Genomic DNA, 121,896 nt, shown 5'->3' on the forward strand with positions numbered 1-121,896 from the left:
TCTAAACATTTCTTAAATGTTGAAATAAAATGATCCTTTTCTGGTTTGCTGCCAGTGACTAGTAGTGTTTCATAGGGGTTGGTGTTGGAACCACGTCTTTTTATGTCGTGTATAAATTATTTAGATGATGGAATAGATGGGTTCGTTGCCAAGTTTGCAGATGATATTATTACGAGGGACACAAGCTCGTACTGTGAGTGTCACTTTAAGAGAGAGAGAGAGAGACTGAGACTGACTGTTGGAGCTGTCATTGTAAGGCGGGGAGTTCCATACTCTCGGAGGCCCAAAAGGTTGGGTTGTTTATTGGCACGCAGTGCACAACGGATGTGTGACTGTCACTTCGTGTAATCCATATGTGTGGATTTGTTGGAGTATCCTGTGGTATCACTTTTGTTGGCCCTGACCTAGAATCAGGGTATTATGTGGTAACCACTTGAAGACAATATTCCTGTGACTGTCATTTTGGTGATATCTCTAGGTGGATTTCAGAACGACTCGACGTCTGCTATTTTGTTCTACCAGTGTAGAACTTGTGGAATTCGACGTAATCACCTTCTCTCTACATTATATTCTGGATTACAAATCTCTCTCCCATCGTCTATTCTGTGGATTACTGAACTTTTCTACTTTACCATCTGAATCTTAAGACTTTAAGAATTGTTCCTGAGCTTGTTAGTTTGGGAGCTACATATATACACACATAACACTGTTAGCTTCTGTTTATTTTCATTTAAGTTTCTATATATTGAGTAGATACTAATAGAGATAGTGGTTTTAACATTAAAACCTGACTCACTTGTGATCTATTGCTGCTGATACGTAACAATATGAAGATCAGTGGAAGGGCAGGTACTGTTGTGGGAATAGATAGAATGCAGAAGGACTTAGACAGATTTGGAGAATGGGCAAAAAAGTGGCAAATGAAATACAATGTTGGAAAATGCATGGTCATGTACTTTGGTAGTAGAATGGTAAGCTTATTCAGAAAGTCAGAAGGCATGGGATCCAGGGAAGTTTGGCCAGGTAGATTCAGAATTGGCTTGCCTGCAGAAAGCAGAGGGTCATGGTGGAGGGAGTACATTCGGATTGGAGGGTTGTGATCAGTGGTGTCCCACAAGGATCAGTTCTGGGACCTCCACTTTTCATGATTTTTATTAACGACCTGGATGTGGGGGTAGAAGGCTGGGTTGGCAAGTTTGCAGATGACACAAAGGTTGGTGGTGTTGTGGATAATGTAGAGGATTATTGAAGATTGCAGAGAGACATTGATAAGATGCAGAAGTGGGCTGAGAAGTGGCAGATGGAGTTTAACCTGGAGAAGTGTGAGGTGGTACACTTTGGAAGGACAAACTCCAAGGCAGAGTACAAAGTAAATGGCAGGATACTTGGTAGTGTGGAGGAGCAGAGGGATCTGGGGGTATATGTCCACTGAAATGTTGCCTCACAGGTAGATAGGGTAGTTAAGAAAGCTTATGGAATGTTAGCTTTCATAAGTCGAGGGACTGAGTTTAAGAGTCGCGATGTAATGGTGCAGCTCTATAAAACTCTGGTTAGGCCACACTTGGAGTACTGTGTCCAGTTCTGGTCGCCTCACTAGAGGAAGGATGTGGAAGCATTGGAAAGGGTACAGAGGAGATTTACCAGGATGCTGCCTGGTTTAGAGAGTATACATTATGATCAGAGTTTAAGGGAGCTAGGGCTTTATTCTTTGGAGAGGAGACATAATAGAGGTATACAAGATATTAAGAGTAATAGATAGAGTGGATAGCCAGTGCCTCTTCCCCAGGGCACCACTGCTCAATACAAGAGGACATGGGTTTAAGGTAAGGGATGGGAAGTTCAAGGGGGATATTAGAGGAAGGTTTTTTACTCAGAGAGTGGTTCGTGCGTGGAATGCACTGCCTGAGTCAGTGGTGGAGGCAGATACACTAGTGAAATTTAAGAGACTACTAGACAGGGATATGGAGGAATTTAAGGTGGGGTTATATGGGAGGAAGAGTTTGAGGGTCGGAACAACATTGTGGGCCAAAAGCCCTGTACTGTGCTGTACTATTCTATGTTCTATGTTCTATAAATAAATGTGTGGACTGTTTTCTAAACGGGGAGAAAATCCAGGAATCTGAGACATAGAGGGACTTGGGAGTCCTTGTGCAGAACACCCTGAAGGTTAACTTGCAGGCTGAGTCGGTGGTGAGGAAGGCAAATGCCATGTTAACATTCATTTCAAGAGGTCTAGAATACAAAAGCAAGGAGGTGATGCTGAGGATTTATAAGGCACTGGTGAGGCCTCACCTTGAATATTGTGAACAATTTTGGGCCCCTCATCTTAGAAAAGATGTGCTGGCATTGGAGAGGGTCCAGAGGAGATTCACAAGGATGATTCCAGGAATGAAAGGGTTATCATACAAGGAACATTTGATGACCCTGGGTCTGTACTCACTGGAATTCAGAAGGATGAGGGGGAAATCTCACTGAAACCTTTCAAATATTGAAAGGCTTGGACAGAGTAGATGTGGAAAGGATATTTCCCATAGTGGGGGAGTCTAGAAAAAGAGGGCACAGCCTCAGGATAGAGGGGTTTCCATTTAAAACAGAGATGCAGAGAAATTTCTTTTGCCAGAGGGTGGTGATTTTGTGGAATTTATTACCACAGGCAGCTGTGGAGGCCAGGTCATTAGGTGTATTTAAGGTCGAGATTGAGAGGTTATTGATTGGACCACGGCATCATACTACTACTACTAGTATCATAGGTTACAAAGAGAAGGCCCAGGAGTGGGGTTGAGGAGAGGAAAAAGGATCAGGCATGATCGAATGGTGGAGCAGACTCGATGGGCCAAATGACCTAATTCTTCTCCTATATTATATGGTGTTATGGTCTTAATGCCCCTAATGTATCTGCCTTTACCACCACGCCAGATAGAGGCATTCCAAGTACCCACCACTCTCTAAAAAATTTGCCCCTCATATCCCCTTTGAACCTGCTCCTTCCCCCTTCAATGCATGCCCTCCAGTATCAGACAGTTCGACCCTGGGAAACAAGATATTCCCTGTCTATTCTGTCAATGCCTCTCATAATCTTATAAACCTCTGTCAGATCTCCCCTCAGCCTTCATCGCTCAAGAGAGCTGACCAGAAAGAGCTACAGTCTACAAACCAATTGTCCTTGATCTTGCCGTGTGCTTGAAGGAGTTGGAGGTGGTCGTTTTGTGAGACTGCCCTTGCAATCACCTCCACCCCCCCATTTTGTGAACTCCTTGAACAGATTCTTGCTGTGGGATAACTTAACCAGAACAATTGAATGTGGATCCAAGGAGTTTCATCTAATGATCTGCTAAAGCTGAGAATGTTCTCTGACAAGTGTTATGTAAAGGGACAGGCTTAGGCTACGTCCACGCTAGACCGGATAAATCCGTAACCGAAGCTTTTTCTCTTCGTTTTGACCCTCCGTTCACACTGAAACGGCGTTTTCCTCCCCTGAAAATGGAGCTTTTCCAAAACACTCTCCAGAGTGTGTAAATCTGAAAACGCTGGTTGGGCATTGTAGTGTGTGCAGGGTAACCGGAGGTTTTAAAAAACCTGTCGTCCCTTTCATCAGTGAAGAGACTGGGAAATGTTTCCAGGGTGACCCCTCTGAAATGTGTACACCCTGAAATGCGTTGTCATAGCAATAATACAGTAAAGAGAGTGAGAGGTTAGCTTTTATTGGTCACATGAGCATGGAAACTGTGAAATGCATCATTTGCGTCAATGACCAACACAGGCTGAGGACATGCCGGGGGCAGGCCACCACACTTCCAGTGCGGACATAGCGTGCCCACAGCGCACTAACCCGAACTCAGCGTACAGGCTCCTTACAGGCAGAGGCAGGAATTATTTTTGATGGTCTACAGATAATGGCCACTTTGGGGGCTTTGATGTTGCTTGTGAAGGTGGTGGGCAGAGGGCTGATGCTTCCTGCTGGAACAAGTGGGAGGAGGGGGAAGGTTGATGCTTGGCTGCTGCTTGTGAGTGGCAGGCGGAGGAGGCTTTGGGCTACTAACATTCTTTTTCTGTCATTCACTTTTTGGGATTTTTCCCTGTTTTGCGGAAGTCTGTGAAGAGTAAGAATTTCAGGTTGCATACTGTATATATTCTCTGATATTAAAGTGAACCAATCACTGATCACTGATGCTGGAATGGTGTTACACTAACTGCTACAGTACCATACTACAGCGCCAAGTGCAGAACAAGGGAGTGGTGCGAAGTACAGGTGTGCAAACGGAGGCAGTGCAAACACAAATGCTGAACTGACAATAATGGCAGAATCAAGGTTCAAGAGGGGGGTGTGGAAGAGATGATTGATTTCACAAGTCTGAGAGCAGTGGGAAAGAAGCTGATTTTGTGTCTGGTCATTTGCGTTTTCAAGCTCCCTTTTCAGCTCCTGGCAGGTAGAAGAGAGGGTGCAGGGTGGCAGGCATCCTGGATGATGCTGCTCAGCTTCCTGAGGCAGCATACTGTTTCGCAATGAGGCCACACTCGGCGTGGAAGGGCAACATCCATATTTGATATTCAACATGATGGCATGAATATCGATTTCTCCTTCCAGTAAAAAGAAAAAAATTCCTCCCCCTCCCCTCTTCTTCTATTGCCTACACTGGTCTTTTACCTCTTCTCACCTGCCTATCACCTCCCCCTAAGTCCCCTCCTCCTTTCCTTTCTCCTATGGTCCACTCTCCCATCAGATTGCTTCCTCTCCACCTTTGGCCTTTCCCACCCACCTGGTTTCACCCATCAGCTTCCAGCTAGCCCCCTTCCTCTCCGCCCTCCTTTTTACTCTGACATCTTCCCCCTTCCTTCTCAGAGCTGACGAAGGGTCTTGGCCTGAAACATCAAATGTTTCCTCTTTTCCATAGGCGCTGTCTGACCTGCTGAGTTCCTCTAGCATTTTGTGTGTGTTGCTCTGGATTTCCAGCATCTGCAGATTTTCTCATGTTTATGATACGCTGTGAGAATCGACAGCAGAGAAGGACTTGACAAGACTATGACAGACTTTCTGCAGGTTCTAATAGTCCGGAGCAGAGTAGTTGCCATACCAGGCTGAGATACAATCCATCAGATCATGGTGTGACAGCAGCGTCTCAGATGTCCTCTGATTATAGGTGGTAGAACAAGCCAGCTCTCAAAGGGAGTGTATCTCCCTCTGATTCTATGGCAGCTTCGAACAACCACCTGCACTGAGCTGGTTGGTCTTGGTAATGCATGGAGAGCCAATAGGAGAGAATTATCTCTGCATCACTGGGAGAGGTAAGAAAATTGTTCTTGGGAGCTCACATCACTGATGACCACACCTGGACCCTCAGTATCACCTCCCTGAACAAGAAGGCACAGCAATACCTCCACTTCCTGAGGAGATTGAGGTGAGCAAGGCTCTCACTGACCCCCCTCCCCACCTTAAATGCAGTTTACAAGAGCACCATTGATTGCGTCCTGACAAGCTGCATCTCCATCTGGTACGGGAGCAGCCGAGCATCGGACTGGAAGTCCCTGCAATGGACTGTGAGAACAGCTGAGAGGATGAGAGGATCATAGGGGTCTCCCTACCATCCATCAGGACATTTATCAGGAGCGCTGTGTACGCAGAGCCCTCAGTGTTATCAAGGGTCCCACCACCCATCCATCCAGCGTCCTCTTTGACATCCTACCATCAGGCAGGAGACTCCAATACATAAAGACAAGAACGCTCAGGATGGGAAACAGTTTCTCCCCTCAGGCCATTAGGTTTATGAACTCCTTGATGCATCGCATTCGAAGTGTCACTGGATAATTTGTTCCATACTCTACAATATTTAATTTATGCACTTTATTTTGTTTATCTGTGCATAATTCATTCACAGATTTGATTCTTACCTTCCTAAGTAATTGTGTGTCATATGGTACCACTGTATTTTACACTCTGGTCTGGAGAAACGCCGTCTCATTTGGCGGTATACATGTATATAGTTAATGACAATAGACTTGACTTGAGTTACATATTTATATGACAGTATATGATCCCTCCGCTGTTCGGAATTGACCGTGGATGTTGCAAGCCGGAACGCAAGCCAGGGAAAAAAACGATATGGAGAGCAAACTGCTGCCCATGTAGCAGGTTCCACACAGCAGAGACCGATATAATTCAACACCAGCAGCCTTGCAGGTTTCAGTTATATTTGAAGAATTTTGTGTATATATATATAGTTTGATTAAGCATTCTTGTTCATATAAATAATTCATTACAGGTTATATGTATAACCCTCACTAATTTTTATAGATGCACTGTAGAAAGCATTCTTCTAGGGTGCATCACAACCTGGTATGGAAGTTGTCCTGTCCAAGACCGGTAGAAGCTGCAGAAGATCGTGAACACAGCCCAGCACATCACACAAACCAATCTTCCGTTCTTGGACTCACTTTACACCGCACGCTGTCGGAGCAGTGCTGCCAGGATAATCAAGGAGAAGAGAGAAGAAGAAGAAGAATATCTTTATTGTCAGTGTTGTGGTGCAATGAAACACAATTTAGCAGCTCAACGTTTTGCAGCATGACAAAGAACATATACATAAAATAAACTCTAAAACCTCAGGAGTGCAGTCCAAAATTAATAATATATGGATGGGGGGGGGGGGTAGGACTATTGCACACCCGCCACTCCTGGAAGTGTGATGCATTTAGCTGCCGCCGTCTTAGGAGGGCGGCAGGAGAAGGGAAGGGGGTGTTATACATTTCACTGCTTGTGGGTAGAAGCTGTTAAGGAGTCTCTTTGTTTTCGTCCTTAATGCTCTGTATCTCTTCCCAGAAGGTAGAGGGAAAAACAGGTGATGTCCAGGATCAGTGGGATCCTTTGAAATACAAGTAGCGTTCTTTTGAAGTCTGCCAGTATAAATGTCTCTGAGGGAGGGTAATGTTGTGTCAATAACCCGCTCTGCTACCCTCACCACCCGCTGCAGGTCCTTCCTGTTCTGTTCTGTGCAGTTGGCAAACCACACTGCACAGCAATACGTCAGGAGGCTCTCTATAGTGACCCACCCAGCCAACACACTTTTCGTCTCTCTTCCCTCCGGGAGAAGGCTCAGGAGCTTGAAGACTCGTACGGCCAGATTTGGGAACAGCTTCTTTCCAACTGTGATAAGATTGCTGAACGGATCCTGACCTAGATCTGGGCCGTACCCTCCAAATATCCGGACCTGCCTCTTGGTTTTTTTTGCACTACCTTACTTTCCATTTTTTAATTTTCTATTTATGATTTATAATTAAAATTTTAATATTTACTAATTTTTGCTATTTTTAATATTTAATATTTGTAATCCAGGGAGCGGAAGGCGCAGAATCAAATATCGCTGTGATGATTGTGCATTCTAGTATCAATTGTTTGGCAACAATAAAGTATAAAGTATAAAGTAAATACGTGAATTGCAAGCATCACACTACCACGTGGTATGTGTCGACTTACTTAAGGTCAGTGTGGAGTTAGACCCACATTTCTGACTCCCATGTCTTCCATTGAATTAGTTTAATGTTTTGAAGTTACAAAACATAACAGCAGGAGCTGCCAGTCAGCATTGAACTCAACGTAGGACTGCCTTAGGGACGTCAGCTCTGGATTTTTTCCCTCGGAGTTTACTCCCGAATCCTTCCCCATGAGTGGGTATAGCCGCAGCAGAGGTTTGAGATCAGAGTTTTCCTTCCAGATGAGCCGACAACCACGGCTGACGAGCCCCATTTGCCCAAACACAATAGTATAGTGAGCAAACACAATAGTATAGTGAACATAGAAACAGGCTATTTGGCCCCTCTACTTCACACTTTCCTTTCCCATCCTTCTCCAGCTCCCCCATCAGCAAATCATTGCATTGCAATCCCGTTTATTTTCTCGGAAACATCATGAAATTTGTTGTTTTGTGGCAGCAGTACAGTGCAAGACATAAAAATTATTACAAATCACAATAAGAAAATTACAAATTTCTGCAGATGTACCATGGAGAGCATTCTAACCGGCTGTATCACCGTCTGGTACGGCGGGGAGGGGGGGGGTGCTACCGCACAGGATCAAAGTAAGCTGCAGACGGTTGTTGTAAAATTAGTCGGCTCCATCATGGGCACTGGCCTCTGTAGTATCCAGGACATCTTCAAGGAGCGATGGCTCAAAAAGGTGGTGTCCATCATTAGGGACCTCCATCACCCAGGACATGCCCTCTCCTCATCAGGGAGGAGCTACAGGAGCCTGAAGGCACACACTCATTGATTCAGGAACAGCTTCTTCCCCTCTGTCAGCTGTTTTCTGAATGAACATTGAATTCATGAACACTACCTCACTACTTTTTTATTTCAATTTTTGCACTACTTATTCAATTTTACTATTTAATGTATATATTTACTATAATTCACAGCTTTTTCTCTATTATTATGTATTGCATTATAGTGCTGCTGCAAACTCAACAAATCTCATGATATATGCCGATGATATTAACCTGATTCAGATACTTATTTCCTGCTCTTCTTAAAGATAAAGTCACCAGAGCTTTTCTGCCCGTCTGAGGGGAGAGAGTGTGCCTCAGTGCAGCCACACTGAAGGGCATGACACTTGGCAGGCCAGCACTTCCCTGTGCCCTGCTGTGAGCCACTGCCCACAGAGACACAGGCACCATCTCTGTCATGTTTGCACAGATTAGCTGTGTTCCATTTCCCTCCCATGTCAGAATCAGCTTCATCATCACCGATATATATCATGAAATTTGTTGTGTTGTGGCAGCAGTACAGTGCAATACATAAGAAATTACTACAAGTCACAGTCATAGAAAGGGACACCACTGAAACAGGCCCTTTGGCCTGTCTAGTCCATGTTGAAAACATTTAACCTGCCTATGCCCATCCACCTGCACCGGGACCATTGCCCTCCATCCCTATCATCCATGAACCTATCCAAACTTCGTTTAAACATTGAAATTGAGCTCACATACACCACTTGTGCTGGCCGCTCATTCCATACTCTCGCAACTCTCCGAGTGAAGAAGTTTCCCCTCATATCGCCCTTAAACGTTTCACCTTAACCCATGACTTCTAGCTGTAGTCCCATCCAATCTCAGTGGAAAAAGCCTGCTTGCATTTATCCTATCTATAACCATCATAATGTTGTATACCTCTGTCAAATCTCCTCTCAGTCTTCCACGTTCCAAACAATAAAGTCCTATCCTTTCTTATAACTCAAGTCCTCCAGACCTGGCAACACCCTTGTAATCTTTCTCTGTAATCTTTCAACCTTGTTTACATCTTATAGCAGTAAGAAATATAATAGATGTTACAATAGGAAATATAGAAAGATAAATAAATAGAGGAAAAATGGAGCAAAATAGTGAGGTGGTGTTCATGGACCATTCAGAAATCTGATGGTGGAGGGGAAGAAGCCGCTCCTTAAGTGTTGAGTGTGTGTCTTCAGGCTCCTGTACTTCCTTGATAACGAGAAGAGGGTACGTCCTGGATGGTGATGGTCTTTAATGATGGGCGCCACCTTCTTGAGGCATCACCTTTTGAAGATGTCCTCGATCGTGGAGGGGGCCAGTGTCCATGATGGAGCTCCTGAGTTTACAACTGTTGGACCTCTGTTTATCTTCTGATCCTTAGGGTACTTCCGGGAGTCAGGAATAATGAGCAGACTTAATTTCAATATTTCTGTTTCTTTTAGAGTGTAAGCAAACATACAAATACTAAGCAAATGAAATAAAGATCTGAGAAACAATGCCGAGAGGTGCATGGATGCACAGACAAAGAAGCCAAGATGGCGCCCCTGAAAAATCCATCACTTTTATAGATAAGAGAAATTCCTAAGATAAGAATATGTTAGTTAATAGTCCACATAATGAACACAATTACATCACATGGATAATACTTAGTCAATGAAAAATAGAAAAGTGATAAACCGCTAGTTTAGCTGCTTTACTGCTTTCTGCCAGTGAGTGTGAAAGATACACAAATTTGTTAAAAATGTACAGGGGACTCCCGGTAGCGCTCATGGAGTGAAGTCGTGTTCTTGACTCGCTCCATTACCTCTGAGTTTTTCTTCTTATGATCAGCTATATTTTAATTAACCATTAAGGCATCGACTTTTACAATATTTTGAAATAAATTGGGCTCTTTGATAATTGGATGCGTTTAAGGTCTGCTATGTCTAAGAATAGAAAAAACGGGAAGGACGGCAAACCTCCGGGTAGACCGAAAGGTACCGATTTTCCTCCAACTGAACCACCGCTGACTTTGAAAGCTATATCGGAGCTAATTCAAAGGGAAATTTCAACCTCTATTACGGAGCTGATTCGTGCGGAAATTTCAATTAATTTCCAGAAAATTGCCGATTCAATCAATAAGATACAAACATCTATTACGGAACATCAGTCGGCTATATCTGTTCTTCAAAAATCCACGCAACAAAGTGAGCTTAAGATGGAGAAAATCGAAGAAACAATTAATGTGATGAAGAAGAAACTTGACTTTCTGACCTTTAAAAACTCTGACTTAGAATCCAGAATGCGACGGCAGAATCTTCGAATGATCGGGGTGCGTGAAGCTGTTGAATCTGATAACCCTATGAAGTATTTTTCTCAACTTTTAAAAGATGCATTTCCTACTGTATTTCTTGACCAACCACCGTTATTGGATCGTGTTCACAGAGTTCCATTATACTCGTCTAAGTTAGATAAACCTCGTCATGTCATCTTACGCTTTCATTACTTTCAGGACAAGGAGAAACTGCTTCGTTTCGTTCGATCTAAAGGTTACATTGATTTTTCGGATCTTAAGTTCCGATTCGTGGAGGATTTCAGTAAGCCAATTCGTGATCAACGGGTTCGTTACAGATCTGTGATGTCGGAACTCTACAAGATGGATTTAAAACCAGCGCTACTTTACCCTGCACGTCTAAGGATTCGTACGTTGGATGGAGCCCTCCGTTTTTTTGAATCTCCGTCGGATGCCCAGAGTTACCTGGATCAATTTTCACCTTCAACATCTTAATCGTAATTTTTAACTATCTCCGTTTGATCGGAGGTTGTGAATTTGTCAGTTTTAATTTTTTTTTTGCCTTATATGGGCAGAAAAGTTTATTTTTGATTAATTAATATGGTTGCTAAACTTTCTTTGTATCTGCGTCATTCCTTTCTTTTTCCCAGGGGATTCTGGGTGGTTATGTCCTCACCGTCATTCTACGTATTTCCTTTGAGGCCTTAAATTTTGTAGTTTTTAAATCTACTGCTTTTTGTAGGTTTTCATAACTAGTTTATGTTAATAATCTCATTTGTTTTTTTGTTTACTCATAGGGTCTGGGGTTTGTTGCGTTTTTTTTATATTTTCTGGCTTTTTCTCTGTTATATTAAGTGTTTTAATTGATTTACCTTTTTTTATTCTTTTACTGTTTTATAACTAGCTGATCTTTTTTATATTTACACTTTTTTTAGGGAGCGTATACCGGAAGTCATGGGGGTAGTTTTAGTGCTTGCTTCTTTCTGGCTGGTCTGTGTTAGATTTAGCCTTGGGGTTATGGGGTGGGGGGTGGTGGGAGGGGTTTCACGTTTTAGTTTCTTTCTTCTTGGGCTATGTACACTATTGAAGTATTGGTTGCGTTCTCCTTCCTGGTATCTCTTATTTGTTCTGTTCCCTTTCCGGGTTCATGGGTCGAGCCTATCGTCAATCCTCCTTGTTGCGGGTTGACTTTAGGGTTTATGGAGTCTATTATTAATTTTGTCTCCTGGAATACTAATGGTCTTAATCATCCTATTAAAAGGAAAAAAGTTTTTAAAGTGTTCCGGAGACTTATAGCACAAATTTTATTTGTACAAGAGACCCATGTGCGGAGGGGGGGGACAGACTACGTTTTTTTAAATTCTGGATGGAACAACAGTTTCATTCGAACTCCAATGCTAAGATTCGAGGCGTCTCTATTTTTATAGACTCCTCAGTTACTTTTATACAACATGATATTATTTCTGATCCGAATGGTAGATTTCTACTGGTTAGTGGTCTACTATTTAATAAAAAGGTGGTTTTGGTTAATGTTTATGCACCTAATATGGACTGTCCGGAATTTTATAAATCATTATTCAATCAGTTCCCGAATTTGAATGAGTTTTCATTGATCTGGGGCGGAGATCCTAATACCTGTTTATCTCCAGCTTTGGACCGTTCGGCTCCTCTACGGACCTTACCTAATAAATCTGCAACTTTGATTAATTCATTCCTCTCTGATTCTGGGTCGACGGATATTTGGCGTTTTTTGCATCCTCAGGAAAAAGATTTTTCTTTTTTTTCACATATTCACCATTCCTATTCAAGAATTGATTATTTCTTTATTGACTCTCGTCTTATTTCTTCAGTGATTAAATGTGATTATGACTCTATAACCATTTGGGATCATGCTCCACTTAAGCTTTCTATTAAAATTCTGGCCAATACACAAAATAATAGACAATGGCGCTTTAATTCGCTGTTGCTTCAGGACTCGGACTTTGTTAACTTTATGAATGAACAGATTGATCTTTTTTTTACAATCAACTATACAGAGGATATTTCTGTGAACATTCTTTGGGATACTTTTAAAGCTTATATTCGTGGTCAGATTATCTCGTATTCTGCTGCTTTGAGGAAGAATGAAGCAGGAGGAGTTGGTAATTGTGGACAAGATTAAGGAAATTGACAAGAAATATGTTACAGCTCCCTCTGAGGAGTTATATAAACAAAGAACTGAACTTTAAATGGAACACAGTTTATTACTTTCGTCCTTGATTGTAAACCAATTAAAGAAAACAAGAAGTGAATTTTATGTACACAGTGACAAAATTGGCAAACTGCTGGCTAATCAATTGAAGTCTAATTATGCTAAATCTCAAATTAATCAGATTTATAATCAAAATGACCGACTGATACTTGATCATGCGGGGATTAATCAAACCTTCTGTGATTTTTATTCTTCCTTATATCAATCAGAGTCTCCTCGAGACTCTAAATATATGAATGATTTTTTAGATAACCTAGACTTCCCTGAGATTTCACAGGATATGTCTTCTATGTTAGATACTCCCATTACCACTGATGAGATTAAGAATGTTATTTCCTCTATGAATTTGGGGAAAGCTCCTGGCCCTGATGGGTTTACCGTAGAATTTTATAAATGTTTTGCACCTTCATTAATCCCTTGGTTTCGTAGGGTTTTTGAGGCTTCATTAAAACTTGGTAAACTTCCCGAATCTTTCTATAGAGCGTCAATCTCTCTAATATTAAAGAAGGATAAAGATCCTGCTCAATGTGCATCTTATAGACCAATATCTTTATTGAATGTTGATTCTAAAGTTTTTTCTAAGTTATTAGCAAACAGATTAGAAAAAGTACTTCCTTTTATTATTTCGGAAGACCAAACGGGTTTTATTAAAGGTCGTTACTCTTTTTATAACATTCGCACACTGTTAAATATTGTTTATACCCCCTCACAAAATGTTCCTGAGTGTGTTATCTCTTTAGATGCTGAGAAAGCTTTTGATAGAGTAGAATGGCCTTACTTATTTAAGGTGCTTGAAATGTTTAATTTTAGCTCGAAATTTATATCCTGGATCAAACTGTTATATCACTCTCCTGTAGCCTCGGTCCGTACCAACTCTCTAAGCTCACCTTTTTTCCCTCTTTTTCGAGGCACTCGACAAGGTTGTGCTCTTAGTCCTTTATTATTTGATATTGCATTAGAACCTCTTGCAATTGCCATTCGAGAATCTCCAAATATTACTGGGATAACTCGGGGCTTAAAGTCCCATAAAATATCACTCTATGCTGATGACTTACTTTTATATATTTCTAATCCTCAAAAATCCATCCCTGCTGTTTTAGAGTTATTAGCACAATTTAGTCTCTTTTCAGGTTATAAATTAAATCTTAGTAAGAGTGAACTTTTCCCGATTAATAAACAACTTCCCTTATATCATAACTTTCCATTTAAATTGATTAATAATTATTTTTCATATCTTGGGATTAAAATTACTTGTAAATACAAAGATTTATTTAAGATTAACTTTTTACCCTTAATTGACCATATTATTCAACTTTCATCTAAATGGTTTCCTTTATATTTAACTTTGATTGGTCGTATTAATGCAGTTAAAATGTTTTTTTTTGCCAAAATTTCTATATATATTTCAGGCATTACCAATCTTTGTTCCAAAATCTTTTTTTGATAAAGTTGACTCAAAAACTTCTTCATTTATTTGGCAGAATAAAAACCCGAGACTGGGTAAAATACATTGACAGAAAGCTAAGAGAGATGGAGGTTTAGCATTACCTAACTTTAGATTCTATTATTGGGCAATTAATATTCGACATATGAAATTTAGGTTACTTGACCAGGACATACTATCCATTCCTAAATGGGTAGCATTGGAATTACAATCTGTTCAGGGCTATACACTTGGCTCTATTTTAGGTTCCTCTCTTCCTTTTGATTTGAAACGCCTCAAACAGGTATCTAACCCGATAGTTAAATATACCTTACGTATTTGGTTTCAATTCAGAAAATTTTTTGATCTTAACCAATTTGGGCTAGCAATTCCTATCTTAGGTAACATATTTTTTCCTCCCTCTTTTATGGATCGTGCTTTTCAAATTTGGAAGACTAAGGGTATTTCACGGTTTTTGGATTTATTTTTAGATGGTTCCCTTATGTCTTTTGAACAATTATCTAATAAATATAATTTATCAAGAATACATTTTTTTAGATATCTACAAGTTAGAAATTTCCTAAGTACTATACTTTCTTCTTTTCCAATGCTTCCTCCTACATACATTTTAGATACTATAATTAACCTTAATCCATGTCAGAAAGGTGCATCGGCTATGATTTATAATATTATTATGAAACTTAGGAAAGCTCCATTTGATAAGATTAGGGTAGATTGGGAACAGGAATTGGGGTCTATCATTTCCGTGGATGACTGGGGGCAGATTTTACAATTAGTCAATACTTCCTCTATCTGTGCTAAACATTCCCTAATTCAATTTAAAGTTGTTCATAGAGCACATATATCCAAAGATAAATTAGCTCGCTTTTATTCTCATATTAATCCTTTTTGTGATAGATGTCCGGGGCAGATAGCCTCTTTAACTCATATGTTCTGGTCTTGTCCTACTCTGGAAACTTTTTGGAGAGACATTTTTAATATTATCTCCAAGGTATTGAATATAGATATCTCTCCTCACCCTATTACTGCTATCTTTGGACTACCTAAAATTTTCAGTAATCTTTCTCCTTCAGCCCGTAGAATGATTGCATTTCTTACTTTAATGGCGAAAAGATGTATCTTACAACATTGGAAAGAGCTTAATGCTCCAACTACCTTTTTTTGGTTTTCTCAGACGATATTATGCTTGAATTTGGAGAAAATTAGAAGCAATCTTTATGATTCCTCACTTAAATTTGAACAGACCTGGAGATCTTTTATTCATTATTTTCATTTAATGTAATTTTTTTTTCTCCTCTTTTTTTGCTCCATATTTATATACCCTTCTTTTTTTTTTACTGTTTTTAATGGAGGTCGGGATTGAGGATGTGATTTTAAGTTTTTTAACTCTGCTTGGTTCCAAGTTAGCCCATTGCTTTGCTTTGCTTTTAGTTAGTTGCACGGTGGGTTTTTAGGGTTTTTTTTTTCCTTTTCTCTATTGATATATATATATATATATATATAAATTAGTACACTATATGTTACCTTAGTATGTTATGTTTAAATTACATTGTTTGTATCATTTTTTTTGTATTAATACCTCCTGTTATTTTATTATATTCTAACAGTGTATTAGTGCCTATATGGCTTACCTTTTTGTATACTTATTCAATAAAAAGATTTAAAAAGAAAAAAAAAAGAAGAAAAAAGAAGAAGAAGAAGAAGAAGAAGAAAAATGTACAAATCTGGGAGCGTCACGTGACGCAATGACAGAGACGGCTGCTTAGAACGGTTCTCCGCGCCAGTGCTATATAATTATCCTTTAAAAATTCGCTTTCACGGTCTATTTTATCACTGTTGTGGCTCTAAAGTGTTACTGTCTGTGTAAGATGCCACAACAACTTAAAACGGAGGCTTCCGAAGATATTAAGAGGCATCTGAGGTCACAGTGCTCCGGGCAGACGGCCTCTGATCAAAATGGCGGTGGACCATTGTCTGAGGGAGACAACAAGAAGCGAGTCATGACTTGGCTGACATATATGCGGCTTTGAAAAAAATCTCAGACAACCTGGTAGGCCTTGAAGATATACACCAATCTATATCGTCAGTGGAGTCAAAGCTGTTATCACTGATAACCAGGCTTGCAGATGTCGAGAAGCGGGTTGACTATCTAGAAGCGGTGGAAAGGGAATGAGAAGTCAACCCATTGACTACCAAAGCAGATATTGACCAGCTAACAGATAAACTGGAGGACATGGAGAATCATAATCGGCGCAACAATCTCCGATTCATCGGCATTCCAGCGGGAAAAGAGGGGCAGGATATCATCGCGTTCATGGATAAACTAGTCTCCGAGCTTGTCGGCGATCGGGAAGAAAAACTTGAAGTAGAACGCGCACACAGAGCGCCGGGCCCTAGACCCAGTACTGGAGATGGGCCTCGGCCTATTCTTGTAAGGTTCCTCAGGTCAAAGGATCGAGATTTTGTGCTGCGAGCGGCGAGGGTCAAGGGCAAGTTTTCCTGGGACAACAATCATGTTATGATCTTCCCAGACTTCTCCAGACCCACGCAAGTAAAACGAGGGAAGCTTAAAGAATGTAAGAAGATGCTTCGGGGGCAGAATGTGAGCTTTGCGCTGTTTTACCCGGCCAAGCTAAGAACAGAGACTAAGGACGGTTTCAAGTTTTTAGACCTAAAGCAAGAAAATTGATTGAGGAGATGGGGAGTTTAACTACGCTAGTGAGTCAGGTTGTGTTTGTTATTTTTTTAAATCTTGCCGGACTGTACTGCACTGAAGCTACCTTAATCTCACTAGGGCTGATATACTGTTGTTTCTGAGCAGTTAAAACTGGTCTGGGTGTTTCATGGACCATAATCCTTTGTGGAAGGGACTTTTGGCTGTGTTCTTTGTCACTGTTGCGTGCGGGAGAGTTTTACGTGACATTTTGTTACTTTTCAGTTTAAATGGGGTTTATGAGTCAGTGTCAAAATATTGTAGTGTATTTGTTTTGTTTGTCCTGACTATGACCTCTCTTAATTCAGATAAAATATGTTTCACCACATGGAATATTAACAGTCTGGGGAATCCTATAAAAAGGAGAAAAGTAATGAATAAGCTTAAGAGACAAAAATAGGATGTGGTATTTCTACAGGAAACACATTTATCAGCAGAGGAATCAGTAAAGCTACTGGGAGGTTTTAACAGATCATGTTTTTTACAGTGCAGGATCAACTAAGAGCAGGGGCGTTATAACACTAACCAATAAGCGGCTGCAGTTTAGATGTGAGAAATAGATCAAAGATGAAGCAGGGAGAATTCTTATTATTTTGGTAGAAGTACAGGAGCAACATATTATTTTAGCAAACATACATGCACTGAATATAGAAGATGCAGGATTTTTTGTTGATCTTGAAGGGAAGCTACATTCTGTTGGAGCTTATGATATCGTACTTGGGGGAGATTTTAATCTGGTAATCGACCATAGTAAGATGTTGTCATATAGAACCTCAAAACTCACTGTGATTGTGCAAAAAATGTGTAAAGCCCTTGGGCTTGTGGATGTTTGGTGCCTTATGAATCCCAGTGGGAGGGATTACACATTTTTTTCTGCAGTTCATAAAATAAACACAAGGATTGATTTCTTCCTTATATCCAAGTCACTTATTCAGTCTGTTCCCCCGGGAGGGGGGGAGAAGATGGCGGCGCGACGGCAGTGTGCGCGGCCACTTCGGTGATGATGTCTGTTATCTGTCAAGTAGGGGACTGTGCACAATTCTGATTTGATGGAGACAGACTTGAAAGCACGGAGGAACATCTGGAAAACTTCTGAAATACCCGCTTTGCTGCCGCTGCTACTGTGTGGTAACCGGAATCTACGGAGCTGAAGGCCCAGAAATCCTCGGCTTTGTGTGTTTGAGCAGCCGGGAGAGGTCGAAGGCGCTCGGCAGAGGATGGCTCTCGGGAGGCTGTATCAGAGAGGCTGGTTGGAAGCTCGAAGTTTTCGGACAGACGGACTCAGTGTCGGCTGTGGTCGGCTGCTTCCAAGGTATCGGCAAGTTGACGGTGCCTGGAGGTTTATGGCAGGGAGTTTCTCCCTTTTGCTGCCTGCTATTGGGGACTCTGGAGTCGATCGACTCGGGACTTTGAGACTTTTTTTTTAATGTGCCCATGGTCTGTTCTTCATCAAATTATGGTATTGCTTTGCACTGCTGTAACTGTATGTTATAATTATGTGGTTCTGTCAGTGTTAGTCTTTGGTCTGTCTTGTTTTCTGTGATATCACTCCGGAGAAACATTGTATCATTTCTTAATGCATGTATGCATTTCTAAATGACAATAAAAGAGGACTGAGTGTTCTCATAATCTAATCTAATCTAATATCAGATCATGCTTGGGTTTGTCTACAGACAATACCTCAGTATGAGAGAATGCAGTCACATAGATGGAGATTAAATTCATCCTTGTTACAAGATTCAATGTTTAGGCAAGCTATGAGACGACAAATCAAGGAGTATTTAGAGGTAAATACACCTACGGCCTCCTCGGCAGGGACTGACTGGGAAGCCCTGAAGGCAGTTTTGAGGGGATATACTATTCAACAAAACACAAAATAATCTGCAGATGCTGGGGTCAAAACAACACTCACACCACGCTGGAGGAACTCAGCAGGTTGGGCAGCATCCGTGGAAACGTCGACTCATCGTTTCCACGGATGCTGCCCGACATACTATTCAACATACTTCTTATATAAAAAAACCAGAATAATTTGAAAATTACAAACTTAGAAAATTAAATCAAAGAGATTGAGACAAAATTGAAGCAGCGGATGTCATCCAAATATTTGGAAGAACTAACATGGCTGAAACATCAATACAATCTAATATTATCCCAGAAAGTAGAATTTTGGCTTTTCAGGACAAGACAAAGGCAATTTGAATCAGGGGAGAAAGCTGGCAAGGTGTATAAAACAGAGAGAGTCAATATCTATGATCCCAGCTATTAGATCAGCAACAGGTGATACTTTGATGACACCTAAGGATATTAATGATGCATTCCAAGAGTTTTATAAGGACTTATACACAGCAACCTCCAACTCTAGTGAGGAAGAAATTGATAGCTTTCTGAGGCCATTAGGGTTACCCAAGTTGATGAAAGAACAACGACAATACCTTGATGCCACTATAACATTGGAAGAAATTATATCAGTGATTAAAACCTTACCTACTGGGAAAGCTCCTGGCCCAGATGGATTTACAGCGGAATTTTTTCAATGCTATGCGGAGGAGCTAGCTCTGTTACTGCAGAATATGTACGATGAGTCTATCGAGCGGGGTAATTTACCCCCTACTTTATCACAAGTGCTAATTACATTGATTCTGAAAGAGAGTTAAGTCCCGTGTGAATGTAAGAATTATAGACCAATTTCCCTAATCCCAAAGATCCTTGCAAACTGTTTAGACACAGTAATAACACGGTTGATACATAGTGTTCAGGTGGGATATATCAGGGGCCGCAGCTCATCTAATAACATAAAGTGTCTTGTGAATATTATGTGGTCGGTGGCCGATAATCACTCACCTATAGCGGATATCTCACTCGATGCTGAAAAAACATTTGACCAAGTGGAATGGGGCTATCTGTTTAAGGTTCTTCAATTTTTTGGATTTGGACCCATCCTTTTAAAATGGATTAGACTGTTATATAATAACCCTGAAGCAGTGGTTCAAACTAGTGGTTACATTTCACCTTACTCCTCTCTCTTAGAAGGGGTACCCGACAGGGTTCCCCACTTTCTCCAATGTTGTTCTGTCTAGCTTTGGAGCTCCTGGCAGCAGCTGTCAGAGAAAATGAGAACTTTATAGGGGTACCTGTGGGAGGACGGGTTCATAGACTGATGCTCTATGAGGATGATATTTTATTATTTATGTCAGACCCTCGTCAATTGGTGCCACGTCTTTTAACATTCTTCTATTCTTGGTTGGTGCGGCTGTAACGAAACCCAATTTCCCTCGGGATCAATAAAGTATATCTATCTATCTATTATAAAGTCTTACTCTAGATTCTCAGGTAATCAGGTCGATTGGACAAAATCAGAAGCACTATAGTTGACTGCATATTACCCTGCGTCTGCTTTTTACCCAGGCCAATTTCACTGGCCAAAGAAGGGTATACGATATTTAGGTATTAATTTTCCCCCTCAACTGAAGGATGTAGTAAAGGTAAATTTTGATCCATTATTGCAGAGAATTTCATGTGAGGTAGACAGATGGTCATCATTGTATTTGTCAATGTCGGGAAAAGTAAATGCCTTGAAGATGAGTAGCATTCCAAAGGTTAATTATCTGTTCCAATCGTTACCAGTTCAAATCCATTAACATATTTTAATCAATTTGATAAAATAATTAAGGCTTTTATTTGGAATCGTAAATGCCCACGTTTAAACTTTAACAAATTACAACTGCCAGTTGAAAGGGGGGGCTTAGGTTTGCCAAAGTTAATATACTATTACTGTGCCTTTACTCTTAAACATTTAGCACATTGGTCTCTCCCTCCGGATTGGTATCGTATTGAGCGCTCTGCTCTTCCTCCCATCCCTCCATTACAATGTTTGTCTATCAAGTTACCTCCTGAGGCAAGGTCTCACCCAATTATATCACATATGCATTTGTTTTGGAATAAGCTAGCCAGATTATTTAAATTTAATCCATATTTGAATGAAGCCTTGAGTATCTGGATAAATCCAAAGTTGTGTATTGATAAGTCCCCTTTCTTCTGGAGGGAATGGCAAGGGAAAGGAATAATTAAATTGGGAGACCTTTATAATGGTGACAGTTTAAAATCTTTTTATCAATTAACCCAACAGTACGATATCTCCAGGTCACAATATTGAAGATACAGTATCTTCAACTGCGTCATTTGCAACATACAGCTTTTGGTTCTACACAGCAACCCCCACAAGTTGCTACGATACTGTCTACGACGCTGTCTAAGTTGCATGCCATCTTGGTCAATGTCTCCCATCCACTACATAATGTACTGAGTGGGCACAGGAGTACATTCAGCCAGAGACTCATTCCACCAAGATGCAACACAGAGCGTCATAGGAAGTCATTCCTGCCTGTGGCCATCAAACTTTACAACTCCTCCCTTGGAGGGTCAGACACCCTGAGCCAATAGGCTGGTCTTGGACTTATTTCATAATTTACTGGCATAATTTACATATTACTATTTAACTATTTATGGTTCTATTACTATTTATTATTTATGGTGTAACTGTAATGAAAACCAATTACCTCCGGGATCAATAAAGTATGACTATGACTATGACTATGACTATGACTACTGTACTGGTTGAATATGGTAAAGGTCACAAAGCCTCAACTTATTATTCAGCTTTAACACAAGTCTCTGGGGACAAATTTCTGTCGGGTCTTAAAAGAGCATGGGAAAAAGACCTGAGTGTGACTTTTGAGACAGAGGAGCAGGGCAAAATTTGAAAAAATGTCAAAGCAATGTCAAGAGACCTGAGGGTGTGCCTTATGCAGTTTAAGATCCTACACCGTTACTATTGGACTCCAGCAAGGTTACATAGATTAGGGTTGAAAAACACCCCTGAATACTGACTCTGTGAGGTGGATAAAGGGGACTTAGCAGATGCTCTCTGATCCTGTCCCAGAATTCAACAATTTTGGATTATGATACTGGTATATTGGTGAAGTTTCGGGTCTTCAACTCCCTCTCTACCCCAGACTTTTTGTCTTGGGAGACACACTTGGGTTACCTGGGCATAAACACTCTCAAAATTGGATCCAGACGAGTGTAATGGTAGGAAGACAAATTATACTTAGAGGTCGGAGGAACCTGGGGGGGGCGGGGAGGGTGGGAACCATTATTTCAGGCATGGGGCACCGAAACAGCCAAAGTGGCAGCTTTTGAACGCATGTCTTACAAACAGTTTGATAGATTGGACATCTATACATAAAAATGGGCAAATATTTAGGTTTCCTGGGGGGGAAATAGTGGTGAATGTGTGGTGAAGCATATCATAGTCATAGTCATACTTTATTGATCCCGGGGTTTTCATTACAGTTGCTCCATAAATAATAAATAGTAATAGAACCATAAATAGTTAAATAGTAATATGTAAATTATGCCAGTAAATTATGAAATAAGTCCAGAACCAGCCTATTGGCTCAGGGTGTCTGACCCTCCAAGGGAGGAGTTGTAAAGTTTGATGGCCGCAGGCAGGAATGACTTCCTATGATGCTCTGTGTTGCATCTCGGTGGAATGAGTCTCTGGCTGAATGCACTCCTGTGCCCACCCAGTACATTATGTAGTGGATGGGAGACATTGTCCAAGATGGAATGCAACTTGGACAGCATCCTCTTTTCAGACACCACCGTCAGAGAGTCCAGATCCATCCCCACAACATCACTGGCCTTACGAATGAGTTTGTTGATTCTGTTGCTGTCTGCTACCCTCAGCCTGCTGCCCCAGCACACAACAGCAAACATGATCGCACTGGCCACCACAGACTCGTAGAACATCCTCAGCATCGTCCGACAGATGTTAAAGGACCTCAGTCTCCTCAGGAAATAGAGATGGCTCTGACCTTTCTTGTAGACAGCCTCAGTGTTCTTCGACCAGTCCAGTTTATTGTCAATTCGTATCTCCAGGTATTTGTAATCCTCCACCATGTCCACACTGACCCCCTGGATGGAAACAGGGATCACCGGTACCTTAGCTCTCCTCAGGTCCACCACCAGCTCCTTAGTCTTTTTCACATTAAGCTGCAGATAATTCTGCTCACATCATGTGACAAAGTTTCTTACCGTAGCCCTGTACTCAGCCTCATCTCCCTTGCCATATTGCTGAATGGCAGTCTTTTATGTTATTAGAGGTCTAAATAGACACACATGGTTATTATATTGATATTTATTTCTGCCATGGTTTTTTATTTTATGGATAATTTTATGTTTTGTAAGTTATGATTTACATAATTTCAACACTGACTCAAGGGTTCAAGGAAAAATTGGTAAAAGAATTCAATAAAATTTAAATCATAAAAAATGTACAAATTTTACGAAGTATTATTTAGAAGTAATGGTTTCCAACGCAGCATTTTCTGATAGTTAGTGGTTTCTGCCTGTTACATCACTGGCGTTTAGGGCAGCGATGAAGATCCTCCATCTCTCTCTGTCCTTGGCCATCTTCTCTATTGTGCCCCAGGTGTGGGTCAAGGTCTTCGTCTCTGCCTCTACGGTACAGCACCAAGTTGACTTTGGTCTCCCATTCTTCCTCCACTCTTCAGGAATCCAATGAAGGGCTGTCTGATGATGGAGTTGGCCTCTCTTTACATCACATGTCCAATTCATCTCCAACGTTTCCTCACGATGATTGTGGCCATGTTCTCTTGGTGACACTGAAGGGGTAGGCATAGTTGGAGATCTTTGTTGGCCAGAAAATATGAGCGTCTTCCAAAGACTCCTGGTTGTTGTAGTATGAACAAAGTCACTGGAGAGACACAGCTGGTAGACACGAAGTAGTCTTTTATACAACAAAATGAGACGCAACCAGCATCATATTGAGACCCTTTCGGAGGAAGAGGCCTGTCTGACCCAACACTACATGACATCTTTTATGCTAAAGATCAAAGGACAATTCTATATTTACAATGTATCTACAATGTTTCCGTTGAATTACATATAACTTTCACACCTCCTTTCGTGCCCACACTCCAGGCACCCAAAGTGAATGTTAATCAGCATTGTCTGTTTTTTCAATTAACAGCTCTAGGAACCTATTGTCAAGAGCTGCATTTTAAATTTAACCTACAGTCCACAATCAGGTCTAAAAGTTGGTGGCTGAAGTTAATACACTCCACGTCCAGAATACACTCTAACAGTGGTGTGGAATGATGGCAGCTCGGCAGGGTCGTTCTCTGTCATACGCCTTTTCTGATCTGATGCGTGAAAACATATTGAGAGGGTTTCTTTTTTCATTATCGCTCACGTGCCTCCTGAGGGCTAAAAGTGGATGGAGGTGATAGTTGGAGCTGAAATGCAGAAGTGGGCCCCGCCTGGATGGTAGTACGGGAACTTCATGCTGCAAGTGAGGTGGGGGGAGGGGGCATTGTTGCTCGCTGCCACTTACGCTTGGGAGGGGGAGCTGGGGGAGGGATTTCGGGGTTCTCACGTTTAACTGTCGTTCATTCTTTGGGGCACTTTTCTGTTTTTGTGGAAGTTCGCGAAGGAAGAGCATTTCAGGATGTATACTGTATACATTTCTCTGACATTAAATTGGATCTTTGAACCCTTGAACCTTTGAATTAATGCAAGAGGCCATAAAGGAGTGAGATATACCAGCTAGTGGAGTGGCCTCACAGCAACAACATTGCCAGTCCTGCATAAAGTTAAATAATTTTTGGAGAGATGTTTTTAGAATGTTATCAAAAGTCATAGGTTTGGATCTACAACCTAATTCATTTACGGCAATCTTTGGGATTATTCCAACGGAAGCAGGAAACGTTCCTGCTTCTGCTCAACGCATGATAGCTTTCTCAACTTTATTGGCTAGGAGAGCTATTCTATTGTACTGGAAGGATCCCAATCCACCTACTGTTTTTTTGGCTCTCCTCCATTATGTCTTGTTTAAATTTGGAGAAACTAAGGAATCGGATGTTTGATACATCTTTTAAATTTGAGCAAACTTGGCGACCTTTTTACTTTTCCAGTTAATTTTTTTTTCTTCTCTGCGAAGTTTTAGATTTGACCAGAAGGATTTTTCCTTTTTTTAAAACTGTATCATCAAAATGGACTGCCCAGTCCCCACTTTTTTTTTAGTTTTAGGTTAGTTTAGTGGGGTTTTTTTTCTCAATAACAGAAATCTTGAGTCATTTTTTCCTATGAACTGTTAAGAAGAGAAGTGGTTCTTTTCTCTCTTTACATTAGCTTAATACTATGTATGATTTTGATAGTGTATATTCCTTTCTTTGTTTGTACTATTATTGAAATAGGTATTTGAGATAACCTCTCCTCTGGTTTGTATTTATCCTTATTCTTTTAAATCAGTAAAAGAGATTGAAAGTGAAAGTGAACAACATTGCATTCAGTATCAGCAAGACCAAAGAGCCGATTATGCATTATGGACTTCAGCAAGGGTAAGATGAGGGAACTCAGATACCAGTCCTCAAAAAGGGATTAGAAATGGAGAGAATGAGCAACTTCGAGTTCCTGGGTGTCAAGATCTCTGAGAATCAGTCCTGGGCCCAACATATCGGTGCAGCTACAAAGAAGGCATGACAGTGGCTATATTTCATTTAGGGCTTGAGGAGGTTTGTATCAAAGACACTCGCAAATTTCTGCAAACCTACCATGGAGAGCGTCCTAACTGGCTGCATCACCGTGGGGGAGGGAGGCTGCTGTATGGGATTGGAAAGTTGTGAACTCAGTCAGCTCCATCGTGGGCACTAGTCTCCCCGGCACCCAGGACATCTTCAAAGCGTGATGCCCCAAAAAGACAGCGTCCATCATTAAGGACCCCCATCACCCAGGTCATGCCCCCGTCTCATTGCTACCATCAGGGAGGAGGTACAGGAGCCTGAAGACACACACTCAGCGGATCAGGAACAGCTTCTTCCCCTCCACCATCTGATTTCTGAATGGACATTGAACCCATTAACACTACCTCACTACTTTTTTGCAGTACTTATTTAATTTGACTATTTAATATATATGTATTTACACTAATTCAGATTTTTTTCTCCATTATTATGTATTGCAATGTACTGTTGCCACAAAGTCAGCAAATTTCACAACATATGCGGTGTTACAGTACTTGATTCTGATAGTTAGATGACCAAGGGAGCATCTAACCAGCACAATACACAGAGTTAGAGTCACTCAGCACACCGAGTTCACACTGACCATCAACAGTAATCGGAATCAGAATCAGGTTTATTATCACCGGCATATGTTGTGAAATTTGTTAACTTAGCGGCAGCAGTTCAATGCGATACACAATAATAGAGAAAAAATAAATAAGTAAATCAATTACAGAAAGTGTATTCTGTATATTAAATAGTTAAATTAAAAATAGTGCAAAAACAAAAACAATATAAGTGAGGTAGTGTTGATGGGTTCAATGTCTGTTCAGAAATCGGATGGCAGAGGGGAAGAAGCTGTTCCTGAATCACTGAGTGTGTGTCTTCAGGCTCCTGTACCTCCTCCCTGATGGTAACAGTGAGACGGGGGCATGTCCTGGGTGAAGGGGGTCTTAATAATAGACGCCACCTTTCGGAGGCATTGCTCCTTGAGGATGTCCTGTATACTATGGAGGCCAGTGCCTATGATGGAGCTGACTAATTTAACAACTCTCTGCAGCTTACTTCAATCCTGTGCAGTAGCCCTCTACCACCCACCCTCATACCAGACAGTCATGCAGCTAGCTAGAATGCTCTCCATAGTACATCTGTAGAAATTTGCGTGTGATTTTGGTGATATACCAAATCTCCTCAGACTCCTAATGAAATATAGCTGCTGCCTTGCCTTCTTTATAGCTGCATCGATGTGTTGGGACCAGGTTAGATCCTCAGAGATCTTGACACCCAGGAATTTGAAATTGCTCACTCTCTCCACTTCTGATCCCTCTATGAGGATTGGCTCGTGTTTCCTCGTCTTACCCTTCCTGAAGTCCACAATCAGCTCTTTCGTCTTACTGACGTTGAGTGCAAGATTATTGCTGTGACACCACTCTACTAGCTGGTATATCTCATTCCTGTAGGCCCTCTCATCTCCATTTGAGATTCTACCAACAATAATCCTGTACCAGTTCAATTTTCTCATCAGCTCCCACCAGATGCAAGATCTGGCCTGATATATCAACTGTACATTTCCCTCCACAGATGCTGCCTGACCTGCTGGGTTCCTCCAGTACTTTGTGTGTGTTGCTTCAGATTTTATCACTTACCTACACCGGGGAGATTTAACCTACAAGCCCACACCAGTATGGGTTCCAGAGATGTACAGTGGAGAGCATGACCGTCTGGTATGGAGGCACTGACGTAACAGGATTGAAAGAGACCGCGTAGAGTTGGTGTCTCGGCCAGCTCCATCACGGGCACCCCACCAACGAAGACATCTTCATGAGGCAGTACCTCAAGGAGGTGACGTCCATCATAAGGACCCTCACCATCTGGGACATGCTCTTTTCTGGCCACTACTGTCTTTAGGCTCCTCTACCTCCTGAAGACCCACAGTCAGCAGTTCAGAAACAGTTCTCCACCCCCCCCCCCCACAACCACCACTATTATCAGATTTCTGAACAGTCCATGGTCCCATGAACACTACCTTGGTATTCCTTTTTTGCCCTTTTTTTTTAGTAATTTATAGTCAAATGAATAGTTGGAGCTGGTGTCCAGACTGAACCCCCACCCCACCTTGTGTTTGCTCAAGCTCCACTGTGGCTCGAGTCTGGACTTTTTTTGTGTGGCTCTATCTTACCAGCATCTCGATGTGCTTGCTACCTTGCATGTGCTGTGTGTGCTTGGTGCTGTGGGTGAGTGTTGGTGCTGTGTTTTGCATCTTGACCCCGGAATAACACTGTCTCGTTTGGGTGTACCAATGAGCATTCATGTATGGTGACTTACTTCCTGGCACTTAGGGCAGTAATGAAGGTCCTCCATCTCTGGTGGTGTTCAGGACTTCCTTCATCGTGTCAGTAGCTTCCTCTCAGTTTTCACTACTGTCAGTCACGCAAGTCCTGGGTAGAGGCTCAGGAATACTGCCACACTCAGATATAGGATTCTTTACGGTTGTTTCCGTACTGTTTTGTTGTTAGCCCTGAGCTAAGCTCCCAAGCCTTGAGGACTGGTGGGCCACCCTTAGTCTGGCCTCTACCTTTTGACCTGTTTGGCATGGGTGACCCTACCAAGACCAAAAGCATAAAGTCCTGACTCCAGCCAACATAGCTCTCTGGTCATTGAGGCATGCAGCTCTCCAAACCCTACGACAGGTTGTGGTCCCCTTGGAGGGGTTATGCATGGTTGAATGACAATTAAACTTAATTGAATTGAAAATTAATAAACGACATGTTTCATGCCATGATTCAGTGATAATAAACCCAATTGTGTGTCCTGCTTATGGTTGTCCTCTGAAGAATAACCATTTGCTCACAGAGCAGTCCCAGAGTTTTTGTTACTGAGAGCAACCATACACTAAGCAGCTGACCACACAAAACAAGGTGATGATCTCACTCCATAATTGTGATGCTTCAGCATTTTGTTGCTATGGTTTCTCTGCAAGAACATTGTGCTACCAGATGCTTGCCTGATATCTATATAAGCCATTGCACATGCAATATTTTCACTCTTTTTTCCCCTCTGAGAATTGGCACTTTTGCCTGCCACTTTGGTTCGGACTGGCCCATCCTGGTCTGAACTTGACTGAGTTGGCCGAATTGGCGTGTGGGCCTGACAAGTTTTTTCACTTGTGTGTGTAGCTGTGTGTAAGTACATGCATAATCTATGTAAGCTTGGCACCTGTGCTTCTGTGAATGTGCATCGTGTTCATAATTGACAGACAGTCACACATTGTCAATATATATTTGATGTTTATTTATTTAATCTAGATTAAGAGCAAAATTGGGCCTTTGAGCCACACTGTCTAGCGATGCCCTGATTGCCCTAGCCTAATTGCGGGATAATTTACAATGACCAATTAACCTCCCAGCCGGTACGTCTTTAGACTGTAGGAGGAAACCAGAGCACCCGGTGGAAACCCATGTGGTTACAGGGAAACTCCTTACAGACAGCTGTGGGAATTTTCACTGTGCGTTTGACTTCACACCTGCATTATTCAGAGTCAGTCAGGTTTAATATCACCAGCATTGTGCAGTGAAATTTGTTGTTTTTGCAGCAGTACACTGTGCAATGTTTTCTCTTTTTCTTCTTTCCTCTCAGAATTAGCAGTAAATTGCAATCCAAAATAATGAAGACTAGAAATTACAGAATATATTAAATAGTTAAATTAAATAAGTGGTGCAAAAGAAAGTACTGAGGTAGTGTCACGGGTTCATTGTCAGAAATCTGCTGGCAGAGGGGAAGAAGCTGTTCCTGAATCGCTGAGTGTGTGTCTTCAGGCTCCTGTACCTCCTCCCTGATGGTAACAGAGAGAAGAGAGCATGTCCTGGCTGATGGAGGTCTTTAATGATGGATGCTGCCTTCTTGCGGCATCACTCCATGAAGATGTCCTACGCAGGCTTTTGCTCATGACATAACTGACTAATTTTGCAACTCTCTGCAGCTCATTTTAATCCTGCGCAGTAGCTCCTGACACTGATACCAGGCGGTGTGCAGCCAGTCAGAATGCTCTCCATGGTACATCTGCAGAAATTTGTGAGTGTTTCAGGTGACAAACCAAATCTCCTCAAACTCCTAATGAAATATCCCCTGTTGTGCCTCCTTTGCAGCTGCATCAATATGTTGGGTCCAGGTTAGATCTTGACACCCAGGAACTTAAAGTTGCTCACTTTCCACCTCCGATCCCTCGATGAGGACTGGTGTGTGTTTGCTTGTCTTACCCTTTCTGAGGTCCACAATCAGTTCTTTGGTCTGCATAATAAGAAAAAAAAGCTTGTTGATAGTATCGTATGGGGATATAAATAGTCACATTAATTTTCATAAAGTTTAATGTAAATTTATTGTCAAAGTACAATGTCGTGGTTTGATGTTTATCTTTAGAAGCTTTTTGTAGGAGGCATGGCTCCAGGGTTGAACACCTAATGGGTTTTTTTTTTCTCACTTTTCCTTGCTTAGTAGGGTTTTTTCCTCTTTTTTTTGTCACCAAAATTTTTTCAATCTTTAAAACAATGTTTTTTTTCTTGAGACATTGTAAGTGTTGCCTACTTCGATGTACTCTTGTTAATTTTGGATAATAATAATAATAAAAAGATTTGAAAAGATTTAAGAAGAAGAAAGTACAATGTCACCATATACAACACTCAGATTCATTTTCTTGCAGGCATTCACAGTAGATACAAAATACTAATAATAACCCCCGCCAGCAGCAGCACCACTGTGGATGGGATGAAACAACAGCACCGGCCTCCGGCAGCGGGAGGCAGAATTTGGAGAACCCGTCGGATGGTGAGCCACTGAGCTGCCTGCGCTCGGGGGACAGGTGAGGAACCGGGGCTTGGTTTTGGGCTCTGCGGAACGGTCTGGGATCTGGGGCGAAGACATCCATTGGCATATAATCAGCTGCTGCCACGGACCCTCCCCCAAGGTCTTGAAACAAATGCAGATACGTCTATACCCAGACTGGGCAGAGCTCTGGTCAGCACCTGTTCTCCATGTTAGGGGTGGCTGGGGACTAAAACCTGGCTGCAGGTGTAAAAAGCAATACCCTTTCGCTTTAGAAATGGAGAGGTGTCTGATACGGCCACTGCCTGGGCACACCTGGGATATAGCACTGGGCATGACAGTAAGCAAACCGCTAGTGGTGTACTGCTGAATGTCAGAAAAGATACTGCCAGCTTTCAAAGCAGCCCACCAACTTCACAGGCTGAGACTGCTACAGGGGAGCAGTCTGCTTACTACTGAGAACGCTAAGGCAATTAAAATAGACGCGTACTGCACAAAATAGTCACTAGAATTAAGCACATTTATAATGTACGTGTATTATCAAGTGACAGAGCTTGAGACTGACATGACAGCATGCAGGGACAAACTTCATCAACAGTTTAGAGCACAATATCCCTCCACGCAAGTAAATGCACAACAAATAGCAGATCAACGTAGACTGATAGTAAAAAAATAACTTAATCCCTGTAGACGTGTTAAACCAAATAAAACATGAAGTTGCACAAGAGCTAGAAGGAAACCAACCTAAGGAGCACGACAATACTACACAGGAAAATATTGAAGATGGAACCCACCGAAGCACTGATGAAAATACAATTATTTCAACTGCTTCACAATTGAATGGTAACAGCAACAACGCAGACCCAGAGCCTCCACAGAATTCTGACAACGAAGCTGAGCTACAGACAAAATTATCCTAATATTTAACTTCACACTAACAGAATATATGGGCATTGACCCAACAAAAAGAACTTAAAATACCAAAACAAAATATATCATCAAAATTTGCAAAAATTGTTAATATTCTCAATAATGTTATATTATCACAACATTTAGGAAAACTTGAACCATTTGAAGAACTTCACACAATTGCATACTGTGCAGCATGAACAACAACAGTACAGTGCAATGGCTCCAAAATGGTAGTAGTAGTAGTCATACTTTATTGATCCCAGGGGAAATTGGTTAATAGAGGAACTCATTAATAGAAACTCAAGGCTGAGTAATGGAATTAGAACACCAAAATGGCAAAGGAGATGAAGAAACAAAATTTTAACTTTAAGAGCCGAAATAGCCTGCCTAGTGGAGTATAAGATGGATAATCTGAGCAAGAAAGTCAAGAGAAAAGCTCAGGAAATACTAAGGAAATACAAGGTTCATACAAGATACAATCAGCCTAACACAAGCACTGTAGAGTTTATAGATACACGAAAACAAAAGCTTGGTGCATACAAAATAGACACACGAAATGCAACAGGTAAAGAAAACAGAATTATCAGTTCAGAAACAATGATGAAGGTTTATATAGGATATTGAAACTAAATTTGATGCACCAAAATGTCACCAACCCCTGCACAGAATTACCAACAAATACAGAGATAATGAACTTTTGGTCTAGCTGGTCAAACAGGATGAAGCACAATCGTGAAGCAAACTGGACTGGGGGGAAAAAGAACGTACACACACACTGAGAAAATGCAAATACCTGAAGTTACAATGGATATGCTGAAAGAGGTTATAAAAAATACCCACAACCGGAAAAGTACAGGCTGTGATAATATTCATAATTATTGGTATAAAAATTTTACTTGCCTTCATCTGTACCTATCAACAATTTTTTTTAAATCCTGAAAAAGAGCCTGAATTTATTTATTTATTTATTTATTTATTTACAGAAGGTAAGACACATCTTCTACCTAAGGGGAAATCATAAAGATCCATCAAAATATTGTCCTATAACTAGTTTACAAACTATATATAAAATTGTAACATCATGTATCTACAAAACTAATCAGCACTCACTTACATAGCCACAATAAACTTACAGAAGAGTAGAAAGGACGCTGTAAGGGTATGAAAGGATGCAAGGAACAACTGATAATAGATTCCGTAATTCTAAATCAAGCCCGGCGGGAAAGCAGAAATCTTTCAAAAGGCATTTGACTCTGTCCCACACACATGGTTAATAGAAGTTCGTAATACATATAAGCTACACCCAATACTTATGAAATTCCTGCAACATCTGATTGGCGTACAGTAGTCACCCTGTCTATTAACAACCAAAAAAGAACAACCACCGTTATCAAAATAAACTGAGGCATTTTCCAGGGCAACTCTCCAAGTCTACTATGGACTGTCTAGCTTAAAACCCGCTCTCCTATTTACTGAATCAGACGAAAATATGAGTATCAAATCAGAAACAACAAAATGAGCTATACCTGAACACACATACTATACATGGAAGATTTGAAATTATACGCCCCTTCATCAGTTAAACTAAAGCAATTAATTCAAGTAGTAGAACTATTTTCAAAAGATATAAACATGAACTTTGGACTGGATAAGTACAGAACATGAAACATAAGGAAAGATGCAATTGAGCTAATACAATGCAAAACAGAGCAACAGGATGGTTGAATATGAAACATAGAAATATCTTGGATATCAACAAGGCAAGAAAATAGATCATAGTGTGATAAAGGAAAAAAAACTTCTGACAGAATTTGCTTCAAAGCTTAAGAAAATCTGCCAAACAGAGCTTAACAGTAAAAATACAACAAAGGCAATGAACACTTTCACTAGACCTATATTAACGTATTCTTTTGGCAAAATATCTTGGTCCAAAACCAATCTGGAAAATTTACTAAGAAAACTAAGAACTGAAATGACAAATTTCAGAAAACATTATGTAGATTTGAATGTGTTTAGATTAACACTACCTAGGATAGAAGGGGGAAGAGGAATAACAGATATTAAAAATCTACACAACAGTCAGATAAAACTACTAAGGATGTACTTCCACCAACAAAAACAAGAATCAGCACTCCACACAAGCATATGTGATTCTGATAAGAAGTACACACCACTGAACTTATTATCAGAATCACATATCAGAAATACATGATAAAAGGCCAACACATTCAAGGTGATAAATGTAGAAAATGCAGAGAAAAAACAGAAACAATCCAACACATTACAGGATCCTGCAGCAGTTTAACTCAATCTGATTACTTACACAGGCACAATCAAATGGCAAACATCATTCTCCAAAATCTTGCTTTAAAATACAATATCATAAATGAAATCATACTTTAATGAATACAAGCCTGTTCCAGCTTTAGAGTCAGAATACCACAAATTATATTATGACCGATCAGTTATTACAGATAGGACATCCATAACAACCATCTGGATATAATATTACAGGATAAACAAGCAAGAACAACTTATTTAATAGATATAGCCATTCCAAGCACACATAACTTACAGTAATCAATAATGTGAAAAACACCAGAAATATGCTGAATTAAAAGAGGAAATGAAAGTTGTTTAAAGTTAAGTTGGATAGATATATGGACAGGAAAGGAATGGAGGATTATGGGCTGAGTGCAGGTTGGTGGGACTAGGTGAGAGTAAGAGTTCAGCATGGACTAGAAGTGCTGAGATGGCCTGTTTCTGTGCTGTAATTGTTATATGGTTATATGGTTAAAGACAATGGAACATGAACAGGGTATACATTGTCCCAATTGTAATATCTACAACTGGTATCATCCCAAAGGCACTACACAATTGCATTAAACAATTAGTCCTACATAATAATATCTATGCAAATCTCCAGAAAACCACAATACTAAACACCACTATATTAGTCCAAAGGTTCCTAGCAATTAAGAAATGAGTGTGCTTGGCTATGCCCGTACCTCAGGTTTTACCAGCTTGAGCTGAGAAAATAAAATAATAATAAGCAATAAATATTGAGAACATGAGATGAAGCGTGCTTGAAAGTAAATTCATTATGTCGTGGGAACATTTCACTAATGGGTGAGGGAAGTTATTTCCTTTGGTTCAAGAGCCTGATGGTTGAGGGGTAATAACTATTCCTTAACCTGGTGGAGTGAGTATACTCAATAATCTATAGAATAATAATAACATATTACGACTCTGGCTCAGTTTTCTTCCTTGTTCATTGCAGCAAACATGTTTTCCATTTCGGTGATAGTTTTCGTTATTGTCTTCTTCCTTATCCGGTATATTGTTGATAGATTAAAAATCGCCTCTCAGCCATCCTCCATGCAGCGATTGGAACTGTATTCAAGGTAGGAACCATTGTCGACGACTACAATTCACTGGCCAGATGGTGGGTAAATGTTGAAAGGGGAAGATTTATTCTAGGGACCCAGTTGCCCTGATACCGTTTCTCCATGACCGCAATGTCCTGGTGAAACCTTTCACCACGCTCATCACTGACAGCACCGAGATTTGCAGGGAAGAAGTCTAAATGGGAATGCAGAAAGTAAATCTTTAGTGACATGTTGCACTTCATGGTTTTATATGGTTGGAGCATGTTTTCAACCAGCTGCATGTAGTTTGGTGCTCTGTATTTGCTAAGAAAATCTTCAACAACATCCTTGAATGCCTTACATGTGATTTTCTCCGGTCCCACTAGAAGTTCTTCGAATTGCCTGTCATTGATGACCTGTTTGATCTGTGGACCAACAAAAATTCCTTCCTTAATCTTGGCATCAGTTATTCTGACTTGAATTATGAATTGAAACAACAAATCGGGGTGATTTCAAACAATGGTGCAGGATAGGTCAATTTCATCGACCCAAAACCATAAGATGCACCAAAAGTATTCAGGAAGCAAAATCTTTTTTTTTTGTCCAGTGTAATCAGAAAATTTGCAGACTCTCTTTTTAAGTTGATTTATGCAACAATTTTTATTCAGCTTTTGGTCAACAGTGGTTCTAAGTGTGTTCCTTCTTTGGTACAATTTATTTTATGTCTTTTTGAGAGTGTTGTGTATCTGATGCTATGTAGCTGTGATGATGCTGTAATTTCTTACTGCACCTGTGCAGACCTGTACTTGTGCATGGATTTGACCTTGAACAGATCTATCCCTTTATACTGTAAACACTGCTTGACACTCTTCTGCATGTTTAAGCACTTTAGACAGAAGTTATTTTTATAAATATAATGATTGAAGTTTTTGCCTTAATCATAACAAAACAAAGGTATGTCATTCTGGTCGTGACATTACAGGAAGGATGTGGAGGCTTTAGAGGGGGTACAGAAGAGTATTGACACAAGGGACTGTGAGTTTTGGTATTTAGACCATAAGATATAGGAGCACAATTAAGCCCTTTTGTCCATCGATTCTGCACTGCCATTTCATTATAGCTGATCCATATTCCCTCTCAGCCCAATCTCTAACTGGCCTTTAATTTCCTTTCTTCTGCCTCTATGTCTTCTTGAAGAGTGGAGTGACATTTGCAATTTTCCAGCCCTCCAGAACCATGCTAGAATCTATGGGTTCATGAAAGATCATTACTCATGCCTCCACTATCTCTTTCAGAACCCAGGGATGTAGACCAATCTCCCCTACCCTTTCATGCCCTGACTAATCAAGAATCTTATCAACCTCTTCCTTAAATATACCTAATGACTTGGAATTCACAGCCACCTGTGGCAACAAATTCCACAGATTCACCACTATCTGGTTAAAGAGATACCTCCTCTCCATTCTACAAAGATGTCCTTTTATTCTGTGTCTGCATCCTCTGGCCTTGGGCTCCTCCACCATAGGAAACATCCTCTCCACTTCAACTCTGTTGAGGCCTTTCAACAATCTATAGGTTTCAATTTGACCTCCCCTCCCAGTCTTCTGAATTCCAGTTAGTATAGGCCCAGAATCATCAAATGCTCCTCGTATGATAAGCCTTTCAATCCTAGGATTATTTTTGTGATCCTCCTTTGAACACTCTCCAATGTCAGCACGTCCTTTCATAGACAAGGGGCCAAAAACTGTTCACAATACTCCAAGTGAGGCCTCACCAGTGCCTTATAAAGCCTCAGCATTACATCCTTACGTCTACAAACTTAGTTACAAAGCAATCAAATCCCTCATGCAAATCATTGACATATAACATAAAAAGAAGCAGTTCAAATACAGACTTCTGTGGAACAACACGAGTCACCTGCAGCCAACTAGAAAAGGCCCTCTATTTCCAGTCCTGCCAAAGGGTCTGGGCCCAAAACATTGACTGTACTTTTTCCATAGATGCTGCCTAGCCTGCTGAGTTCCTCCAGCATTTTGTGGATTTCCAGCACCTGCAGATTTTCTCATTTGTCCCTTTATTTCCTCTCTTTGCCTCCTACCAGTCAGCCAATGTTCTATCAATGCTAGTATCATTTCTGTAATACCATGGGCTTGTAGCTTGTTAAGCAGCTTCATGTGTGGCACTTTGTCAAAGGCCTTCTGAAAATCCAAGTACACAACATCAACTGATTCTCCTCTGTCTATCCTGCTTGTTATTTCTTCAAAGAATTCCAACAGATTTGTCAGGCAAGATTTTCCTTTAAGGAAACCATGCTGACTACAGCCTATTTTATCATGTCCCTCCAAGTACTCTGAAACCACATCCTTAACAATCGACTCCAACAACTTCCCAGCTACTGAGGTCAGACTAACTGACCTTTAATTTCCTTTCTTCTGCCTCTCTGGTTTCTTGAAGAGAGGGGTGTTATTTGCAAATTTCCATTTCTCCGAAACCATGTTAGAATCCATTGATTTATGAAAGATCATTACTAATGCCTCCATGATCTCTTCAGCCACCTCTTTCGGATCTCAGGGGTGTACCCCATCTGGTCCAGGTGACTACCCACCTTCAGGCCTTTCAGTTTCCCAAGCACCTTCTCCCCAATAATGGCAACTTCACACACTTCTGCTCCCAACACTCTCAAACTTCCAGCATACTGATAGTGTCTTCCACAATGAACACTGTTGCAAAATACTTATTCAGTTCATCCACCATTTCCTTGTTCCCCATTACTACCTCTCTAGCATCATCTTCTAGTGGACCAATATCTACTCTTGCCTCTCTTATACACTTCATGTATCTGAGGAAACTTTCGTTATCTTCTTTAATAGTATTGGCTAACTTCCCTTCGTATTCCATCTTTATGACTTTTTTAGTTGCCACCCCACTAATTTTTGCTCTATTATACGCCCTCTCTTTGGGTTTATGTTGTCTTTGACTTCTCTTGTCAGCCACAGTTGCCTCATCCTGCCTTTAGAATACTACTTCTTCTTTGGGATGCATCTACCCTACGTCTTCCAAAATGCTCCCAGAAATTCCAGCCATTGTTGCTCTGCCGTTATCCCTACTAGTGTTCCCTTCCATTCAATTTTGATCACCTCTTTTCTCATACCTCTGTAATTCCCTTCAGCTAAGTGTAATATTGATACATCTGACTTTAGCTTCTCCTCAAACTGCAGGGCGAATTTTATCATGTTATGATCACTCCCCTAAGGGTTCCTTTACCTTAAGCTCTCTAATCAATTCCAGTTCATTGCACAACACCCAGTCCAGAATAGCTGATCCCCTAGTGGGCTCAACCACAAGCTGCTCTAAAAAACCATCTTGTAGGGATTCTACAAATTCCCCTTCTTGGAATCCAACACCAAACTGATTTTCCCTGTCTACCTGCATATTGAAATCCCCCTTGACATGCATTTACTAACTCTCATTATAATTTGTAGACTCCATGTTTACTTTTGTTTGAAGGTCTGTATATAACTCCTTTCAGGGTCTTTTTACCCTTGCAGTTTCTTAGCTCTAGCCATAATTCTACACCTTCTGATCCTACGTCACCTCTTTCTAATGATTTGATTTAATTTTTTTTACCAACAGCATCTCCTACCATTCGGCCTACCTGCCTGTCCTTTCAATACAACATGTACCCTCGGATGGTAAGCTCCCAGCTATAATCTTCTTTCAGCCTCTGTTCAGTAATGCTCACAACATCATACCTGCCAATTTGTAACCGTGATACAAGTTCATCTACCTTATTCCATAAACTGTGTGGATTCAGATAAAACACCTCCAGTCCTGTATTCATCACCCTTTTCAATTTTGTCCACCTTTTACATTGCAACTCATCCTGTTGACTGCAATCTTGCCCAATCATCAACCCCTCCTTGCCTGCAGTCTCACTACGCATTGCCTCTGTAAACACACTACATCACCCTCAGCATTATCACTCCAGTTCCCACTCCCCTGCCAAATTAGTTTAAACCATCCTAAGCTCCAGCAAACCTGCTTGCGGGGATTTTGGTCCCCCTTGGGTTCAGGTGTAACCCATTCCTTTTGTATAGGTTTTATCTTACCCAGAAGACATCCCAATAATCTAGAAACCTGTACCTCCTGCCCCCTGCACCAGCTCCTCAGCCATGCTTCACCTGACAAATCATCCTATTCTTAGTCTCACTGGCACGTGACACAGGCAGCAAACCAGAGATTACTACCCTGGGGGTCCTGCTTTTTCAACTTTCTACCTAGCTCTCTAAACTCTCTTCAGGACCTCCTCACCTTTCCTACCTATGCCAGTGGTGTCCATATGTACTGAGACTTCTGGCTGCTCACCCTCCCACTTTCGAATGCCATGGACCCAGCCTGAATCACCCCTGACCCTAGCACCAGGGAGGCAACATACCATCCAGGTGCCTCTATCGCAGCCACAGAATCTCGCCTCTTCCTCTAACTGTGCAATCTCCTATCACCACTGCAGTCATCAGACCCAGTGCCAGAAATCCCGTCACTGTCGTTCCCCTTGCTAGGTCATCCCCCACAACAATACCCAAAGTGGTATTCTTATTGTTGAGGAGAATGGCCACGGGGACACTCTGCACTGGCTGCCCACTTCCCTTCTCATGATAGTCACCCAGTTACCTGCCTCCTGTAACCTAGCAGTGATTTCTTCCCTGTAGCTCCTGTCCATCACCTCCTTATTCTCCCGTATGAGCTGAAGATCATTGAGCCGCACCTGCAGTTCCTTAACATGTTCTCTGAGGAGTTGCAGCTCAACACACTTGGTGAGACTGGAGATCTCTCAGAATTCCCACATCTCGCACCCAGAACAAAACGCAGCCCATGGAGGCATTCTCACTGCACTAACTGACCAGGAGTGACAAATAAAGAGGAAGAAGGAATTTACCAGCTATTTGCCTCCACCCAAGGCTGATCTTGCTGAAGCCTGATGAGCCAAAGCCACTCCAGCACTGGCCCACTCACACAATGGCCGCTCCGCTTTCCCCAGCCTTACTTTTATCTGCCCTTTCTAATGAATCCTGTTCACTGATTGGGCACAGTCCAACTTCAAAAACTGCCATGAAGCACTGTCTTTTTTAAACTCTAGCTGTGGACCTAAATGAAATTGCTGCTTCTTCTTGTCCTCCTGCTTGCTGTTTGGGAAACTCAGTGGGTCAAATAGCATCTGTGGATGGGGAAGGAAATGTTGTTGCTTCAGGATGAAAGCTTGCATCAAGACTGAGACTACAGTGAGGAGTTGACCAATATAATAGTTGACTAGAAGGGCCGAGATGGCCTGTTTCCAGGCTATAATTGTTATATGGTTATATGTTATATAAAGAGGAGAGGGAAGTGGTGAGACAAGAGCCTGAGCAGAGGGGTGAAAGCTAATGGGCAAATTATGCCAATTATGGGAGCAGAGAAAGGTGGAACAGGGAGAAAGTGGCAGGTGGATTTGGCATCTCTGCCCTCTGTCCCACTCCTCTCCCTCTCCTTTTTATGCTACTGTACCGAGGGGTGGCATGGTAGTGTAGTGTTAGCACAGTGACCTGGGTTCAATTCCTGCCACTGTATGTAAGGAATTTGTACATTCTCCCTGTGGGCTTCCTCCGGGTAAATTGTCCCACGATTAGGCCAGGATTAAATTGGGGGATTGCTGGGCAGAGTGGCTCGAAAGGCCGGAAGGATCGGCCCGAACTCTATCTCAATAAATAAATAACTTTATATTGGTCATTGCCCCTCACCATTCTCTGACGTACGATTTAACGTCAAAAGGAGGGAAGAGAAGATGGCGGCATGACGCAGCGCGCGCGGCTGTTCCGAATGAATATCGATATGTGTAACTAGGGGTGCCATGCACAATCCGGATTTGATGGGGACAGCCGTGAGAAGTGCAGAGGAACATCTGGAGTAACTTCTGAAATGCCTGCTTCGCTGCCGCTGCTACTGTGCAATCGAGAATCTCTGGAGACGAAGGGCCCAAATCCTCGGCTTTGCCTATCGCTTGTTGCTGGGCTGGGGTCGAAGCGCTCGGCAGAGATGGTGCTCGGTGCTCGATGTCGAATAGGTGGTCAGAGGCTCGGAGTTTTCGGACGGACTCGGAGTCGGACTGTGGTCGGATGCTTCCGGGATGCTGCATCGGCAAGTTGGCGGCGCTGGAGGTTTACCGTCTGTGTGAGATGATGGGACTTTCGAGAGACTTTAAGACTTTTACTGTGCCATGGTCTGTTCTTATCAAATTACGGTATTGCTTTGCACTGTTGTAACTATATGTTATAATTATGTGGATTTTGTTAGTTTTTGTCGGTTTGTCGTGTGTTTTCGTAATATCATTCTGGAAAAACATTTTTATCATTTCTTAATGCATGCATTACTAAATGACAATAAAAAAGGACTGTGTGTCCTCATAATCATAAATCATAAATGTGGACAATTTCTTTCCAAACACAGATGTTGCTCTACATGCTGTGTAGCTCCAGCAGATTGCTTGTGTCACTGGGATGTTGCCTGGAACAGAAAGTATCGGCTAGAACAGGAATCTCCAACCTTTTTTATGTCCTGGACCAATACCATTAAGCAAGGGGTGTGTAGGCCCCAGGTTGTGACCCTCTAAGCTGGGACAGGTTGGATTGTTCTTGCCTGAACGCCAGGATCTGAGGAGACACCTGATAGAATTTGAGAGGCAGTGGTAAGGTAGACAATCGCAATATTTTTTGCCAGAGTGGAAATAGGTTTCAGAGAAGTGGGGGACAGTGTAAGGAGCAACACACACAAACACTGGGCAGCTCAGGCAGCATCTATGGAGACGAATAAACAGTCGACATTTCGGGCCGAGACCCTTCATCAGGACTGGAAAGGGAGAGGGAAAGAGGCCAGAATAAAAAGCTGGTTGGGGGGGGGAGTGGATGGGTGGGAAAGGGAAAGGGAAAGGGCTGGCGAAGAAGCAGTGTGATAGGAGAGGAGAATGAACCATAGAGTGCCTATAAAAAGCGTCCACCCCTCTTGTTTTATTGTTTTACAACATTGAATCACAGTGGATTTAATTTGGCTTTTTTGACACTGATCAACAGAGTAAGGCTCTATCATATCAAAGTGAAAACCGATCTTTACAAAGCGATCTAAATTTATTACAAATATAAAACACAAAGTAATTGATTGCGCAAGTATTCACCCCCTTTAATTAGACTATAAGTCACCGGGGCAGAAGTAGGCCATTCAGCCCATTGAGTCAGCTCCTCCAATCCATCATGGCTGATCCCAGATCCTGCTCTCAACTCCACACACCTGCCTTCTCGCCATATCCTTTGATGCCCTGACTGATCAGGAAACTATCACTTCTGCCTTAGATATAGCCATGGACTTGGCCTCCACCACAGTCTGTGGCAGAGCATTCCACAGATTCACTACTCTGGCTAAAAAAATTCCTCCTTACTTCTGTTCTAAAAGGCCGCCCCTCAGTTTTGAGGCTGTGCCCTCTAGTTCTAGATACCCCCACCAGAGGAAACATCCTTTCCACACTCATCGTATCTAGTCCTTCAACATTTGGTAGGTGTCAATGAGATTCCACCACCCCCCACCACATTCTTCTAAATTCCAGTGAGTACAGGCCCAAAGCTGTGAAATGCTGCTCATATATTAACCCCTTCATTCCCAGAATCATCCTCTGGACTCTCTCCAATGACAACACATCCTTTCTGAGATATGGTGCCCAAAACTGTTGACAACACTCCAAGTGCAGCCTGACTAGTGTCCTATAAAGGCTCAGCATTATCTCCTTGCTTGTATATTCTATTCCCCTTAAAATAAGAACGACACACCAAATCGTCCCTAGATCATTCATCCCTCCCCACTGATCTCTGTCCTGGCACTTACCCTTGCAAGCGGTACAAGTGTTACACCTGCCCCTACACCTCCTCCCTCACCACCATTCAGAGTCCCAGTCATTCCAGGTGAGGCAACACATCACTTCTGAGTCTATTGTATCTGGTGCTCCCAGTGTGGCCTCTTGTATATCGGTGAGACCTGACGTAGATTGGGAGACCGCTTTGCTGAGCACCTACACTCCATTGCCAGAACAAGTGGGATCTCCCTATTTTAATTGAACTTCCCATTCCCATATGCCCATCCATGACTTGCTCTACTGTCGTGATGAGGCCACACTCAGGGTGGAGGAGCAACAACTATATTCTATTTTGGTAGCCTCCAATCTGATGGCATGAATATCAATTTCTTGAACTTCTGGTAATTGCCCTTCCCCCTCTCTATTCCTCATCCCCTTTTCCTTCTCTCACTTTATCGTCTTGCCTGCCCATCGCCTCCCTCTGGTGCTCCTCCCCTTTTTCTTTCTTCAATGGCCTTCTGTCCTCTCTTATCAGATTTCTCCTTCTCCAGCCCTGTATTTCTTTCACGAATCGACTTCCCAGCTCTTTACTTCACCCCTCCTGTCGTCTATCACCTTCTGTTTCGTCCTCCCCTCCTCCACCTTCTAATGCAGACTCCTCATCTTTTTCTCCCCAGTCCTGATGAAGGGTCTCGGCCCTAAACATCGACTGTTCTCTTTTCCATGGATGCTACCCAGCATGCTGAGTTCCTCCAGCATTGTGTGTACATTTCTTCATTTCCAACATCTGCAGATTTTCTCTTGTTTGTGACTGGTGCAGCCATTGGTTTTAGAAGTCACATAATTAGTTAAACAGAGATCAACGAGTGCAGTCAAGGTGTTTCAATTGATAGTAGTGAAAATACACCTGTATCTGGAAAATCCAACTGCTGGTGAGTCAGTATCCTGGCAAAAACAACACCATAAAGACAAAAGAAGACTCCAGGCAACACTGTGAAAGGTTACTATAAAGCACAAGTCAGGAGATGGATACAAGAAAATTTCCAAGTCACTGAATATCCCCTGGAGTACAGTTCAGTCACTCATCAAGAAATGGAAAGAATATCGCACAGCTGTAAATCTGCCTAGAGCAGGCTGTCCTCAAAAACTGAGTGACTGTGCAAGAAGGGACTAGTGAGGGAGGCCTATGAAGGAGTTACAAGCTTCAGTGGCTGAGATGGGAGAGACTGCGCATACAACAACTGTTACCCGGTTGCTTCATCAGTCACAGCTTTATGGGAGGGTGGCAAAGAGAAAGCCACTGCTGGAAAAAAAACTCAACATGAAATCTCAGCTAGAGTTTGCCAGAAGGCATGGGGGAGACTCTGAAGTCAGCTGGAAGAAGGTTCTATGGTCTGATGAAACCAAAATTGAGCTTTTTGGTCATCAGACTAAACGCTATGTTTGGAGTAAGCCAAACACTGCATATCATCAAAAACACACCATTGCTACCGTGAAGCATGGTGGTGGCTACATCATACTGTGGGATGCTTCACTGCAGCAGACCCTGGAAGGCTTGTGAAGGTAGAGGGTAAAATGAATACAGCAAAATACAGGGAAATCCTGGAGGAAAACCTGATGCAGTCTGCAAGAGAACTGCGAATTGGGAGAAGATTTGTTTTCCAACAAGACAATGACCCCAAGCAAAAAGCCAAAGCTTCACAGGAATGGCTTAAAAATAACAAAATTAATGTCCTAGAATGGCTAAGTCAGAGTCCAGACCTCAATTCAATTGAGAATTTGTGGTTGGACTTAAAAAGGGTTGCTCACTCATGATCCCCATGCAATCTGAGCTTGAGCAGTTTTGTAAAGAAGAATGGGGAAAAATTGCAGCCTCCAGATGTGCAAAGCTAGTGGAGACCTGACCACACAGACTGTAATTGTTGCCAAAGGTGTATCTACTAAATACTGATTTGAAGGGTATGAATACTTAAGCAATCAATTATTTTGTGTTTTGTAGTTGTAATTAATTTAGATCACTTTGTAGAGATCTGTTTTCACCTTGACACGAAAGAGTCTTTTTCTGTTGATCAGTTCAAAAAAAGCTAATTAAATCCACCATGATTCAATGTTGTAAAACAATAAAACATGAGAACTTCCAAGGGGGTGAATACTTTTTATAGGCACTTTAGGAGAAACAGAAGGGAGACCAGAGGGGAGGAAATAGTCAAGTAAGAAGAGGTAAGAGGCCAGAGTGGGGAATAGGAGGATGAAGAATTTTTTTTACCGTAAGGAGAAATCGATGTTCATGCCATCAGGTTGGAGGCTACCCAGACAGAATATCATCTTGACACAAGAGGAGGCCATGCAATAGCAATATTTTAAGAGGAATTTAGACAGGTCAATGGGCAATGGAATTAAGAGATATGGATGTTCAATTTCAAGTTCGATTGTCATTCAACCTACGTATGAATACAGTCAAACTAAACAACATTACTTTGGGTCTAAAATGCAAAACACACAGAGCACAAGGCACATATAGTTACATACAGTGACGCAAAAAATATAGCCTAAGTCTCTGGGTGTCATGGCCTGTAGTTTGATGGTACATGGATGTTGTTCTTTAGCCATGTTTCTGCAAGAACAAGCACACAGCAGTTCCTCATCTCACATAATGGTAAAGTGGCATGTTAGTTGGCACAGTCATTCTCACTCAGTCTCTTTCTACAGGACAGATGCTTCAATGCAGGAAAGAGTCCAATGAGTCCACCCAGAAGCTATCCTCAAGGCAAGTATAGTATATATCTTTTTAATAAATTTAGTTGGGGCCTTTGAACTCCATGTATTTTGGGTGTCCAGGTGGAGACAAGTGTCTACCCAAGGCATTCATTCCCTCTGCTAGCCTACAGGTCACCCTTGAGCAAAGTGCCAGGCGAACAGTCTCTGAAGAGTATTGATAATGTCTGGGGTCACCCATATTGTAAAGACACTGCCCAGAAGAAGGAAATGGCAAACCAGTACTGTAGAAAAACTTGCCAAGAACAATCCTATTCACGGATAGAGAAAGGAGTAAGAACAACAGCGTGAAAGGTGTCTTCCCCACAGACAACGATCAGGTTAAAGACAGACGGAAGGCCAGGATCGCCCACACCATACAGCACGGCACATAACGATGATGATCCCTGCATCAGTTGTTTACCCATGGAAGCAAAATAACTGAGGATGTTGGAGATCTAAAATAAAACCAGAAAATGCTGAGAGATCTGAGCAGGTTGGGCGGTGTCTGTTGGAAAAGGGTCAGAGCTAACGTATCAGGTTAAAGATACTTTGTCAGAAATGGAAAGGGGACAGAAGAGCATCTGCTGGAGGAAGCTAGCTGGTCAGGCAGCGTCTGTGGAGGGCAATGGACCATCAGAGTTTCAGGACTTCCAGATGAAAGGTCACGACCCAAAACGTTGAATGTCCGTTTTGAATTGGGCAGCCTGCAGATAAAAATCGCTGAGCTGAGCTGTACTAAAATATGCCTTTTGATTTTGTGTTCTATATTCTGTGCTTTATCTTGTTTTTTTTGTTGCCATTTGCACAATTTTTTTTGTGCGTGGCAGTCTGATGTCTGATGCTTTTCTTTGAACAGCGTGGTTCCATGTTCCTTCTTTGTTTTGTGCCTGTCTGTGGGGAAGATAAATCTCAGGGTTGTATACTACATGCATACTTTCATAATAAATGTTCTTTGGATCTTTGAATCCCTTCACAGATGCTGTCTGACCTGCTGAGTCCCTCCAGCAGTTTGACTTTGTTCCAGTTCCAGCAGCTGCAGTCTCTTGTGTCTCCAGGAGGGTAGAGAGCCTTATGGCGGGGTTCGAGGAGCCTGCCTGTGAGCTTCTTCCCAAAAAATGCCAGAGGAACTCAGTGGGTTAGACAGCATCTGTGGAGGGAAATTGCCCATTGACACCAGGTTCAGGAACAGTTAGTACCCTTCAACTATTAGGGTCCTGAACTAGTATGAATGATGTCACCCACCCCAACACTGAATTGATCCCGCAACCTACGGACTCACTTTCGAGAATTCGACAACTCATTCTCAGTATTATCGGGAGGCCTCAAAATCCCCAGCCTTGCCTACTTTTGGCGACCAAGAAGAAGGTCGAATCATTCGGACAGAGATGGCGCTCAGTACTCAGTGTCGGAGAGCTGATCAGAGCTCGAAGTTTTCGGATGACTCAGAATTGGATTGTGGTCGCCATGGCAGGGAGAGTTTTTCTTCCTCCTCCCGTCTGTGTGAGATGTGGGACATTTGAGAGACTTTGAACTTTTACTGTGCTCATGGACTTCTTCATCAAGTCATGGTATTGTGCACTGTTGTAACTATATGTTATAATTATGTTGTTTTGTCAGTTTTTTCAGTCTTGGTCTGTCCTGTTTTTTGTGATATCACACTGGAGGAAATAATATATCATTTCTTAATGCATGCAGTACTAAATGGCAATAAAAGAGGACTATGTGTCTTCATAATCATCATCATCTATCTGACTATCTTTTGCATATTGGATGTTTGTCAGTCTTTGTGTGTAGTTTTTCATTGATTCCGTCATATTTCTTTGTTCTACTGTGAATACCTGCAGGAAAATGAATCTCAGGGTTGTATATGGGGACATACTGTACGTACTTTGATAATAAATATACTTTGAACTTCAAATTTCTCTCTGCTTCCGAGTTCTAACAAAGGAACTTTAGCCTGAGATGCTAGCTCTGTTCTTCCCACAGATGCAGTCTGGCCTCCTGAGTATTTCCAACTTTTTCTGACTTTGTTATGACTCTGTTAGGTACATGGATGGGAAGGATATGGAGGGCTATGGTCCTGGTGTGGGTCGATGGGAGTAGGCTGTTTAAATGGTTCAGCATGGACAAAGTGCCTGTGTCAGTGCTGTACTTTTCTATGAGTATTTTACATTTGTAGGAGCAAATGAAAAAGGCAACATGCACCTGGTGTCTGAGCAATGAGCGATTTATTTAAAAATGGTGCACACATGGGTGACCAAAGCCAATCACCCTACACATCTCTCCACATATGTGAAACAGAAAACTTAATTAACTAACTTTTGATTGATACATTTCTTCAATTATGTCATTACACAGGCTTAATTAAAAGTACAACCAGGTTTTCATAACAGAATAATACACTTAATTGTCCACAAGTCTAATTCAGTTAACAGCAAACCGAATTTCCAGCCACAAGAATAGTGGTGTGCCCTGACATAATCATCACGTCTCTCGTGTCCCTGTGGTGAAGCAACCCTATTCTAATCACGGACAATTTACAATGACCAATTAACCTATCAACCGTTACATCTTTGGACTGTGGGAGGAAACCCACACACTCACAGGGAGAATGAACAAACTCCTTACAGGCAGTGGCAGGAATTGAACCCGGGTCACTGGCACTCTGATGTGTTGTGCTAACGATGACACTGGTGTATTGCTCCAGACTGAAACATCTGATACGACCGCAATAAACCAATGGATGAGCAATAATTTCCTAAAGCTAAATGAAAATAAAACTGAAATACTTTTGGTTGGTCCCAAAGCCAAAGGAGATGAACTTCTTGATAAACTTGGGAACTTGGCTTCCCTTGTAAAATCAGACGCAACAAATCTGTGTGTTATCCTCGATTCAGATTTGAATTTTAAAGTGACCAGAGCAGCATTTCTACACTTTAGAAATATTACAAAGGTTTCTGTCATGTAATGATGAAATATAGAAACATAGAAAACCTACAGCACAATACAGGCCCTTCGGCCCACAATGCTGTGCCGAACATGTACTTACTTAGAAATTACCTAGGGTTACCCATAGCCCTCTATTTTTCAAAACTACATGTACCTATCCAGGAGTCTCTTAAAAGACCCTACCATATCTGCCTCCACCACTGTCGCCGGCAGCCCATTCCATGCACTCACCACTCTCTGCGTAAAAAATTACCCCTGACATCTTCTCTGTACCTACTTCCAAGCACCTTAAAATTGTGCTATCCATTTCAGCCCTGGGAAAAAGCCTCTGACGGTCCACATGATCAATGCCTCTCATCGTCTTATACACCTCTATCAGGTCACATCTCATCCTCTACCGCTCCAAAGAGAAAAGGCGGAGTTCACTCAACCTATTCTCATAAGGCATGCTCCCCAATCCAGGCAACATCCTTGTAAATCTCCTCTGCACCCTTTCTATGGTTTCCACATCCTTCCTGTAGTGAGGTGACCAGAACTGAGCACAGTACTCCAAGTGGGGTCTGACCAGGGTCCTATAAAGCTGTAACATTATCTCTCAGCTCTTAAACTCAATCCTATGGTTGATGAAGGCCAGTATGCCGTATGCCTTCTTAACCACAGAGTCAACCTGCGCAGCAGCTTTGAGTGTCCTATGGACTCGGACCCCAAGATCTCTCTGATCCTCCACACTGCCAAGAGTCTTACCATTAATACTATATTCTGTCATCACATTTGACCTACTAAAATGAACCACCTCACACTTATCTGGCTTGAACTCCATCTGCCACTTCTCAGCTCAATTTTGCATTCTATCGATGTTCCACTGTAACCTCTGACAGCCCTCCACACTAAACACAGCACCCCCAACCTTTGTGTCATTAGCAAACTTACGAACCCATCCCTCCACCTCCTCATCCAGGTAATTTATAAAAATCACAAAGAGTAGGGGTCCCAGAACAGATCCCTGAGGCACACCACTGGTCACCAACCTCCATGCAGAATATGACCCATCTACAACCACTCTTTGCTTTCTGTGAGCAAGCCAATTCTGGACCCACAAAGCAAAGTCCCCTTGGATCCCATGCCTCCTTACTTTCATGGGGTACCTTATCAAATGTCTTGCTGAAATCCATATACACTACATCTACTGCTCTACCTTCATCCATGTCACATCCTCAAAAAATTCAATCAGGCTCGTAAGGCACGACCTGCCTTTGACAAAGCCATGCTGACTATCCCTAATCATACTATGCCTCTCCAAATGTTCATAAATCCTGCCTCTCGGGATCTTTTCTATCAACTTACCAACCACTGAAGTAAGACTCACTGGTCTATAATTTCCTGGACAATCTTGAATAAGGGAACAACATCTGCAACCCTCCAATTCTCCGGAATCTCTCCCATGCCCATGGATGGTGCAAAGATCAATGCCAGAGGCTCAGCAATCTCCTCCCTCACCTCCCACAGTAGCCTGGGGTACATTTCATCCGGTCCCAGAGACTTATCCAACCTGATGCTTTCCAAAAGCTCCAGCACATCCTCTTTCTTAATGTCTATATGCCTAATCCACTGTAAGTCATCCCTACAATTGCCAAGACCCTTTTGCATAGTGAATACGGAAGCAAAATATTCAATAAGTATCTCTGTAATCTCCTTTGGTTCGATACACACTTTTCCACTGTCTCTCTTGATTGGTCCTATTCTCTCACATCTTATCCTCTTGCTCTTCACATACTTGTAGAATGCCTTAGGGTTTTCCTTAATCCTGCTCGCCAAAGCCTTCTCATGGCCCCTTCTGGCTCTCTTAATTTCATTCTTCCTGCTAGTCTTATAATCTTCTAGATCTCTTTCATTACCTAGTTTTTTGAACCTTTCATAAGCTTTTCTTTTCTACTTGACTAGATTTTCAACAGTCTTTGTACACCACGGTTCATGTACCCTACCATCCTTTTCGTCTCATTGGAATGTACCTATGCAGAACGCCACTCAAATATTCCCTGAACATTTGCCACATTTCTGCCGTACATTTCCCTCAGAATATCTGTTCCCAATTTATGCTTTCAAGTTCCTGCCTGATTGCTTCATATTTCCCCTTAATCCAATGAAACGCTTTCCTAACTTGTCTGTTCCTATCCCTCTCCAATGACATGTAAAGGAGATAGAATTGTGATCACTATCTCCAAAATGCTCTCCCACTGAGAGACCTGACACCTGACCAGGTTCATTTCCCAATACCAGATCAAGTACAGCCTCTCCTCTTGTAGTCTTATCTACATATTGTGTCAGGAAACCTTCCTGAACACACCTAACAAACTCCACCCCATCTAATCCCCTTGCTCTAGGGAGATGCCAATCAATATTTGGGAAATTAAAATCTCCCACCACGACAACCCTGTTATTATTACACCTTTCCAGAATCTGTCTCCCAATCTGCTCCTCGATGTCCCTGTTACTATTGGGTGATCTATAAAAAAACACCCAGTAGAGTTATTGACCCCTTCCTGTTTCTAACTTCTACCCACAGAGACTCAGTAGACAATCCCTCCATGACTTCCTCCTTTTCTACAGCCGTGACACTGTCTCTGGTCAACAGTGCCATGCCCCCACCTCTTTTGCCTCCCTCCCTGTTCTTTCTGAAACATCTAAAGCCTGGCACTCTGAGTAACCATTCCTGCCCCTGAGCCATCCAAGCCTCTGTAATGGCCACAACATCATAGCTGAAAAACATAATCACACTTTTATATCGAACAGACTAGATTACTGTAATACACTTTCTACTGGTCTTCCAAAGCAATGTATTTACAAACTTCAACTCATTCAAAACACCACTGCTTGATATTTAACTAAAACCAGGATGAGCAAGTATATCACTCCCATCCTAGCTAGTGTGCATTGGCTTCCTGCATCTTTTAGAATTGATTTTAAAGTTGCCTTACTTGTTACCAGAATACATCACGGAATTGCTTTCATTTTTATAATTCTGCTTGAGCTCTCAGATCTTCTTCCACCAGTCTCTTACTTTGAAACAATTGCCCCCCAAAAGGTAATTAGCACGTCAACTTTCCTGAACTATGGAACTCAATACCTCAAACTATAAGGGATGAGGTTTCAGTTGACTCTTTTAAATTAAAGTTGACACTCAGCAAGGGAGATGAGGTTGAGTACAGGAAACTTTGTCACATGGTGTGAGCAGAATTATCTGCAGCTTAATGTGAAAAAGACTAAGGAGCTGGTGGTAGACCTGAGGAGAACTAAGGTACCGGTGACCCCTGTTTCCATCCAGGGGGTCAGTGTGGACATGGTGGAGGATTACAAATACCTGGGAATACGAATTGACAATAAACTGGACTGGTCTAAGAACACTGAGGCTGTCTAAAAGAAGGGTCAGAGCCGTCTCTAATTCCTGAGGAGACTGAGGTCCTTTAACATCTGCCGGACGATGCTGAGGATGTTCTACGAGTCTGTGGTAGCCAGTGCTATCATGTTTGCTGTTGTGTGCTGGGGCAGCAGGCTGAGGGTAGCAGACACCAACAGAACCAACAAACTCATTCATAAGGCCAGTGATGTTGTGGGGATGGAACTGGACTCTCTGACGGTGGTTTCTGAAAAGAGGATGCTGTCTAAGTTGCATGCCATCTTGGACAATGTCTCCCATCCACTACATAATGTACTGGGTGGGCACAGGAGTACATTCAGCCAGAGACTCATTCCACCGAGATGCAACACAGAGCGTCATAGGAAGTCATTCCTGCCCATGACCATCAAACTTTACAACTCCTCCCTTGGAGGGTCAGACACCCTGAGCCAATAGGCTGGTCCTGGACTTATTTCATAATTTACTGGCATAATTTACATATTACTATTTAACTATTTATGGTTTTATTACTATTTATTATTTATGGTGCAACTGTAACGAAAACCAATTTCCCCCGGGATCAATAAAGTATGACTATGACTATGACTGTGACTAAATACCAGCTCCAAATTTATTTATTTAACCTTGCTTTTAACTAACATCTTTTTATTATTTTCATGTTTGCACTTTACCCCACTGAAAAGCACTTCGAACTACATCATCAGTGTGAAAAATGTTCTATAATTAAGTTATTATTAGTTGTAGCATTAATATTAAGTTGAGAGGAACGTCATGGAAAATTACGTGGAAAGATAGTGGGGGAAAGGAAAGGCTCTCTCAGCCAGCACTGATTGTGTCCTGAGGAAATATGATTGAATCAAATTGAATTGACTTTATTTCTTACATCCTTCATATACATGAGGAGTAAAAATCTTTACGTTACATCCGCATCTAAATGTGCAACGTACAATTTAGTAATTTATAATAAATAGTATGTACAACAGGACAGTTAATGTAATATAGAAATACAATTGTATCAGCATGAATTAATCAGTCTGACGGCCTGGTGGAAGAAGCTGTCACGCAGGGTGGACTTGTCATTTGTTATGGGTTGAATACCTTGCCACATGCGTCACAGAGGTGTCTGTGAATTTTCTGTGCATACTTGTGCTTTGCCTTCCCAATGGCACAGGAGATTGCAGCTCTTACTGACCTTAGAGACATCCTGTCCTCCCGATCTGAAGGCAATGTCCCAATCCCTAAGCAGTACATGAAACTCTCCAGTCAGCTATGATTTCTGGTTTGTGCTTGTAGTGAATTGAATTGAATTGACTTTATTTCTTACATCCTTCACATACATGAGTAAAAATCTTTACGTTACATCTCCATCTAAAAGTGCAATGTGCAATCGTAGTAATTTATAATAATTTATAATAAATAGAACAGTCAATGTAATATAGAGTACACCCAAGTCAGCGTGATTTCATCAGTCTGATGTCTGGTGGAAGAAGCTGTCCTGGAGCCTGTTGGTCCTGGCTTTCATGCTGCGGTACCATTTCCCGGATGGTAACAGCTGGAATAGATTGTGGTTGGGATGGCTCGGGTCTCCAGTGATCCTATGGGCCCTTTTTACACACCTGTCTTTGTAAATGTCCTCAATAGTGGGAAGTTCACAACTACAGACACGCTGGGCTGTCAGCAGAGTCCTGCGATTGAGGGAAGTACAGTTCCCATACCAGGCAGTGATACAGCCAGTCAGGATGCTCCCAATCACACCCCTGTAGAAAGTTCTTAGGATTTTGGGGCCCACAGCAAACTTCTTCAACCGTCTGAAGTGAAAGAGGTGCTGTTGCACCTTTTCCACCACACAGCTGGTCTGTACGGACCACGTGAGATCCTCAGTGATGTGGATGCCGAGGAACTTAAAGCTGTTCACCCTCTCAACCCCAAATCCACTGATGTCAATAGGGGTTAGCCTGTCTCCTTTCCTCCTGAATCCAAAACAGCTCCTTTGTTTTTGCAACATTGAGGTAGAAGTTGTTTCTTGACACCATTGTGTCAGGGTGATGACTTCTTCTCTGTAGGCTGCCTCATTATTATTTGAGATTAGGCCGATTAGTGTAGTATCGTCAGCAAATTTAATTAGCAGATTGGAGGTGTGGGTGGCAACACAGTCATGGGTATCATTTCAATTCAATAAATAATACAAATTTGTTACCATTGCCTCAGCAGAAAGTACTGGGGATATTCAGTGCATCAGGTGGCATTTGCAGAAGGAAAACCTGTGTTAACATTTCAAATCATAGACCTTTCTTCAGGCTATTTGATAAATCTGTTTCTCTTTCCTCAGATGATACCCGATCTGCAGATTATCTCCACCACATTGTGTTTCTTATTTCCCACCCTTCCATATTTTTCCTCTCTCCAGCTCTCCAACATTAGCTGTGGGAAACAGCACCTCAACTCCACTCTTAGTACATTTAGCTTCATGTTGAACACCAGCTCAGTGCTTGATGGCCTCTCAAAGTCCAACCCTACCTCCCTGTCATGAAAGGTGGAAATGGGTCGAAGGGGACCGTCGACTCAGACCATGGGAGGCCTGTGTCGGGCATTTTCATGCCTCACAAGGCGCAGATTGGAAGTCTGTGTGGGGTGCCACTCCTCGCACAGAAAAATGGGTAAGGCCGGCTAACGGGGCTCAGGTGAAGCCGTACAGGCCAATCCCCTGTACAGTGGATACAAATGGATTTCAGAAATCCATTGGTACTCCAACCACGCCATTGACTTTGGACGATGGAGACAGGAGGTCATCCTTGGCCTATGCTCCACTGAGGAACTAAGGGCCCAAATAAGTGAGTAGGTCAGTGTTTGATAGCTCTTGGCCCGTACTTAAACATAGAAACATAGAAAATAGGTGCAGTAGGCCATTTCGGCCCTTTGAGCCTGCACCGCCATTCGGTATGATCATGGCTGATCATCCAACTCAGATCCCTGTACCTGCTTTCTCTCCATACCCCCTGACCCCTGTAGCCACAAGGGCCGTATGTAACTCCCTCTTAAATATAGCCAATGAACTGGCTTCAACTGTTTCCTGTGGCAGAGAATTCCACAGATTCACCACTCTCTGTGTGAAGAAGTTTTTCCTAATCTCGGTCCTAAAAGGCTTCCCCTTTATCCTTAAACCCCTCGTTCAGGACTTCCCCAACATCAGGAACAATCTTCCTGCATCCAGCCTGTCCAATCCCTTTAGAATTTTATATGTTTCAATAAGATCCCCCCTCTTGCTGGAGTTTTAGAAGAATAAGGGGAGAATCTCATTTTATCAGATATTGAAAGGCCTAGATGGAGTGGATACGGAGAGTATCTTTTCCTACGAATTAACCAAAATGAGGAGGAATTTCTTTAGCCAGTGGGTGGTAAACTGTGGAATTCATGGCCACATAGGATGTGGAGGCCAAGTCTTTGGGTATATTTAAAGCAGAGGTTGATGACTTCTTGATTAGAAGGGGCATTAAAGGCTTTTGGTGCAAGGCAGAAAAATGGGGTTGAAAGGGATAATAAATCAGCCATGATGGAGTGCCGGAACAGATTCGATGGACTGAATGGCCTAATTCTGCTCTTCTGTTTTATGGTCTCACTATCTACTCTAAGTAACAGGGCTCAGCGCCACAATACCGACTCCCATGCCGGAACCTTTCTTTGCGCCATCAGTTACAGGACCGGACGTTAATACCGGGTTGTACGGGGCTGGCGGATCGGAGTGTCGGTGGGAGCGCCGGTGACCGTAAAGCAACTCGATGTCTCGGCGGGAAGGTGAAACGTGGGGGTGGTGCCGGTGGGGAGGAGGCGGCAGCCGCTCTCCTCTGATTATAATGAGAAGTGACATAAACCCGGTCTTTCGGCTGGACCGAAAATGGTCGGGAACCGAGGCTTTGGGGGTGGGGTGGGACCGGTTTTATGGTGACGCCATGCGATTGACAATTGCTTGACCTAAGAGAATCGAGGTTTATGTTGGCCCAGCCAATCAGAACAAAGAAGGGGCGGGTTTTGTTTTTAAAGAGCCGGTTCCCCTAGCCAGAGCAGAATTGAGAAATAGGATTAAAAAAGGTATAGCGAAGAAGTGGCAGGAGGATTGGAAAAATGAATTAAGGGGCAGGCATTATTTTTCTAGTCACTCACGAGTTAAAAGGGTTACCTTTTAAGTCGTAGAGATATGGTGAAATTTACAAGACTTAGGTTGGGGCATTGTGGGCTAAACTATTATTTAAAGATAATAGGAAAACATCCTACTGGATTACGTGACTGTGGTAGTTCAGAGACAGTCCAGCATGTTTTGCTGTGTTGTAATCGACACAAAATTGAAAGAAGCATGCCGTTCACCAGGCTATCTAGCTTAAATTTATGCAACACACATCAAAGTTGCTGGTGAACGCAGCAGGCCAGGCAGCATCTCTAGGAAGAGGTACAGTCGACGTTTCAGGCCGAGACCCTTCGTCAGGACTAACTGAAGGAAGAGTTAGTAAGAGATTTGAGAGGGGGAGGGGGAGGGATGGAGCCAAGAGCTGGACAGGTGATTGGCAAAAGGGATATGAGAGGATCATATTTATTTTGGTTTTCTATTCAGTCTTTGTTTGGCCATCAAGAGAATCAACATCTGATTAAAGAGTCTATCATTCAGTTTATACGTGAGACTAGGTTGTATTCGAGAATTTGAGTTCCTTGAAGTTCTATAATTAATTATATATCCTGCAGGAGGGCTGTAATACGCTTAGATGTGTCTAAACAGCTCGAAATAGAAGAAGAAGAAAGAGCCAGTTTGGCCAGTTAAAGGGATAGGCTGCAAACAACATAACTGGTTCTATCCTTTAATCTGTATCAAACTATCCCTTTCTCGCAGTTTCTTCCTCTGCAGCACAGTTTGCTCTTTATTTCCCACAATTCTGAGACTCAAACGGTGTCGTCAGCGACTTACTTGCAGTTCCTCCAGTCCGGTAAACTGCCTCTCCGTTTTTTTGTACTACCTTACTTTCCCTCTTCTGTTTTCTAGTTATGATTTATCATTTAAATTTTTAATATTTACTATCGATTTGTACTCTATGGAGCGCGAAGCACAGAATCAAATATCTCTGTGATTATAGTACGTTCTAGTATCAATTGTTTGGCGACAGCAAAGTATAAAGTATATGGCAGATATCTGGATGATCCGGTCACCAGCAGGCTAGAGAAACGAAAGGCTGTCTAGTCACCAACATTGCAGAACCCCTCGATTCTGCCCTCAAGGATCGCCCCGTGCTTCATACAAAGGCACTGGAGAAACTCAGTGGGTCAGGTGCCATCTATATATCGATGTTTTGGGTGGAGACCCTTCATCTGGACTTGTGTCTCCTCCCAGATTCAGATTCATTTGATTTATCACATGTACTTTGAAACATAGGTGAAATGTTCGTATTGAAAACCAACAAAATCTAAGGATGTGCTGGGGGGGTCAGCCCAGAAGTGTCATCAATGGTAGCACGCTCATTTGTGCTTAACACCTTAACACAGAACACAACAAGCAACAAAACAACAGCAGCAAAAAGCCCCATTCTTCTCTCCAAACCACCCACGAACGTACAGTTCAACAACCCCAAGAGAGGCCATCTCCAGCTGCCAGCCTCCAATGCACTCGCGGGCACACAGACTTCTTCAGTGAAATTGAATTTCGAACCTTTTCATTTTCATTTTCTGCCTCCAGCTAACAGTTTCTAAAATAATTTGACTATTTCAATTTACATGCTATCACAGATATTTTCTTTCTCAATCTTCACCCTTACCTTTCTGCAATGTTACTCCTAATTTTTTTTAACAGCCGGGTCAGGGGGGGGAACAAGCTTTGCTCTCAGGAGGAAATTTTTCCACAGCTTGAAAACCCTGTGGCACTTTAACTTAACGTTCCATAAAAGAAAATTCCGGCAGTGAGGCAACAAAGGCTATGTGTGCAGAAGCATTTCAGTCACTATGCAGCTGTACACCCACGCAGCCTAGAGGGAACTCCGCCCTGCTGTGCAACTGAAAACAATTTTGTCTTCTCACTTTTCCAGTTGTGATAAAGAACCTTTGACCCAATATGTTGGTCCATTCCTCTCCTACTGACGCTGCCTGAATTGTTGAGAGTTTCCAGTGTTTTCTGATTTTGTTTTGTATTCTAAATAGCTGCAGATCTTATTTGTAATACAAGGAGTTTGTATTTACATAGCAACATGTGCCTTTAACACAATGACACTTACGTCAACAAGGCTAAATTAACCTTTGTTGTGGTAAGACTTCACGGGTGTAAACCCGATGCCTGATGTTTGGATAATTTAAGTGCCAGGCCAGATTGAAGAAGTTAGTGTCTCAGGTCTGGATTGGTTCTGCTTGCTGCTGCCTGGCGTTTACTTGGCTCTGGAATAAACTGGCACTGTAGCTTGCTTTGGCCGCAGTGACACCTGGCTTCATGTCTTTCAGAAAATGTCAGTTCTGAATGCTATTTGCTTACTTTTATTGTTTGCACAATTTGCTTTTTTTCTCTCTGCATAACGGGTGTGTGACGGTCTTTTTATGGGTTCATCTTTTGGGTTTCTTTGCTTTGTGGCTGCCTGTAAGGAGATGAATCTCAAAGTTGTATAATGTATACACACTTCGATAATAAATGTACTTTGAGCTTTGAACTTTCAGGAGGTATCCTTAAACAAATTTCTTTTCTTTCATTAGCTTCAGATGTGAAGACTGGTGCAGACTCTGACAGTGAGGTACTAAGTAATTCTGTTAATTAATAAGAAAAATGTGTTACACGACTGGGGTCATCTGTTGTGTCTGGTGCTCCTGATGCAGCCTCCTCTATGTTGGTGAGACCCATCAAACGTTGGGGGACTGCTTCATCGAGCACCTCTGCTCCACAAGTGGGACTTCTTGGTGGCCAAACATTTTAATTCCTTTTCCAATTCCTGTTCTGATGTGTCGGCCCACGGCCTCCTTTTGTGCCACGATGAGGGCAGGGCCAACCGCAGGGTGGAGGAGCAGCACCATATATTCTGTCTGGGTAGCTTCCACTCTGTCCTCTTACCTCTTCTCACTTGCCTATCATCGCCCCCTGGGTCCCCTCCTCCTTCCCTTTCTCCTATGGTCAACTCTCCTCTCCAGCCCTTTTTCATTTCCCACCCACCTGGCTTCACCTATCACCTTCTAGCTATCCTCCTTCCTCCACAGATGCTGCCTGACCGGCTGATTCTTCCAGCGTTTTGTGTGTGTTACTCTGGTCGTAGATGCTGAGTTCCTCCAGCATTTTGTGTATGTGTGTTTGTTTTGTCCTGGAGTGTAGTACTAGTATTCAAAATGATCTGTATCTGCGGTATCATTCATTTGATGGGTTTATGATGCCATGGTAATGAGTAAAAACAAACTGCTGGAGGAACTCAGCAGGTTAAGCACCATCTGTAGAGATGAAGGGCTGGACAATATTTCATTTTAAGACCCAGTGTCAGGTCTGAGAGAGAACTCTCTATCCATTATAAAGAAGTGAGTGGGAATGGTGAGCGAGGGGCTGGTAGGTTGTAGATGCAACCAGATGTTGTGGGGGCGGGATAACGAAAGATCTAAAGATTAACTTTATTTGTCTCTTGTACACTGTCGATAAGAAGTATTCACTCCCCACTTGGAAGTTTTCATGTTTTATTGTTTTACAACATTGCATCATTGTGGATTTAATTTGCCTTTTTTTGACACTGATCAACAGAAAAGACTCTTTTGTGTCAAAGTGAAAACAGATCTCTACAAAGTGATCTACATTAATTACAAATATAAAACACAAAATAATTGATTGCATAAGTATTCACTCCCTTCAAGTCAATATTTAGTAGACACACCTTTGACAACAATTACAGCCTTGAGTCTGTGTGGTCAGGTCTCTATCAGCTTTGCACATCTGGACACTGCAGTTTTTCCCCATTCTTCTTTACAAAGCTGCTCAATGGGGATTGTGAGTGAACAGCCCTTTTCAAGTCCAGCCACAAATTCTCAATTGGATTGAGGTCTGGATTCTGACTTGGCCACTCCAGGACATTAACTTTGTTGTTTTTAAGCCATTCCTGTGTAGCTTTGGCTTTATGCTTGAGGTCATTGTCTTGGTGGAAAACAAATCTTCTCCCAAGTTGCAGTTCTCTTGCAGACTGCATCAGGTTTTCCTCCAGGATGTCCCTGTATTTTGCTGTATTCATTTTACCCTCTACCTTCACAAGCCTTTTAGGGGCTGCTGTGGTGAAGCATCTTCACAGCATGATGCAGCCACCACCATGCTTCACAGTAAGGATTGTGTGTATTTTGATGATGTGCATTAGTCAAACATAACACTTAGTCTGATGGCCAAAAAGCTCAATTTTAGTTTCATCAAAACGTAGAACCGTCTTCCAGCTGACTTCAGAGTCTCCTACATGCCTTTGGCAAACTCAAGTCAAAATTTCATGTGAGATTTTTCAACAGTGGCTTTCTCTTTGCCACTGTCTCATAAAGCTGTGACTGGTGAAGCATGCGGGCAGCAATTGTATGTGCAGTCTCTCCCATCTCAGCCACTGAAGCTTGTAACTCGGCCAGTGTTGACATAGGTCTCTTGGTGGCCTCCCTCACTAGTGCCCTCACTGGAACGTGGGAGGAAACTGCAGCACCTGGAGTAAACCCATGTGGTCACAAGGAAGATGTATAAACTCCTGACAGACAACTAGGGGAACTGAACCTGGGTCGCTGGCATTGTAATCGTGTGACACTAACTGCTACACTATTGTATTGCTCTAGTCCACTGCTGATGGCTTACATTGTGCAATAATGATATACTTCTAAGTAATGTTTGTAATTTGTAAAAATCATCAGTTATCTTCTTTGCTGGGGAGAGTATAATGTTTAATACCTTTTATTTTGAGATATAGCACGGTAACAGGCACTCCTGGCCCAACGAGCCCACCCTGCCCAATTACACCCGTGTGACCAATTAACCTGATAACCCATGTGTTTTTGGAGTGTGGGAGGAAACCGGAGCACCCGGAGGAAACCCATGCAGTCACGGGGAAAATGTCCCACCTCCTTACAGACGGAGGTGGGGACTGAACCTGGGTTACTGGTGCTGCAAAGTGATGTGCTAACCATGACGCTCCCATGGCGCCCCTTTGAGAGCCCGAATGTAAGACCATTAGACCTGGGAGCAGAATTAGGCCACTGGCCCATTGAGTCTCCTCCATCACTTCATCATGGCTGATCCATTTCCCTTCCAGCCCCAAGTTCCTGCCTTCTCCCCATATTCCTTCATTCCCTGACTAATGAAGAATCTACCAACCTTTGCCTTAGGTATATCCAATTACTTGCAGAGTCTACAACATCCACAATATCACAATGTAGAGGGGGTCTTTGTGGATTGAGTCATTGTGTCAACAGCTGAAACTAGCTCTGCTTGTTTTGTTTCAGAGCCCGGATTCCCAAGGGGAAGCAAGTGAAGCATTGGATGTTTCTGAAAGTACGTACAATCATTGATATTTACTGACACAGTTATCCACATTTCCAATCTTACTTCCTCTGCCTCCTTTTATTGCCTGTTTGAAATATATGGCTTACCCCTACAACTCCGATGAGAGACTCTCTAGAAGTTAGCCACATGTTATTTACCAAGTAAGCAGCCTCTGCCTTTGCCCTTGTGAGTGTTCAGTGTAATGTTTCACTTGAATGAATCTAAAATACAGTAAGTAAAAAACATACAATCTGTAAATACATCATAACTTTAATATACACTCAGTGGTCACCTTATTACAGTACAAAAGATGTACTTTTGTACATCTACTCATTAATACAAATATCGAATCAGCCAATCACATGGGAACAACTCTATGGGTAAGAATATGAAGACATGGTCATGAGGTTGAGTTGCTCAGACCAGACATCAGAACAAGAAAGGAATGTGATCTAAGTGAGTTTGATTGTGGAATGATTGTTGGTTCCAGACAGTATGGTTTGAGTATCTCAGAAACTGCTGATCTCCTAGGATTTTCAACCACTACAATCTCTGGAGCAGGGGTTCCCAATCTGGGGTCTGCAGACCTCTTATTTAATGCTGTTGAATAATGGCATAAAAAAGATTGGGAACCCCTGCTTTAGCGTTTACAGGGAATGGTGTGACAAACAAAAAACAACCAGTGAGCAGCAGTTCTGTGGGCGAAAGTCAGAGGAGAATGGCCAGACTGGTTCAAGCAGACAGGAAGGCAACAGTAACTCAAATGGCCACACTTTACAACAGTGGTGTGCAGAAAATCATCTCTGAACGCACAACGTGTCAAACCTTGAGGTGGATGGTCTACGGAGGCAGAAGACCACAAATATACACTCAGTAGCCACTTTATTAGGTGTACAGGTGTAGGACATAGAGCAATTCCTATGTTCTATCATAACTTTAAGCACTTAAAATAAGCCTCCTGTCAATCTCTTCTTCAAAGGTTCAAAGGTATAACTTAATGTCAGAGAAATGTATACAATATACATCCTGAAATGCTTTTTCTTCACAACCATCCACGAAAACAGAGGAGTGCCCCAAGAATGAGTGACAGTTAAATGTTAGAACCCCAAAGTTCCCCCAAGTTCCCCTCCCTCCCACGCGCAAGCTGCAGAGAGCAACAATCCCCCTCCCTCCACCGGCAAAAATAGAGTGCACCCGCTACCAGCACTCAAGCGTGAGCAAAGCAATAGCAAAGACACAGACTTGCAGTTACCCCAAAGACTACATTGTTCACCCGGTAATTCAACATGCTGCAGGCTCTCTCTCTCCTAATAAGGGAGAAAGAGATGACTCTGTTTTCCAACAAGCGGGGAGACATAACAAACAACTCGCTGGTTTACGATGTTAAAAATCCATTACGTTGCTTTTCTCGAGCTCTGTGCCTGAAGATCGCAAGAATCCTGGGTCCCCAGGCACACAGCAGATGTTCCGACTCCCCCAACGACACACGGGTCTCCTGTGGCGACACCGACCCTTCATCCGCCCGTCTCCAGTTCCTCGAGATCCCAGACTTCTGAATCCGTGCTGAAATCTTCGGCCAAGCCTTTGGCGTGCCGAATAGTGGCCGATTGTGGAACCCCGAGAGCAGGTCCCATTCCCGCAAAGAACCGAAGTCAGTGTGTAACTCCAGGTCAGGGTTTTCAAAAGAACCCTGAAAGGGAAAAAAATAGAGATATTAAAGCTGGAAATAGAGCTGTTTCTGAAAAATGTAAGCAAAGAATTGGTTGTTGGGCAACATAACTACTTAACTCCGCCTCGTCAATTTTCCAAACAATGTAACCTTATTTCTGCTAGTTTTTCTACTTAGAGATGGCATCAATTTCTGGAACTTCCCATAGTTCCCCCCCCTTCACCATTCCGCATTGATTCCTTCCTCTCCAGTCCTGTACATTTCCTACCCACCTGCTTCATCAATCACCTAGCGATCCTCCTTTCCCTCCCCCTCACATTTTTGTTATTCCGGCATCCTCTCCCTTCCTTTCTAGTTCTGAAGAAGGGTCTCCGCCTGAAACATTGACTGTTGGTTCATTTCCATGGATGCTGCCTCACCTGCTGAGCTCCCCCAGCATACTGTCTATGCTCTTCACCTACTGTTTGTTTCCTGTTAACCAGCATTTTTCTATTCACATCAACACATCAACCTGCACGGGTTTTCATTGTCTGCAGTAAGCTTTGATGCTGTCCCTTATCAAATGCCTTCTGAAAATCTATGTAGTTTCGCCATCACCCTCGGCCATTAGGCTCTATAATGAGTCAACCTGTAGCTGGGGAAGTGATGACCCCTCCAGTCAGACTGTTTGGGGTAACTTATTTTAATTCTTTCTTGCTTGTCCAATATACAAATATACTTATTGTATATTTGCATATCCGTGCACTTGTAATGCTACTGTGACACTGTAATTTCCTTTGGGATCAATAAAGTATCTTATACACAGCATATTTTCCTTCTTCAAAGATCTCCAATAAATCGCTGACCTCTCACAAAACCACCTTGAATTTGCATGATTACCTTATTTTTTTCTAAATATTATGTATTTAATAGTTGTTTCTAACACTCTCCCAATGTAGATTCAGCTAAATTTCAGATCATTTCCTGCAACACACACAAAATGCTGGAGGAACTCAGCAGGTCAGGCAGTGTCTATGGAGCGAAATAAACAGTAGATGTTTCGTGTGGAGGTGCTTCATTAGATCTTGATGATTTCATGATCAGTCCCAATGAAGGGCTTCAGCCCAATGCGTCAATAGTTTATTCTCCTCCGTAGATGCTGCCTGACCTGCTGAGTTCCTCTGGCATTTTGTGTGTGTTTCGCTGGACTTCTAGCATCTGCAGAATCTCTTGTGTTTAAGATTTGCTGCCCTTTCTTTATTTTCTGTCTCTCCCATGTTTGAATAATGTAGTGACATTTGTTAAATTATACTCGAATGAAACCTTGACTGAATCGTGGAAAATTAAACCCAACACTTGAACCACCTCACCTGAGTTTCCCCAGGATGAAGTCTGAAAGGATCTGAAGTTCAGTGGCATGCCCTTGTGGTTGTAACTTTCCTGAGTTCCCTCCAGTGTTCGGATTGATAACTGTTTCCCAAACATTATTAATTGAAGACTGGTGCAAGGTATTTCTTTAATTCATCTGCTGTTTCTTTTTGTTCTATTATTAATTCCCTTGATTCGTTTTCTTTAGACCAAAGCTCACTCTGCTAACCCATTAAAAAGAAACAAAGATTATCTTTATATGTATTGTGTACATCAGATAGTGGGGTGGAGATGCATCTCTACCAAAGGAGGTGAAAGGCGCTCCTTCCCTCCGCTAGTCTGTAGGTCACCCTTGGGCAAGGAGTAGCACCTGCTTAGCAACCCCTCCACCCCCACTGTGTTAGATCTGGAGTAACAATCATTTTGTCCTCCTTTACACTCCTTTACTGAAGAATGACGATAAAACAATCTTGAATCTTAAGTTCAGTGCTTAGCGAAGTCAGAATCAAAATCAGGTTTAAGATCTCTGACACGTCATGAGATGTGTTGTTTTGCGGCAGCAGTATGTTGCAATGCATAAAAAACCATAAATTACAATATGAAAAAAAATATATATGAAGTAGTGAAATTATTTCAATTGCACCCTCAGCCATTTCTGGCATCGCACATTAACATAGCAGTTAGCGTCAGTGACCTGGGTTCAATTCTATCATGTCCATCAGGATTTTGTATGTCCTTGCCATGACTGTGTGGGTTTCCTTAGGGTGCTATGGTCTCCCACATTCCCACGGTGCATGGTTTAGTTGGTTAATTCGTCCCATAGATATAATTAGGAGGCTCTTTGGGCCAGAAGGGGTGCATCTCTAAAAGATAATAGGGCTGGAGAAGGAGGTGGAGAATCTATCTTCTAATGCAGTGGGTTATGACTTGAAGCAACACATATCAAAGTTGCTGGTGAACGCAGCAGGCCAGGCAGCATCTCTAGGAAGAGGTGCAGTTGACGTTTCAGGCCGAGACCCTTCGTCAGGACTAACTGAAGGAAGAGTGAGTAAGGGATTTGAAAGTTGGAGGGGGAGGGGGGGAGGGGGAGATCCAAAATGATAGGAGAAGACAGGAGGGGGAGGGATGGAGCCAAGAGCTGGACAGGTGATTGGCAAAAGGGATACGAGAGGATCATGGGACAGGAGACCGAGGGAGAAGGAAAAGGGGGAGGGGGGGAAAACCCAGAGGATGGGCAAGGGGTATATTGAGGGGGACAGAGAGAGAAAAAGGAGAGTGAGAGAAAGAATGTGTGTATATAAATAAATAACGGATGGGGTACGAGGGGGAGGTGGGGCATTAATCACTGCTGACTGTCCAGACTTCCCTCCCCAGTGGACTTCCTGAGGAACTTGCTGTCACGCTCCCTGGATCTGCAGCAGGCAGCGCCCGAGCAGGTACTGGAGGAAAGGAGCCTCAAAGGGATCGCCAGGTACATCCTCAACAAGAAATGTAAGTGTCCAATCATTCAACAATTACTGAAGTGCAGTATATTATATCTACCCTATGCGCTGCTCTGCTCAAGTCTAGAATATTGATTTACTTGAAGCTCATAGTTTCTCTTTGAGTTCAAGTTTATTGTCATGGGCAGACATAGCCAGGGTATAAATGTCATCAGACCATAGACATTAGGAACAGCATGTGGCCATTCAGCCCACTGAGTCTGCAATGCAGCAGTAGTACAGGACATCGTAACCGTGACAAACATAAATTAAGATAAGTTATGGATAACTTGCATGACATAGTAAACAAATATAAATACAATGACATTACTGCAAGTGAGTGATGTTGAAATTCATCATTCTGAGGAATTTCAAAAATTCAAAGTACTTTTATTATCAAAGTATGTATGTAGTATACAACCCTGAGACTTACCTTCTCACAGGCAGCCAAAACAAGCCAAAAACACAGAATATAAGACATCAAACCCCAGAGTCATTGAAACAGTCTAGGACTGTTCAGTTCAGTTCAGTGCTGTGTTGTTTGTCGACTGCAGGCCACAGAGACAGTCCACCCCAATCAAAATCACACAACATAGCAATTAAAAAAAGGAGCAAACAGAAACCAGGGACACATCGTAACATGAACTACAGTGTCCAATCCACAAGCTGCATCGATTAAACCTGGCCCAAGATCCAAGACTCTAGCACCATCTTCTGGCAACATCAAGAGAGAGGGAGAGGGAGACACCAGTCAAACACAGACACATTCCTCTGGCAGTAGCAAGAGAAAGGGAGAGAGAGAGACCGGTCAGATGCAGGTAGACAGCCCTAAACACCTGCTCGCCTTCAGCTTTTGTCCTTGTTAGTTTCAATCTTGCTCAACACTTTAATCAGTGAGATTGTTGAGAAATCCAGTTGATCATGGGCTTGCACTCGTCTCCAGGCTTCTTGGCCTCCAGGGCACATGTTCTTCTTGAAATGTCACCGTACTCCCTCAAAGACAGCAGCGTGCCAGATTGCTTAATCAGCCCAAAAACACACCATCAAAATGTAAGTTACAGGTTCCATGCTTAGTAGCAGAAATCATATTTGAAAGAAGAAGTAAAAGAATGTTAGTGGGAGAAGTGGAACAGCGATATCTTCCTCTGTTGGCAGAGGGACCTGGCACAGCAAAGCAGTAGATAACACACACAATTTAACACAGAGCCTCACAGAGAGTGATATCTGGTGTTAATCATATACCTTTATTCCCAGTTACTTTAGATCTGAATCAGAATCAGCTTTATTATCAAGCTTTTTCTTTAGAGGCCCTATGATCCTGTGCTACCCAATGTGACCAATTAACCTACTAACCTGTACATCTTTGGAATGTGGGAGGGAACTGGAGCACCCGAGGGAAACCACATGGCAAGAACGTAAAAACACCTTATAGGAAGCATTGGAATTGTATCCAGGTCACTGGCACTGCAATAGCGCTACGCTGCCTGCTGTCTTTAAGTGACACGAAATTTGTTGTTTTGTGGCAGCAGAGTGAGACAAAGACATTCAAATGACTATACATGACAAAATACATAAACAGTGCAAAGTAAAGGAAGAACACGGTAGTGTTTGTGAGTTAATGGACCATTCAGAAATCTGATGGTGGAGGGGAGGAAGCTGTTCCTAAATTATTGTTTGTGGGTCTTCAGGCTTCTTCTCTTCTCTTCTCTCTCATTTCTCTTCTCTTCTCTTATCTTCTCTTCCCTTTCCTTCCCTTCCCCTTCCCTCCCCCTTCCCCTCCCCTCCCCTCTCTCCCCTCCCCTCCCCTCCCCTCCCCTCCCCTCCCTCTCCTCCCCTCCCCTCCCTCTCCTCCCCTCCCCTCCCTCTCCTTCCCTCCCTCTCCTCTTCCTTTCCCTTCTTTGCTCAGCAACTCTTGAATGTTCATTGTGTTAACATGTTTGTTTTTGCAGGTGAGAACATAATCTGCATGGTTGGAGCAGGCATATCAACGTGTAAGTGTTTGATCTTCGGTTTACCATTATTTTCACTGAGGGAATTATTCCCACTGTAGTCTGCACTTGATTTTGCTTTTCACATCCACGTGAGGATGTCCTGAATCATTTTACAGCTAAAGATGGGTTTCAGAGCAGTGATTAAACAGCAGTATGCAAATGACAAAATAAACATTCTTTGTGAAGTTGTCCCCCAAGTGCCACGAAAAATTCCCATGGTCTTCTTGGAAAGAGTTTCACGGGGATCTTTTACTTCCACTTCAGAGAGCAGACATGGCCTCAGTTCAATGTCTAAGCGGGTTTGACAGTGCAGCACTCCTTCAGTAGTGCACTGGGGTGCAGAGAAAGAGAGAAAGGGGCAGAAGGAGAGATTCTTCATCCCATCCTTCCTTCCTTCCTCTCTCTCTCTGTCTCTCTCCCTCTCTATCCCACCTCCCAGAGCCAGAGCTGGAACGGAAGAAAACTGGAATTGAGTGAGGCTGGGTTGGGGAGGTGGTGGGAAAAAGGCTGCAGAAATAGAAGGGTAAGGACTGATGAGATTGGTAAACAAGCACAGAATGTGGATTTCTATAATCCAGATAACATAAGTTTCTTAGATAAACATACCTAAGCACAAGAACAGGAACAAACACAAGAAAGTTGAGATGAAGGTGTTGTTTGAATATGTTCCATTCTTCTGCATGGCCATCACCCTGGCCTGTCCACAGAACAAAGCTAATGTTACTGGAAGCAGGGGTTTTTGATATAACAGCACATCATGAACTTGGAACAAAACCAGAGGATGCTTGAAATGCTCCTCAGGTCAGGAGCATCCATGGGGGAAGGGAAACAGAGCAACTATTTCATCAATTACCCTTGGTCAGACTGGTCTCTACCATAAAAGGATTTCAAACATTAGCTTTTTCCTTCCCACAGATGCAGCCTGACCTGTTGCACTTTCTGTTCTTACAGTGGCATGCAAAAGTTTGGGCGCCCTGGTCAAAATTTCTGTTACTGTGAATAGTTAAGTGAGTGGAAGATGAACTGATCTCCAAAAGTCATAGAGTTAAAGATGAAACATTCTTTTCAACATTTTAAGCAAGATTAGTGTATTATTTTTGTTTTGTACAATTTTAGAGTGGAAAAAAAGGAAAGGAGCACCATGCAAAAGTTTGGGCATCCCCAAGAGATTTGAGCTGTCAGATAACTTTTACCAGGGTCTCAGACCTTAATTAGCTTGTTAGGGCTATGACTTGTTCACAATCATTGTTAGGAAAGGCCAGGTGATGCAAATTTCAAAGCTTTATAAATACCCTGACTCCTCAAACCTTGTTCCAACAATCAGCATTCATGGGCTCCTCTAAGCAGCTGCCTAGCACTCTGAAAATTAAAATAAATGATGCCCACAAAGCAGGAGAAGGCTATAAGAAGGTAGCAAAGCATTTTCAGGTAGCCATTTCCTCAGTTCGTAATGTAATTAAGAAACGGCAGTTAACAGGAACGGTGAAGGTCAAGTTGAGGTCTGGAAGACCAAGAAAACTTTCCGAGAGAACTGCTCGTAGGATTGCTAGAAAGGCAAATCAAAACCCCCGTTTGACTGCAAAAGACCTTCAGGAAGATTTAGCAGACTCTGGAGTGGTGGTGCACTGTTCTACTGTGCAGCGACACCTGCACAAATATGACTGTCATGGAAGAGTCATCAGAAGAAAACCTTTCCTGCGTCCTCACCACAAAATTCAGCGTCAGAAGTTTGCAAAGAAACATCTAAGCAAGCCTAACGCATCTAGGAAACAAGTCATGTGGACTGATGAAGTTAAAATAGAACTTTTTGGCCGCAATGAGCAAAGGTATGTTTGGAGAAAAAAGGGCGCAGAATTTCATGAAAAGAACACCTCTTGAACTGTTAAGCACGGGGGTGGATCAATCATGCTTTGGGCTTGTGTTGCAGCCAGTGGCACGGGGAACATTTCACTGGTAGAGGAAAGAATGAATTCAATTAAATACCAGCAAAGTCTGGAAGCAAACATCACACCGTCTGTAAAAAAAAAAGCTGAAGATGAAAAGAGGATGGCTTCTACAACAGGATAATGATCCTAAACACACCTCAAAATCCACAATGGACTACCTCAAGAGGCGCAAGCTGAAGGTTTTGCCATGGCCCTCACAGTCCCCCGACCTAAACATTATTGAAAATCTGTGGATAGCCCTCAAAAGAGCAGTGCATGCAAGATGGCCCAAGAATCTCGCAGAACTAGAAGTCTTTTGCAAGGAAGAATGGGCAAAAATCCCCCAAACAAGAACTGAAAGACTCTTAGCTGGCTACAGAAAGCATTTACAAGCTGTGATACTTGCCAAAGCTGGTGTTACTAAGTACTGACCATGCAGGGTGCACAAACCTTTGCTTCGGGCCCTTTTCCCTTTTTGTTATTTTGAAACTGTAAAAGATGGAAATGAAAAAGTAATCTTGCTTAAAATATTAAAGAAATGTGTCATCTTTAACTTTATGCCTTCTGGAAATCAGGTCATCTTTTACTCGATTAGCTATTCACAGTAACAGAAATTTTGACCGGGGTGCCCAAACTTCTGCATGCCACTGTATATCAGATTTACAGTACTGGCAGTTTATTTTAATTTCCTGAACTTCAAAATCAGATTATTGTTAAGAGATAGCTGGCATGATCCGCCACCACCTAGTAGTGAGCATCTTCCTAACTTTACCTCTGACGTTTGTCCCCTAAACAGCGGCAGGAATCCCCGACTTCCGCAGTCCAGGAACAGGTCTCTACCACAACCTGCAGAAGTACAACCTGCCGTATCCAGAAGCCATTTTTGAGATGGGCTACTTCAAGGTAACTAGAGCTTATTTTTCCATAAAATTTAATATTTTACAAACTTGATGTTGTTGGATCTTAATAATTTTCGATCCCTAGGTTCGTTTAGGAATGGGCAAGAAATGTTGATTCATTTATTCTTCACAATCGTTTATTTTAAAGTTTAAACAAAGATGCAGAGCATTTGAAACTGAGTGAGGAGGTAAGAGCAAAGTAGAGGTTCAATATACTCACTAAAAAGATGGTGCCTTTGAAAAATCGATCACCTTTATTCCAGCTAACAAAAATTACATAGATAAGGATAAACCAATCAACAGTTGCAGTCATAGCACAAGTGTAATATGCTAATACTTAGCCAATGAATAAATGAAAAGATATATGATCAGGAGATCAAGAGTTCAGGAGTTCAAAATGATTAGTGTCCTGGCTCCATGGGTCAAAATTCAAAGTTCAAAGTAAATTTATTATCAAAATATGTATGTGTCACCATATACAACGTGAGATTCATTTTCATGCAGGCACTCACAGTAGAACAGAGAAATACAATAAGATAAATTTTAAAAATCATAGACTCAAAGACAAACAACCAATGTGCACATGAAGACAAAGTGTAAATAAAATAAATAAGACCAAAAGGCCATAAGATATTGGAGCACAGTTAGGCCATTTGGCCCATCAAGTCTGTTCTGCATTTCATCATGGTTGATCCACTTACCCTCTCAGCCCCAATCTCCTGCCTTCTTCCCATATCCCTTCATGCCCTGACTAATCAAGAATCTATCAACCTCAGCCTCAAATATATCAATGGCTTGGCCTCCACAGCTGCATGTGGCAATGAATTCCACAGATTCACCACTCTTTGGCTAATGAAGTTCCTCTTCATCTCCATTCTAAAAGGATACCCCTCTATTCTAAGGCTTAGACTACCCCACCATAGGAAATAGATAGCTAGATAAATAATTAACAACAACTGAGGACGTGAGCTGTAGAGTCTTTGAAAGTGAGTCTGTAGGTTGTAGAATCATTTCAGAGTTGAGTTGAGTGAAGTTATCCACACTGGTTCAGGAACCTGATGGTTGTGGGGTAATAACTGTTCCTGAACCTGGTGGTGTGGGACCTGAGGCTCATTGTGGTGAGTGAAGTTATCCACACTGGTTCAGGAACCTGATGGTTGTGGGGTAATAACTGTTCCTGAACCTGGTGGTGTGGGACCTGAGGCTCATTGTGGTGAGTGAAGTTATCCACACTGGTTCAGGAGCCTGATGGTTGTGGGGTAATAACTGTTCCTGAACCTGGTGGTGTGGGACCTGAGGCTCATTGTGGTGAGTGAAGTTATCCACACTGGTTCAGGAACCTGATGGTTGTGGGGTAATAACTGTTCCTGAACCTGGTGGTGTGGGACCTGAGGCTCATTGTGGTGAGTGAAGTTATCCACACTGGTTCAGGAGCCTGATGGTTGTGGGGTAATAACTGTTCCTGAACCTGGTGGTGTGGGACCTGAGGCTCATTGTGGTGAGTGAAGTTATCCACACTGGTTCAGGAGCCTGATGATTGTGGGGTAATAACTGTTCCTGAACCTGGTGGTGTGGGACCTGAGGCTCATTGTGGTGAGTGAAGTTATCCACACTGGTTCAGGAGCCTGATGGTTGAGGGGTAATAACTGTTCCTGAACCTGGTGGTGTGGGACCTGAGGCTCGTTGTGGTGAGTGAAGTTATCCACACTGGTTCAGGAGCCTGATGGTTGTGGGGTAATAACTGTTCCTGAACCTGGTGGTGTGGGACCTGAGGCTCATTGTGGTGAGTGAAGTTATCCACACTGGTTCAGGAGCCTGATGGTTGTGGGGTAATAACTGTTCCTGAACCTGGTGGTGTGGGACCTGAGGCTCATTGTGGTGAGTGAAGTTATCCACACTGGTTCAGGAGCCTGATGGTTGTGGGGTAATAACTGTTCCTGAACCTGGTGGTGTGGGACCTGAGGCTCATTGTGGTGAGTGAAATTATCCACACTGGTTCAGGAGCCTTGATGATTGAGGGGTAATAACTGTTCCTGGACCTGGTGGGGTGGGCCCTGTGGGCTCCTGTACATTTTTCTGGATGGCAGCAGTGAGAACAGAGCATGGACTGGATGGAGGGTGTCCTTGAATTTGGACGCTGCTTTCCTGGGCCAGTACTTCTCGTAGATGTGCTCAATGTGCAAAATGTGTTCCATTTCTTTCAATCAGCCCTAGCATTGGACAAAATGGTGACTAATTTGATCTCGGACTCATCTCTACTTCCCTGCATTTTCCTCCCCTGATCTCCCTGTGACTGTGTGGATTTACCGTTTCCTCCCACATAGCGAACAAGTGCAGGCCAGTGGGTGAATTGCCCCTGTGAGTAGGTGGGTGGTGTCTGTGGGGCAAGTTGCTGGGAATATGGGGGGAATACTTACTTACTGCCTATTGTGCCTCTGGTGTTTAGAACAGCAATGAAGGTTCGCCATCTATGGCAGTGTGCATCATGTCAGTAGCTTCCTCTCTGTAGGTTATGCGAGTCCCCCATAGAGACTCAGGAATACCGTTGCACTCAGATATGGAAGTATTCTTCATTGCTGTTTCCATAACAATTTAGTTTTACCAGTTGTTTACCCTGAGCTGAACCCCTGAACCTGCAGGACCAGTGGACCACTCTTAGTCTGGCCTCTACCCTTTGACCTGCTTGTCATGCGTGACTCTACCAAGTGCTGGCTTGAGTGTCGAGCTAGTGACTCAGCCTCGTAAAAAAAAAAACGATCACATACGGAGGAAATGGCAAAAACGACACTCGTTGCGCCACGAGTTGCGTCACACGATGTAACGGATGACTGGAGAATTGCAAATATTGCTCCACTATTTCAAGAAGGGTGGGAGACAGCAGAAAGGAAACTATAGACCTGTTAGCCTGACATCAGTGGTTGGGAAGCTGTTAGAATTGATTGTTAGGGATGAGATTACCGATTACCTGGAGGCACATGACAAGATAGGCCAAAGCCAGCATTGTTTCCTGAAAGGAAAATCCTGCCTGACAAACCTACTACAATTTTTTGAGGAAATTACAAGCAGGGTAGACAAAGGAGATGCAGTAGACGTGGTGTACTTGGATTTTCAGAAGGCCTTTGACAAGGTGCTGCACATGAGGCTGCTTAGCAAGATAAGAGCCCATGGAATTACAGGGAAGTTACTAGCATAGGTGAAGCATTGGCTGGTCAGCAGAAAACAGAGAGTGGGAATAAAGGGACCCTATTCTAGCTGGCTGCCGGTTACCAGTGGAGTTCCACAGGGGTCAGTGTTGGAGCAGCTGCTTTTTATGATGTATGTCAATGATTTGGACTAAGGGATTAATAGCTTTGTGGCTAAATTTGACGATGATACAAAGATAGGTGGAGAAGCAGGTAGTGTTGAGGAAACAGAGCCTGCAGAGAGACTTGGATAGTTTAGGGGAATGGGTAAAGAAGTGGCAAATGAAATACAATGTTGGAAAGTGTATGGTCATGCACTTTGGGGGAAGAAATAAACAGGCAGACTATTATTTAGATGAGGAGAGAATTCAAAATGCAGAGATGCAAAGGGACTTAGGAGTCCTTGTGCAAGATACGCTAAAGGTTAACCTCCAGGTTGAGTTGGTTGTGAAGAAGGCGAGTGCAATGTTGGCATTCATTTCTAGAGGTACAGAATATAAGAGCAGAGATGTGATTTTGAGGCTCTATAAGGCACTCGTGAAACCACACTTGGAGTATTGTGTGCAGTTTTGGGCTCCTTATTTTAGAAAGGATATACTGACATTGGAGAGGGTTCAGAGAAGATTCACGAGAATGATTCCAGGAATGAAAGGGTTACCGTATGAGGAATGTCTGGCAGCTCTTGGGCTGTATTCCCTGGAGTTCAGGAGAATGAGGGGGGATCTCATAGAAACATTCCAAATGTTAAAAGGCTGAACAGATTAGATACGGCAAAGTTATTTCCCATGGTAGGGGAATCTGGGACAAGAGGGCATGACTTCAGGATTGAAGGACGTCCATTTTGAACAGAGATGTGGAGAAATTACTTTAGTCAGAGAGTGGTAAATCTGTGGAATTTGTTCCCACAAGCAACTGTGGAGGCCAAGTCATTGGGTGTATTTAAGGCAGAGATAGATGGGTTCTTGATTAGCCAGGGCATCAAAGGGTGTGGGGTGAAAGCAGAGAAGTGGGGTTGACTGGAAGAGTTGGATCAGCCCATGATTGAATGGCAGAGCAGCCTTGATGGGCCAAATGGCCTACTTCTGCTCCTATATCTCATGGTCTTAAGTTTCTTGTTACTGGGACCAAAGTTCCCTTTATAATAAATCAGACTCCCAATTAACCACAGTCTAATTAGAAGGATCACTAATTTTTTAAATTAGCCACTTCCCTTTATAATTCTTTAGTTTCTCATGACTAGGACCAAGGTTCCCTTTACAATTCACAGTATTCAGCATGTCATGTCATTAAATGCCTCTATGCCACATCATTAATTTAAAAAGGTTGACCTTTTGTTGTTGACTTTCAGCAAAATCCTGAGCCATTTTTTGCACTGGCTAAAGAACTGTACCCGGGACAATTTAAGGTAAGAAATGACGCAAAAGGAGTTGTATAAAACATTGGTTCATCTGCACTCTTCTTCTTCTTAAACCATCATCCCTGCTTGGGCAGAGGAACATTCAAGAGTGTGAGCACCACATGCAAAATACTAAGGAGCAAAATCCCTTCTTCCCTAGCCTTTCATTTCTTCCCCCCCTTTCACCTCCCAGGATCTCAGGTCATTGGCTATATTTAAGAGGGAGTTAGATATTGCCCTTGTGGCTACGGGGGTCAGGGGGTATGGAGGGAAGGCTGGGGCGGGGTTCTGAGTTGGATGATCAGCCATGATCATAATAAATGGCGGTGCAGGCTCGAAGGGCCGAATGACCTACTCCTGCACCTATTTTTTATGTTTCTATGTCAGTCTTTGTTGTTCCCATCAACTAACCCCCATATTGCACTCCTCACTCACACACTCATCATCATTGTTATGTGCTGTGTTGTATGACATCATCATTATGTGCGGTGTTGTATGACATCATCGTTATGTGCCATGTTGCATGACATGGGCGATCATGGCCTTATCCATGACCGTGATTGTTCTTGGCAAATTTTCCTACAGAAGTGGTTTGCCATTGCCTTCTTCTGGGCAGTGTCTTTACAAGACGGGTGACCCTCCCCACCCCAGGCATTATCAATACTCTTCAGAGGTTGTCTGCCTGGCGTCCATGGTCACATAACCAGGACTTGTCATATGTACCAGCTGCTCATACGACCATCCACCATCTGCTCCCATGGCTTCACGTGACCCTGATCGGGGTGGGTGGGGGGAGGGGCCTAAGCAGGTGCTACACCTTGCCCAAGGGTGACCTGCAGGCTAGTGGAGAGAAGAGCTCCTTATACCTCCTCTGGTAGAGACGTATCTCCACCCCAACACCCTTGTCTTACAGTATATGATGTGAACTTTGTTATATTGAAGCACCAACGTAGTGCAAAGACATAAAATGACTGTAAATAAGTAAATAGAGAGAGGAGGAAAGGAGGGAGGGAAATATAAAAATTTTAAAAAGGAATAATATGAGGTAGTGGCCAAGGAGAGGAAGGAGCTGTTCCTGAATCACTGGACAAACTTGGATCATTTTCTCCAGAGCACCAGAAACTGGAGGAAGACGTGAGAGGGATAGATAGGGTTGATAGAATTTTCCGGTGTAGAAATGCCTAATACTAGAGGCCATAGCTTTAAGGTGTGAAGTACAAAGTTGAAAGGAGCTATGCCAGGCAAGTCCTTTACACAGAGAATACTGGATACCTGGAATCTGCTGCCAGGGTGGTGGTGGTTTTATTTGAAGCATACCATGAAATGCACCATTTGTGTCAATAGCCAGCACAGTCCGAGGAAGTGCTGGGGGCAGCCTGCAAGTCTCAGCATGCTTCCAGTACCGACAACTATGCATTCTACTGTCATGCCGGCATTCCTGTCTGCTCCTGAGGCTGTTTAAATGTACCTTGACTGCCATTAACAGGCATTTAATCAGACAGGGAATAGAGGGATGTGGATTATGTACGGGCAGATTGGTTTGGTGTAATGTGACACAGGAGCAGGGGGAAGGGAGTTGGGCGGGCTGAAGGCCTGCTCCTGTGCTAAACCAGACCTTCATTGGTCATAAAGTGCTTATAGCATCTCGGTCCAGAAAAGATCAGAATCACGATAATTATCACTGACACTGGCATTGGTAGTTTGGGGCAACAGAGTGGTGCAAAGACATTAAATTAAAATAAATTACAAATATAAATAAATAGTATAAAAAGTTCAAAGTAAATGTTATTATGAGTGTACATATATATGTCACCGTATACAACCCTGAGATTCAATTTCCTGTGGGTATACTCAACAAATCTATAGAACAGTAACTATAACAGGATCAATGAAAGATCAACCAGAGTGCAGAAGACAACAAACTGTGCTAATGCAAATATCAATAAATAGCAATAAATAACGAAAACATGAGATAATGAGATAAGGAGTCCTTAAAGTGAGATCATTAGTTCTGGGAACATCCCAATGGATGGAGAAGTGAGTGTAGTTATCCTCTTTTGCTCCAGAGCCTGATGGTTGAGGAGCAGTAACTGTTCTTGAAGCTGAACATGGGGCAAGTCCTGAGGCTCCTCTACCTTCTGCCTGATGGTAGCAGTGAGAAGAGAGCATGGCCTGGGTGGTGAGGATCTCTGATGACGGACGTTGCTGTCCTATGACAGTATTTTGAGGTAGTGAGGTGCAAGAGAAGTGCCAAGTGCCTTTGAGATTTGTTAGGGACTTTGGATGTGAACTTCAAGCATCTTCTTCACATTCCAGTCCCTTTAATGATGAATGTGTGTCCCTTACAGCCCACACTCTCCCATTACTTTATACGGATGCTACGAGACAAGGGACTGCTGCTACGCTGTTACACACAGGTAAGCTCCCCGTTACTATTTATATAGTGCATGCTATTTTCTAAATATGGAATACATTCAGAAATGGGAGCTACCAAGGGAGTTGGGAGTCAAGGTTCAAAGTTCAAAATTCAAAATAAATTTATCAAAATGCAAATATCACCATAAACTACTCTGAGATACACTTCCCTTCTCCAACACTGACATCTCCTCTCCAACACCCGCATCCCCTGTCCCACACAGATATCTCCAGCCAACGCTGGTATCCCCTCTCCGACACCGACATCCCCTCTCCGACACCGACATCCCCTCTCCGACACCGACACGTCCCTCTCCGACACCGACACCGTCCTCACCGACACCGACGTCTCCTCTCCGACACCGACGTGTCCCTCTCCGACACCGACACGTCCCTCTCCGACACCGACATGTCCCCAACACTGACATCTCCTCTTCCACACATGTCATTGTTGGTCTTTTACTTCTTTCCATTTCCTCATGAAAGGTACTGATATTTGAAGAGGTGAAATGGAAGAAATCAAAATGAGATATTTTAAAATAAAGCAAGTGTAATAGGTACAGAAGTGGCATATAAACAAGTTGGCTGGCAGGGTGGAGGGACATCTGTACCATCGTTGCTCCTTACCTCCGCTAGCCTGCAGGTCACCCCTGGGCCAGCTTTAGCAGTTGCTTAGCTCCACCCCCCAACGCCCCTCACCTGATCACGATGACATGAAGCCATGGGAGCAGGTGGTGGATGGTCATGTGAGCAGCTGGTGTAGATCACAAGTCCTGGTTATGCGACCACTGACAACCAGGCAAGACAATCTCTGAAGGGTATTGATAATGGCTGTTGGGGGGAGTGGACACTGCCCAGAAGATGGTAATTTGTATTTTCTGTATTGAGGGACAGCACAGAGTTGGCTCTTCTGGCCCTTAACAATCCCCCAATTGAACCCTCGCCTAATCATGGGACAATTTACAATGAACAATTATCCTACTGTGAGAGGGATCCTGGAGGATACCCACGTAATCATGGCAAGAAAGTAAAGCTCCTTACACCCAGCAGCGGGAAATGTACCTGGGTCGCCTGTACTGTAAAACGTCGTGATGACCACTACACTACCATGGCACCGGTAAAGCCCGACTGGTCTCTTGACACCAACCACTATGTTGCCTAGTGCATTATTCACATTCACACTCCATATCTCCAGGGAGTAAAGCAAAGATTCTGCACAGTTACAAAAAATATCCCCAGCAATTTCTTTTGTAACCTAAATGATGAGTAGAAAAATGAACTGCACCACACTGTTAAGGTAGCAGCTGTAACAGTGTTTGAGAGACGTTTCATCCCAAGTGATTCTGCAGGTGCTGGAAATCTTGAGCACATACACAAAATGCTGGGGGAGCTCGGCAGGTCAGGCAACATCTATGGAAATGAATAAACAGTCGATGTTTTGGGTCGAGACCCTTCATCAAGACAGGAAAAGCAGGGGGAAACAGCCAGAATAAGAAGGTAGGGAGAGGGGAAGGCAGCTTTTGGGTGAGACCAGGTGAGGGGGGAAGATGGATGGGTGGGGATAGGAATGCAGTAAGAAGCTGGGAGGGGGTAGTTGGAAGAGATGGGGCGGAACAGTAGGGCAGGAGTTATATCAACACATTACAGTACAGGCGACACAGGTTCAATCCTCACTGCTGCCTGTAAGGAGTTTGTACATTCTCCCCATGACCACATTGGTTTCCACTTCCACTGTCCGAAAACATACAGGTTGGTGGGCTAATGGTCATTGTAATTGTCCTGTGAAACTGGGGCATTAAGTGTTGTATCTCAATAAAGAAAGAACTAAATAATAAAGGGTTGAAGAAGATGGAACCTGATAGGAGAGGAGAGGGGACCATGGGAGAAAGGGAAGGAAGAGGGACAAGAGACCGGTTTATTATCACCGGTACGTGTTGTGAAATGTGTTAACTTAGCAGCAGCGGTTCAATGCAGTACATAATATAAAAGAAAAAAAGTAGAAAATAAATAAGTAAATCAATTACAGAATACACATATTGAATAGATTAAAAATTGTGCCAAAAAAATCATGTATATTAAAAAAGTGAGGTAGTGTTCATGAGTTCAATGTCCATTTAGGAATCGGATGGCAGAGGGGAAGAAGCTGTTCCTGAATCACTGAGTGTGTGCCTTCAGGCTTCTGTACCTCCTCTCTGATTGTAGCAATGAGAAGAGGGCATGTCCTGGGTGCTGGGGGTCTTTAATAATGGATGCTGTATTTCTGAGACACCACTCCCTGAAGATGTTCTGAGTACTTTGTAGGCTAGTTCCCGAGATGGAGCTGGTCACATTTACAACCCTCTGCAGCTTCTTTTGGTCCTGTGCAGTAGCAACCCCCCCTCTGCCCCAAACCAGACAGTGATGCAGCCTGTCAGAATGCTCTCCTCGGTACATCTATAGAAGTTTTTGAATGTATTTGTTGACATGCCAAATCTTTTCAAACTCCTAATGAAGTATTGCCGCTGTCTTGCCTTCTTTATAGTTTCATCAATATGTTGGGACCAGGTTAGGTCCTCAGAGATCTTGATACCCAGGAACTTGAAACTGCTCATTCTCGCCATCTCTGATCCCTCTATGAGGATTGGTATGTGTTCCTTCGTCTTACCCTTCCCGAAGTCCACAATCAGCTCTTTCCTCTTACTGACGCTGAGTGCCAGGTTGTTGCTGCAACACCACTCCACTACTTGGCATACCTCACTCCTGTACGCCCTCTCGTCGCCACCTGAGATTCTATCAACAAATCAGCAAATTTGTAGATGGTGTTTGAGCTATGCCTAGCCACACAGTCATGTGTATATAGAGAGTAGAGCAGTGGGCTAAGCACACACCCCTGAGGTGCGCCAGTGTTGATCATCAGCGAGGAGGAGATATTATCACCAATTCGCATAGATTGTGGTCTTCCAGTTAGGAAGTCAAGGATCCAATTTCAGAGGGAGGTACAAAGGCCCAAGTTCTGTAACTTCTCAATCAGGACTGTGGGAACGAAGGTGTTAAATGTTGAACTATAGTCGATGAACAGCATCCTGACATAGGTGTTTGTATTGTCCAGGCGCTCTAAAGCCGTGTGGAGAGCCACTGAGATTGTCTGCCGTTGACCTATTGTGGCGATAGGCAAATTGCAATGGGTCCAGGTCCTTTCTGAGGTTGAAGTTCAGTCTAGTCAAGACCAACTTCTCAAAGCATTTCACCACTGTCGATGTGAGTGCTACTGGGAAATAGCCATTAAGGCAGCTCACATTATTCTTCTTAGGCACTGGTATAATTGTTGACTTTTTGAAGCAAGTGGGAACTTCTGCCCATAGCAGTGAGAGGTTGAAAATGTCTTTGAATACACCCGCCAGCTGGTTGACACAAGCCTTACCAGGTACTCCACCAGGGCTTTCTGCCTTGCGAAAGTTCACCCTTTTTAGAGATAGCCTAACATTGGCCTCCGGGACAGAGATCACAGGGTCACCGGATGCAGCAGGGAGTTGTAGTTATATTCTCCCTTTCAAAGCGGGCATAGAAGGCGTTGAGTTCATCTGGTAGTGAAGCATCGCTGCCATTCATACTATTGGGTTTTGCTTTGTAGGAAGTAATGTCTTGCAAACCCTGCCAGAGTTACCATACATCTGATATCACCTCCCCTCGTTTGAAATTGTCCCTTCGCCCTTGAAATAGCCATCCGCAAGTCATACCTGGTTTTCTGGTACAGACTTGGATCGCCAGATGTGAATGCCACAGATCTAGCCTTCAGCAGATGACGTACCTCCTGGTTCATCCATGGCTTTTGGTTTGGGAATGTACAGTAAGTCTTTGTAGGTACACACTCATCCACACAGGTTTTAATGAAGTCAGTAACAAATGCAGCATACTCATACAGATTCGAAGATGAATCCCTTAATACAGTCCAGTCCACTGATTCAAAGCAGTCCTGTAGGCACTCCTGTGCTTGCCTTGTCCATACCTTCTTGGTCCTCACTACTGGTACCGCAGTCTTCAGTCTCTGCCTATACTCAGGGAGTAGAAGTACAGCCAGGCGATCAGACTTCCCGAAGTGAGGGCGTGGAATAACACAGTAGGCATTCTTGATGCTGGTGTAACAATGGTCTAGTGTGTTGTTTACTCTGGTATTGCAAGTGATCTGTTGGCAAATAATTTTTACAAACTGGGAGACTTTAAGGTTCGAGAAGATGAGAGAGAGGCTGAAAGGTTTAGGGAAGAAATTCCAGATCTCCAAGACCTTGGCAGCTGAAGGCACGACCACCAGTGCTGGAATGAATAATGTGAGGAATGTCTAGAATTGAGATTTTGAGATATTCAGAGTTCTGAGAGAGGTATACAAAACAATATTTATCACCGTACCTCTGAACAGAGTCACACAACACAGCCCATCTGGTCCATGTTGATCAAGATCCCCCATCCAAGCTAGTCTCATTGCCTTTGTTTGGCTTGTGACCTTCTAAACCAGAGAGAGGTCTGTGGGTGCCAGGTTGGGAACCCCTGTTCTAAATGTTTCCCATCCATGTACCTGTCCAATTGTCTTTTAATGGTAAGACTTTTGGCAGTGTGGAGGATCAGAGGGATCTTGGGGTCTGAGTCCATTGGACACTCAAAGCTGCTGCGCAGGTTGACTCTGTGGTTAAGAATGCATACGGTGCATTGGCCTTCAATCATGGGATTGAGTTTTAACAGCCGAGAGGTAATGTTACAGTGATATAGGACTCTGGTCAGACCCCATTTGGAGTACTGTGCGCAGTTCTGGTCACCTCACTACAGGAAGGATGTGGAAACTATAGAAAGGGTGCAGAGGGGACTTACAAGGATGTTGCCTGGATTGGGGGGCATGCCTTATGAGAATAGGTTGAGTGAACTCGACCTTTTCTCCTTGGAGCGACGGAGGATGAGAGGTGACCTGATTGAGGTGTATAAGATGATGAGAGGCATTGATCGTGTGGATAGTCAGAGGCTTTTTCCCAGGGCTGAAGTGGCTAACATGAGAGGGCACAGTTTTAAGGTGCTTGGAAGTAGGTACAGAGGAGATGTCAGGGGTAAGTTTTTATGCAGAGAGTGGTGAGTGCGTGGAATGGGCTGCTGGTGGTGGAGGCGGATACAATAGGGTCTTTTAAGAGACTCCTGGGTAGGTACATGTAGTTTAGAAAAATAGAGGGCTATGGGTAACCCTAGGTAATTTCTAAAGTAAGTACATGTTCGGCACAGCGTTGTGGGCTGAAGGGCCTGAATTGTGCTGTAGGTTTTCTGTGTTCCTATGTTCCACATTCTGAAAGTGGTTATTGTATCTGCCTCAACCATTTCCTCTGGCAGAACGTTCCATATAGATACCACCCTTATGTAAATAAAAAAAGCTGCCCCCCCCCCGAGTTCCTCTCCCCTTAATCTATGCCCTCTAGTACCCAGCTCTTGAATAAAAGGCTGAATGCATTTAACCCATTTATGCCCCTTGTTATCACCTTTCGGTATCCTGCACTCTGAGGCAGGGGCTCACAGCCTTTTTTTATGTCATGGACCAATACTATTCGGCAGATTAGAGACTGCTGCTGTAAGGGATAAGGTTCTAGCCTGTCCAACCTCCCCCTATAACTCAGTCCCTCAAGTCCTGGCAACATTATAGTTAGTCAGAATCACAATCAGAACCAGGTTTCATACCACCGGCATATTACATGAAACTTGTCTTTGCGGCAGCAGTACATTGCAATACATAACAACAGTGAAAAAAACTGTGAGTTACAGTAAGTGTGTATAAAATGGTTAAATTAAACAAGTAATGCAAAAAATAGAAATAAAAAAGTAGTGAGGTAGTGTTCACGGGTTCAATGTCCATTCAGAAATCAGAAGGCAGAGGGGAAGAAGCTGATCCTGAATCGCTGAGTGTGTACCTTCAGGCTCCTGTACTTTCTCCCTGATGGTAGCAATGAGAAGAGGGCATGTCCTGGGTGGTGGGGGTCCGTAATGATGGTTGCCGCCTTTCTGAACCGTCGCTCCTGGAAGATGTCCTGGTTATTACGAAGGCTAGTATCCATGATGGAGCAGATGAAGTTTACAACTCTCTGCAGCTTACTGCGATCCTGTGCAGTAGACCCACCCCCATATCAGGCACTGATGCAGCCAGTTAGAATACTATCCACAGTGCAGCTGTAGAAATATGCGAGTGCTGTTGGTGACAATACCAAATCTCCCCAAACTCCTGATGACATATTGCCGCTGCCGTGCCTTCTTTGCAGCTGCATTGATACGTTGGGACCAGGTCTGGTCCTCAGAGATATTGACACCCAGGATCTAGGCATTGCTCACTCTTCCCACTTCTGATCCCTGCATGGGGACTGGTTCAAGTTCTCTCATCTTACACCTTCTGAAGTCCACAGTCAGTTCTATAGCGACACGTTTCACAATCTTAGTGACACTTAACAATAATAAACTAATTTACCTATTCAGAGTTCAGAAAGGATGTGGCATGGCAGAGTTTGAAAACAAAGGATAGGAATATTAAAGTCTAGACATTAATTTACTGGGAGCAGCCAATTAACCCTTTGCCTCTTCTGTCTTTGGCGTGTGGTGGGGACCAATGCAGTCACTGGGAGAATGTGCAGACCCCACACTGACAGAACTTGAGGTCAGAACTGAACCCAGGTCACTGGAGCAGTGAGGTGGTAGTGTTGTAATGTGAAGAAGGTCACGGGAGAGACCCAGAAGCGTTTTATTCAACAAAATGAGATACTCCTGGAGGAACACACACAAAATGCTGGAGGAACTCAACAGGTCAGGCAGCATCTATGGAAAAGAGTACAGTCGACGTTTCAGGCCGAGGCCCTTTTTCAGCCCAAAACTTCAACTGTACTCTTTTCCATAGATGCTGCCTGACCTGCTGAGTTCCTCCAGCATTTTGTGAGTGTTGCTTAGATTTCCAGCATCTGCAGATTTTCTCTTGTTTTTGTTGACTCTTGGAGGAAGAGGCTTCTCCGTCCAATATTACTTGACATTAAAGGTTGCAGCAGGACAATTCCATGTTTGCAATGTATCTACAATGCTTCCTTTGAATTATGTATAGACTTCAACACCTCCTTCTTTGGCTCCAGACACCCAAAATGAATGTTAATACCCACTGACTCTAGTCTGCATTCCTGCATTTGAGGTCCAAGTGGAGTATTTGTTTGTGATTGAACCCCACTGGCAGCTCTAGGAAGCCCATTCTTCTGAGCTGTGTTTTAAATTCCACATTCAAATCTGAAGATTGATTGCTAGTGAAATTAATATTTGCTACATACCCTAATTCCAGAATCTGCTCTAACAGTCCCACTATATCACCCAGCTTGCTTTTCAGGGTTGTAGTGAACGCTGAACTGCAAATGCAGACAATCTTTCTCAGAGGTTGATGACAAGAAACGCTCGGGGACTTGGAAACTGACCCTCTGTTCCTGAAGTTCTTTCCTTCTCTACACTAGAACATTGACACTCTTGAGAGAGTAGTTGGGTTGAAAGAAGAGGACCTGATAGAGGCGCACGGGACATTCTTCACCTCCCACTGTACCAACAGTGCGTGCAGGAAGCAGTATAACTTGGACTGGATGAAAAGTAAGTACGCACGATGCGTTCCCTGCCCAGCTCGTGTGCCAGGATGGAAATCCATCATTTTGACAATACCTCTTCTTCTTCCCGTCCAAAGTCGATGGTGTGGTTGGAGTTGATCAATGTTTCTGTAATCCATTATATCCACTGTATAAGGGATTGGCCTGTACAACTTCTCCTGTGCCCTGTTGCTGGCCTTGCCTGTATCCACCTCGGAGAGGCTTACAACGCCTCAGTTAGCCACTGCTTGCACAAGCCTCCAGCAGTGTCATGTTCCTCACATGTATGTTGTAGTGTCAATCTGGATTGTGTATTCAATTCACTGGAATGGGAGTTGAGCCTTCTGCCACCTGTAAGAAGGATTGCAGTTTTTCATGCAAGGGGAAACATAAAGTACTAAACCGTAACCCCGCTACCCCGTAACCCTCTATGTTTCTTTCATCCATGTGCTTGTCCAAGGGGCTCTTAAATAACCCTAATGTTTTAGCCTCCACCACTGTCCCTGGCAAGTCATTCCGGGCACCCAGAAACCTCTGTGTAAAAAAACTTACCCCGATGTCTCCCCTAAACTTCCCTCCCTAACTTTATACATATGCCGTCTGGTGTTTGCTATTCGTGCCCTGGGAAACAAGTACTGGCTATCCACCCTATCTATACCTCTCATAATCTTGTAGACCTCTATCAAGTCCCCTCTCATCCTTCTATGCTCCAAAGAGAAAAGTCCCAGCTCTGCCAACCTTGTCTCATAAGACTTGTTTTCCAATCCAGGCAACATCCTGGTAAATCTCCTCTGCACCCTCTCCATAGCTTCCACATCCTTCCTATAATGAGGTGACCAGAACTGAACACAATACTCTAAGTGTGGTCTCACCAGAGATTTGTAGAGTTGCAACATGACCTCTCTACTCTTGAACTCAATCCCCCTATTAAGGAAGCCTAGCATCCTATAGGCCTTCTTAACTATCCTATCAACCTGTGCAGCGACCTTGAGGGAATGTATGGATTTGAACCCCAAGGTCCCTCTGTTCATCCACGCTCTTAAGTAACCGACCATTAACCCTGTACTCAGCCTTCTGGTTTGTCCTTCCAAAATGCATCACCTCACACTTATCCATATTGAACTCCATCTACCACTTTTCTGCCCAACTCTGCATCCTGTCTATATCCTCTTGTAACCTTCGACAGCCTACAGCGCCATCCACAACTCCTCCAATCTTCGTGTCATCCGCAAACTTACTCACCCATCCTTCTGCCTCTTCATCCAGGTCATTTATAAAAATCGCAAAGAGCAGGGGTCCCAGGACAGATCCTTGCGGCACTCCACTAGTCACCGACCTCCAGGCAGAATACTTTCCTTCCACTACTACCCTCTGCTTTCTTCCTGTAAGTCAATTTTTTTATCCAAACAGCCAAGTCATGCCTCATGACTTTCTGGATGAGTCTCTCATGGGGGACCTTGTCAAATGCCTTGCTAAAATCCATGTAGACCACATCTACTGCCCTACCCTCATGAATTTCTTTTGTTACCTCTTCAAAAAACTCAATTTGGCTCGTGAGACACGACCTTCCCTTCACAAAGCCATGTTGACTATCCTTGAGTAGACTGTACTTCTCCAAATGCTCATAGATCCTATCCTTAAGAATCCTTTCCAATAGTTTGCAGACCACTGATGTAAGACTCACTGGTTTATGGTTCCCAGGATTCTCCCTATTAACTTTTTTAAACAAAGGAACTACATTTACCATTCTCCAATCCTCCAACACCTCCCCTGCAGCCAAAGAGGATTCAAAGATCGTAGCTACTGCTCCAGCGATCTCTTCTCTCACTTCCCACAGCAACCTGGGGTATATCACATCTGGCCCTGGGAACTTTTCAATCTTGATGTTTTTAAGAAGATCCAACACTTCTTCTTTCTTAATCTCCACAATCTCTAAAGCTACCTCTTTCAGAACCCTAGGATGCAGTTCATCTGGTTCGCGTGACTTATGTACCTTTAGGTCTTTCAGCTTTTTGAGCACCTTCTGTCTTGTAACAGTAACTGCACCCACTTCTCTTCCTTCACACACAACATCAGGCATACTGTGAGTGTCTTCCACAGTGAAGACTGATGTAAAATACTCATTTAGTTCATCAGCCATCTCCTTGTCCCCTGTTATTATTTCTCCTGCCTCATTTTCCAGCGGTCCTATATCCACTCTCATTTCTCTTTTATTTTTAACATACTTGAAAAAACTTTTACTATCCGTTTTGATATTATATGCTCGCTTGCTTTCATATTTCCTCTTTTCCCTTCTAATGAGTTTTTGAATTGCTCTCTGTAGGTTTTTACAAACTTCCCAATCCTCTATCTTCCCCCTAGTTTTTGCTTTTACGATAGCTTTGACTTCCCTTGTCAGCCATGGTTGTACTATTTTACCATTTGAGTATTTCTTCATTTTGTGAAGCTGTACAGCCCAATCCCCTGTACAGTGGAAACAATGGATTACAGATTACAGAAACATTGATGAATTCCAACCATACCTTTGACTTTGAACAATGGAGACAGGAGGTCTTCAATGGCCTATGTGCCACTAAGGGCCCGAGAAGAAGAAGAAGGAACTTTTCTGTGATAAGTCTAGTGTTAAATAGGTGGGTTGCTGGGAGGTGCAAATAGGCATGTTCCACACTGTATCTTTAAATAAATAGGAAAGTAATGATAATAGCTTTATTTACAGAAGACATTTCATCCAGATAATGTAGTTCAATGTTCTTTACAATGGGATAAAGTACAAACGTGAAAATAAAAAAACCATGTTAGTTAAAAGCAAGGTTAAATCAATAGATTTTGAGCTGGTGTTTAAAGGTGTCAGCTGAGACCGCATCCCTTATAGCAGGGGCTCCCAACCTTCTTAATGCACCAATACCATTAAGCAAGGTGTCCATAGACCCCAGGTTAGGAACCCCTGCCTTACAGTTTTAGGTATTGAATCCCACAGCTTAGGAGAGAAGCTGACCTGCCATGCCAATTATCTTTTGAGGGAGAGTGTTTAAATTTAAGAAGCCAGCAGAAGAAGAGCTGAGAGCTCGAGCAGATTATAAAATGAAAATGATTCAGTGATGTACTCCGGTCCCAGGCCATTGAGAGCTTTAAAAACAAGTCAGAAAACTTAAAAATAACATTGGATAACAAACTTTTTCAAAAGTGTTGCTTGCTCAATTTTTTTCTTTGTTTATGATAGACCACTTGAAGGTGAACACAATATCATTTCAGACTACTTGTACATAGGAATTTGTTGAAACAAGAAATTAACTTCTATTAAATATAATGTGTTTAATTGCATAACAGTGCTGATGCTTTGCAATAGTTCAACTAAGCTAAAAATGTTTTGTTGATGATTTTTATTTGTCCTCAGTGTCTGAGGCTTCTTGCTTAAGTGTCCAACAATAACCAGCCAGCATTGATGGATTCCAGTTGCCCTGATACTGTTTCTCCATGACCACAATGTCCTGGTGAAGTCTTTCACCATGCTCGTCACTAACAGCACCAAGATTTGTAGGGAAAAGTCTAAGTGGGAATGCAGAAAATGAATCCTTAGTGACATGTTGTGTTTCATGGTTTTGTATGCTTGAAGCATGTTGTCAACCAGCTGCACATAGTTTGATGTTCTTTAGTTGCCAAAAAAATTTTCAACAAAATCCTTGAATGCCTTCTATGTGATTTTCTCCGGTCCCACTAGAAGTTCTTCGAATTGCCTGTCATTGATGACCTGTTTGATTTGTGGACCAACAAAAATGCCCCCTTAATCTTGCTATCAGTTATTCTGACTTGAGTTATGAATTGAAATAACAAATATAGGTGATTTTTTTAAAAATGGTGCTTGATAAGGAAATTTCATGGTGATTTTCATGATTAGCAGCCGAAAATCCATACGATATGCCAAAAAAATCTTTGTGTCCAGTGTAGTGAGATTATGATTATAAAATGATGATGATAAATTATAAAATTATGAGATAACCAACACTCTAATCCAGCAGGAGAAGCTGTCAGGAGAGGGGATCAACAGGCTGAGAGAGAGGTGCAGTTAGTCTGTTTAACCGGATTCCACTAGGAACCGGTTATAATGTGAATGGGGCACTTTTGATAGGCAGCAACACCTTGCAACAGCACAGTGCATTGGAATGTTGAATTCCAGCTCTGCGTTTGCTAATTTCCCTTTCCTTTTCCTTCCTCATATAGCACAGATCTTTACAAAGCCCTCCCCGAAGTGTGAGGAGTGTGACTCCGTAGTGAAACCTGGTAAGTGGAAGAGCAGATCTGGGGCTGGTACCTCAGCAGGGTTTGTGACCTCCTCCATGGGTGTGAGAACATGAGACCATTCAACCTCTCCCGCCTGCTCTGAAATTCTGTTGGAAATGTGGACAGTCTGTGCACTAACTCCACTTGCTTGAGCCAAAAATCGTAACACCAACCCATTGAGTCTGCCCCACCATCATGGCTGATTTATTATCCCTCTCAACCCCATTCTCCCTGTTTCCTCCGGGTGCTCCGGTTACCTCTCACAGTCCAAAGACGTACTGGTTGGTAGGTTAATTGGACATTGTAAATTGTCCCATGATTAGGCTCGGGGTAAGTTGGGGGATTGCTGGGCGGCGTGGCTCGAAGGGCCAGAAGGGCCTGTTTCATCTGCATCGCAATAAATAAATAAATAGAATTTTGATATTACCATTCATCCCTCAGTTTCTTTGGGGAGAGAATACCAGACTTCCATACCACCTTTAATTCACACTTAGATACTGGGAAGATGTTTCAGCTGAGGGCAGAGAACATATAAGGGCCACCCATTTAAGGTGCTGAGGAGGAAGTTCTTCTCTCTAGATCAGAGTTTCCCAACCTAGTACACTGACCCCTCAGTTGATGGTAGAGGTCCATGGCATACAAAGGTTGGGAACTCCTACTCCAGATCCCCAAGAATCCCATACAGTCCTCCTCAAGTCCACTTGGGGCAATATACTCAGTGGCCACATATTGGGTACCTCCTGTACCTAATAAAGTGGCCACTGAGTGCATATTTGTAGCCTTCTGCTGCTGTAGCCCATTTACTTCAAGGTTCAATGTGTTGTTTCTCAAATTGTAACGTGTGGTTATTTGAGTTAGCTGCCAGCTTGAACCAGTTTGGCCATTCTCATGTAACCTCTGTCATTAATAGGGCATTTTCACCCACACAACTGCCGCTCACTGGATTTTTTTTTTGTTTTTCACACCATTCTCTGTAAACTCTAGAGAACATTGTGTTTGTAAGCAGTTTCTGAGACTCAGAAACCAACCCCACCTGGCACTAACAATCATTGCATGGTCGAAGTCACTTAGATCACATTTCTTCCCCATTCTGATGTTCAGTCTGAACAACATCTGAACCTCTTGACCATGTCTGCATGCTTTTATGCACTGAGTTGCTGCCACATGATTGGCAATAGTACTGTCTGCTGTGCCCGTATCATCTTTCCACTTTAAGACTGCCTGCCTGGTGTTGTGGTAGTTAATGGGTTAATCCCATGCTACTCAGTTAGCCGCTCCCACTTGGGAGGAGTTCATGTCCTGTACAAACAAGGTTATCAATAAAGTTCACTGAAGATCCTGTGAATTGGTGAAATAGAGGAGGAAACAGAAAGAGAGAGAGACCCACAGTGAAAGACAGTTATAATGTTGGCAATTCTTTATTCATACAAAGAGAGGGAGAGACTTGAAAACGAAGAGGAAGACAGTTATAATGTTGGCAATTCTTTATTCATACAAAGAGAGGGAGAGACTTGAAAACGAAGAGGAAGACAGTTATAATGTTGGCAATTCTTTATTCATACAAAGAGAGGGAGAGACTTGAAAACAAAGAGACAGACAGTTATAATGTTGCCAACTCCTTTTTATGTTTACATAAAACGTATAAGGTTGTCAAGCCAAGGAGTTGTAGTGGGGACAAGCTCCCACTACCTAAAAGTGCTCCTCACGGCATGCGCCTCAAATTGCCTCTGACAACCAACTCCAACTCCTGGCCTTCTCGTGTGACTTAGCCTCTAAGCCTGGTGGAACTGTTTCTACTGACAGGAGAAGGGGCGAAGGCAGGTCCTGGTGCCTTAAAACCAGTGCTTTGGTTAGATGGAGCTCGTCAGCCTGGGAAGGCAGTCCATCTAAGAGAGGGAAAACTCTGATTTCAAACCTCCGCTGCCTTGTGGCCACACCCACTCATGGGAAAGGCTTCGGGAGTAAACCCTGAGGACAAATCCGGAGCTGGAGTCCCTAAGGCAGCCCGACGTTGCCTTCAACCTCGTTCTCGAAACTCCTGCGACGGCACTGGTGCCAAGCTGTATCGGCCCTTACCCTTCCCTTGGACAACATCGGTGTCGTGGAGAGGGGAGACTTGCTGCATGGGCAACTGCCGGTCTTCCATACAACCTTGCCCAGGCCTGTGCCCTGGAGAAGACACTCCAGCGTCACGTCACCGCGACGGCACAACATGGAAAGCAGCAGTCTACCGGTTATGAAGCCTGCGCCTCTACAGCCACAACAGATGCTGCTCTACCAACACAGACTGAAGCAAGACTTCCCAGGCGCAGATCCATGGTCTCGCGAGACTGACAGATGCCACCACCACAAGTTGTGTGCTATGGGTAAAGTGACTGAATCACTCAATTTCAGTGAGTATAATTTCATCACAGTTCTATAGACAAAAAGTACAGAGCTAGTTGTTTTTTTATCAAGAAGGGGAGAGGTTGTGGTAGTTAATGGGTTAATCCTATCCTGTGCCACTCAGTTTGTCACTCCCACATGGGAGGAGTTCATGTATTGTACAAGCAAGGTATCACTGAAGTTGAGTTGAGTAGCCTGCATGCTGATCTCTGGGTGTCTCTCTGCACTCTCCCTCAATATTGAACACAACACCTGGTACTCTTCCGCTCTTCCTTTGCCTATCCTATATCCTCCTCCTTTCTATACTCACTGAGGTGTATTCAGGAGAAGACGGACGGTTCTTTAATGTTACCAGCTCATTTAGGCTGGGAGAGTGGGAGCACTCGTTGAAAAAGGAAAGTCAAAAGAAAACATTTGCAGGCTGGAATGTGTCCCATCTTCTGAGCGGAATGGTGCCTGCTGCATGTTCTTCCTTCCACGGTCCTCCACCACACTTCCTGGTGGTCAAGAGATTATTGTCCTGCCCTGCTGTTTGAGCAAAGCTGTGACTTTATAAGCTGTGAGTAGTGTGTGCCACATTTAATCCCCATTTCCTTCCTTAGACATTGTGTTCTTCGGTGAAAGTCTCCCCCATCGATTCTTTGCCACTATGGATTCTGTGAGTACAACTCAGTTATTATCACTTGTTTGGTTCAAACGGTTCAATTTAATATTCGTGAATGTATACAGTATACAACCTGAAATTCATACTCTTCACAGACATCCATGAAACAAGAACCCTCAAAGAATGAATGTCAGAGCATCAGACCCCCAAAGCCTCCCCTCCCCTCCCCTCCCCCCCCAACTTGTGCCAGCAGAAACACAGACTGCCCCCCCCCCAAAAATGCTAGCAAAAGCCCCCAAAGAGACCTTAATCAAAAACTACAGTCCATAACCCAGGCCTTTGGTATCTCAGACAAACTCACTCTCTCCATCGAGCGAGCGGGAGATCGCTCTCCTGCAACAACGGGAGCAGGGAAGAGCAACTTGCTGTTCCGATGTTCCCCATCGCTTCTCCAAGCCCCCGGACTCGAAGACTGACAGGTCCTCACCCTCCATCGAGAAAGAGGGAGAGAGGGAGAGAGATTACTCAAGTACAGGGGCCTTCTTCCAGCAGCAGTCACAGCACCTACTGTCCCGATGTTTCAGTCTCCCATGATGCTTCAGTCGGCGAAACCAGCGAGAAATCGGGTTGTCTATGGGCCGCTCCCCAAAGTCGCCTGTTTTCCAGGCCGCTTCTGAAAGTAACGAAGCGCTAGGCCACGTATTACGGGGAACCATAGTTTGAATTGTAGATCACAGACTCTGACAGAACCCCAACCACCTTGGAAAGAAAAGGAAGACATGAGAGAAGAATAAGCAGCTTCGTGGACAAATTGGAAGATGTCGCCAGAATCTGCAAAAACCACTGGCACCATCTTTCCTCACTCCTCCCTAGAACTGTCATCTCCGAGTTGGGGCAATTAAGTTCGATGGCTAATCCTTAATACCTTTCATTAATTTATTTATTGAGAAACAGTGCAGAACAGGCCCTTCTGGCTCTCTGAGCTGTGTTCCCCAGCCATCCCCAATTTAGCCCTAACTTAATCACGGGACAATTTACAATGACCAATTAACCTACCAGTCGGTACGTCTTTGGACTGTGGGAGGAAACTGGAGCACCCGGAGGAAACCCACGCAGTCACAGGGAGAACGTACAAACTCCTTACAGGCAGCAGCAGGAGTTGAACCCGAGTCGCTGGTACTATATAAAGTGTTGTGCTAACCAGTGCGCCACTCTGCTGCCCCATGTGAATGACCTGGATAAAAATGTAGATCAGTGGGTTTGTCAGTTTGCAGACAATACAAAGGTTAATGGTGTTAATGGATAGCGTAGAAGACCGGCAAAGAATACAATGGAATATACAGTAGATCAGTTGCGGATATAGGCAGGGAAATGGCAAATGGAGTTTAATCTGGTCAGATGTGAAGTGTTTGGAAGGTCAGTTGTAAAGGGACAGTTGATGTGCAGAGAGATCTTGTCCATAGCTCCCTAAAAGCTGGTCCCACATAGCTCTCGCAGGTTAACAGGGCATTAAAGAAGGCATATGGCATACTGGCCTTTATTAGTTGAGGAATTGAGTTCAAAAGTCAGGAGGTTATGTCACAGCTTTATAAAACTCTTGTTAGGTCACATCTGTTTGCTGGTTATAGGAACAATGTCGAGCCTTTCAAAAGGGTGCTCTTTCCCTTCCCCCAATCTTTTTATTCTGGCATTTTCCCCCTTCCTTCTCAGTCCTAAAGAAGTTGTCTCAGCCCAAAATGTTCACTATCTATTTATTTCCAGAGATGCTATCTGACTTGCTGAGTTCCTCCTGGATTTTGTGTGTGTGTGTTGCTTTGGATTTCCTGCATCTACAGATTTTTTAGTGTTTATAGATAGATAGATAGGTACCTTATTGATCCCAAAAGTAATTACAGTGTCACAGTAGAATTACAAGTTCACAGATATACAATACGAGAAGAGAAATAAGAAGAATGAATAAAAAATCAGTCACCTAAAACAGTCTAACAGGAGGGGGTCATTACTTCCCTGCTATAGTTTGACTGATTATCGAGCCTAATGGCCAAGGGTAAGAATGACCTCCTATAGCGCACTTTGGAGCAAGACAGTTGCCGTAGTCTATTACTGAGAGTGCTCCTCTGTTCAGCCAAGGTGGCATGCAGAGGGTGAGAAACATTGTCCAGAATTGCCAGGGTTTTCTGTAGGGTCCTTTGTTCTACCACAGCCTCCAGTGTGTCCAATTTGGCTCCTGTAACAGAGCCAGCCTTTCTAATCAGTTTATTGAGCCTGTTGGCATCACCTGTGTTGATGCCTTTGTCCCAGTACTCCACCGCGTAGAAGATTGTACTGGTGACAACAGACTGGTAGAACATGTGAAGAAGAGGCCTGTATAGTCCAAAGGACCTCAGTCTCCTCAGGAAGTAAAGGCAACTCTGGACCTTCCTGTACATAGCCTTTGTATTGGTGCTTCAGTCAAGTTTGTGACGAAGTTTACCAGGATGCTGCCTGGATTAGAGAGCGTGTGCTACAAGGAGAAGTTGGACAAACTTTGATCGTTTTCATTGGAGCAGCGGAGGCTGTGGGGAGATCTGACAGATGTTTATCAATTATGAGATACATTGAGGAGATGGACAGTATCTTTATCCTGGGATTGAAATATCTAATGCCAGATGACATGCATTTAAGGTGTGAGGGGTAAGTTCAAAGGAGATGCGCAGGGCAAGTTTTTTTTTAAACGCAGAAAGTGGTGGGTGCCTAGAATGCGCTGCCTGGGGCAGATACAATAGTGTGTTCAAGAGGCCCTTAAATAGGCACATGATTGTGCCGGAAATGGAAGTATATGAGCTAGATGTGGGCAGAAGGGATTAGTTTAGTTGGATGTTTGATTGAGAATTCAATGCTGTGGGTCATAGGGTCTGTTCCTGCGCTGTACCGTTCGATGTTCTATGTTCATTACCCAGGCAGAGAGGCATAGTGTGCTTGTTGCTGTACCCATTAATCAATGTTGAGCGGAGCAGACTTGATGGGCCGAATGGACAAATTATGCTCCTATGCTTTATGGTTTAAGGATGGAAATCTGACCCCCTTATCTGGCCCAAACTTATCTGGTCTTCAACCCACAACAACTCGAGCCATTCTCTGAAATGACTGAGCAAATACCTGATTTCCTGAGTTGTTAGGAGCAGGCAATAATCACTGATCTTGCTGGCGATGCCCATGTCCAGTAAACAAGTAAAACAATATCCTTGAGTTACCAGAATCTGACATGAAAACAGCTTCTTATTTATCAAAATCCTTCCATCTTTGAGTGCCTCAACTGAACCTCCCCGTTATTTTCTAGGAACTGAAGAAGAGTAAATGTGGTAAATATTTTGAGCCAATGGAATTAGTAAATCTCCTTAGTTGATCTTATTGACACCTTGGGAAAGAGGCCAGCACCACTCACATTACACTTTATCTGTACTGTGTTTGAATGTCAGTGGCAAATGGCACATTTGATTGGCCAATTCTACACTCAATTGGTCTGGCCTGATACATCCCTAGTAGAGGCTAAATCAAACAATCACACCACTATTTATACTGGAGAACAATTTTTTTTCAAAACTGTTGCTTCTTCAGAAATTTTTTGTGGCTATGATAGAGCACTTGAAGATAAACATGTAGGAATTTAGAGAAACATGAAATTAACATTTATTGAATATAATGTATTTAATTGCATAACGGTGCTAACGTTTTGCAATAGTTCAACTCAGCTAAAAATGTTTTGTTGATGATTTTCATTTGTACTCAGTGTCTGAGGCTTCTCACTTAAGTGTCCAACAATAATCAGCCAGCATTGATGGATTCCAGTTGCCTGATACCGTTTCTCCATGACCTCAATGTCCTGGTGAAACCTTTCCCCATGCTCGTCACTGACAACGCCAAGATCTGCAGGGAGGAAGTTCAAATGGGAACACAGAAAATGAATCTTTAGTGACATATTGCACTTCATGGTTTTGTATGTTTGAAGCTTGTTGTCAACCAGCTGCACGTAGCTTGGTGATCTGTAGTTGCCAAAAAAATTTAGAAACATAGAAACATAGAAAACATACAGCACAGTACAGGCCCTCCGGCCCACAAAGCTGTGCTGAACATGTCCCTACCTTAGAACTACCTAGGCTTTACCCATAGCCCTCTATTTTTCTAAGATCCATGTAGCCATCCAGGAGTCTCTTAAAAGACCCTATCACTTCCGCCTCCACCACCGCCACCGGCAGCCCATTCCACACACTCACCATTCTCTGCGTAAAAAACTTACCCCTGACAACTTCTCTCTACCTGCTTCCATGCCCTCTCGTGCCAGCCATTTCAGCCCTGGGAAAAAGCCTCTGACTATCCACACGATCAATACCTCTCATTATCTTATACACCTCTATCAGGTCACCTCTCATCCTCCATTGCTCCAAGGAATAAAGACCGAGTTCACTCAACCTATTCTTATAAGGCATGCTCCCCAATCCAGGCAACATCCTTGTAAATCTCCTCTGCACCCTTTCTATGGTTTCCATGTCCTTCCTGTAGTGAGGCGACCAGAACTGAGCACAGTACTCCAAGTGGGGTCTGACCAGGGTCCTATATAGCTGCAACATTCCCTCTCGGCTCTTAAACTCAATCCCATGGCTGATGAAGGCCAATGCACCATATGCCTTCTTAACCACAGAGTCAACCTGCGCAGCAGCTTTGAGTGTCCTATGGACTCGGACCTCAAGATCCCTCTGATCCTCCACACTGCCAAGAGTCTTACCATCAATGCTATATTCTGCCATAATATTTGTCCTACCAAAATGAACCACCTCACACTTATCTGGGTTGAACTCCATCTGCCACTTGTCAGCTCAGTTTTGCATCCTATCAATGTCCCGCTGTAACCTCTGACAACCCTCCACACTATACACAGCACCCCCAACCTCTGTGTCACCCAACAGCCTTGAATGCCTTCCATGCAGTTTTCTCCAGTCCCACTAGAAGTTCTTTGAATTGTCTATCATTGATGATCTGTTTGATTTGTGGACCCACAAAAATACCTTCCTTAACCTTGGCATCAGTTATTCTGACTTGAGTTATGAATTGAAATGACAAATATAGGCAATTTCAAAAAAAATGGTCCATCATAGGGAAATTTCATGGTGATTTTCATGATCAAAAATCAATTACGTACACCTAAAAGTATTCAGGAAGCAAAATCTGTGTTGTCCAGTGTTATTTCACAATGCAGGAAAGTAAATTTGTATTTCTTAAGACATTTCTTTAAATTAATGATGAAGAAACTGATGATTAATTTATAGATTTGTAGTTTCTTTCCCCTTTAATGAATACATTTTGTTTTCCATTTAGGATTTTCCAAAATGTGACCTTCTCATCGTCTTGGGCACTTCTCTCCAGGTCCAGCCATTTGCGTCTCTCATTAACAGGTATGTGGCAGTTGACCAGAGTGGTGGGACAGATTCGGGAACTGTACTGAATTAGAATTATTTGGACTGCAGAGTGCATGTTTAGCCAGGAAGGAGTCAAGGAGGTTTATGGCACAGGGTGAGACCATTTAGCCTAGCATGTCCAGTCAAGCCGAAATTTGACATCCAGTTAATCCTACTTCCCAGTTCTCAGTCCAAAACCCTGGAGTTTATGTTCTTCAGTCATTCAGATACCTTTACATAGAATCACAGGGCCTGGTATGGAAATACTAATGCCTTTGAATAAAAATCCTACAAAGGGTTGTGGACTAGGCCCAGTACATCACGGATAAAGCCCTCCCAAATGTTGAGCATATCTACATAAAACACTGTCATAGGAAAGCAACATCCATCATTAGAGATCCCTAGCATGCAGGGCATGCTTTCTTCTTGCTGCTGCCATCAGGTAGAAGGTAAGAGAGCCTCAGGCCTCACACCACCAGGGTCAAAAACAGTTAGTACCCCACAATAATCAGGCTTTTGAACAAGTGGGGACAACTACACTCACTTGCCCATCCATTGAATCAGAATCAGGTTTATTATCACCGGCATGTGTCGCAAAATTTGTTAACTTAGCAGCAGCGGTTCAATGCAATACATAGATTAAAAATCATGCAAAAAGCAGACATAATATATATTATAAAAGTGAGGTAGTGTCCAAGGGTTCAATGTCCATAAGACCATAAGATATAGGAGCAGAAGTGGGCCATTTGGCTCATCGAGTCTGCTCTGCCATTCCATCATGGGCTGATCCAATTCTTCCAGTCATCCCTACACCCCTGCTTTCACCCCATACCCTTTGATGCCCTGGCTAATCAAGAACCTATCTATCTCTGTCTTAATACACCCAATGACTTGGCCTCCACAGTTGCTCGTGGGAACAACTTCCACAGATTTACCACCCTCTGACTAAAGTAATTTCTCCACATCTCTGTTCTAAATGGACGTCCTTCAATCCTGAAGTCGTGCCCTCTTGTCCTAGACTCCCCGACCATGGGAAATAACTTTGCCATATCTAATCTGTTCAGGCCTTTTATCATTCAGAATGTTTCTATGAGCTCCCCCCCGCCCCCGTCCATTCTCCTGATCTCCAGGGAATACAGCCCAAGAGCTGCCAGATGTTCCTCATATGGTAACCCTTTCATTCCTGAATCATTCTCTGAACCCTCTCCAATGTCAGTATATCCTTTCTAAAATAAGGAGCCCAAAACTGCACATAATACTCCAAGTGTGGCCTCAACATCACATCACTGCTCTGATATTCTGTACCTCAAGAAATGAATGCCAACATTGCATTCTCCTTCTTCACCACCAACTCATCCTGGAGGTTATCCTTTAGGGTATCCTGCACAAGGACTCCCAAGTCCCTTTGCATCTCTGCATTTTGAATTCTCTCCCCATCTAAACAGTAGTCTGCCCATTTATTTCCTCCACCACAGTGCATGACCATACACTTTCCAGCATTATATTTCATTTGCCACTTCTTTGCCCATTCCCTAAATTATCTAAGCCTCTCTACAGGCTCCCTGTTTCCTCAACACTACCCACTTCTCCACCTATCTTTGTATCATTGGCAAACTTAGCCACAAATCCATTAATCCCATAGTCCAAATCATTGACATACATTGTAAAAAGCAGCGGTCCCAACACCGATCCCTCTGGAACTCCACTGGTAACCGGCAGCCAGCCAGAATAGGATCCCTTTATTCCCACTCTCTGTTTTCTGCCGATCAGCCAATGCTCCACCCATGCTAGTAACTTCCCTGTAATTCCATGGGCTCTTATCTTGCTAAGCAGCCTCATGTATGGCACTTTGTCAAAGGCCTTTTGAAAATCCAAGTACAGCACATCTAATGCATCTCCTTTGTTTACCCTGCTTGTAATTTCTTCAAAGAATTGCAGTAGGTTTGTCAGGCAGGATTTTCCTTTCAGGAAACCATGCTGGCTTTGGCCTATCTTGTCATGTACCTCCATGTACTCCGTAATCTCATTCCTAACAATTGATTCCAACAACTTCCCAGCCACTGATGTCAGGCTAACAGGTCTATAGTTTCCTTTCTGCTGCCTCCCACCCTTCTTAAATAGCAGAGTAACATTTGCAATTTTCCAGTCATCCTGTACAATGCCAGAATGAATTGATTCTTGAAAGATCATTGTTAATGCCTCTGCAATCTCTCCAGCTACTTCCTTCAGAACCCGAGGGTGCATTCCATCAGGTCCAGGAGATTTATCCACCCTCAGACCATTAAGCTTCCTGAGAACCTTCTCAGTCGTAATTTTTACTGCACAAACTTCACTTCCCTGACTCTCTTGAATGTCCGGTATACTGCAAGTGTCTTCCACTGTGAAGACTGTTGCAAAATATGCATTCAGTTCCTCTGCCATCTCTGCATCTCTCATTACACTGTCTCCAGTATCATTTTCTATTGGTCCTGTATCTCCCCTCGACTCTCTTTTACCCTTTATATACTTAAAAAAAGCTTTTAGTATCTTCTTTGATGATAGTGACTAGCTTCCTCTCATAATTCATCTTTTCCTTCCTAATGACCTTCTTAGTTTCCTTCTGTAAGTTTTTAAAAGCTTCCCAATTCTCTATCTTCACACTGGCTCTAGCTTCCTTGTATGCCCTCTCTTTTGCTTTTACTTTGGCTCTGACTTCACTTGTCAGCCACAGTAGTGTCCTTCTTCCCTTGAAAATTTCTTCTTATTTGGAATATATCTGTCTTGCATTTCCCTCATTTCTCGCAGAAACTCCAGCCATTGCTGCTTTGCTGTTCTTCCTGCAAATGCCCCTTTCCAGTCAACTTCAGCCAGTTCCCCTCTCATGCCATTGTAATTTCCTTTATTCCACTGAAATAATGACACATTGGAATTTATTTTTTCCCTCTCAAATTTCAAAGTGAACTCGATCATATTGTGATCACTGTCCCTAAGGGTTCCTTAACCTTAAACTCTCTCATCACCTCCGGATCATTGCACAACACCCAGTCCAGCACAGTTGATCCCCTAGTGGGCTCAACAACAAGCTGTTCTAAAAAAGTCATCCCTTAGACATTCTACAAATTCTCTCTCTCGAGGTCCAGTACTGACCTGGTTTTCCCAATCCACTTTCTTTTTGTTTGGCATGTGCCTGCGTGCGTGCGTGCGCATCTGTGTGTCTGTGATGATGGATTTTTCATGGCTTTTTTCCAAGGCGCAAAGAGAGAGAGACTGTGTGGTGCGCCACTCCTCACACAGACATTTCGCAGTATTTTTCCCTTTATTTTACGAGGTCGAGTTGCGATCTCGACACTCAACCTGGCACGGATGGAAAGTGTACTCGGGAGCAGACCCGACTGGTTTCAAACCCAAGAACCTCTGCTCCCGGGGCCGGCGCCAATGTCATTGCACCACCAACCGGCCCTCCCAATCCACTTTCATGTTAAAAACCCCCATGATTATCATGACATTGCCCTTCTGACATGCCTTTTCTATCTCCTGCTGTAATTTGTAATCCACATCCCGGCTACTGTTTGGAGGCCTGTATACAACTGCCATTAGGGTCCTTTTACCCTTGCCGTTTCTTAACTCAACCCATAGAGACTCTACACCTTCCGATCCTATGTCATCGCTGTCCAATGATTTAATATTAATTCTTATACACAGAGCCACACCACCCCCTCTGCCTACTAACCTATCTTTCCGATACACCGTATATCCTTGGACATTCCGCTCCCAATGGCAGCCATCCTTTAGCCAAGTCTCAGAGGTGGCCACAACATCATATTTGCCAAGAGTCGTGAGACTCTTGTACTATCTACCTGGTGGTACAAGTGAGAAAAGAGCATGGCCTGGGTGGAGAGGATCTTTGATGATGGATGTTGTTTTTCTACGGCAGTGTTTCACGTAGATAAGATGTCCGAGTGGCGCAGTTTCCTCCCACATTCCTCCAAAGACGTACAGGTTAGGGGTAGTGAGCTGTGGACGTGCTATGTTGGCGCTGGAGTTGTGGTAACACTTGTGGGCTGCCCCCAGCAGATCCGGATTGCGTTGGTCGTTGGTGCAGATGATACATTTCACTTTTGGTTTGATGTACATGTGACAAATAAAGGTAATCTTTAAAATTTTCTTTAAACTGCCACAAATGACACTCAATCCAAGTCTCTCACAGTTATTGACATCTGCGTTTATGAAATTGGCTCCTTCCTCTTCACACCTTCGTGATGTATCATGATTTTGTAGATCTGAATTAAACCACCCCTGTGTTTCAAGGAAGGTGACACCAAACTGCCTAAATTCTCCCTATACCTATAATTCTTCACAGGTGGTAACATTCTTTGAAGTCTGGAGTGCTACCGCATCCTTTCACAACAGCTCAGTATTTCACCAAGACTCCCTCGTTTCACATGAAATGCTTTGTAGGATAAAGTTACAGCTCAGAATCCCAGCCGCCTTTCAGCCAAGGCTGACATAGCCTCTTGCATTCAGTCACCCCCTCTTCATAACGCTGAGGTTTCACACCTGAGTTTCAGTGTTTGCTTTGGTTCTGTCCTGTACTGCCTGGATCAAGCAGGGTGAGATGTCTGTACGTTTCATACTGTTTCTCCTTTTGCTTACCCTTACATGCACTGGTTTGCGAGGGAAAATCCCTTTGCGTTGTCTCTGATTAGAGGATTTTCCCTCCTTGCTATGGGAATCACTCTCAGAACATCCCACGTCAATCCTAATCCCAGATTGTCAGAATCAGAATCAGGTTTAATATCACCAGCATACGTCGTGCAATTCGTTAGCTTAATGGCAGCAGTATAATGAAATACATGATAGATAAATACATGTGGCCAAGTGGTTAAGACGTTCGTCTAGTGATCTGAAGGTCGCTGGTTCGAGCCTCAGCTGTGGCAGCGTGTTTGTGTCCTTGAGCAAGGCACTTCACCACACATTGCTCTAGTGTCTGTGTGAGGAGTGGTGCCCCACACACTTCCAATCTGCGCCTTGTAAGGCATGAAAATGCCCAACGCAGGCCTCTCATGTCTGAGTCGACGTTCCCCATGATAGATAAATATAGAGAAAAAAACTGAGTTACAGTAAGCATACACATGTCTATTAAATAGTCAAGTTGAAATAAAAAGTGCAAAAAAAAAACACAAATTAAAAAAAATAGTGAGGTAGTGTCCATTCAGAAACCTGGTGGCAGAGGGGAAGAAGCTGTTCCTGAATCATTGGGTATGTGCCTTCAGGCTTCTTTGCCTCCTTCCTGATGGTAACAATGTGAAGAGGGCATGTCCTGGGTGATGGGGGTCTTTAATGAGGGATGCCACCCTCATAAGGCACCACTCCTTGAAGATACCTTAGATACTACGGAGGCTGGTACCCATGATGGAGATGACTAATTATACAAGTTTCTGCAACTTTCTACAATCTTATGCAGTAGCCCCCCCCCACCCCCACTATCCTCATACCAGCTGGTGATGCAGCCAGCCAGTCAGAATGATCTCCACGGTACATCTGTACACGTTTTCAAGTGCTTTAGTTGACAAACCAAATCTCCTCAAACTCTAAATGAAATATAGCTGCTGTCTTGCTTTCTTTATAATTGCATCAATATGTTGTGTCCAGGTTAGGTCCTCAGAGATATTGACACCCAAGAACTTGAAATGGTTCCTCAGCCCCTCTATTCCTTAGTTACGTAAATAAATAAATGATACTGAGAACATGAATTGTGTACTTGAAAATGAGTCTGTCAGAGTTCTGGTTAGTGAAGACATCCACACCGTTTCAGAACCTGATGGTTGAAGGGTAATAACTGTTCCTGAACCTAGTGCGAACTGTTGCACTTCAGTTGGACCAACTAGGGTAGGTCTTACACAGTGAATGTTAGGACACTGAGGAGTGCCGTGGATCAGAGGGATCTGGGAATGCAGGCCCATGGACAATAAGACCATAAGACATAGGAGCAGAATTAGGCCATTTGGCCCATCGAGTCTGCGCTACCATTCAATCATGGCTGATCCATTTTCCCCTTCCCTGGCCTAATCTAATGAAATTAGGTTCATAATTTATTGAAAGTGGTGTCACAGGTTGATAGGGTCATAAGGAAGGCTATTGGCACTTTTGCCTTCAAAAATCAAGGTATTGAGTACAGGAGCTGGGATGTCATGTTGAAGTTCTCTAATACTAATGTGAAGTATTATGTGCAGTTTTGATTACCTACCTGCAGTAAAGATGTAAATAATGTTGAAAGAGTACAGAGAAAATTTACAAAGATGTAACCGGGATTGGAGACCCGAGTTACCGGGAAAGGTTCAGTAGGTTAGGAGCTTTTTCCTTGGAACATAGAAGATTGAGGGGTGATTTGGTAGAGGTATACAAAATTACGGAGGGCTATAGATATGGTAAATGCAAGGAGACTTTTTCCACTGAGGTTGGGTGGGACTATAACTAGAGGGCATGGGTTAAAGGTGAAAGGTGAAAAGTTTAAGGGGAACATGAGGGGAAATGTCTCCACTCCGAGGATTGTGAGAGAGTTGGAACAAGCTGTCAGCGCAAGTGGCGAGTTCAATTTCAACGTTTAAGAGAAGTTTGGATAAGTACATGGACGGAAGCAGTATGGAGGGTGATGGGTCACGGTGCAGGTCAATTGGAGCAGAGAGTTTAAATGCTTGGGACAGACTGGATGGGCCAAAGAGCCTGTTTCTGTTCTGTACTTTTCTGTGACTCTAGTGGTGTTGGCCCTCCTTCCCAGTGGCAGCAGTGAGAAGAGAGCTTGGCCTGGATGGTGGAGATCCTTGATGATGGATGCTGCTTTGTTGTGGCAGCATTCTTTGTTTTTGGTATCAACCTGAAGCCCAAGGCTCGCTTGTTTAATTCTTTAATTCTAGCTGCAGCATTGCTCTGCTCAGAGATGTAAAAGCATAGGAGATGTTCCCCAAAGAGCTGATTTAATTGCTTGAAATAGATCTGCTCTGACTCTGTGCTGCTGCTCATTACAGGAAGCTGGGACTCTACGAGGTGTGAGAGCTCACATGAGGATGGTGATAATTATGCTTTCTTCCTTTCTCACGCAGAGTGTCCAAGTCCACACCGAGGCTACTCATTAACAAGGAGATCAGTCGTCAGGTGTGTTGAAATTTCCAGCAAGCCTTCATAACCCATCATTAATTAGTTCACTCCACCTCACCTCTAAATATCACCTCACACATAATCTGGTGGCACAGTACTCTAATTGTTGCATAGAGAGAGAGGTGGGGAACAACGGGAAAGGAGAAAAAGGGAGACAAACCTTGTCTTTAAGAAACTTATGCAACGCACACAACGTGCTGGAGGAACTCAGCAGGTCAGGAATAAACCATAGATGCTGCCTGACCTGCTGTGTTTGTTGCCCTGTATTTCCAGCATCTGCAGAATCCCTTGTGTTCAGTGAACTTAAACCCAGATGAAGCACCGTTGACAAACAAGAGACAATCTGCAGATGCTGGAAATCCAAAGCAACACACACAAAATGCTGGAGGAACTCAGCAGGTCAGGCAGCATCTATAGGAAAGAGTATAGCGACGTTTCAGGCCGAGACTCTTCATCAGGACTGGAGGAAAAAAAAAGATAAGGAGTCAGAGTTAGAAGTTAGGGGGAAGAGAGGAAGAACAACAGGGTGATAGGATAGCGGGGTGTGGATCAGGATGAAGTAAAGAGCTGGGAAGTTGATTGGTGAAAGAGATACAGGGCTGGAGAAGGTGGAATCGTATAGCAGAGGGTAGAAGACCGTGGAAGAAATGGAAGGAGGAAGAGCACCAGAGGGAGGTGATGGGCAGGTAAGGAGATAAGGTGAGAGAGAGAGAGCAAAGGGAATGGGGAATGGTGAAAGGGAGGTGGAGATATTACAGGAAGTTTGAGAAATCGACTTTTGTGCCATCAGGTAGGAGGCTACCCAGATGGAATATAAGGTGTTGCTCCTCCCACCTCATTGCCACTGTAGAGGAGGCCATGGATTTACATGTCAGAATGGGAAGTGAAATTAAAATGGGTGGCCACTGGGAGATCCCGCTTTTTATGGCGGATGGAGTGTAGGTGCTTGGCGAAGTGGTCTCCCAATCTACGTCAGGTCTCACCAATATACCCGAGGCCACATTGGGAGCACTGAACACATATATGACCCCAACAGACTCCCAGGTGAAGTGTCGCTTCTCCTGGAAGGACTCTTTAGGGCCCTGAATGGTAGTGAGGGAGGAGGTGTAGGGGCAGGTGTAGCACTTGTTCTGCTTGCAAGGATAAATCCCAGGAGGGAGATCAGTGGGTAGGGACAAATGGACAAGGGAGTCAGGTAGGGAGCGATCCCTGTGGATAACAGAGAGTTGTCGTGGGGGGGAGGGAAAGATGTGCTTGGTGGTGGGATCCAGTTGCAGATGACAGAAGTTATGAGACTTACATGCTGGACGTGGAGACTGGTGGTGGGATCCAGTTGGAGATGACAGAAGTTACGGAGAATTACATGCTGGACGTGGAGGCTGGTGGTGGGATCCAGTTGGAAATGACAGAAGTTACGGAGAATTACATGCTGGACGTGGAGGCTGGTGGTGGGACCCAGTTGCAGGTGACAGAAGTTACGGAGAATTACATGCTGGACGTGGAGGCTGGTGGTGGGATCCAGTTGGAGATGACAGAAGTTATGAGAATTACATGCTGGACATGGAGGCTGGTGGTGGGATCCAGTTGGAGATGACAGAAGTTATGAGAATTACATGCTGGACGTGGAGGCTGGTGGAGTGCTAGGTGAATCTCTGTTTAACTATTTTAATGTAGGAAATGCACCAATCAACTTGCTCTTGTAAACTGCAAAACAAAATACTCAGATATTTGTGTTTAACTGATGTCTATTACCAGGTGCTGAAGGCAATGGCAGAAAGTATCTCCTCAGCCATTAACAACAGTAGGCACCTCTGCCAACCCAGTAACCCCATAGCCTTTGTCAAAGCTGGAGACCAACCATAGCCTCAGCCCAGACCACCAGCAGGCTTGCTTACCATGGCATCTGACTGGCAACTGAAAGTCCATCTGGGCAAATAATTAAAGTTCCCTGACTTCATCCCTGCGATGTGCATTTTGTCAGAAACATCAAAGCAGGTGGTCATGGTAGAAATGGCAGCTCCTTGTGAACACCAGATTGAGAAGGCATTTGAACGTTAGAAGAGCCAAATACCAGCAGCTAGTAGAGCAGTGCCAGAGACAGGGGTGGAGGACACGGTGCGAGCCTACAGGGATGGAGTGTAGAGCTTTTGCTAGCTGCTCGCTGTGCAGAACCTACTCACTCCTTGACATTATGGGGCGGCAAAGAAAAGAGCCTTCAGGACCCTCACAGAAACTGTTAGTGAGCCTCCAGATGGCTATGGATCAAGAGGTGGGACCCATGGGCCAATGCTGCCAGGACATGAGCTGGGGCTTGATCAACCCTGGTTGGGTCACCTGGCCGAGGGTGTCTGATGTTGAAAGATGCAAAGCACCCGATGACCCCAGGTTACATCACTAATGATGTGTCCCAGCACATCCTACGATGTATTTCAGCATCATAGTGAAAAAACATTGATGAAGTTACTGTTTTCCTTGAAATAGTAGCCATGGGATCTTCTTTATCTTCCTGAGAAGACAAACAGTCTAATGTGCTACCCGATTGAAGGTGTCTTCAAGACTGTAGCGCACTCTCGGTGCTGCACTGGTTATTTGTCTTCTAATCACAGTGAGAAACTGACCCACAAATGCTTCTGGGATTAGATTGTGCTTCCAAGTACATGCCCTAACCCATTTCTATCTCCTTAACAGGTCAGGCTGCATCTATGGAGATTTGTTGATATTTTGGGCCAGGACTGATGAAAGGGTGTCAGCCTGAAATGAACTGAATTTGCCCATTATGCCACTGGCATTTAGGGCACACCTCTGTCTGTCTGTGGCCACTCAGATGCAGAAGGACTCTTCATTGCTGTTTCCATAACAGTTTTGTTTTTCCAGTCAGGGTTGTTAACCCTGAGCTGAACCCCTGAACCTGGAGGACCGGTGGACTACCCTTAGTCTGGCCTCTACCCTTTGACCTGTTTGGCATGGGTGACCCTACCGAGAGCCAAAACATAAAGACCTGACTCCAGCCAACATAACTCTCAGGGTCACTAAGACGAGCAAGCCTCCAAACCCTACAAGTTTGTGGTCCTCTTGGAGGGTGGCCTGAAATATCAACTGTTAATTCCTCTCTATAGATGCTGCCTGACCTGCTGAGTTTCTCCAAAATTTTGGGTGTGTATTGCTCTGGATTTCCAGCATCTCTTTAAAATTCCACTTCTACACACAATTTTATCACTTTCCTGTACACATGCATTTTTCTGTTTGGGTGAAGGAAAGGAGGGATGAGCGGCAACTTGATAGAGTTGTATAATATTAAGAGAGGCATAGATCAAGTGGACAGCCAAAGACTTTTTTTTCCCCAGGGGTGACAGTGGTTAATACCAGAGGACGTTCTTTTAAACTGATGGAGGAAAGTTTAGGAGAGATGTCAGAGGTAGTGGTAGAGACAGATACTTTAGGGACATTTTAAAGACTCTTAGATAGGCACATGGATGAAAGAAAATTGGAGAGTTATGGGCTGTTTAGGTGGGTAGGGTTTGCATGCAACAGCAGCCACACACTAGGACATTGCTTCAACAGGTGGTCTAAACCAGGTGAGGGGTAGCCAGTTTGCCTCGAACGCCAATGGGATAGGGATAGCAAAATCAGTTTCAGCAGACCGGATGGATGAGATTAACAGTGAGATCCAATGGCCAGGAAGGTGGTTCTGTAATGCTCCATGGAGAGGCACAGAAGGTGACATGGCCATCCACTGCAACCAAGGGGATCTCCACTTGTGGCTGGCGATCACTCGTGCCACCAAAATAGGGCTACTGAGGTCAAGAGAGTGGAACCGCCCCAGTGCAATGGCTATTTCACTTCAAAAGCTTTCCCGCACAGGTTCCTGTCATCATCATTGAAATCAGTGGACAGCCAGCAGGTGACGGGTTAGATTGATCGTACACACAGCAGATGTTGATAGATTGATAGGTTAAAATGTTCTATTGACTCCACTTGACAACAAATTTTTTCAGAAGTGTTGCTTCTTCAGAAATATTTTTGTTTATGATAGACTGCTTGAAGCTGAACACAAATATAATTTAAGACTACTTGTATCACGTCAGAATTCGGAGAAACAAGAATTTAACTTTTATCGCAAAATGGTGCTGATGCTTTGCAATAGTTCAAATAAGCTAAGAATGTTTTGTTGGTGATTTTCATTTGTACTCAGTGTCTGAAAGTATCCAACAATAATCAGCCAGCATTGATGGATTCCAGTTGCCCTGATACCATTTCTCCATGACCACAATGTCCTGGTGAAACCTTTCGCCATGCTCGTCACTGACAGCACCAAGATTTGCAGGGAAGGAGTCTAAGTGGAAATGCGGAAAATGAATCTTTAGTGACATGTTGCACTTCATGGTTTTGTATGCTTGAAGCATGTTGTCAACCAGCTGCACATAGTTTGATGTCTATAGTTTCCAAGATGATTTTCAACAACATCCTTGAATGCTTTCCATGCAATTTTCTCCAGTCCCACTAGAAGTTCTTCAAATTGCCTGTCGTTGACGACCTGTTTGATTTGTGGATCAACAAAAATGCTTCTCTTAACCTTGGCATCAGTTATTCTGACTCGAATTATGAATTAAAATAAATATAGATGATTTCAAAAAAATGTGCAGGATATGGAAATTTCATGATGATTTTCATGATCAGCAGCTCAAAATCCATAAGATACACCCAAAAGTATTCAGGAAGCAAAATCTTTGTTGTCAGTGTTCCTGTTAGTTAATGAGTGTATGTTTTTCTTTCTTTCCCTCAGGGTGATCCCATGATGGCACTTCTGGGGCTTGGGAATTCCCTTGACTTTGATTCTGAAAAAGCCTACAGGCAAGTTTGTTGCAGATTATTTTGTCAGCTTGGACTGAGACTTTACCCGGCTGTGTCTTATGAATGTATCCAAGTTATTTTATAAAAATATAAATCAAGACACTAGATCCTTTTACCCTTTACACCAAGATACTGGGAAAGCTCTAAGTCTAAAATAGACCAGAAAATACTGGAAATATTCAGTAGGCAGTGTCAATAGTGAACGACAGATTAACGTGTCAGGGCATAGGATTAAAGAACAGTTGCAACACAGAGAGAAGCAGCCCATCAGTCTAATATAAGAGAATTCCAACTCATCCCATTCCTCCACTCCTCGCCAAACAGCCCTGCAAATTTTCTTCATTCATCCTTCTGCACACTACAATTTACTCCTAGCAGGATCATTTTGAGAATCAGCTTCATTCTATGTGCCCCTGGTTCTTGATTCCTGCATCCTTTTAAATGGCATATCTTTCATGATTTTAAGTTGTTTGTTTATGATGTGACTTGTTGGCATTCATGGTCTTCCCATGACCGTGATTGTTCTTGGCAAAATTTTCTACCGAAGTGGTTTGCCATTGCCGCCTTCTGGGCGGTGTCTTTACAGAATGGGTGACTCCAGCCATTATCAATACTCTTCAGAGATTGTCTGCCTGGTGTCAGTGGTCACATAACCAGGGCTTGTGATGCACCAGCTGCTCATACGACCATCCACCACCTGCTCCCATGGCTTCACCTGACCCTGATCGGGGGCTAAGCAGATGCTACACCTTGTCCAAGGGTGACCTGCAGGCTAGCAAAGTGATGGAGCGCCTTACATCTCCTTTGGTAGAGACAGATCTCCACCACGCCACCCTGATTAATTGATTAGTAACAATAATTATGGACTTTTATAATGAAAAAACATGAGTCCTGTTGTTTATTTACATGTATTCATTGTTTTGGGATCTTCATGTTGCACGTCTATCCTGATGTGGCACAATTTTGTCTCAGCAGGGATGTAGCTTACGTAGGTTCCTGTGATGATGGCTGTCTGGCTCTCGCTGATCTACTAGGCTGGAAGGTACAGTGACATTCTCTACTTAAAGCTTATACTGATGGATTTTTAAACTGAAGAGGAATCAGAAATTAAAAGGATCAGGCAGGAAAGGATCTTGCTGCAGCAGCAATCCAGATTTGATCCTGACCTCAGGTCTGACTGTGTGGAGTTTGCAAGCTTTCCCTGGGACCGTGTGGGTTTTCCACATCCTAAGGATCTGTGGGTCAGTAGTTTAACTGGTTCCAGCGTGTAGGTGAATCTGGGGGCAGTTGGGCACATGGGAAGATTAAAATGGACTGATATTTAATGGGTATTAGGTGGTTAGCATGAACTCAGTGGGCTGAAGGGCCTGTTTCTGTGCTGTAGAACTCTAAATACCACTTATAGAGTAGGGCCTAGATGTAAGGGTCACTAGCAAGCTCAAGTGCAGGAATTACAGAGACTTCAGCAATTCAAACAAAAGATTCATTACAGAAATTAACCAGCAAAACTAACAAGAGCTCAGACAAACTATACAGAAACTTGAAGAACTGAAATCACTGACGATACACTGAAGAACTCGGTCAGAGTTTCACCAGACAAGGAACCTCAACGACCGAGCAAAGAGGGATTGACGTGGTTCCCTGAAGTATACCCTGGAGCTCATAGGAATTCAGAACCAATCAGACAACATAGGTGGCCAGACAAAGCAATAATCCCCAAAGCCAACAATTACAATGCAAGACATTGAAAATACCGTGCTAACTAAATTATCCCAAATTGAATAAAGGTGATAAATACAGAGAGTTTAACAATCCCCGTGATCCCAAATGAGACACCTGCAATGCAAAGTGAAAACAAGAGCTGGTCCAAAGACAAACAATTAAATATAAAGGTAAACAATCCAAGCAACACTGCACACCTAGGAGGTGACACTGAGAAAATACAAACACTAGACCGGCCAATCATAGTTTTATTGAATGAACATAGAATATTACAGCACAGTACAAGCCCATCTGCCCACAATCCTGTGCCAACCTTTTACCCTCTTCCAAGATCAGCCTAACTCTTCCCTCCTACACACCCCTCCATTTTTCTAATAGATCTGAAAATGAGTTGATATGTTTACTCCAGACTCTATTTCTTTTGTTCTTACCTGAGAAAAGTGGCAAATACTAGAAATGAGTTTTTGCCAGAGGATGGTGCTGGAGTCTTGGGTCTTGGGCAAAGTTTAATCGAAGTGGTTTGTGGATTGGAATCTGCTGTTCATGTTATTTGTGTTTCTGGTTTCTGGTTTTCCCTTTTTTTAATTGCTATTTTTTAAAATTGAATTTTGATAGGGGTGGACTGGCTCTGCACCCTGCAGCCAGCAAACGACATAGTGTTAAACTGATCTAAACTGAACTGAATGTTCCCGGACTGTTTCAGTGACTCAGTGGCTTGATGTTTTAAATTTTGCATTTTTCACTCATTTGCGTGATTTGTTCCTTTGTTTACACGTTGAGTGTTTGATGTTTTTCTTCGAATGGGTTCCACGGTCTTTTCACAAACAAGAGAAAATCTGCAGATGCTGGAAATCCAAGCAACACACACAAAATGCTGGAGGAACTCAACAGGCCAGGCAGCGTCTATGGAAAAAAAGTACAGTCAACGTTTTATCAGGACTGATGAAGGGTCTCCGCCTGAAACGTCGACTGTACTCCTTTCCATAGATGAAATTGAAATAGAAAATTGAAATATCTTTATTGTCATTGCGTAGTACTTGTCATGCACCAATACAGCGAAAATGAGTTTGCAACTCTCATACTCAATGCTACAAAACAACAAATAAAATAAATAAAATCAAGTAACCAGTCAGTACAAGCAATGTCCAGCAGTACAAAAGCGCAACTCAGATGCATAACGGCCATAAAACCAGTATTTAAGTAGCAATATAACAAATTTATGGATGATGCTTGATCGATTGGTTCAGTGCAATTATAGCTCCGGGGAAAAAGCTATTTTTCAGTCTGGAAGTGCGGGCATAGAAAATCTGATAACGTCTGCCAGATGGAAGAAGTTCAAACAGATGATTGCATGGGTGTGTATTGTCCTTACAGTTGCCTGTAGCTCTCCTTAGGCAGCGAGAGCTGTAGGTGTCCTCCAGGGCTGGGAGCTGTGTCCTGATGATCTTCTGTGCGCTAGAGGCGACCCACTGAAGTGCTTTCCTATCAGCTGCTGTACAGCTGAGACACCACACAGAGATGCAGTATGTTAAGATGCTCTCTATGGTGCAGCGGTAAAAGATCACCAGCATCTGTTCAGGTAGACCAGCTTTCTTCAGCGTCCTGAGGGAAAACAAGTGTTGCTGTGCTTTCTTAACTATTGTTGTGGTGTTAGTGGACCATGTAAGGTCTTCTGAGATGTGTATTCCCAGAAACCTGAAACGGGACACTCTCTCCACTATGTCTCCGGGTTAATGTAGAGTGGAGCGTACTGGTCATCCCGTGACTTTCCAAAATTGATAATTAGCTCCTTAGTCTTTGCTGTATTAAGAGGCAGGTTGTTCTCTGAGCACCAGCTCACTAAGTTCTGTACCTCCGCTCTGTATGCTGATTTGTCCCTGTTGGATATGCTGCCTGGCCTGTGAGTTTCATCAGCATTTTGTGCGTGTGTGTGTTCGTTCCATGGCGTTTTCTTTGTTTTGTGGCTGTCTGAGGGAAGATGAATCTCAGAGTTGTATACTGCATACATTGTTGTTGTTGTTCTTCCTTTTCTCACCTTGTGGCACATTGAGTAGCATTTTTGCCGTTTCACAGCATTTGGTTGTTTTTTTATGAGGCCGAGTTGCTCAACCCAGCACAGGTGGAAAATGTTGAAGGAGCCGGCTGGATTCGAACTCAGGACCATTTGCCTCGAAGTCCGCTGCTGGTGCTACTACACCACCGGCCAGCATTACTGTATACATTCTCAGATAATAAATGAACTTTAAATCTTTGTGCACTATACTTTCCCAACAGGAAAATATGGTTTAGGCTTTAATCCCAAATGAAGCAAGGCAAATTGAGTTTGCTGCTGACCATCCTGTAAGAACTGTAACATCAAAAAACTTCACACTGAATGGTCAGTCAGAATGTCGACTGGTAGCTGAAGCATACCTGGTAGCACTCTCCTCTGCGAACCAGGCAGTCACTGCAACACAGACTGACAAAGTGCCACTCACATCCCATGTCTGAAATAAGTTGCTCTATTGTTATGAACCTACACCTGCCTGGGCTCTGAGCTCTGGAATTCAATGCCCAAATCCCTCTGCATTCCTTCTTGATTATGATGCATAAAATGATGAGGATCCTGGGTAGAGGACCTATTTTCTTCAGCAGAGAGATAAGAACATAGAACACTACAGCCCAGACAGGCCATTTTGTTGTGCTGATCTTTTAACCTACTCTAAGATCAATCTAACCCTTCCCTCCTACATAGCCCTATCATCCACGTGCCTATCTACAAGTTTCTTAAGTGTTCCTAACATCACTGACATTGTTTAAGCAAAGTTTGGACGGGTACGTGGATGGTAGAAGTATGGAGGGCTGCGGTCCTGGTGCAGGTTGATGGGAGTAGACAGTTTAAATGCTTTCGGCATGGACTCGATGGGCTGAAGGGCCTGTTTCTGTGCTGTACTTCTCTATGACTCTATTCCCTCCTATACTTTCCTCCAATCATCTTAGAATTATGCCTCCTTGTATTAGCCATTTCCACTCTGGGTAAAAAGTCTTTGGCTGTCCACTCGAACTATGCCTCTTATCATCTTGTACACCTCTTTCAATTCACCTGTCATTCCCCTTCGCTCCGAAGAGAAAAGCCCTAGCTTGCTCAACCTATCCTCATAAGACATGCTCTCTAATCCAGGCAGCACCCTGGTAAGAGTGGATGGGAAGAGTTTGAAACTCACCACCTGAAAGGGTGTTAGAGGCAAAAGGCTTAATCACTCATAAATAATATTTGAGCATACTTCAAGCCATAACTCTGACGCTACAGAATGAGTGCTCAAGACGGGATGAAGTTGGGAGCTCTTTTTTGAATGGCAACGATACCATAGGAGCAGAATCAGGCCATTAGGCCCATCGAGCTCATGCCATCATTCAATCATGACTGGCTGTTCTCAGCCACATTCTCCCGTCTTCTCCCCATTGCCCTCAGCCTCCTGTCAATCTCTGCCTTAAACACATCCAATAACTTAAAAACCACCCTCTGTGGTGGCAAATTCCACAGTTACCACCCTCAGACTGAATAGATTTCTCCTCCGCTCGATTTCAAAGGAAATGTCCTTTCCACATCCATTCTCGATGTGCCCTTGGGAACCAGTAGGTGTCAGTGAGATTTCCCCCTCATCCTTCTGCATTCCGTTGAGTACAAGCTGACAAGTATCAAATACTCTTTGTACATGAAGCCTTTTATTCCTGAGGATCGTTCTTGTGAACGTCTTCTGGATCCTCTCCAGGGCCAGCATAGCTTTCCTTTGATACAGGCCCAACATATTGATGCAATCACGAAGAAGCCATGCCAATATCCTATATTTCATCAGGAGTTTGAGGAGATTGGTATGTCACCAAAGACCAGCAAATTTCTACAGATGTACCGTACAGAGCATTCTGACTGGTTGCATCTCACCTGGTATGTAGAGGAGAAAAAGCTGCAGAGGGCTGTAGACTCAACCAGACCCGTCATGGGCACAGGACTCCCCACCATCAGCTTCAAAAGGCAGTGCTCCAAGAAGGCAGCATCCAACGTGAAAGCCTATCACCATCCAGGACATGCCCTCATTGTAGGAACGTTGAGTGTGCCTTTTCAGGCTCCTGTATCTCCTCTCCGATGGTAGTAATAGTTAGACAGATAGATATACTTTATTGATCCTGAGGGAAATTGGGTTTCATTACAGCCGTACCAACCAAAAATAGAGTGTAAATATAGCAATACAAAAACCACAAACAATCAAACAGCAAAAAGCAAACTCTGCCAGATGGAAAATAAGTCCAGGATCAGTCTATTAGCTCAGGGTGTCTGACCCTCCACGGGAGGAGCTGCAAGTTCGATGGCCACAGGCAGGAACAACCTCCCGTGCCGCCCAGTGTTGTATTTCGGTGGAATGTGGCCGAAGTCCAACAGTAAAAAGTTCAATATCTGGTCTACAAACACGTTCCTCGATCGTAATATACCCTGGATTGCACCATCTGTTGTTAACCAGAACAGTAAGCCCCCAATCTTTTACGCTTACCGCTCTTAGTGCACTTCCGGTCAGCGCAAACGGTCTGGAAGCCGTCCATGGAGAAGTTTTGATCGGGTATGTCCTCATGCAGCCCCGTTCCAGTGAAACACATAACACTGCACTCCCGAAATGTTCTCTGACGCCTGGCTAGCACCGTGAACTCGTCCATTTTATTACCCATCGAACGTGGACATACTTTAGATGGCGATAGTCCTTCTTGAGGCATCACCTGAAGATGTCATAGAGTTATAGGAAGGTACAGCATAGGAACAGATCCTTCGGCCCATCTAGTCCATGATGAAACTATCTAAACTGCCTACTCCCGGTTGAGCTGCACCAGAACCATAGCCCTCCATGTTCCTACTATCCATGTACCTGACCAAACTTCACTTAAGTGTTGAAGTCAAGCTCGCATGCACCACTTGTGCTGGCAGCTCATTCCACACTCTCACCACCCTCCGAGTGAAGAAGTTTCCCCTCATGTTCCCCTTAAACATTTCAACTTTCACACTTAACCCACGACCTCTCCCTCTCTCTCACCTCTCCCTCTCCCTCAACCTCAGTCCCACTCAACCTCAGTGGAAAAAGCCTGCTTGCATTTACCCTATCTATACCCATCATAATTTTGTATATCTCTATCATAGTCATAGTCATACTTCATTGATCCCGGGGGAAATTGGTTTTTGTTACAGTTGCACCATAAATAATAAATAGTAATAAAACCATAAATAGTTAAATAGTAATATGTAAATTATGCCAGATGGAAATAAGTCCAGGACCAGCCTATTGGCTCAGGGTGTCTGACCCTCCAAGGGAGGAGTTGTAAAGTTTGATGGCCACAGGCAGGAATGACTTCCTATGACGCTCTGTGTTGCATCTCGGTGGAATGAGTCTCTGGCTGAATGTACTCCTGTGCCCACCCAGTACATTATGTAGTGGATGAGAGACATTGACCAAGATGGCATGCGACTTGGACAGCATCCTCTTTTCAGACACCACCGTCAGAGAGTCCAGTTCCATCCCCACAACATCACTGGCCTTACGAATGAGTTTGTTGATTCTGTTGGTGTCTGCTACCCTCAGCCTGCTGCCCCAGCACACAACAGCAAACATGATAGCACTGGCCACCACAGACTCATAGAACATCCTTAGCATCATCTGGCAGTTCAAATCTCTTTTCAATCTTCTACATTGCAAGGAATAAAGTCCTAACCTATTCAATCTTTCCATATAACTCAGGTCCTCCAAAACAAGCAACATCCTTGTAAATTTTCTCTGCACTCTGTCAACCTTATTTACGTTTTTCCTGTAGGTAGGTAGGTGACCAAGACTGCACAGAGTACTCCAAATTAAACCTCACCAATGTCTTATACAACTTCAACACAACATGACAACTCCTGTACTCAGTACTTTGATTTATGAAGACAAATGTGCTAACAGCTTTCTTTACAACCCTGTCTGCCTATGATAGGTAGAATGTTCTTGATGGTGTTTATGACATTTTGAGAAATCTATTCAAAATCAAATAGAGTACATTCCCTCTTCCATTGTTATCTTGCCAGGGTGTTGTAATATAAGAAGTAAGTGGATTTCATCAGATCCCCTGTTCTTGCATCGGGCCTGTGTGATTAGCTTTCAATCTCTTGCAGGAGGAGCTTGAAGGAATTGTGGAAAGGGAGCACGCTATGATAGACAGCGGGGCCAAAGGTACACAAGCCTCAGCCAGCCCCCAGGCTTCAGAGGAGAAGAGCAAGCAGGAGGCAGAGACAGCAACAGAGAAAGAGACCAAGAAGCCTAATGCCTAAAGAAAACAGTGGTTGCAGACAGACCACAGCCCCAAATAACCAGGCCAGACATCTGGCAGGGAATGTCAACTGTCTTACAAACTCCTCGGTACCTCAGATGAAATGCTATGGATCTCAACTGTAAAGAACTTCATCCTCCCCTCAATCCTGTGACATCAAATGCAATCTTGTTACTCCGTCAAAATATATATTACAGGTTTGCTTTCTCTTGGATGGTTTGATTATAGAAATCTAGTCAGGGGACCAATATGTCCACGGTGGTCAGGATGAAACTGCAATTCTTGGTGTAATTTTTTAATCCTTGTCCACTCTTTCCTATAAAATGAGACTTAGTTTCTGCTGTCTGGGAGTACCAAGCAGCAAATGGTAAATAATGCACACAAAATGCTGGAGGAACTCAGCAGGTCAGGCAACTACTATGGAAAAGGGTATAAACAATCAATATTTTGGGCTGAGACCCTTCATCAGGACTGGAAAAAGGATGAGAGTTGGAGCAAGAAGATGGGAAAGAGAGGAAGAAGTACAAGGTGGCAGGTGATAGGTGAAGCTGGGAGAGTGTGAGGGGAGGGGTGAAGTAAAGAGCTCGGAAGTTAATTGCTGAAAGAGATAAAGGGCTGGAGAAGGAGGAATCTGATCGGGGAGGGTAGAAAGGAAAGGGGAAGGAGCACCAGAGGTACGAAAGGGAAATGGGAATGGTTTTGAGAGGGGGGGGACAATTATTGGAAGTTGATGTTCATGCCATCAGGTTGGAGGCTACCCAGACAGAATATAAGGTGTTGCTCCTCCAACCTGAGTGTGGCTTCATCGCTGCAGTAGAGGAGGCCGTGGACTGACATGTGGGAATGGGAAAGGGAAGTAGAATTGAAATGGGTGGGCCATTTCCCTCTCTCACCAGCATTTTGTGTGTGTTGCTTGGATTTCCAGTAGCTGCGGATTTTCTTATGTTTGCAAGTAACTGGTAAATACAGTTTTGTTGGGTTCACGTTGACACAAAATAGTTTTGATGGCAGGGCTGCAAGAAGTTTCTCTGTCAACAATGAGGAATTGGATTGATGGAGAATTGAACTAGATGGGCAACGTCCTGTAGAAACAGAGTGAAGTTTGAAGTGTGAACACTTTAACCTTAAAATCGCCAAATTACTCTTAATATGCATTTACAAATAATTAGCTCTGATCTTTCATTAATGGTTAAATATTAGATATATAAAGTTTGGCATGTTTCTGATGTTGGAAAATAAAAAAGTATTAATTCACTTTGATTCACTTGGTATGTCCTACTGCCGCTCAGCTCTGCAGCTGTGTTAACTCTCCATTACTCACTACCTGCCATGTGTGTGCTGTGTGAGCCAATAACAGCCAGACGCAGTTCCACCTGGCAGAGAATTCAACTGGATTGCATGGACTGCTTCATCTAATTTGGCAGGACGGGTGGGAGGAACTGACTCCATCCAGTGTAGGGCAGAAGGAATCCAGAGCAAGACACGCAAGCTGCTGGAGGAACTCAACAGGTCGGGCAGCATCCATGGAAATGAATAAACAGTCAACGTTGCAGTCCAAGACCCTTCTTCAGGACTAAGGAAGGGGGAAGACACCAGAATAAAACGATAGGAGGAGGAGAAGGAGGCTAGCTGGTAGGTGATGGGTGACGTCAAGTGGGTGGGAAAGGAAGGAACCCAATCCAGTTAGGGTAAGACCATCCAAAGATCAATTCAACTCTAGTTGAGTGAGACTAGAACGAGACGTCATGGGTTAAGAGTGAAAGGTGAAATGTTTAAGGGGAACCTGAGGGGAAGCTTCTTCACTCAGAGGTTGGTGTGAGTGCGGGTCGAGCTTCCAGTGGAAGTGGTGGATGCAATTTCAATTTCAACATCTCAGAAAAATTTGGAGAGGTACATGGATGGGAGCATATAAAGTACTATGATTCCAGTGCAGATCGATGGAACAAGGCAGATTAATAGCACAGACAAGATGGGCCGAAGGTCCTGTTTCTGCACTGTAGTGTTAGGCCATAATGTACAGCAGCAGAATTAGGCCATTTGGCCCATCAAGTCTGCTCCACCATTTCATCATGGCTGATCCAATTTTCCACTCACTCTCAATTTCCTGCCTCCTCCCCATATCCCTTCATGCCCTGTCTAATGAAGAATACATCAACCTCTGCCTTAAATATACATACAGACTTGGTCTCTGAAGCTGTCTGTGACAAAGAACTGCACAGATTCACCAATTCCTGGCAAAAGAAGTTCGTCCTTATCTCAGGGCTGTGTCCTCTGGTCAGAGTCTGGTTGTAAACTCTCCCACCATAGGAAAAATCCTCTCCACATCCACTCTATCAAGGCCTTTCACCATTCAATAGGTTTCAATGAGGTCACCCCTGATTCTTCTGAATTCCAGTGAATACAGGCACAGAGCCGTCAAACACACTTCATATGAATTCAATCCTGGAATCATTTTTGTGAACCTCCTTTGAAGCCTCTCCAGTTTCAGCGCATCCTTTCTAAGATAAAGGGCCCAAAACTGTTCACAATACTGCTAGTGACGCCTCCCCATGCTTTATAAAGTCTCAACATTAAATCCCTACTTTTATATTCCAGTCCTCTTGAAATGAATTCTAACGTTGCATTTGCTTTCCTCTGCAAATTAACCTTCACACAATTCATGCCCCTGATTCCTGAAACTTCTATTATACTGCCAGTCTCTTCCACAGTGAAGACTGATGAAAAATACTTATTCAGTTCATCTGCCATTTCCTTGTCCCCCGTTACTACCTCTCCAGCATCGTTTTCCAGCCGTCAATATCCACTTGTGCCTCTCTTTTACACTTTATGTGTCTGTTGAAACTTTTGGTATCCTCTGTAATATTATTGGCTAGCTTACTTTTGTATTCCATCTTTACCTTCTTATTGACTTTTTTTTAGTTGCCTTCTGTTGGTTTTTAAAAGCTTCCCAATCCTCTAACTTCACACTAATTTTTTCTCTATTATGTGTCCTCTCTTTGGCTTTTATGTTAGCTTTGACTTCTCTTGTTAGCCATTTTTTTTCATCTTTCTTTTAGAATGCTTCTTCTATTTGGGATGTATCTATCCTGTGACTTCTGAGTTGCTTCCAGAAATTCTAGCCATTGCTGCTCTGCTGTCATCCCTGCCAGTGTTATTTCCCAATCCATTCTGGCCAACTCCTCTCTCATTCCTCTGTAATTCCCTTTACTGCACTGTAGTATTGGTACACCTGAATTTTGCTTCTCCTTCTCAAATTTAAGGGTGAATTCAATCATGTTATGATCACTTTCTTCTAAGAGTTGTTTTACCTTAAGCTCTCTAATCAATTCTGGTTCATTGCACAATACCCAATCCAGAATAGCTGATCTCCCAGTGGGCTCAACCACGAGCTGCTCTAAAAAGCCATCTCGTAGGCTCTCCAGAGATTTCCCCTCCTGGAATCCAGCGCCAACCTGATTTTCCGAATCTACCTGCATATTGAAGTCCCCCATGACTATTGTAACATGGACATGCATTTTCTATCTCCCTTTGTAATTTGTAGGCAGCATCCTTGCTACTGTTTGGGGATTTGTATACAACTCCCATCAGGGTCTTTTTACCCTTGCACTTCCTTAGCTCTATTGACAACGATTCAACACCTTCTGACCCTATGTCACCTCTTTCTAATGACTTGATATCATTTTTTACCAACAGAGCAACACCGCCCTCTCTGCCTTCCAACTGTCCTTTCAATACAATGTGTATCTTTGAACATTAAGCGTCCCAACTATAATCTTCTTTCAGCCATGATTCGGTGATGCCTACAACATCATACCTGCCAATCTGCAACTGTGCTGCAAGCTCATCTACCTTATTCCGTATACCATGCACATTCAGATACGACACAATCAGTCCTGCATTCACCCTTCTCAATTTTGTCTGCCTTTTATGTTATAACTCATCCTGTTGACTGCAGTTTTGCCCTGTCAACAGCCTCTGGACTGAAAGTACAGGGGCTCTGTAGAAAAAGGGACAGAGGTGACTGTGCTTCCTGAGGAGGCTCCAGTCATTCAGCGTCTGCCGTACTCTGCTGCAGATGTTCTACGACTCAGTGGTGGCCAGCATTCCAGTCCGCTAGGGCAGCAGGGTGAGAGCAGCTGACGCCAAGAACATGGATAAGCTCAT

The 121,896-nt window shown here is 43.2% G+C and overlaps 1 protein-coding gene across 3 annotated transcripts; it reads left to right on the top strand.

Annotated features, from left to right (window-relative positions):
* The first annotated feature begins 55,323 nt into the window (after positions 1-55,323).
* sirt2 (sirtuin 2 (silent mating type information regulation 2, homolog) 2 (S. cerevisiae)) lies at positions 55,324-118,986 on the top strand. Of its 3 annotated transcripts, none has more exons than XM_072274505.1 (16): positions 55,324-55,404; positions 58,324-58,361; positions 61,060-61,108; positions 65,490-65,606; positions 67,546-67,587; positions 70,309-70,415; positions 74,942-74,998; positions 77,338-77,406; positions 84,883-85,012; positions 89,224-89,283; positions 92,271-92,326; positions 97,625-97,701; positions 104,784-104,835; positions 109,622-109,689; positions 110,665-110,731; positions 117,578-118,986. In XM_072274505.1, exons 1-16 carry the CDS (start codon positions 55,389-55,391, stop codon positions 117,731-117,733), a joined length of 1,161 nt encoding a protein of 386 aa, XP_072130606.1. In that variant the 5' UTR covers positions 55,324-55,388; the 3' UTR covers positions 117,734-118,986. The 3 variants fall into 3 exon arrangements, with proteins under 3 accessions (XP_072130606.1, XP_072130608.1, XP_072130607.1); XM_072274506.1 differs by lacking the exon at positions 55,324-55,404 and adding an exon at positions 56,544-56,582; XM_072274507.1 differs by lacking the exon at positions 58,324-58,361 and having other exon boundaries at positions 55,346-55,404.
* Positions 118,987-121,896: the final 2,910 nt, after the last annotated feature.

The sequence above is a fragment of the Mobula birostris genome, chromosome 12 (genome assembly GCF_030028105.1).
Source record: "Mobula birostris isolate sMobBir1 chromosome 12, sMobBir1.hap1, whole genome shotgun sequence".
Taxonomy (NCBI): Eukaryota; Metazoa; Chordata; class Chondrichthyes; order Myliobatiformes; family Myliobatidae; genus Mobula; species Mobula birostris.

Coding starts and splice junctions, on each gene's coding strand:
- sirt2 (XM_072274505.1), top strand. Junction 65,607..67,545: donor GTACATCCTCAACAAGAAAT/GTAAGTGTCCAA, acceptor TTGTTTTTGCAG/GTGAGAACATAATCTGCATG. Junction 85,013..89,223: donor TAACTTGGACTGGATGAAAA/GTAAGTACGCAC, acceptor TTCCTCATATAG/CACAGATCTTTACAAAGCCC.